The 144,179-nt window shown below is 40.2% G+C and overlaps 4 protein-coding genes across 12 annotated transcripts in view; 1 reads left to right on the top strand and 3 right to left on the bottom strand.

Moving 5' to 3' along the window:
- LOC121858843 (polypeptide N-acetylgalactosaminyltransferase 11-like) overlaps positions 1 to 28,533 on the bottom strand; it is a 31,916-nt gene extending 3,383 nt beyond the window's left edge. Inside the window, exons 1-13 of one of the 3 annotated variants that reach the window (XM_042355498.1) lie at positions 28,457 to 28,533; positions 19,730 to 19,979; positions 15,265 to 15,381; positions 13,785 to 14,189; positions 13,327 to 13,421; positions 9,790 to 9,953; positions 9,058 to 9,185; positions 8,158 to 8,289; positions 2,879 to 2,991; positions 2,640 to 2,757; positions 2,360 to 2,512; positions 1,579 to 1,827; positions 1 to 12 (exon numbers count right to left, since the gene is read on the bottom strand). The exon at positions 1 to 12 is cut by the window's left edge and continues 222 nt beyond it. In XM_042355498.1, the coding sequence (XP_042211432.1) occupies positions 1 to 12; positions 1,579 to 1,827; positions 2,360 to 2,512; positions 2,640 to 2,757; positions 2,879 to 2,991; positions 8,158 to 8,289; positions 9,058 to 9,185; positions 9,790 to 9,953; positions 13,327 to 13,421; positions 13,785 to 14,189; positions 15,265 to 15,381; positions 19,730 to 19,771 (1,728 nt within the window). In that variant the 5' untranslated portion in view covers positions 19,772 to 19,979; positions 28,457 to 28,533. Of the gene's footprint in view, positions 13 to 1,578; positions 1,828 to 2,359; positions 2,513 to 2,639; positions 2,758 to 2,878; positions 2,992 to 8,157; positions 8,290 to 9,057; positions 9,186 to 9,789; positions 9,954 to 13,326; positions 13,422 to 13,784; positions 14,190 to 15,264; positions 15,382 to 16,771; positions 16,955 to 19,729; positions 19,980 to 28,456 lie in introns of those variants that run through there. The other 2 variants (XM_042355500.1, XM_042355499.1) reach the window with 2 other exon arrangements.
- An 8,342-nt stretch (positions 28,534 to 36,875) lies between these two features.
- Positions 36,876 to 40,944, top strand: LOC121858842 (2-(3-amino-3-carboxypropyl)histidine synthase subunit 1). The gene is made up of 4 exons (XM_042355497.1): positions 36,876 to 36,987; positions 39,015 to 39,795; positions 40,108 to 40,273; positions 40,550 to 40,944. Exons 2-4 carry the CDS (start codon positions 39,038 to 39,040, stop codon positions 40,892 to 40,894), a joined length of 1,269 nt encoding a protein of 422 aa, XP_042211431.1. The 5' UTR covers positions 36,876 to 36,987; positions 39,015 to 39,037; the 3' UTR covers positions 40,895 to 40,944.
- An 894-nt stretch (positions 40,945 to 41,838) lies between these two features.
- Positions 41,839 to 56,169, bottom strand: LOC121858841 (THAP domain-containing protein 5-like). Of its 2 annotated transcripts, none has more exons than XM_042355495.1 (9): positions 55,934 to 56,169; positions 54,874 to 55,066; positions 54,003 to 54,188; positions 52,888 to 53,139; positions 52,646 to 52,696; positions 50,642 to 50,809; positions 49,026 to 49,079; positions 44,742 to 45,014; positions 41,839 to 44,322 (listed from the first exon to the last, which is right to left on the bottom strand). In XM_042355495.1, exons 1-9 carry the CDS (start codon positions 55,999 to 56,001, stop codon positions 44,146 to 44,148), a joined length of 1,422 nt encoding a protein of 473 aa, XP_042211429.1. In that variant the 5' UTR covers positions 56,002 to 56,169; the 3' UTR covers positions 41,839 to 44,145. The 2 variants fall into 2 exon arrangements, with proteins under 2 accessions (XP_042211429.1, XP_042211430.1); XM_042355496.1 differs by having other exon boundaries at positions 44,742 to 45,011.
- A 2,747-nt stretch (positions 56,170 to 58,916) lies between these two features.
- Positions 58,917 to 138,740, bottom strand: LOC121858840 (signal peptide, CUB and EGF-like domain-containing protein 1). 6 transcript variants are annotated; one of them, XM_042355489.1, is made up of 24 exons: positions 138,637 to 138,740; positions 118,421 to 118,558; positions 117,954 to 118,111; positions 117,218 to 117,388; positions 115,475 to 115,643; positions 90,859 to 90,975; positions 89,114 to 89,362; positions 76,785 to 76,912; positions 74,103 to 74,208; positions 72,123 to 72,239; positions 71,564 to 71,803; positions 71,175 to 71,341; positions 69,927 to 70,107; positions 69,460 to 69,573; positions 68,120 to 68,229; positions 67,120 to 67,268; positions 65,630 to 65,733; positions 64,910 to 65,080; positions 64,520 to 64,684; positions 63,783 to 63,947; positions 63,234 to 63,428; positions 62,702 to 62,854; positions 61,916 to 61,995; positions 58,917 to 61,612 (listed from the first exon to the last, which is right to left on the bottom strand). In XM_042355489.1, the coding sequence occupies exons 1-24, from the start codon at positions 138,728 to 138,730 to the stop codon at positions 61,454 to 61,456; spliced, it is 3,600 nt and encodes a 1,199-aa protein (XP_042211423.1). In that variant the 5' UTR covers positions 138,731 to 138,740; the 3' UTR covers positions 58,917 to 61,453. The 6 variants fall into 6 exon arrangements, with proteins under 6 accessions (XP_042211423.1, XP_042211425.1, XP_042211424.1 ...); XM_042355491.1 differs by lacking the exons at positions 115,475 to 115,643; positions 117,218 to 117,388; positions 117,954 to 118,111; positions 118,421 to 118,558; positions 138,637 to 138,740 and adding exons at positions 95,544 to 95,928; positions 108,044 to 108,229; XM_042355490.1 differs by lacking the exons at positions 115,475 to 115,643; positions 117,218 to 117,388; positions 117,954 to 118,111; positions 118,421 to 118,558; positions 138,637 to 138,740 and adding exons at positions 95,544 to 95,928; positions 108,074 to 108,229.
- Positions 138,741 to 144,179: the final 5,439 nt, after the last annotated feature.

Raw genomic sequence — 144,179 nt, 5'->3', positions numbered from 1 at the left:
AGTCAAACGTATCTGTAATAAATTAAATATTTTATACACACCTTGTTGCAACATAGTTTACATTTTGGAATGAATCATCACTTCAAGCCTGTCATTTTAAAACCTATTTCATTTTCTTTCCACTGGATGCTCATGGTGTTGCCTACCATTTTTATGCCAATAATACACAGCTATGTGTGAAAATAATAAAAGTTGAGGATATTGGGGAAATAATGAAATCCTTGACGTCTAATATTAAGATTTGGATGACTAGGAGAAAACTTCAGCCGAATGATGGCAAAACGGAGATTATCGCCATCCAAGGAAATAGGAGGAGAGACGGCACAGATGATTTATCTCTTTAAACTTTGGAGAAGTGTAACTCAGTCCTGTCTATTCTGTTCATAATCTTGGACTGTACTTAGACTCAAAACTGAATTTCAAAGAGCATATAAATTCAGTAGTTAAGAGCTACAATTTCATATTCGAACCCATATGCTGTTAAACAGTTTTTGGATAGACAATGTCTTGTGACACTATTACATTCACTTATTTTGTCTTGGGTTTACTACTGTGACTCTTTATGGGTCTGTCTACCTAATTATCTACTGAAGAAAGTTCAAACAGTGTTGAACAGGGTGCCAGACTTATTTTTGCTCTCTCACCGAGGACTCCCACTACCCCATTCTAGATCGAATTACATCAGCTTCCAATTAAAGCTAGGATAGGGTTCAAACTCTGTCTAATGACTTTTAAGAAACAAATATTTGGTGAGCCAAAGTATTTGGCCAACCTATTAATTCCAATGACCATACAGTCCGTCCTCGACTTACGACGGGGATAGGGACCGACGACCAGGTTGTAAGGCGAAAATGCAAAAATAATACATAGAAAATCTAAAATGGGTGTCTCTTTTTCTTCTCAGCACCACAAACGAAAATTTTGTCAGTACATAGCGCGATCACTAACGTCGGGACTCGAAAATATGTAATTTGAAAAATATTTTATACGACTGTGGCGGTCGTATGTCCGGGTGGTTTAAGTCAAGTAGGTCGTAAGTCAAGGAGTACCTGTATAGTAATATCTACCTTAGCCGGAATCCCTCAAACCTGAAACTCTCTGATTGCTGGTATTGAAATACTACTGTATTCTCGGAAAATCGTTCCTAAAACTGGAATTTTCCGGAAAATTCCAGTTTTGGGAACGATCTTCCAAGGGGCACATTTTCTGGAAAATTCAAAAAAAAAAATTTCGTGGTACCCGAAAAATTCCGGGGATGTGGGGGTTTTTTTTTTCCGGGTTTGAGAGATGAAAATGAGGCGCATTTTCTGGAAATTCCGAGAAAATTTTTGCATTACCCAGAAAATTCCGGGGATGAGGAATATTTTGCGGGTTCAAGAGATGATGTAATGGACAATTTCTGGAACTTCCAAGAACATTTTTCCGTTACTCGGAAAATTCTGGAAAATTCCGGGAATGCGAGATTTCTTCCGGCTTTGAAGGAGTCATCTTGTTACCCGGAACATTCATTTGAGGTAACAGAAGTCATAAAGTCAACTTCCATCCTTTAACCATTAGAGTACAATGTTTGTTACTAACCTGCCATTTGTGTGTATAGTTCCGAGTGCGTTTATTCCAAGGCTGGAACTGCCTGACACCAAATCCTGGCTGGTCTCTGTCATTTCCTCTGTTCTTAGTTTCTTCACCTGGAGGTCCAAGCTCTGGGTAGACAGTGTTAAGATACCAAGAGAAAGGTTTGCACTGTAGATTTTTTCGAAGCTTTACCCTCTCTGATACATCACCATATTCCACTCTTTCTGCTCCTGGGCGAGTTTTGAAGAAGTTTTCCTTAAGATAAACAAAATCAAATATGATTTAGCTACATCAGAATATCAAACAGAAATCATCTTACAATACTCAAGTGCACCATTTGATACCATTATTTTCTTTTATAGATGTCATGTAAATAAGTTTGAAACCCAAAGAAATGAGATTTAAAGTCAACAGTGAGCTGCAATAAAATTTAAGAGAGCAATAAAACAAAAAACACTTCAGAACTTTTCAAGAACGGATGTAATGGTCTAAGAGATATGAAAACAGTACTATATAAATGTAAATGAATGAGAGGTAAGGGAGAAACAGTATTTTGAAAATAGATGGTTTTTGGGGGGAACAGGGGGTGTGGGAGAGGGGGTGGAAGATGATTGTAATCATGTACAGTACAGTATATCTATCCTAAATAAAATATGAAAACAATAGAGCAAAAACACCTTCTATACCCTCCGAACAAACCCCTTAATCATCAGGTGAAATAAGCTGGAGGGCTAATTTTCATGTGATTCAAAAATTTATGTAAAAGAATATTATTCTGACTCCTTACTTTGTAGTCATCCATCCACACATTAGCCACTCTTAAGGAGTTTCGCAAGAGGGAATCCTGTCCCCCAGGTCCGCCATAAGGCCGTCTACGACGGAAAATATGGCCCACACGGGAACAGGGTATAATTTCCAGTTCACCGCCACACATCCAAATCTTGAAAAAATAGTCAAACAATGAATACACAAATAAATAAATATAAACTCAATTATTCCAATGCAAGGACTGTAATTATAAATAACTACAAAACAGTACAGTATAATCCTAACATTAAAATACTCACCCTAAATGACATTTCAAGATTCTCTCCACCCCACACATCCATCCCCATGTCATATTCACCAAGCTCCTTGAAATACTTGCGATCCATGGCAAAAAGGCCTCCTGCCATGGTAGGAGATCTGTAATACAGTCATTAAAATAATATTGTTAACAAAAAGAATGAGGGAAGATAGCTGTGTTTTGTGAACAAACTTATGATCAACAAAATACATAATGCAAATTGTATTTTTTCAGACTTACCTTATAGGTTTAACAAAATTAGTTTTGTCTGCAAAATACATGGATGGAATTGTGTCCCATTTAAAATGCAGACCCCAGTTAAAGCCACCACGCACCAGAGGAGACGCTGTGTACTGAAAATAAAAAAACAATTGTACTTACCGGTATGTAAAAAATTATCTATAAAAGTAAACCTAATATATATTAATAAATGCAAGTTGAGTACAGTAAGATCTGTAGAATATCAATCAACAGTCATTAAAAGCTACCAAGAGATAATGACCAAACTTCAAAGTAGAGTATTTCAAAATACCCTGTATCCTCCTCCTAAACTATCATATTATCTGTCCTCCATTTCTACTTTGAAATGAGCTGAATTAGGAAATGGAGGAAAGGGAAGGGGATAATTGTGCAAGAAAACACCAAGAGAGGACGGAAACAGTAAATAATAACATTCCACAGTCACGTTCTTATAACCTCAACTTCTTCAATACTGTACAATAGAACTTCATTAATTTTTCTCACACATCTTCACTGTTGTGGTTCTTGGCCCAATAAAGTATTCCCAATTAAAATATACTAGACCCAAAAACCAATTACTGTATTTTGCTCATTTCAATGCAAAGCAGTGGAAAGACTGTTGTCTAATACGCTAACTTTTCCACAAGCAGTGAGTCATGCAAGCTAAGGAGCATGTTCCAACAAAGGTTGCTAGACATACAATAATGCTCTTCCATACACAGTATGATAACTCTAAGGCCATACAGTATATATATATGTAAGAAATGACTTCAGCGACAAGGATCTGACAAGAGAGGCTGCACGAAACCAAGCAGCATAGATAACTACCATAAGGTAATCACAGCTAACCCATGCAAGCATGGCAAATGGCCATAAAACAGTAATGATGTGTAAATTTCCCTTACTCTAAAGGTGAGTCACTCTCTCCTTAAGTCTCCAGATTGTGAGGAATTAGTTGTGTGTCACTCTCTCCTTAAGTCTCCAGATTGTGAGGAATTAGTTATGCAAGTGAAAAAGTGCTAACATGTGATGTATGCACCAAATGGTACCATCTCCATGCAAGTGTATGAGTATTTTCATATGAACTTAACATAATATATCTGCTGGTATTGCAAGCATTGTAATATTAGGGCCACAAACCTTATGCAGACGTTGATCAAAGCCACTGATCAACTGGATAAGAAGATTCAGAAGGTGAATATTAAGAGTAGACAAACTAGAAGATATTAAGATTAAACAGATAATAACTCAGAAAAGAGTATGAAGCATGAAAGAAGAAATTTGATGAGAATAAGATGGAGCAATAAAAGAAGATAGAAGAGATGGTAATTAAGATAATAATTAGAAACAAGAAGACCAAAGGCTAGAGAGGCAACAGAAATAGGTCAGAAGAGAAAGACGAGATAATCAGGATATGAAAGATGAAGAAGCCAGGAAAGTAAATACAGTCATGTACCATGAATTTTGAACAGCATATAAGTGAGAAGATCAACAAGGCAAATGAATGATAGGGTTAGTGGGGAGAGACTTGGTCACATTGACCCAAAAAACTTTTGATGACTGTTCAAGGAAGTAGTCTGACTCCACCTGGAATATGCCAATGTAATTTGTTGCCCTATCAGAAAGACATCACATGAGTGAAAACTGTTAAATGCCAAGCCATGAAAGTGGTCCCAGGGTTAAATGATTTGAGCTACCTGGAAAGGCCAATAGAAGATCGTCTCCTAATACTGATGTATTGCAGACTGAGAGGGGATATGATTGAGGTATTCAAGATGATTAAAGGTGTACTTTATATGACGAAGCAGCCATGATGGTACTTGTCATGGATGATACAGATGGCTTGGTCACAAGAGGACACCCAGACAAGCTGCAGAAACACAGAAGTAGAACTAGCTATGGCAACATTTATTTTTTGCAGTGGATCACAGACCTATGGAAGAGCTTGTCCAACACAGTAGTCAAGGCTCCAAGTATCAAGTCATTCAAGGGAAGACAAACAATATTGGAAAGACCAAGATAGAGTGTATGATTATGAAGCAAATCTGAAAACTACAGATCACAGAAATGTTCATTATTTGTCAGACTTAGATGGTGATCTCGAGACCTTCCTCCAGTACAGTATCATCACATTTTAACTTTATTATGAACAAGATCTAACCAAAGAATGACCTGCTTCAAGCAGGGAGACAGCTAAACTAAAACTTGTTACTGTAAATCCTGTGGAGCAGATGGTGGACAAGGGAGGTACTGCATATGCATTTAGCAAGCAGCTTAGCACCAAGACTCACTAATCACTTAACTCTCCAATTTAACTCTCCCTGTTTAAGAATAATAGTTGCAACATGAGTACTAATTGTTTTCTGGTGCCAGTCACCAATAATAAAGTGTAAGCTTAGGCTGGAGTCCATAAATATGATGGGTTCATGAGTTTCCTTGGACCAATGACAGGATACAAAATTAGGCTTTATTAAGGAAATTTAGGCAAAGCCATACAAGCCACTGATTGGGACATACTTCTGTCATGTAAGAGGCTTCATAAGAGCAAACAGCTGGTCTTATGATTAGTGGTGTTATAGTGAGGAGGTAGATGAAGAAAACCATGAGGAATCTTCCAAATCTTAGATCATTAAGCATCAATGATGCCATCTTCAACTAATTGACAGATGGAAAGTAGTACCAAATATAAATTGTTATCAGATGGAATATTGTAGAATGCTTGGAACAAGTTCCTGATCCTGAAGGACATGAACCCCAACCCCAATTCATCTGATGGTCTTGAACCTGAGAACTTCAGATGAGGATTCATGAGAAGAGGACAGAGTGTTGTTGCCAGTGAGGAAGTGGATTTGTGCTTGAAGGAGGGTGCAGATGTGCCAGGATGCCACCATCTGATAGAAGAGAAGATTGCTTTAAAAGTGTCTCAGGGAAAATGGAGGAAGAAAAGGATGAAAACTTTAAAAGAGTGGACCAATCAAAAGTGAAGGGGTCTCAGGCTATCAGAGTACAGAAATGTAAAGCTCATTCACAGATAAAAAAAAAAGTGGGAGTGATAATTATTCCTATGAAGCAAATGGTCATTTGAAATATGCACTCCTGAAATAGCAAGCTGAAAAAAAAGACACCTTGAAGCTTGACCAGTCGGCCAAGTCCATTTCAGACTTCCCCATACATTCCCCAGACAGTGACGCCTCTATCTTGAGCTTTTTCTCTGTGAACTTTCACCTTATGCGACTTTGATCTGATGATAAAGTAGAAAATACACAAAGGAACAAGAAAGATACAGAGGTGTAACCTTACTCAACTAAGCAATGGGGTTATTGGAGAAGATCATAGAAGCAAAATTAGAAAAGCTGTAAAGATCATAGTGGAAGAGAACTAATAGGAATATAGAAGGTGGGCAAAGACACAGATGAAAGGCTATTTACAGAATAGTAAATAGCTAGTGGAAAGAGAGACCGAGTTCAGAAGAGGTGCAAGAGAGGTTGATTGAGATGTTATGGGCACAAGGAAAGCATGCTGAAAAAAGAATAGTAATGAAAAGGATACCGAGATGGATAATAGTAGAGGGAGTGTAAAAAGGTAAAGTAAAAGTTGCAGAGGATAGAGAAAGAATACTTATATGGTGCAAGGGAAAGGTGGAACAATACATTATGGAGAAAAGAGTAGAGTAAAGCTCACCTATTTAGCCTATTTCCTTTGGAAATATCACACACAATACATATCATAACAGTACTGTACTTAAAAAAAAAAATCATCTTGCAGTTACAATGTAGAAAGTGAATACTGTATGTATGAGAATAAGGTGAAGTAGGTATACTGAAATTGCCAGTCCTGTAAACCTAATGAATGCAAAATATTTATTAAGAAAGTAAAAACAAAATGCAAACCAAACATAATAGTGGGTTATATGCTATAACGAATCTAATTGGTTTTAGAACCTCGTTCGTTATAGCATTCGTTTGTTATAGGGGTAATCCGTTCTAGGCCCCCAAATACAACCACTTAACAATGAAAAATATAATATAAAATTGTAAAAATTGTAAAAAAGTGCATAAATATGCATTTAAACCCCTGAAATAAAGAATATCATTAATACTTGTAATAAAAAATAATAAATTAGTACAAAAAATGATAAAAAATACTGTTCGTTGTAGGAGTTCCGTTCATTATAGCATTCTCAATTTTATAGGTAAAACCGTTCATTATAGGAATATTAGTAGTAGAATCCGTTCGTTATTGCATACCCCACTATATCCAGATGATATTATAATATTTTTAGTTAAATTAGATATGGTTTGGTTGTTTGTGTCATATGTTGCTGTACAGGTTGGATAGCCATTATCCAAAGCGCTTGGGGGCTTTAGGGTCTCGAATTTGGGATATTTTCGGATTTTGGAATACCTATATCCTGCATACAGAACCTGTATAATGAGGTAGCTCACACAGCGGGGATGGGGCCCAAATCTATGCATAAAATTAACTTATATTTCATTTACAGCATAAGGATACATATATTCTGCAGGTAGTGTTATGAAATATAATTTAATCATTTTGGGTATAAAATATATGATAATATGTACAATCAAAGACAAAAGTCGTGTTGCGGTTTTGTCCGAAGATTAAATATAGCTCGTGAAACATTGTGAGAACCCTACCAAAATGAAGAGCGCACCAAAAATTTTAGCCCTTCAGCATATGTTTTCACCAAATTTCACGACACGACTTTTGTCTTTCATTGTAGTACACTAAAGACCCAGAAAAGTAAGCAATCACTACCGTCTGTTTGGCATCGCCACGATGCCCGACTCTGAGGTGCTAAGCAGCCTGTGTCTTACCTCTATTCATTACACACACATACTTACCTTAGTAAAAATTATGATATATGCCATATTCAGTGTATTATCTACCATAAATATAATGAAATAGACTTTCTGATTTCAGAACATTTTGGACTTGAGAACTTCATATAAGGGATACCCAATCTGTAATTGGTTTATGCTTGTAGCTCACCTTGTTAACAGGACTGCAACAAATTGTACTACCGGGTATGCCTATTTCACTTTACTTTCATATGTTTAAACATTTTTATATAATGTCCAGGCACATTTACTTGTTTTTCTATATAACAAAATTTTCTGAGTTATTAATAGCAGGAAATTCTGCTTAATGTTGTGCAGTGCTAATGTGAACATACAAAACTCCCAAAACACATCACATTAATGAGCTGACCCCTCCCCCATTGCTCAAATCCATCAGAGTCTGTCTAATGACCTTACTTGAAATGTGTCTGGTGAAATAACATCAATGATTGGTGTGACTACATGGTTGCGGTGCTCAGAGACTCGAGATAGCAGAGGCTCAATCCAGCCCACATTCACCTCAACGTGGCTGTCCAAGAACACAAGCACCTGTAATGTTGATTCAAATTTATTATTGATATATAATCACCTTGTGAAAGGTTCCATTTATTGTTTTGTTACAGGAGCTGCTTCAACAGCCAATCATCTGCACCATCAACTATTTCAATCACACACTACTGTAGTTGAAACATCAACCTTCCACACCATCAACAATTTGCACCAACTATGCACCATCAATCCTGTACACCACCAACTATTTACTCCATCAATACTACCACCAAAAACATGCTCTACCAACACCATCAACCATCTGCACCACCTACTCCACCAGCATCACCAACCATTTGCTCCACCAATGTAACAACATGCATTATATATACCATATACAGTACAGTCGGTTTCTTATCATATAAATGTCAGTACAGTATTCATAAATTAGAACATTATTCCAAATTTTATGGAGCTAGAAACATGGTGTAAAATAGAGATGAAATTCATATATTTTACCTTTGATATGGAGTCTTTGGACACCAGAATGCTGAGAAACTCATGGATGATATAAAGGTTATCTAACCTTTAACCTAATTTATCAAAATTAACCTTAAAATGCACTGATAAAAAGACAAAAAAAGCTTATCTGTTTAACTAACTAATTTGGGATATGTTCACCAATAACCACACAACACTAAAAACAACTAAATTTTTTGAGCTGGTAATGTTATAAAATGTGTCCAATGACTAGCAAGACACACACCACTCAAATTAAAAAGTTTAATTATGATATACAGACACACAAGAACAACAATAGTTAATTACCTCACCAGTAGCATGTCGAGCACCAAAAACACGTGCTCTGATAAGGCCCTCCCTCTGGGGTGTTTGGAGAACAATGATCTTCTTGCTGATTCCTTCAACCTCATTCAATACTTCAGTATGGTAACTATCTGAAAAATCATAAGGAATTTATTAAAGAGGGAAAGGCATTTCATTCCTGGTGTTATGTGACAGTCCCATATCCTTAAACTTTTTATAAGCAATTTAATTTTAGAATATAAAGCAGTGGAATGCCATGCCAGACACTTCGTACATTTCATCTCTCCAGTAATTATTTATCCCTCGATAAAAAATGGTGAATCTTACTAAAAGTGTAATTGTGCATAAAGTATTGCTATTAAACCAGTTAATAATTTCTATGTGAACATACAATACATGAAGATACCCATCAATATGCATTCAAACATATGCTATTATTCTACAGAGATTATAATCCTACATAACTTACATCAATGAACATTTTGTACTGTACAGTACTGTGTAAACAAACCATTGCATAATGCAGTATAATTACACTAATTAAACATAAAACCCACAAAAACACAAAAAATAAAAAAGAGTGAATAAAAAAATTATTCATATTAATAAATATGGTCTCTGTTGTGTAGCAAGAAACAACAATACAGTATCAACAATACCTCATAAGAAGCTCTGATTTACATTAAATAAAAATATGACTATCAAGATCCTTAGTATCCAAATATTAGTGTTTACCTTCATCTGTATCATCTATCAACAAGATTTCATGAAGGAGGTAAGATGGTGATCGGTCAAGTATGGAATGTATCGTTCGCAGCAATGCTGAATGGTCCTCTCGGTAGAAGCATATAACAATAGATGTAGTTGGAAGCTGAGGTGAATATTCAATATCATTACATCTGTCAGGAATAAATGGGATAAAATGAAGTATTGATCCTGGAATCTTTTTGGTAGAACATACAACCTGCTGGCTCTTGTATGATAAGGCAACTTACTAGGGGTTGTTCATTCCTTAGATAGGGCCTCCTTATGTCAATCACGATTAATCTGTTAGTCCATTTACGTACATAAAACAATCTCTTGTCCATTCTCATCACAAACCGAGCCTCAAATGAGAATAAAAATAAGTATAAAATAATAAATAAATTATCTGACAGATCCCGAAGTATCCCATAAAGGCCAACACTAAGCTTTAGTAGAATATTAGCAGAACTTAAGAGTCAGTCTGTTGCCACCATTCCCTCGGACACTTAATCAGATACCAAATGTAAAATAGGTGGACTTAAATGACATTCCCTTGGATTAAAAAATTATGGAACTTAAATCTTGGCATAGCAAGTGCTGCAGTCATAGCTTTAATGAGACCTTCAGACCTCAGATAACCAATGAATCTTGCTGGCAGTGTGAAGCGATGGGCAGGAATACCCACATGGATGAACAGATTAACCCTGGCTGATGTTGAGAGACCTGTCCAAGGAATCAAGGATCCCAGTTAAGTTGCTCTATTGTACAAGAGCTGTCTGCTTTAAGGGTGATAGCAAGAACTCTATCACCATTTCAATGACAGAGTAATAGAGACAGCAAAACAGAGAAACATAATTTGTTTCAAATCAGTAGCAAGTTACTTCAAAATCAGGATTTATCTAGATCTTTCAAGAGGAAAATTACTATTTCTCTAACTCAAGCTGCTTTATATACAGGGGGTCAATATAAGCTGGTGATTAACAAACTACACTGGTAAATGTAATTCTAATCCCCAGCACTCTTCAACTAAAATCCCTATACATTATATGACTTTATGTAACATGCTGTTTATCCAAGTCTGCATGGCTTTTGGCAGAACTCCTAACTGCCTACTTTTTCTTAGGATGTCACCAGTGATATTCTGCTAAAAATGAAAAACAACAAGAGTAATACAATAGGTCATCGCTTAACGTTGTTTTGATACATCGCTCAACTTAAGACCAAAAATTCGTTTAACATCCCGGTGAACCGATACTACGTAGGTTTTGCGTCGTCACGGACTACTTTCTACGGTGCATCACCCACTCTTGTCTAGCCGTGCTACGCTCTTGAGCTCAGCGCGCTGCCCTCACTCGCAGAATGTCACAGCGTCCCCAAGCCAGTCTCTGTTACTACTTCACATCATTCGTGTGTGCTTAGGTGCTTTTGCTCTAAAACTGTACTGTACTCTTAACCATTCGAAATGGCTTCCAAGCGCCCATCAAGTGCTACTAATGCTAGTGTAGTGAAGAGGCAACGTAAGACTATTACGCTTGCTCCGAAAATGGATGTACAGTCTTAACCCAATTTGAAAAAGGTGAATGTGCTGTGGACATAGCCGCTGTGCTTGGTCTAACCCCCACAACAGTGCGTACTATCCGGACCAACGCTGACAAGATTAAGGTTAGCGTTGGAAATGGTTCTTCACTGAGTGCTACTAAGATGACTCGTACTAGAAGCACTGTGATAGAGAAGGTGGAAATGATGCTGGCAATGTGGATGGAGGACCAGAATCAACGCAATGCCACTGTGAGCCTTATGGTTATCCAGCATAAGGTCAGATCCTTGTTTGACGACTTAAAGGGTGAAGGATCCAAGGAAGAGACCTTTACGGCCAGCCAAGGATGGTTTCAACGATTTAAGCATCGTTATAACTTCCACAATATCAAGATGATTGGTGAAGCTGGCAGTTTAGATACAATTGCTGCCGCGACATTTCCGCCAGAATTCAAACGGATAATCCAGCAAGGAGGTTACTCACCGAAGCAAGTCTTCAATGTGGATGAGACTGGTCTCTTTTGGAAGAGGATGCCCGAGAGGACCTATATCTCCAAGGAGGAGAAAAGAGCGCCAGTGACTTCAAGCTGAAGGCTATGCTGATTCTCGCACTGCCAACCCACGGGCCCTGAAAGGTTATTCTAAGGATCACTTTCCTGTCATTTACAAGGCAAGCAAAAATGCATGGATAACTGGCACCATATATAGCCAATGGTTGAACGTGTACGACGTCCCTGCACTGAAGGAATACTGTGCCAAGGAGAACCTTAACTTCAAAATTCTTCTGATCCTTGACAATGCTCCAGCTCATCCTCCCAATCTCGACGACTTGCATGACAGTGTAAAAGTTGTATTCCTGCCTCCCAACACGACAGCACTGATGCAGCTTGTGGACCAAGGCGTCATCGCTGCATTCAAGGCATATTATTTATGCCGTATCATGACCCAGCTGCTCAAGGCTACAGACGGAGAAAATAAACCAACGATCCGAGAATATTGGCGCGGCTTCAACATTCTTCATGCAATTGACAACATTGGCAAGGCATGGGAAGAGGTTTCAGAAAGTTGCCGGAATGGTGTGTGGCGTAAACTGTGGTTCGAGTGTGTCAAAAGTTTTACGGGATTCACGGACTTAGTCCCAGCTGTGAATAGGAATATCCTCAGCTTGGCTAGACAGGAAGGCTCTGATGAGCTGGAATCAAAGGATATTGAGGACGTCCTGGCATCCCATACAGAAGAGCTCACCAACAAAGCTCTGCAACAATTAACAGAACACAGTCCCATTGACGACGACGACGACAAAGATGAACCTCAACGAACGCTAACTTCAAATAGGTTGGCAGAAATGTTGAACATGTTCCAACAAGCAATGTTTCTAAATGATGACCCAAACAGAGAACGTAGCTCACAGGTTCAACGCAGCATTGAGGACAGTCTTGGTTGCTACACCGAGATCTATAAGGAGAAGATGAGTAGCACCAAGCAGTCAACACTGGATTAATTTTTTCGTCGCGGGACGGCAGAAGGAGCTTCTTCACAACAGCTGGCAGCCGAGGAGGAGCAAACAACAATGGAGGAGGAGCAAACAGTGGCGGAGGAACCCCAGTCAGAGAAGGAGGAGGCAGCCGCAGAGTCTCAGTGACTCGCCAGTCGCCACCCTCCTCCTCCATCGCTCCACTACCCACCACACACTCACTCTACCACCTCCGCCCATTGGTGAGTACCAATACAATCTTAGTACTGTAGTTCTATATACTATTCTTTATTGAAATGGCAATTATTTTCTGTATATGTAACTTTCTTCATGGGGCAAAGGGAGGCTCAGGAACGTAACTCCCGTATTTTATCTATTTTCTTATGGGGAAAATTGATCCGCTTAAGTTGTTTTGCATAACGTGGCATTTTCAGGAACGTAACCCCGAAGTTAAGCGAGGACGCCCTGTACATCTATATCCTGTAGCGTGAAACATGACAACAAATATAATAACATACCTCTTATTCCTGGTGTCTGGTATTGGGCGATGCAATGACAGGCGTGAGGATATTAGTGTATTGAAAGCATGGAGGCGATAACCCTTATCCTTTTCCTGAAAGAGTTTAAGATTGACATTATCTATTACCAGGTATTCTAAATACTGTACTCATGAAAATCTTCTATCTACTTTAGTCTTCACTGTGAGTGGTGTAGTCTCTGGTCTTTACTCTGTCTGTGTGTGTGTGTGTGTGTGGTCTCTAGTCTCTTCTTTGCTATAGTTTACTAACATATTAATACAGCTAACATTGTGTTCCTTAGTCACTGATTAAATCAAACTGACACAGTCCACCTTCAATGATGCTGTAGTATTAAATATATTTTTTTCCAACTATTCATTCATCAACTATTCTACATACTCACATCATACTGATTTCACCTTTTGAAAAAATTATAAGCATAAAAAATTAGCACTAACCATTTGGTCTTCATGCGTCTTCACCAAACCAAGCATAGGTAAGTTGACTTCTTGATCTGCAGGAATTTCATCTCCTAGTTTGTCTTTAATATTTTGTTCATTCCTGTATATTTTATTATCTTCTACTTTTATAATTTCACTTTTACGAAAACTATCGCTGTTTTCATAAATTTTCTTTTTGACTTCAAATGTGTTTTTCTTAATAGGGTTTTTATCAATTTCATTTTCTATGTTATTCCTCTGTGGCTGTTTATAGAAGTTTTCTTTCACTGGTCTTAACTCAGAACGTCCTTCAATTTCTCTGATGCCACTAGATCTAGCAAGTTTTTCACCAGCTATAGCATTTGAACTTTCAGGACCATAAGGCGTAACCCTGTGATGAAACTGAGCTGCAAGGATTGGTTCCTGTAAAAAGACCGAGTAAATAACAAATACAGTAAACAATATCTAATAATGATCTATAATATTCATAGAATGAAAAGTTATAATAATCCTCAGTTTTCAAATACAGTACAGTGATATCTCCGTTAGCTGGAACAATTGGTGCAGAGCACTTCTGGGAATGAGAGAATTCCAGGTAACGAGATGACTCTCTCAAAGCCAGAATAAATCCCTCATCCCCTGAATTTTCCTGATATTGGGAAACTTTTCTCAGAATTGTCCGCAAAATGTGCCCCTCAGAAAATCGTTCCCAAAGACAGAATTTTCCGGAAAATTATGGCTTTGGAAAAATTTTCAGAGAAAATTTCAATTCCGGCTATTGGAGAGTTCCGGGTTTGAGGGATTCTGTCTAACAGATATTATTTTACTGTACTACCAATGAATATACCAGTAATAGTAATTCATACAGTAGTCAAGTATAACATGATAAATGTGATATAAAGTACTGTACTATATAAATAGTAGTAGGCAGCCACCAAACAGGGAGGTACTCCCGCCTGGCAAGATATTGGCATAATGTATTGTCTAATGGTAGACCCTGCTGCCATATGGCATCACAAAAATTGTGACCAAGTCCCAGGTTGCTGATCTGTTTTTCTGCCTCATTTACACACAATTGCAGGGTCTCAATTGTTACTCGTACTATTGACAACACAACATACATACAGTACAGTATATTGTTTCTTGCTTTTGATCTTTTTTTAATTTTCTTATTTCTTTGTGGTTCTTTATTATTATTATTATTATTATTATTATTATTATTATCATTATTATTATTTTGTTTTCATTTTTTTTAATTTCTGATTATAAAATTTATTTACTATGACATTATTATTATTACATTTTCACCCCCAGGGCCCCGAAGTGGGTCGAAGGTTTTGTAAATGGGATTAAGTATACTGTACAGTGTTTATGAATCCCAAATGAACATACAAGTATCTGATTCTGTGACACAATTGTTATAATCTTCAACCGCAGAGTCATAGATTTAGGTGGATTTAATTTTTTTAGGGTAAAAATGAATACATATACATCTTACCTCAGTAAGGGAGAAATAGAGGTATATAATAATGGCCCATGTTAATGAAGCCACCATCATACCAAGAACAAAAGATCTTGCTCTCAAAGATGATCCCATCCCAGCTGAGCCCCCAACCTGAAAAAAATATAGAAGTGAGATTCATAAATCATATTGCACCAGTTTCATGAATCTCTGAAGAACAAAACTACAATACTGTACTCTGATTTAAAAAAAAAATCAGAACATACTTTCTTTGATTTTAGATTAGATTTTTCGTGGTTCCTCCATGGTACTGTACAGCATTCAAAGCATCAAGACAAAAGTGTGATATTCCTCCACCCGATTTACCTTATTCTTGAAGTCAGGAAAATGTTTTCGGTAATCTTATACAGTACTTAATGGGCACAAAATCACGAGCACCTTCACTGACATTGAGAGAGACTGGGAACTTTCCTTATTACAGTATCAGTTACTGTATATGCAGGGTATATACAGTACGTACTACTTTACTACAGTACATCGCTTTATTTAGTTTTCAGAAAATGAAACAAACTAACCTAAACTACATAATACTGCATATTAATTTCCAGGTGAAGCTCAACCTTTGGTAAATGATATTAGGTCCATTTTATAATTAACTTATGAACAATAAATTCTATAAAGGGTAATACTTGACGAGAGTGGTCCGGCCTTAGCAGGTACATTGATGAAATTTCTCCATAGATGACAAAAGTTTTTTACCTTCAGAACCACAAAATGTGCACGAGGTCTGCATTTTGCACCACTTAACCTTTTGTTTTAGTTTTTTTACATTCTCCTGTGCACATAGCAGCTCTCGACCTCTGTCCGCCCACCATGTTTATATACTTTATTTTATCAACTGATTGCATATGGCAGTAATTTCACGTCTCTACGTCCTTTGTAGACAAGAAATAAAATATTTACCTTAATTACGGCACCATCGGATCTCCCGTGGCGACCATGTTTTGGTTCACATTGTCAAGAAACGAACGACGATCTAATTGGGCGTGTTTATTACAATTTACATTTGATTAAATTTGTTCATCTTTTCTAGAGGTGTTTTGATGACAGGATGTAAGAAAATTAAAACAACATTGCACAGGTTAGGAAGTTAGGTATGGTTAAGTCAGGTTCTAATATGTTCTGTGCATTGTCGTTTCCATGTTCTTACTTGGTATCATCCAAACAACATTATCTAAAAAATTTGGTATAATTCCATAAAGTCCTTCTGGGGCTAATCGTCTCCTTCACCATCACCGTATTTTAATAATTTATAATTTCACCATTTGTCAGCTTACTAGCCATCCAGGGCATGAACCCATAGCACTGTAGTGAGAACAGTAACCCAACCAAACATCAAAGGGTTTCTCTAGGTATTCTGGTTTCCTCCTACATTAACATTAGATAATAAAATTCATAATAAAGTAAAAAAAATAACAGACCAGCTACCTGAACGACAAGTAAATTGATAAGTGGTGACGATAAAACAGCAACCACAGCTTACCAATATTGATAAGACCTTTATCACATGCTGGTACAGTACCTTCAGTGTTTCACAAGTTTATTCCTTACCTTCACTTATTTATGACACTTTACCGAGTGTATATGGGTTTCATGCCTTCAAAACACCTACCCAGCACACTAAACTACCCAGCACTCAACCATAGTTTCACTTTCTTAAACAAGAGCCTCACCAAAACATTGTCCGAAAGCCTTGATACAATAACTGAATTATAATTAATGTAGTAACCTATGTGTCCTTTAAACTATAGTTACACTGAAGTGGGTTATAACTTAAATTAGCAATAATTTCATTAAAATCTGAAGTTAAGGGTAATTTAAAAGGATGAGAGCAAGAGTATTAAAGTAAACAAAGTCTCAAACAAACCATCGGACAAGTGGTGGGTGTTGTGTTAGGCGTGTACCTTGGGGTGTGTTCTGGGTTCAGTCCACGGCCCGGGACACATGTGAGAAAGGTGTTTTTAAAGATGTTGATATAATCAAGTTGGTCCTACTAAACATAGACAGACAGATAGATATTTTAAACATCTATATACCTATTTTATGCAGTAAAATCGTTTTACAGGTTTTTAATTTGTTCAGCTTTGCCTCAGGGGAACGAGAGCATCGGCCCCAAAGCTGACAGCAGTCGCAGATATTGACTTTGAGGCAACAGTCGCAGATATTGACTTTGAGGCAACAGTCACTGAATGCCGCATAGATCTGCGGCTCAACTAATTCTACACAGCTAGGGTAGCTACTTATGTATTAGGATAGTTAATTTTAAGGTAATGAAGTGGCGGCGAAGGTGTGGCTATTGGGGGAGGCCGGAGGCCATGTTGAAAAAATAAAAATTATATATACTGCAGGTATATAGTTCAGCTTGTAGATATACAATTTACAATGTACAAATACCTTTACAATATATGTATAAAAAGACTATATAGTGTTTGGTATACAAACACGGAAGAGCTTGCGGAGTCAGGAACCCTGGTTATTTAGCGCAAAAGCCTGCGTAGCCAGGTACTCCTCAAAGGTCCATGCACAAGGCATCGAAGAACCCTACCCAAGCAGAGAACTACAGATCTACTTCACTACTCGAAACACCCGGTAAAATATTGGAAAAAAAATAGTCAATCACAGACTTAGAAATCATCTAGACCAAGAAAACAAATAGTCTCGGGTTATTGAGGAACCAACACAGCAATAGCACTAATATACGAATCAATTGCAAATGCTGCAAGCAAAAGAGATCAATGCAATATAATTCTAAGTAATGTATCAAAAGCATTTGATAAAGTCTGGCACGAAGGACTGAAGCTGAAAATAATCAAACTGGACATGTTTTGTGTTATCCTCTTCACCACTGATCGGCTCGTTAGCCGCTAGGACGATCGGTCACGTCTCTTACTTTTCTCTTTATTTTATCCTCTTCACCAAATGATCGGCTCGTTAGCCGCTTGGGCGATCGGTCACGTCTCTGTTACGCACTGTTGGCAAGTACTGGGCATGTACCGGCTCCTGATTGTACCTGAACCTGCCCCAGTGTTGCCGAGGCCCGGATTATGGGGAGGGCGTACCGGGCTCACGCCCAGGGCCCCCACATCTAGGGCCCTCCCCACATCTAGGGGCCCCCCCCACAACATTGTAATAAAAAAAAAAAGATTTAAAAACTTTTGCCACAGAGCGATAAACAAGTGAAACAGATTGCCTAACACTCGCTGTGCACCAATTACCGTAACTCCACCAGGCCGCCACAAATATTTCCTACTATTCATGTTTGGTGAACTGATTTAACTTATTTAACACAGATTATAATAGAATAATAAAAAGACTGTATAAATAAACGAACACAACACCACACAAACTTTTTCAAGATCCAAAACTAATTCTTCAATCAGCAGTAAATTCGCTGGTTTCCTTGAAATCTTTCGTTGAAAGAAAGCGAAACAGTTTTGATGCCTATGAGGAAAAAGCAAAAGATCTGGCAGGGAGCACTGAGTTTGTCCAATCAGGTCGTCAGAGGCGATCAAACATACAGCTGGCTCCACTGGATTATGGACGTTCAAGTGAAGTGGATCTCAGTCCAAGAGACAATTTTCGAACAAAATGCTTCCTCACAGTCATTGATCACCCAGTGGTATCCCTAAACGAAAGGATTTCTACATACACGTTGGTGAAGGATCGCTTCGGCTTTTTAAGCAATCTGGAAACCATGTCAGGTGATGCCATTCATTCAGCTTCAGAAAACCTTCTGCAAACTTATGGAAAAGATATTGATGAAAACATCTCCAATGAAATGATTCAATTCTCGTCTCTGGTAAAGTTGTATGCAAAAGCCACGGATGAGCCCAGTGAGTCGTTTTATTACAGAACTGTAAAGGAAAGCGATGGCTTACAATCAGCATTTCCAAATATAGAAACGGTTTTGAGGATATAGCTGGTGTTAATTGGTCTCCAATTCTACCGGCAAGGGGGGACCTAATTGAGGTGTATAAACATCTCAGGGGGCACTACTCAGTCGAGTGTCCTTACTTGGAGCTGGCGGACGCTCGTCCAACAAGGGGTCACAGCTCAAGATTGAAGCCGCAAGTCCAGAAAACTGTGAGGGCAAACTTTTTCGGAGTGAGAGTTGTGAACTCTTGGCACAATCTACCAGAAAGTGTTGTGATCCCCCCCCCCTCTATCCCTGCCGCCCTTCCCCCTATCTATTATCAGGTCTTTCTCTCTCTCTTCAGAGTATTCGTCATGACCAACAGTAAGCGGGTCTTAATACGGAACAATTTAAAAAAAGTAGCACTGTGAAATAAAGTCAGTTTCAAGCAACTGTATTTCATTTCTTCTAGAACATCAAAATTCACATCCATAAGTACTCGATTGTAACTAAATATTTATATCAGGTTAATATATCTAAGGTGGCACGCTATGTGAATGAACACGATGAAGTTGACATAAATCTTACCTTCATATAAATCAGTCTCATGTTTTTGCCTTTCAGAGCCATTTTTGCCTCGTAGGAGTGTTACAGTGCACTGTGGCGGAGACTACACGCGCTGGTGTTTGGGTTCAGTTGTGATGTCGTCAGCCTCTACAGTACCGTACGTGTAGCGTATATGTAGAACGTCTAGGGCGCAGGTAGCCACTCAGTCACAATGGGCAAAGGCGTAGGTGGAGTAGATGTCTGCTGGTGGTTTCTCTGCCTTAGCTTACACCTTCATAAATAAGAAAGAAAGAACAATTATCATACCTCAACCATATACAGCACTCAAAACAAGGTCACACAATCAAGGAATGTGCTGTAAGCTACCCCAGGCGTGTCACCTGAGTTTCATTACCAGCCTAAAATGAGATTGTTAAGAGAATACAAAGAAGTGCATCCTGAAACAAATAAATGAATCATATAGGATATTAATTTCATTAGTAAAACACAGATTCTTTTGAGTATTTAAAGTTAGTTAAATTGTATCATTGTGCTTTTGTTGCATGTATAGGTTGTTCATCTACCCGTGTTAAGTATCGTTCACATGGTCTTAATATCTACAACAAAGATACAAAAAATGGCATTGTCAGACTCTATTAACATTCTTTTATATGAGGTGTTCTCCCGGTAGCTTTCACCAGCACCACTCTCCCAGGCGGAAGTGTTGTGACTGTTGATGGAAGTGAAGGTGATAGGGTAGGGTGGACACAAGAGAATATGTGTGAGTGTTGTATACGAGCGGATGAGGGAGGAACAGCTTGTTGGGATCACTATAGAAACATGTTCGGCAAGAAGTGGCCGACCTGACCCTAACCACACTGTCTATAACAAGAGAAAATAAACAAACAGCTTTTAAGATATTAAATTGAAAGTAAGTGAACATTCTACTCAGGGAGAACCTTTCAAAATAGTTTATTGTATACAGTGAGAATAACTGTGAGAAAGAGTATCATGAAAACGAAAGGAGAAGTGGGAAGGATGGCGAGTCAAACGATATTAGCCTCAGGTGTTGGGGAGAGTAAAAATGGAAGGTGTGAAGATTCATCGAGTGAGTCAGCTGGAGGCCCCCTGAGTACTACTCTATAGGACAGGTGTTGGTAGTAATTACGTACACTATAAACCAAAATAGTATATAAAAGACGTGCTCAGTGCCGTGCAGGTAATACATCACGACCTGCCTCCTGGTAAAACAACACTTGTATACGAGTTGTTTTACGAACACACACATTGAATGTTTAGTCAGGTGCGCCATTGCTCCTGACGTATGTACCCAACCCCGGTACACACTCCCTCCACCACGCCTAGCACCTGTACCCCATCACGGTACACACTCACTCCACCACACCTAGCACCTGTACCTCACCACGGCACACGCTCCCTCCACCACGCCTAGCACCTGTACCCCATCACGGTACACACTCACTCACTCACTCCACCACACCTAGCACCTGTACCCCACCCCGGTACACACTCCCTCCACCACGCATAGCACCTGTACCCCATCACGGTACACACTCCCTCCACCACGCATAGCACCTGTACCTCACCACGGTGTATCCGGTAAATTTCTCGAAATCAATTGCCCGAAAGGCAGATTGCTCGAATAGTAGTATTGTAGGTTAATGGAAACAATTGAGGTTTTTTTGGTGTTATATTAATGTTAAATCCAGAAAATGTACAATATCAACAATAGACAATCCAGTGACGAGTATTAACAATTAAGGGAAGGCTGTAAGGCAAGTCTAATGACAATGAATATGGTTGCTATGGGAAGAAAGGGAGAACCACACGTACAGAGAGTAGCCCTGCCACCGTGTGGTAAGTCAGCCCAGAGAGAAAGTGTTGAGGCTCCTCATATAACCTGCTACGTTGACGTGTCGTTAGACGGCGCAGGCGCAGTGCTCAACTGACGTGGTGCTTCGAACTGCTTCAGTATTCAACCGTTAAATAATTGATTTCGAACAATTTACTGTCGAGTTCGAGAAATTATTTCGAGCAATTGATAGTTCGAGAAATTATTTTTCGAGCAATTGATTTCGAGCAATTTACCTAGATTCCTCACCACGGCACACGCTCCCTCCACCACGCCTAACACCTGTACCCCATCACGGTACACACTCCCTCCACCACACTTAGCTTTTAACGGTTTTGTCGGCTGTTCGTGATCGAATTGTCCTACTGTTTACCACTGTTTTATATGACCCCAAGCATAGGTCAAACAGAGCTTCATCAATGTTATCCACCTATACACGAGAATCACCAAGCAACAGTCACAGCTGAGTGTTAATTCCCACATAACCAGGGATTTATAAATGTATCAGTAGACATTAAAAAAATTCAATGACTGATCGCCATACTTGTACACCATTACCACAAAAGGAAAACAGTATCTAACCATAAACGCTTCACTGTAACAAAGATTGTCATAACTTAACGTGTCACATACTAATGAACGCATTACATACCTGGGGAGTGCAATTAAGAGGCTCATAATTAAGTAACACTCGTAGCGCCTGCTCACCCTTAACCACATTGTGAGAAATGGTACAACACTATCTGTAATGGCAAGGTAGCTGACATCTTAAGATTGAATCCACTTTTTTGCACTAAGTAGCTTTATCATTTCCCATGTATAGAACCAAACACACAATGTGCTTGAATACCTCTCACGCAAATATGAATAACAAAGTGTGCGGCCAGACATATTGCCTCACACTCCTGTATTCACGCAGTTGCGAATAAGTTACCCTTTATGTGCAGAACTAAACAAAGAATTTATTTGAAACACACTACATGCAATGCCATAATATCCTCACCACGGGGCTTAGTTATACTGACCCTTTGTGAACCCTACTCTGTAATCCTTTTACGCTACCACTCACAGGATGAGTATGGGGTGCACAATAAACTAGCCGCTGTTAGTGGCAAAATAAAAATCACCCTTTATCTGACGCCATGTGCTCCTCCCTCTCTCCGCCTGGCGCTGACCTAACATAACCAAACCTATCCTAATTACATCTAACCTAACCTTACACGTATCTCCTGTATCACACAGTTATTAGTACATAGTTATGTCCTTTTACAAATGCAGCAAGCAATGTTGAGCCTTATTGCTTTCTGGTCAATTTTCAAGTATTTCATTAGTCATTCCCTTCGTGTTTTAAGTGGTGGGGGTGGCGACAACTGACGTAACTATAACATCTATTGGCCAAGTAATTCTATTTTAATTACCTGACTTTAATCCTGTCTGGAAGACGACTGGGGACCACGTAAATGAGCTTCACGATCCCACATAAAGTCATGAACGCTAGTTTGGGAAGCCCTGGAGTAGGAGGAACATTATATGAATTAAAATGTTCAGGAAATTTTTAAAACTCTTATTCTCGTTGTTTAACAATCCATCCCAACTCTTCCTTACTCTTATTATAAAGTGAGAGTCACTCGGCGCTGACCAGCGATAAGTTGATTCTAATTAATATGAACGAGATTTTTAGTTTTACTGCACTATCTGATCTTGGCCTTCTCTCTCTCTCCCTTAAGCTGACGTTGAGTCACATATAGCACTTGGCCGAGACCCTCATCTCCCTTCCTTAATATCATGAAAATAGTGCCAACACAACCACCGGACAGCGCCTAGAATGCACCTTAAATTCGTAATGATTCTTATAGAACAGAAGCTACACCAAGACGAAAGGCTGACCGGCTTCTCCCAGTGGTGGCGATGTTTCTTGATACGAGGGTAAGAGACGTGCGGTATATAGTACTGTATGGTTGTGTGGAACTAGTGAAGTGTCAATAGGGTTGTCCGACGGCCGCTACACAAACACACACACACACGCACACGCATACACAGTCACACACACAAATACACATCAGAGAAACGTTGTTCCTCTAGGGCTCGGAGCCTCAGACTCTCAAGGGTCCCCCCGTTATTTTTACCTCTAACTGGATTAAAACAAACTCTCTGGGCTACCAAACCGTTTCAGACCAATTTCGACGCTGTTGTGACACCCACCCGAGTGAGTCAGGTAAGGTTAAGGGTCAAAATTAAGCGAATCAATTATCATGAGTCCGAACCTACAATTCATGTTTTTGTAATGTTTATAAGTCAGAGGTCAGATCCGATCTAATAAACCCCAACCTAACCTCACTATTAAGATTAAAACCCGGTTACAATATGTTCCAGTTCTAATGAATACCAATGTTAATGGGTTCCAGTCCTAATGAGTACTAATGTTAATGGGTTAAAGTCATAATGAGTCCAATTCTAATGAATTTCAGTTCAAATAGATCCCAATACCAACGGGTTCCAGTCCTCATGGGCTCTAATACCAATGGGTTCCAGACCTAAGGAATTCCAGTCCGGTTTCAAAGCCCCAAATATTGAAGTGATTTTGCACTTGTTATGAGGCCAGAACGACGTTTCGCTGTATTTTATATTAAGTATCATGATCGTGATAATTCAAAGGTGAAAGATAGGTGTGGCTGTATCGCAGTATCTGGCCTTAGAGTACTGTAAAGCATAATATAGGAAAGTTTTACTGTAACATAACATATACAGAAATGTTTCAGTGCAACATAACACAAGGAAAAGTAGTCGCAATACAATCGTGGATTAGCTTAACTCAGCCAGTTAATTACGTTCTTACATGACGAGTTATGATGAAAATTAAACATTCGAACCCTTTGGGGATCCTAAACGGTGTGTGGAGGGAGTGTGTACCATGGTGAGGTGCAGACGCTTTGGGCCCTCTAGGAAGCCCGGTTCATTTAACTCTTCTGGCTGGCATGTAATATTCAGTGATGCTGGTCTAGTTGTTGGCGTCATATGGGAGATGGTGACGGATTGACAGTAAAGGATGTGAATCGTGTAGTAAGTAGAGGCGTTGAGGACAAAAGGGTGAGAGGGGAAGATGATAGGCGGAGCTGTGAAGGTTACAATATACTGAACGTGACGCTTCCTCAGCTGGTCGCCCTGGCTATCTATATTTGTCTAAAATATGTACAGTATATTATCCGTGACTCCAACACTCGACCCAGTATTATCCCTTGGACTAGAGCAAGGAGGAGCAGTGGACTATTTTCTTAGTAGAGCCAAAGTAGGTGAGGATGACATCTCCAGTGTGCCGCTCTGATAACTTTTGGACATATTTTGTTGCCCAGATTTACTGAGGCAATCTATGGTGATCGAGGTCAACAAGCGAGGAAGTTAACATGTGGTTAGTAAAGATTTGAGCTGGCAACTAGGTCAGTGTACGAACATATCAACGATATGAACACGAGGGCAAAAAAACAATAACGAAATTAGGTGAAAATTAACCTAATCAACAAGACAAAATATAAAGTCTATGAACAGATGTTAAGAGATGTGAGCTATACACGTCAAGCACGACGGAAGTGAGCGTCCCGGACCTTGACGAAGCCTTCCTCCCAACACAATAAAATTTCCCACACCGACATTCACGGATTCCTACACTGGGATGAATAACGAGAAATTACGTTGCAGTCTGGGGAGTGTTCCGTTAATTCATGGTAGAAGGAAGATGGTGGGAGGAATCTGTGTGTTGATGAAGAAAGTAAAAGTCGGTGGTAAAATATTTGTAAGTGATCATATCTTTGTTACGTGTATATGTGTTTTTAAATAGGTGTGTGTGTTTGTGTATGTGTGTGTAGAGGAAGTAAAAATACCGTATGACTATATGTGTTTGGTTCATAGATCACGCGTCAATATTTACCCATCTGATAACAAAGATACGTAGATAACGACACTTGTACTCTGTCTCGGACTATCTGTGTAAATCTAACATAAACCATTATTTGGTATATTCTTCCCATATGTTTAATTAATGTGGCTTTTATCTACGTCATGATAAATTTGTCAAGTAGAACTTTTACTTCACACGAAAGCCCTCACTTAAAAATAAATGACCTCGCGAATCAAAACTTATTCAAGAAGGGTGTGTATTACGTGTTGAGGTATACTGAAGCTGGAGTTGTCTTGAGGGTGGAGGTGTTACTGTATTAAAACTGGGTGGCAGTGAAAGTGGAAAAGCTACATCGGCAACACATTTTATGCTTAAGATTTCAAACATTTGTAAGTTAACACCACATTTTTGGCCATAGTGGAGTCAGTTTATTGCATTATTATAAAACATATTAGTGAAATATTAATATATGAACTTTAGTGAAACCGAAACCAAGTTGGCATAATGCACATAAGGAAGTATCTGACGTCAAGTGGCTGCCTTGAGCAAGTGCTCCGATGCATTGGAGGTGGTGCATTTATCATACCATTACGCTATACACACACTCACCCAGCCCAAACACTATACCGTAAGAAAAAATTGCTAATATGACAAATACAAAAATGTAAGTTCCTCCAGAGAAGAATTCATAGTAATTTTACTTGCAAGGAGAAACCTACATCGTCTTCAGAGGAAAGATGGAAGTGCAAGACAACGGAGGAGTCTGTCTCACGCTGTCCCCTACACGACTCAACAACTGCAATAATATATAAAAAAAAATAATAGATACATGATAATAAAACAAGAAATAATAGAAAAATTCCTGCTGCGAGTTATTAGTGGTACATTTTGGGGAATTTATGGTCAATGTTTTTTTTTTATACCAATGTTGACAACGTTAATGCGATGATTGGTGTATGAGATGTAGTGGGCACTGTCACCAGGTGAGAAGATGATGGTCGACCCATATCTAGCGGTGTTACTGGCCACACACACTCTGTTACCTTCTCACGCACCAAACCGGTAACGTAATGTTGTTTACGTGGGTGTTGGTGTGGATGGCGGGGTGTGGCCGACACGCGCGTGTTTGCGGTGCACCGCTCACCACCACTGTTTTCTCCGTTGTACTATATATCTTTTCATCAACTCTAATAGCATGGTCCATGTTCTCTGATCTACGCTTAACCTCTTGAAAACGATGACATTTAACTTGTTAAGTCATCGTACTCAAGGGGTTAAACCGTCGTACTCAATGTATTAAAACCATTAAACTCAAGGGGTTAGAGTTGACTGTCGTAATTAAAGGGATAAACCATCGTACTCAAGGAGTTAAGACTTTTTTTTTTACTAAAATTCACCAAATGTTTTGATGTTAGTCAATGTAGCAACCACCATCACCACCAATCAATCAATTAAAGTACCGTCCTCACACCTGAAGTTTGGCGCCCACAGTCCTCCACTGGAAACGTTTTCGAGCTGTTTTTACCATCTCTCCGGGAACCCAGTTTTTAATTTAATTTATCCATCCCAGTCTCTACTTTCCCTTGGCTCTCTTACCCTCAACTTTGCCCATTAATATTTGTTATTATCCCCTCGTCCCTAATTATATGACCAAACTATCTCATTTTCTATTTCTGTAAATTTCAAGTATTTATGCCGACTTTTTTTTTAGCCTTGGCATATTAGTTCATTTGTTTTCCTGTCAGTGTAACTTTTTTAACTTTCACCTATTACACATTTCAAAGGCCCCTAACCTCTTTCTGGTGTCTTTTTAGTGTCCACGCTTCTGACCCATACAACAGTCCTGACTATATACAGCATTTCAGCAGCCCTTTTGTCAAATTGTAGTTAATGTCCCTTTTTATTGGTTCTTTTAGATTACTAAATGCTGTTTTTGCTTGACCTGTTTTTGTTATCATTTCTTTTACACATCTACGATCACAACTAATGTTACTTCCCAAATATGCAAACTTTTACATTTGTTTAAATTCCTTGTTGCCTACTATAATTTGTATTCTAGTATTAATTTCCAATTTGGAAACAACTATTACTTTTGTTTTTACAGTATTAACTCTTAAACCACATTCTTCACCCTTTCCCACTAATTTTGCATGATGATCCAAATTAATGAGAATGAATATCCCTAACCTTCTCACTATCAGAAGAGTAATTAACAGGGAGTAGAAATAATTGGGAATAAACAATCGGGTGTAGAGGTCGCTTATACCTTACTCGGGTAGAACCAACACATCACATGTGAGGATGTAAAAAGAGTGTTTAGCAACTATACACTTTCATCCTCTTCATTTAATGTTACGAGATGGGAACTTTAAACCCATCCCAGGTATTTGGAAATGGTCCATTCGCGCCCCCCCCCCCCCACAAAGTAACGCAAATCTGGGCACTAGATGGAGCTATACCTGGTTGGGGTAACTACCATAGCACCTCTGGAATAATGACGATTATTCTCAGGAACAACTTAAGAGTGCCATCCATGGTGTCCACAGAGGCCGATATATCCGTAGCAAATAAGCAACAAAAACAGAGAGGGAAGGGCATAACGTGAAATCATCATTGTTAACATATCTTGACTAGTTTATCATGATACTGGAATATAACCGACAATTGGGTATTTATTTTCACCCACTGTGTCCTTCCTTGTTCACTGTACGTAAATCAATTAATTTAACAAACATGCCATGATGGCATTACCATATGTACACGTAAACTCTGAGATTATAACACATTAAAACTGAAATACGGACACATAAACACAGAGACCCCCCATACACGTTTACGGTGCAATACTAGCACATTGACACGAGGATGTAAACACCACAGCCACTCCACCTGTACGAAGGCGCTGGTGTTAGCCGGGATCTTCCTCGAATTGATTAAGAATATAAAGAAAACACTTCTGAATTTTAACCAAACATATTCACTTAATGCAACTTTAGATCACTACCTTGGGTTCCGCCAGCAGTTCGGGTTCATTCGATGGCGGGAGGAGCGTCTCGCAACATACCACTTTGAGAGGCAAACGCAGACTGATGGTGTTTACTGTTGCGTGTTGCCGTTGGTGTGGCAGCAGTTGGATCGGTTGGAGCCTCTTCAGTTCATCACAACCAAAGACTTATATCTTTCATCACGACTCTCCCTTACAAGTGCAAAATGTTTATCAACTTATTTAACAAAGAGTTTCGGGACGTGGAGAATATATCGGAAAACAGTTAGTGTTGTTTGATCTCATTTTCAGGCTGATGAAAGATGACAGCATAACGAATGAAGATATGAGAAGACAGAGAAGATAGTGGTTGGCTGGTTGATAAAGACATTGTGTTGTATATTACTAAGACCATATACAGTTTTACCCTGTGGGAAATAAGTGAAGGTGGGTCCAAGTACAGTACTGTAAGTGTGATCAGATAGTTAAGACTGTAAGGGATGATCAGACGTCGTACTTAACAATCTGTGGAAGGCAATGAATTCTCACAACTGCGAAAAAAAAGTAAAACAGAAGTAATTAATTGTCGAAAGCAGAGTCTTCTGTAGTTTTGTTTACAGCGAAGTGTATTCCTTTCCAACACTGGTATCAGTCTGGTGAATCCTTAAGTTATTGTACAGTGATGGGGACAGCGACACAACTCTTGAGTAAGTTGAGTTCTGAGCAAATAGTTACCCCAAGGATTAATCTCAGGGTTCTTCATTGCAGAAATTTGCTTGAACATGTGGAAGGGATTGTGACTGTTTGTGAGAATATAAAAAATAATTAAATTTACCTGGCGAGTAACTTGTACACTACCTTAATGTTATACAGTACCATAGCGAGCGGGCAATTCACTTTATAACGTGTGTCCCGTTGATCAACCTAGGATATAAGGCTTGTCCAGTTGTCTCTCAAAGGCCGACATGATAGGAGACCCGATCATCTGCTCAAGTAAAGTCAGCTAAGTGTCCAAAAAACTCAGTGAAATGTTTTGCAAAAATTTAGTTTGTTCATGTGTCTTAGTTGAAAAGTGTGACTTTTGGTATTGCCATTATATTGTGCAGAAGGGGGTACTTTTTTTTTGCATCATCTTCAGCGGCTGAATCATATATCCAAGTATTCTGGGAACATTGCTAATGTAATCTTCAGCGTTTTCAGCGGTCTTTATAATTCAAACTCTTCAGCTCGGGTATAAGTTTTAATGTCCGTCTCAACACTTTCGACTCACTGGACGTCTTTCTTTATGATGTGAGAGACACAGAGGATGAAGGACGGGGAAGTAGGCGAATATACAGTAAAAACAAATGAGACAGGTAGGGATTGGAGGCAGGCCTGAGTGTGTATGTGTGGACGTGAGTGTGCATGGGAGGGAGGTTCCACAAGAACATTACTTAATCCTGGGAGCGATGTCGGGAAGCGTAGAAAATGAGTTGGCAAAACGACGAACTCAACAAAGATTTTACTAGAGTGGTGAGTTTCTCTGATTCACTTAATTGTATCGTTAATCTCTCCACACACGTACTATTGTTTTACTACTTCAAGCTGGGGAAGGGAAGAAAATGGGGAGCATTGACACCTACCCCTCCATCACCATGACTGTGGTTATGAGAGACCAGAGAGAGGTAGCGGAAACCCCCCTCTCTCTCGATGGGACAATCAGCACTCATCATACATCAGCCAGCCATCAGTACATAAGCGCTGTGGAATGTGTGAAGCATACAAGGAAGCGAGCAAGCAATGTAGTGGTTCTTAACTCGCGACTCTTCTGCAGAAACTCGTATGAGAGGAAAAAAAAACAAATACAACGCGGAACAAATAATTAAGATGTATGGGAAAAGAATAAATGTGTGTATAATTAACATAACAAAAGACAACACCGAGGAAATTGAATAGATTTTCATTGTTTGATGGAATTACATTAACGGGCTACATTGAAACCACAGTAAAATGTTTTGGTTAGCCGGGAGGAGGAAGAGAGGAAGGAGGAGGAGGAGTAGGAGGAAGAGGAGAAGATAAATGAGGAAATATGAAAAGAGCCTCAGTCAGGAGGACATCAGTAATACAAACAGTTGAATATAGACAAGTTAATAGTTAGCGTCACATGGCTATGCCACACACACACACACACACACACGAGTACAAGAAAAATATTATGAACCAGTCCAGGACGTAATGACCTCCCTTGAGGGCCAGCAGGTACTACCTTCCCCAGTGCCAGCAGGAGTACTACCTTCCCCAGGGCCAGCAGGAGTACTGCCTCCCTCAGGGCCAGCAGGAATACTACCTTCCCCAGTGCCAGCAGGAGTACTACCTTCCCCAGGGCCAGCAGGAGTACTACCTCCCTCAGGGCCAGCAGGAATACTACCTCCCTCAGGGCCAGCAGGAGTACTACCTCCCCCAGGGCCAGCAGGAGTATTACCTCCCCCAGGTCTAGCAGGAGTACTACCTTCCCCAGGGCCAGCAGGAGCAGGGCGCCAGGAGAGGTGGGGGAACACAACATCACCCAGGGAGGTAAACAGCCGGTGATGGTCTCCGCCAAGTCCTCAGGTAATGTCATAACGATAAAAAAAACAAAAAACAAGACGCTACCTTTTTCATCACTCGTGAGACTGATGACATATAATTTTACCGCGTTTGTTCAAGTTACCGTGAATTCTCGCATATGCAGCCAGCCAGTGACAATGACCCCAGAGTGACGAGTACATTTACAAGTACTGCCTGAAGGAGGAAGAGGAAGAGACTAGCATATACTACATACAGTAACGGGAGTACTTCTTGTGGCTTGGTATATACTGACGCGTTGAAGTTACTAAAGTTCTGTATTTTTATTTCCATCGAGTGTAAGTGTTAGAGATAAAGGCCCAGATTATTAAAGTTTCTGACGATAAACTTTTTCTTTCTATCTAGCAATATGAGCACACATTTCAATGGCTTACTTGGGCTACACCACAAAGTTGACGGTACAAAATTACAGCGAAATTGCTCCCAAACTACCGTAAGTGTGTGTGTTCTGTTATCCCCAGTTACGCGTGAACATCTTGACAAAATAACTGAAAAATTCATCATATTTGTTTATTAATTCCGATTACTGTTCTGTTTTTTCTAACCCTATAAAGATGTATATTTTATCCCGAAACATCAATAGAGAAATTATACATAAGTAATGGGTCCTTTTGTGCAGTAGCCAAAACGACTCTCCTGCACAGTTAGTTGTTTTAGCTACTGTACATATTATTAGGTTTTTATAATGATTTTCCTTCGATTATGAGCTTTGAACACTAACTAAAAACATAAGTTGAGTTCTCCCTGGCGGTTCACTTCCGTATGTGCTAAAGATGATCACGTAACAAATCGACTGTGAGGGATAATTAAGGTGATGATGTGCTATCAAGCCTCCTCACTTGTTCTGGCAGGATGACGGACACAGTTATAAAACCACGAGAGTCGTTACTGGCAGCTGTGTGGGTCAACGCCTCTCCCCCACACCCTCCTACTTCCACCTTTCACTCCCCACTCTCTCCTCGCCCTTTCACTCCCCACACTCCCCCCGCTCTTTCACTACCCACACTCTCTCTCCACACTCTTTCACTCCCCACACTCTTTCCACTCTCCGCCCTTTCACACTTTAAGTACATTTTCAGGTATCTTTTGTTACCACGATACGTCCATTAATATAAAGCAAATCTTGATGTTCAACTGTAGGAGTCTATTTGTTCAACTCTCCATTTCTGTTTTTCACCATTTACACAACTTTCCTTGATATCGTTCAAACTTTCTATAATACACCAGTTCCCTTTATAAAATTACCTTTCGTTACCCTTCTCTTCATTATAGTTGTATTTCTTTTCTGTTTCACTATTTTTCCATTAATTTTCCTGTATTGGTTTCCCTTCACCACCTGTTCCTCCGAGACACATTTTCGTTCGAGCCACCATACCAGCTATCTAATTATCTACACCATTTCATTAGTTTCATTTGGATTTTTACTATTTTGTTTTCCGCTCTCACTGTGTTTCCTGTGTTAGTTTATTTCGTTTGATCTTTGCAATACATGCTGCTTAACAAAGGCAAAAAGCGTCCTGTCACTCAGCCTAACCTATTCTGTCATCTTCCTTTCCTCCCAGACCGACAAAAACATACCAGTAACTGTAGTAGCAACAGCAAAATGCTCTCGGGGGGACAACATTGTTCACTGTTTGTGCTAATTTCATCAAATGTGTAATAGAGTTAAGCAAATGTACCGCTATCCATAGGAAAGTAATTAGAATCATATAGAACTCGACCCAAACATTACTAATAAAGAACGTCAGGGCAGACACCGGGGTAGCGCTTATTCCTGCTAAAGTCAAGCTAAAAACATATACCTCTACTGTAATCCAGACTGACAATGGTACATAGAGCATGAATTTCTCGTCATTTTTGATTACTGGTGATGCACGAGGGCCAATTGGTTAATGTTTGTATCTCTACGCCCTCATGTGGCCAAAGACTGAGAGGACGTAACTACGTATACCTAATTAAATAAAATTAAGGTAGGTTAGGTTAGCAATTACGCTGTTCATATTCATTTTGGGTTTCAATTTTAAATTCCATTCCTGTCCATGTTTTCAGCTTATCTAAATCCCATTTATATTATACAACATGTTTTCTTAAAATTTCAAGTCTTGGCCTCAATAGTCTCATTTTACTGGGACACGATCTGACAAAATCTTTCCTTGGGTAGGTCCCTCGTAATGTTTAGTAAAAGCTGGATTTGTGGAACCAAAGTTAGTGAAAAAGCTAAAAAAAAAAATGGATGTGATCGTGGTGTCACCCTCAATATGATGTAATCAGACATTACGTACTGAACTCTGAACTCTTTGCGGTGATACTGGCTGTGACTGTGACCCTTAGATATGCCAAGTAATATTACAAGAAATAAATATACCGTATATTAGTCAATTAACAGAAAACGGGATCAGCGTCACAACAGTTTGGTGATGTTTATCTCCGCCCCGCTGAACATCGTATGCCTCGATTCCATAAAAAATAAACACACCCAAGACCCAAGGTAACGGCAGTGGTTGTGACGGCGAGGACAGCGGGAACGCAACAAGGCCCACCTGGCCACCAGTGTAGGTGCGTGTTGACTTGTGAGGGAGTCACCGTTACACTACTGTACTCTATGGCAGTAGTGCGAGGGAAACGCAATTGGGCTGTGACGTTCTCACTGTTGACGCGACAAGTACTGTAACCTTCATTGGATAAATACACGTGACGGTATCCCAGCTGGAGTTATTTTAGGCAGTGAAACGAAGCATGGTCATTGTTATACCAAAGATTCTACATTCAATAAGATGTATCACTTTCGTTTTGATTACAGTTACGCCACAAGGCTGGGCCTGAGTGACGCATCTTATTACTGTACTTTACCCTTTTCACCACTGATCGGCTCGTTAGGCTCTTGGGGCGGTCGGTAACGTCTCTGTTACGCACTGTTGGCAAGAACTGGGCATGTACTGCATCCAGGATGTATCTGTACCTGCGCCAGTATTGGTCAAGTCTGATATTGAATTAGCTCACACTCGGTGCCGTCACAATGCTCTCTGACAGATTGTTCCAGAATTCACAACCTTCACTCCACAAAAGTTTGCTCGGGCAGTTTTCTGAACTTGTGGCTTCTTCAACCTTATCCTCTGATGTGTTTTTAAAAATCTATTAAATCAACTCTTTCCCGCTTATAATATAAGCTAGGCAATTGCAGACGTTCTAATCTCCTTCGGTACCTGAGATGCCGTAGTCTAGGCATCATCCTGATGGCCCTCCTTTGAAGAGCATTTCAGGGACGGACCATCAAGGGAACGCCCTTCTTATAAGTCCTACTAGGATTTGCAAGTTGTTGAAAAGTTTGGATGTGTGTAGAACAACTGAAAATGATTCATCAAAGTATCTCAACACAGATGACCATTAATTTGAGTGTTTGTAAATATGTGTGTATGTGTGTGTGCGTGTGTGTGTACGTACACCTTACAGTATGTAATTGTATGGGATCATGTACTGTACCGTATATATACTACGAGTGGGCGTGAGTGTGCGTATAATTACTTTTACTTATTTTTTACCTTTATATTTTATCTTCTACTGTATGTGAAATCTAATGTACCCAAGCGTGAGAGACTAAGAGTGTAACTGTAAGGCGTCACCACAAGATGAGAGCAATATACCTCACCTATGTCAACACCTACTCAATAAACACTTTAATCACCCCAGTACAGTACACCAATGTTACCTCTCGCCTCTTTATTACTCCGCGTTTTCTATAACTGTAACTGTATGTTGTGGTGGGTGTATTGTATTTTGTCCTGCGTGTGGTCTACAGTAGTGTTGATGATTAGTGAGCAGCGTTTATGGGTGGTTCACTGAGGTTAGATAATATCAGGTGGTAACTGGTAAGGTATGTTGGCTTACAGTAGTGGCCGAGCTGTAGGGAAGCTGGGAGGTTTTTTTTTTTTGGTCACAGTGTGGTGTATTGGAATAAAGATTTGAAATAGAGGATACATGCCTTTGGTATAGCGAGTAAACACGGTTTGGTAACGCGACAAAAGGATCACAACTAAATTTAGCAATTAGGATAGATTAAGCCCTTCAGGACTGGGAATCGTTCAACCTAGTCACCAATGGCTTGAAGTCGTGGATCTTTAATTAATTATCAACCTGACCTTTGCAAAAAACAACAACAGATAAACTTCTTTCATTGTTCACAAGTACAGTCAACAAAAAAGTATCGACCACCCTGGCATGTGTAACGATATGAAACATCGTGCGAAAACTGTCACGTAAAAGCAATCTGTGGTTACCGGCGTCAGTTGGTTCAACTTGGTTGTTATCGCTCATTTTCTATTCCACCGACCTTGGGGTGGTCGATACTTATTTTATTGATATTGTACATTGATGTTATAGCATATTTAGGTTAGGATTAATATAGGTTGGGTTAGGTTAACTTGTAGCCGAGTAGAACACCACAAATGTGGAGAGACTTAATAAACGCGAGTAACAGAATATAGTAACGTTTACATAACCTCCGACCTGACAATTCGCCTTTAAAAAAAAACGCAAAGAGCACAGGTACAAACTGAAGGAGCTATGCAACGACCCATGATATGGAAATGCTCAACTAAAGATCAGAAGAAGCTATGTAGTCAGAGTACAGGAAGATAGGAAAGTCGAAGTAATGTATCAGCCCTACCACTAAATGGGAGCAAGAGGCGAATCAACTGTGATTAATGTTAACATAGTGCATGCTACTACTAACCCAGTGAGAACAAATGATCTAGAATCAGTCTTCAAAAAGGACAGTCCAAGAAACCGGGCCAATCAAGTGTTGGTACACAAATGCTAGAAGTCTATTTAATAAGAATGATGTACTGTATTGAGTGCAGGTGCGGACACAGAACAACCAGACATCATTGGAACTAGCGAGTACTGGAATCAAAATGTGTTGCAGGATGATTATTTTCACCGGGGTTACACACTATTTAGAAGAGACATGGGCACATGAGGAGTCTCTGGTGGACGAAGTCCACGTCGAGGAGAAACTAACTCCACCATCGACCACTACATACAAAGATGGAATACAATCTTTGATTAATGAGAGAAAGTAATTGAGGAGCAATATTATGACTTCAACCATGGAGATTACCAGCTCATGAGAGACAAACTACAAATAAATAGCTAGGAGGAAATCGTTAAAGAGGAGTCAGACATAAACTAATCAACGCAAAACTTCATGAAAATCCTAGAGTTAACAGTAGAGACGTGTATACCCAGGAAAACAAAGAGAAGAGGAATCAAGTCCAGGTGGATGAATATCACCTCTTGGAAAACCTGCAAGAGAAAATACCAGATGTGGAAGAAATACTGGAGTGAATAATAGATAACAATTCAGACTTAAAACTGTTAACTAGTGGCAACAAATTGAAACTCTCTCTGCTATACATCTTAAATTTTTATTTTCGTTCTTTCTCATCCCATTCCTCACTTTGCCTTACCCCCTTCTTTTATCCTCTTCGCCTCTGATCGGCTCGTTAGCCGCTTGGGCGATCGGTCACGTCTCTGTCACGCACTGTTGGCAAGTACTAGGCATGTACTGGCTCTCTGTCACGCACTGTTGGCAAGTACTGGGCATGTACTGGCTCTCTGTTAAGCACTGTTGGCAGGTACTGGGCATGCACCGGTGACCTAATCCCTTAAATATGGCCTATAGATAGCGTTGCACTCAGGAGGCCAAGTTATCGTCCTCAAGGGGTTAATTATTATTCTATTAACATTAGGGTGATTAATCTTTAGTTGAAATAAGCTGGGGTGGAGATTCTTCAGGTGATCCAATATTTTTTTCCAGGTCGTTTGCTGTGAAAAAGATCGCTGGATTTGTTCACCAACGAGACATTCGCTGGGGGTGTTTGCTGCCTTGGCTTTGTTTACACCTCAGCAGTGACAACAAGGTGGCATGGACACTAGATAATAAAGCTTTAGTAAGTAAAGTGTTATTATTTGCTTCGTACATATTAAAATATTGGCATGCACGCAAATTAATATAGAAAATAGTTTTTTTTTGGTGTTTTTCATTGTTTCATACGAATTTAACCTTCATATCCATCGGAAATGAGAAGCTATGGAGATATGATCCTCCCCTCAATTACCAAAATTGTAGAATAAAAACACGAAAAACGACTCGCAAATATCAGTATACCTTTCTAACTTAACCTAACCAGAGAACCCTGAAGGACATGACCTCCCCTTTCTGGGATATTGCATAAATTGCCTTTCACTGAATGTCGAAAATTTTATCATTGAAAATAAGAAAATAAGGAGTTTGCAATAGGCCGGTTGGCTTGTGCATGGCAGCTCCTGGAATTAATAGTTCAGACAATTCTCTGACACTTTTCTTATATGACGTTACTTTTATTGGTACCAAATATCAAAGTACGTACTCTCTGTTTAATATGACGCCCCCCCGGCCAGGAAGTTAGGTAAGGTTGGGTAGGTTTCTTTGGTTAGTTAGGTCGGGCCAGGTCACGTTCTATTAGGTTTTGTACATTGTCATATAACTTTTATTACTTACTATCATACTATCATCCAAAGAACATCTATGGAAAAAATGAATGAAATCGAACTATGCGGTCTGATATTAGTCATCTGCTCCAGGATTACCTTTCTCTTTCTTTCTTAGCTCTATCTCCATATATATAAGAATGAATTGAGTTCCATGCATGGCAAGTATGGAATAGTAACTTTTTTATTATTTATGATATTAATTGTAAAGAGTGTTGTTGCGATCCATTTTAACACATTGTTTGTTTAGAGAGGAGAGCAGCAGAAAGAGTTACCGTGTATAATATACGTTTTATGCCCAACCAGGAATTCTATTACTAAAATAGGTTTCCTTATATTTTTATTTGAATGGGCATGGCCACCATTTTGGTATGTACTTGATAAACTCTTCGGTATTATTTTCTTTTGGACATAGCGCCCCCGAAAGTTATAAACAACTGAAACATTTAGGTCTTGCTATTCTGAGCATTTTGAATCCCATATATACATTACGTGGCGGAAATGGATAATAGCGACACAATTGAATTTAATTGATTTTAAGTAGTTATAAGTCTTCGTCTGTGAGATGTAATCTGCGCATTGTTGACTGACGTCATCCAGTCGTGACCAATGAGGTATTTATATCATCACGTGAATTTTTTTCGACCAATCACGTTTGATTTTTCTCAAAGGAAGCATCCTGGGTATGATTTTAATTTCATTGACAGTTTCACAATGGCCGTGGTGGAGGTAGGTTGTCATTTGTGCTCCTACGATTATTTTAAGTTTATTGCTGAGTTTTACGAGGGTTAGGATAATAAGGTCATATTAGATGAGAGATTAAACAAATAATAACGTTTTTTTTAAGAGTTGCTGCATAAGTGTAATTGTTTAACATTTTTATTGGTTAGGCTAGGTAAGAATTTTTTTTGTATGTACTGTATTAATATTTATACTTAATCTTTTACACAAGTGATTATATACATTATACTACAATTCGGAACAGACAAGCAAAACAGGAAAAAGTGAAGAAAGTGTAGAGAAGAGCAAGAAATGTTGGTTGTGAGGGGCCGTACTCTAGATTCATACAGTGCTATAATTATACTAACTCTCATGATGGATAGACATTAAAAAGTGATTAATCCATCACTAGTACAGTAAAATCTTTTATTTATCTTTGCCTTTTAGTGAACAATTGATGTTATATAAGATCTATAATACCATACACAGTTCATGGGGTAATGGATTGCCTCAGCAGTTCCTGGATGATAACACTATTTTTCCACTACATAGATACAATTTTGCTTGATTTTGCATTCTCTCATAGGAATGAGTAAGTTTTTAATTTTCAATAATTTATATTACTGTAGTTTGAGCACCTATATGAGTGGTGGTGTCAGAGCTTGGAAGTCTCAGTAAGAGAAAATTTTAAAGTAACATACAGTATATATATTTTTTTATTTTTCAGGAATCATAATATCTTCAGACAAAATGGAGGAGGAATCAACAAAAGCAGGCACTACTAATAAGGAAATTGTTGCTGCTCCAAAGAGAGAAAGAAAAATATTCCGTCCTACTCGTAATGTTGTCAAGGGGGTCCCGACTGAAATAGAAAATGACCCCAAACTTAAACTAGCTATGGACGTTTTACCAAAAAATTATAATTTTGAAATCCCTAAAACAATCTGGAGAATCAAACAGGCTAAATCAAAACATGTTGCACTTCAGTTTCCTGAGGGATTATTAATATTTGCAACAACAATTGCCGATATAATCGAGTCATGGACAGAAGCAGATACTACAATAATGGGAGATGTAACATATGGAGCTTGTTGTGTGGATGACTTTACAGCCCGAGCCATCGGTGCAGATTTTATGGTTCATTATGGTCACTCTTGTCTTATCCCAATAGATCAGACAGGTTCAATTCCATGTCTTTATGTATTTGTTGATATCCAGTTTGATACAGTTCACCTTATAGACAACATCAAATCTGTTTTCCCTTCAACAGTGCCATTAGCCTTAGTGTCAATTATTCAGTTCGTCAGCTCACTCCAAAAAATGGCCCAAGAACTTAAGAGTTGTGGGTACACAGTGTGTGTCCCACAGTGTCGACCACTGTCTCCTGGAGAGGTTCTTGGCTGTACTTCACCTCCTGTTCCAGAGGGCCATACTATCATATGCCTTGGTGATGGAAGATTCCACTTAGAGTCCATAATGATCTCAAATCCAGAAATTCCTACTTATTTGTAAGTAATATTCTGTACTACTAAATCCTATCACAAAATATATGACACTATTTTATTGAATATTTTCTTCATCTTATATACTGTACTATAAGTTTGACTACAGTACCTAGATAGAATTTTCTCGACTAGTTCACAAACTACCCGAGATATTAAAATATTTTAATTCTGCTTTAAAAGTCGAGCTTGCTCTGATTTTACAGATTCTGGCTCTTATCAATTAATTCTAGGTAAACAGTATAGTACATGTATTTTGCAAAAAATAAGTACAGTATTTACCTTTGCTATACTGTACCTGTATTTATTTTATTATAGGTACAATCCTTACTCAAAGATCCTATCAAGAGAGTACTACGACCAACCATTGATGAAGAAAATTCGCAAAGAAGCCATTGATAAAGCAAGCAAGGCAAAAAAATGGGGACTAATATTGGGAACTCTAGGTAGACAAGGCAGCACCAAAGTTCTTGAAAACCTTCAGGTAATTTGTAATCTTTTCCCATTAGTTATGGGTTATATTTTTGTTAGAATGATTTGGTGGGTGCTAACTCCCTTTGTCCTCAACTCACATCAATGTCTCCATATCACAAGTCATAGCGTGTCCTGTGAGACAAGAGTACCTGACAGCAATGGTCTTGTGAAGGCTTGTTTCCCCCTGGGGTGGAATAAATTAATTAAATAAATTATTGTTAGAATGATTCACGAGAAAGCAGTCAAATTATAAACTTAAATAATATACAAATTATTTCAATTTCAGAAACAGTTATCAGCTACAGGAAAAGAGTTTGTCATTGTGCTACTGTCAGAGATCTTCCCAGCAAAGTTAGCTGCCATGAGTGATGTGGAAGCATGGGTACAGGTGGCATGCCCTCGACTTTCTATTGATTGGGGTGCTTCTTTCCCCCATCCACTTCTAAATCCATATGAGGCAACTGTGGCCCTCAAACATGCTGAATGGCATGTCCAACATTACCCAATGGACTTTTATGCAAACGAAAGCTTAGGAGAGTGGACCCCTAATCACAAACCTCCTTGTCCTTGTGGATTCAAAAGGAGTACTGGTTGCAAAGGACCAAGGTGTCCAGCAGCACCGAATAAATAAATTATTCAAATGAGCACCGCTTCAAATGTAATATATGTGGAAATGTACAATGTATTGTATTATTATCACTACGGTATTTAAATTATTACTTTACACGTTTTTTTTCTCCTTAGAAACCTTGTGATAAGTCATCATCATTGTTTTATAGCCATTTTCCACACTAGCACGAGTTACCAGCGGTTACCTGATTGCAGCTCTTCATGCTGCACAATCTCGTCAGGTTTCTAAATCTAATTAACTTCTTACAATCTCCCATGTCATTCTTGGCTTACCCCTGGCTCTCCTCCCCTCCTAATTTAGGCTAATGCATTTCTTGATCCAATTGGTCTCGTCCATTCTTTCCATATGCCTACACCATCTTAGCCTGCCTTTAAGTAGGACTTTGCTTATACAGTTTGTACTCTCAATATCCAGCCACCCTCTTAGCTCTGAACAGTATAATACCGGAGTTGACAACTACTGGTACCGGTAATATCCCTTCCAGCACATTTCTATAAAGCAAAAATGGTAATGTACGAAATATAAAAGTTAATATTTTGTTTAATACATATACAGGTACTGTACTGTACATTGGAAATCACTGCCTTAGTACAGTATACACTGTTTACACCTCATCCACTGTGGAATTAAAGCTCATCTCGTATGCCGTTTATTAGATTATCTGAAGGTACAGCTTCAGTATACTTTTAACTTGTGCTTCAGCTCCTGCCAAGAAATAGGGAACAAGTATTTGTACTCCAACCCACACTTCACACAACACCTGGACCTGGAGTGTACGGGTACTCTGAAAAAATGGCCCAGGAAAAAATAGTACAGGAATAGAAGGCAAACCGTCAAACTTGAGAAAATGGTAAAAAAATATATTTTGTTTTTTGCACAATTTTCAAATACTGTACGGTATAATATACCCAGTATCAATGCCAAAAGAAATATCACAAGATTTCATTTCACTGGTTGCCCATCATTTGAACAACAATTGAACAAGCTACAGGTATCAAAGCTGTCCTCAGTAATGAAGTGACCTGCCGTGGCTGCTCCTACCATCTGACACATGCAACCTGAAGAAAAATCAAAGAACTCGGCCTATCAACACTACAACCTGTTCTGTGGGATTTAGGTGGTAGACAGCCTTGCTCTCCTCCATCTTAAGGACATACCCACTGGCATCAACCACCCCAAATAACACACACCAAATGGCATGGAACCCTTCCTCACATACGTAATATACTTTGACGAGACCTACGTGACAGGCAGCTATCGACGAGCACAACAATTGCAGGTGTTAAACCTGCATTGCATCCCTCCATGCTACCCTCCAGAAATGTGGAATGTTCATGATCCAACACTCAGTGATGAATAACAGATGAACAACCTCTGTGAGGGATGGAACTGATACAACAGATTGGTTGGTCACAGCCACCCACCTGTCTGGGGCTCTGTCCAGAGGATCAAAGCTGATCATACTCCAATGTCCTCTCAAATTCTCAAGGAGTCTCATGGTGAGCCACCCAAGAAAAGTCAAAGGCAGGTTTACAAGAACTTTCAGTTGAGGCTGAAAGCCCTCTGCCAGGATCATCGAACCAGCTGCAAGTCAGTTGAAGAGTTCCTCCAAGGTGGAGGCATACTCCCTGTATTATGTGTTAGCATACTAACTCACAATAAAAAAAAAACATTTGTTTGTCATTTTTACCTATTTTGACAAATGTGAAGAAGAAAAATCATAAAAAAAACCTAGTTTGACAGTTATGCCATATTTTCCTGTACTGTACCATTTTTCATACATTCTGCCTGGAGTCACTGTGCGAAGGGCTGTGGTTTATAATATGAGCAGGGGTCAAAAGTGGGTCCCATAGGTATAACTGCCCATTTGGGATAGTGTGGATATAGCACACTGTATAAGGTTTTGGTACACAAGGATGCAGCATGGTACCCAATTACAGCTTGGTGAACTGGGAGTGTCTAGGGATCTAACCACCGATGCACGAAACAGGAGGCGAGGATTTCAGATAGTCTGGATCCTTTCCGGGCAAGAAACATTTATCCGAGCCCCTAAATATTTGTAGCTTGAAATTCCCACCATGTGGTTCTTTGAAATTTCCACCAGCAAGCGATCCGTTGAGGCCTTTCTCCTTCTCTCAGACCCGTGAGTAAGCTGTTTATTCCCCCACCTTGAGAATGGATTCACCCATAAGCTACACTGTGATTGGTTCGCTCACTCACCACAGAAAAATGTCAAGATTTTAGGTAAAATAATTTAAACAATGGTGATGGTAATCCTCCCGGGAAGAGAGCAGAAGAAGGGCGCATAGTGCAGTATTACATCATCCATCATAGTCCATCATAAGTCTCCATTATTTTGAAGTTAAATTACAAATTATATATCGTATAAAATTATCATTGTACTGCAATCATTTCGTTTGTTATGATTTTTATTGGGTTATACAGTACTAGTACTGTAATCATTATGTACACCAAAGATTGTCATTAGAAACATATTTTTGAGATTTTTTTTCATAGGAATGTATATTGGCTTTTATAATGGGGATCTATGGGAAAAGAGAATTCAATTCATAAAAACATTAGTTACAAAAGGTTTTCAGGAACTGAACCATTTCATAAATTAGGGACCACCTGTACTGTACAATCTAGATGGTGGCTGTCTAATTAAAATCAGGCACACAGAAAGTAAAACATGAATGAATGAGTACAACATGTAGTAGTTATCATAAGCAGGGTGTTATATGCCTTAAAAATATCTGAAAGGATGATGATAACAAATGGAAGTGTGAGACAGTGGGGCAGAACTAACACCCACAGCACAGTGATGATGGTGTTTCAAGGAGATATTGCACAAGATCTTCTTGCCTTGAATCATAGTTAAAAGTGGACAAAAAAAACTATTTTCAAATAGACAACAGCTATCAATTCAAGTTGATATTTTATATTAAGTGAGGCTGTGCTTACCACCTCTATTCCATTTAACTTAAAAGAAGCTTCCTGAGAAATGAAACAAACGTTTCATATGTCACATCACATTTGACTGAATAAATGAGGACTTGAGCTTTGTCTTTGTAAAGTTCTTGAAAACTGCACCTTACAATTTGAGCACAATGGAAAGTTGGTAATTTGTAATAAGGCTCTTGGAGACCTTTTTGTATGTCTGTGATGTACAGTATTAATGGCATGAGCAGGGTGGAGGAATCATCAGTAATCTCTGATGAAACCAAAGGGTATCCAATTCTGAGGCAGTGCTAGTGTATTCTTGACTTACAGAATGAACAAAGTCTTAGCATAGTTTCCTCCTGGTCTGGGTGAACTTCAAGCCTATCTTTGAAATTTTGTATAACATTTTGAAGATGTTCTATCTCTGCTGTCTTCTTTTTTTCCCTCTGCTGTACACACTTTAGCTTCTTTTGCAGCTCCTGAATCTGTTGGTACAGAGGAATTTATAGTGACCAAAACATTGATAAAATTCATTAATAAAATGAAATTATGTTCATTGCCATAGCTCAGCTGGTAGCACTCTGATTCCTAACTGGAGAAACAGGTTCAATCCAATGGCCAAACAGGGTTGGTGGGAATTATTTGTTCAGGTGTTCACTGACCCAACCAACTGCCAATATCAAGGTGCTTGGCTAAAATATTCTTTTTTGCCTGGAGCATGGCGGCCTACAAATTATGCTAAATAAAATTTGAATTTTGACTTTGTATTCCAGAAAATTGCATTGGATTTTAAGTATTGTAACTTTTTACAAATTTCAAATATGTACAGTACTCAGGTATTCTTAAATCCAGTACAGTACAGGCACATCAATTAAATTAAAAGTAAAGTAGCACAATCTTTTACCTGCTTTTTCTTTTCCTGTAGTATATTAGTTATTTTTCTTGATTTCTTTTTTATGCCAAAATTCTCTGCTGCCAATAAAGCAACTTTATGTGATGTTAGTGACTCTTGAGCTGTTGGCAATTCATCCGAGGTAGAATGGTCATCAGGTACAGTACTGTCATCAGATGACAAGTCATCGTGTGATGTCTTAGAAGATACCCTTTTATCTTTTTTAGCTGGTTCAATCATTACTACATATCTGAAGATTTTTTTCTTATCCTTTTCTTTCTGCTTCTGAAAAAAGGAGAGTTGTTTCAAATAAATTATAAAAAAAATTAAATTTAAGTGTTCTGTTAGTGCTGTAATTGTAATATAGTGCATTACCCATATAGCTTAATTCTATGGAAAAAAATGGGTTATATGTCAATATCTGGACCAAGAAATCTATGCAGTGATTGCATTTAAACTTATAGTTGTAGAGTAATTTGAGTCACTGTCTGAGCATAATGCAATACTACACACAAATCATCAGCCCATGAGCTGTTCCTAAGGACAAGTTACTGTACCTATATACTACAAATAGATTAAATTCAGGAAAGTGACAATCACCTGAAAGATGGCTGCCAAGACAAATGTAGAGAGAGTTGTAGTAGTCTGGGTACCTTGTAGTCTAGCAGCTGATGAACAAAGCAGTACAGTACTGTACACTTACTTCTGGGAGGAGGGAGAGCACAGTGAGCTTTGGGTGTTAACCTAATGCTCTGTTGTCTGCTCTGGCTTAAGTTCCACTATCATGGGGGAAGTAAAGTGGGGAGCAATGAGCATGCCTTGACAACACCACCTCTTGGTACTTAAGAAAAACCTCAGAAAACAAAACAGAAGACACACCAAAAAGTTATAACTTGCAATCAGTGCTGTCATACTCATTTATAATGTATAATTCAGTTAAGACCCAAATTAAGTGGAAATGGTTTTGAAAAATTAGCAATTAGCAATTTTCCTTAAAAATTAGTGCTGGGACCACACTTGTTTCGCTAACAATTTTGAAAATAATCGGCACTAACAGTGTTAGCACCACCATCCCCAGCACTGGTAGCAGTATGAAGTTGTGATGTGAGTGGTAGCACAAAGTTGTTATTTCTCTGAATAGATTCTGTCCATTAATTTTATTATCTAAACTGGTACTAAGTGAACCTAACTACCTGCAGTTAAAAGTTGAGTCTCACTAATTTTAATGATATTCTTGGTCAGTTTTTGTGATTTAGCATAACCTAACTAAATAATCACTGTATACACATCTAAGAACCTTGGCTCAAGCAGGCAGTGATTACCTGTTCATTGGGCTTATCATGGAGAGGTCCTGGTCCTGTGGTAGTTTGTGGCTGGGGCATTCATTGTTTTGTTTAGTAATATATTTCCTATGCTCAGTCATTTTTTTTTTCAAATAATGAATTGAATTTTAAAGTTAAAAAAAGAAAAAGAAAAAAAAAGCAAGACATCCATTTCAGACAGCATGCATCATGCAGGTAGAGATCTGAGAAAAATTTAATTATATTGAACAGGAATTTATAAAGAACAAAACTTATAGTCACAGCCTACTATATAAATCGTATTTCAGTGAACAGAGAAATATAAGAACAAGATAAATCATCATGTCAGTTCACAATACTGTACTGTATACAAACTTACCTTATACAACAAAGGAATTTATCAAACTTATTCAATATACTGTAATAATTTTTATTTTCATATGGTTCACATCACAGTACAGTTCAACACCTTATACAGTATAGAAATTAGCTCTTTGCTGACATATCTAGTGACAGGTGCAGGATGGAGGGTCCCAGGACACTTAGACATATCCCACAATGCTTATAGCTTTAATATCATTGAATGGGAATAATGAGTGTAGAAGGAAATACCAGCTAGTGGATGCAGGGTGGTGGTGGTGGAGGTGGGCCATGAGATGGAGATTATGCATACGGTTCACCTTTCCTTTGTACAGTATTACATTTACTGGGTAATTTTAATTGATCTTTAAGTGTTTCTCTACATAAAGTATAGGAATTCTAAATATTTTTCATACACGTATCATATAATCCAGGTTTTGCATAATTTCCACCTACTGTAATTTTTATACACCTTGAACTTGCTGTTTCCTTTATGCCACAATTAAACTCAATTCTTTCACTTTTTTGTTTGTTTGTGAGCATTGTGAAAGCAAAATACCCTTTAGTGTACATATATTAAATAAATAGTACAGAGCACACCCAGTCTGATTCTTGAAGCAGCAGAATCATAGCTCAAGCATCTGTAACCGTATCACTCGAGATATGTAAATAAAACACTGTGAATTTAGGATGATGCAACAATTCATTAGGGGTTGAACGTAGGATCTTTTTTTCTAAGAAAACATAACCTCCAATAACATGTACAGTACAGTATAAAATGCAAGTCAATGTATATTACTGTACTAGGGTAATATAATTATTACTACAGTATACAGTACAGCAATACCCCGGTTAGTGCTCAGGATACGTTCTTGGTGACATAAGATGATGATTTGGTGACTCTTGAAATACCGTACTATTATCATAATATTGTTTTTACCAAAGATTATGCAAACTTTCTCTACCTTTGTATTCGTATGTTAATTACGTTGGGGGGAGTGTAGTGGTGTTTCCTTATTATTACACACTATTACAATTAACAATATGATAAATCTTTGGCTAATAATAGGGACGGAAAGATAAATACTGATAGGCAAATGAGTTTTTTATTATTATATAATTTTGGGGGGTTTGGGGAGATTTATGGGGGAGTGGGTGTAAGATAGGTGTTGTTTTTGATCATTAACTTGTTTTACAGTATTAGCCCACAAAATAATTACATTTTTCAGAAAGACACAATTATTGTTGGTTTGAAGATCAAACAACTGTACATGACAGGTAGTTATTCTCATTCAACTCACGATAAAATAATAACTATTCATCGTACTAACTTCCAGTTTTCACAGTTTGCTAGGAGAGGGATTGAGCTGCACGATAAAAAAAAAACCTCTAGCTTAAAAACAACAAAGTTATGGTTGTTTGAACCTCGTAAAACTTTAAACACGTTTGTTCCGCTTTTTAAATTTGGCGTCACCCCCTTCTAATGCGGAGCGCCTCATATGTAGTTCAACTTACTATACTACATAATAGTAATATTTAAACTTTCCTTTATAATATCACTGACAGATAGAATATTAGACAACAGTTTAATTCTCTAAAGACTGTCTGTCATAACTAAGATCAGTTTTCCCATTATCACTGTATTTTCAACTTGTCCCTGTACTGTACTCTTATCTATACAAAGTACTAGATGATGAATTAACTTATAAGGCAGAAGAGGAAGGCATTTAAAACTACCACTCATATTACTTGGGGAAATTCCATATAAAATTCTGGGGAGAAGAAACAGGGTTGTCAGTCCTTAAAATACTTGTGTTACCACTGTACCAAATTCACCCAGTTCTTGTCTTACAGGTAATCTTTGATTATCTCACTGAGTTGAGACTCTTGCTATGGGCATCGAATCATGGGGGATGAGGGCAGTCTTCCCCCATGATCAAGCTTGTGTCAAGGGAAAGCAATGTTTGGGTGGGCCAGGGGATTATCGCGGTCATTTTTCTCATGTCAGACAAGTGGGTGCAGTATGAGAGGTCTGTGTAGGTTAGGTCAGTAAAGGCCCTCCTGACCCTACACTCGTTAGTTTAACAACACCGGTAAAATTAGATCAGGTCATACAGAGCAGACCATTTACCCATAAAATTTGCTTCAAATTTCTGATGGTAACCAGGACACATGGAAAATGACTAAACGATGATGATTATGTTGATGAATTTGGGTTTAGAATACAATATATGATGATATATCTTATTTCAATTTTCATTAATTTGTTGAACAAAATGGAGAAAACTTAATTGAAAACTAGTTTCTTCAAACTTGTTAAAAAATCCGAGAAAATTCCAATCTTGTACTATGCTGTATTATATATTCCCCCCCCCCCCCAAAAAGTCACAAACCTCTTCACATGCATACTTTACATATAATAGTTTTCATTCCTGAAAATAAAAAGTACACTTCTTCAACTGACTTGATAAAATACAGTATAGCTTTTCCCTCCAACATTTACTGCACTAATACTACCAACACCACCACCACTACTACTACTACTACTACTACTACTACTACTACTACTACTACTACAAAAGCCAAACACCACACCTCTCGAGACCGAAAATATTAAAAAATTTGAAACACTTACAGCCCTCCGTTTTTTCTGTTGTAATGATTTTATCTTCTTCAGAAGATCTTGAACCTGTTGAAATTCCAAGAATGAACATATATTACTTGAGAGTAACACAAACAGTGATATGTGTGCAACACATAAGTACATACACACGTGGGCAGATGAAGGCCAATGTGAGGTACTATTAGTTGTGTAAGATGAGGACTATTTTTTGTTTGTATGTTGGGGTGTGTGTGAGGGTATTGTTGATGTGGGTATGCAGGGAGAAAGAGTGGGGTTAGATGAAAATCGTTCCCAAAGCCGGAATTTTCCGGAAAATTCCGGCTTTGGGAAAAAATTTCCGAGAAAATTTCAATTCCGGCTATCGGAGAGTTCCGGGTTTGAGGGATTCCGGCTAACGGACATATTACTGTAGACTTATTCATTTCACTTACAATATCACTAACCAATTCCTCGTCAAAAAACAAACAAAAATAATTCAAGTAATTGCTACTATCATCCACATTTGCCTATGCAGTAATACTTTTGTTTGAGGTATCAAAAATATACCGGGGTACATATTTGGTACATAACTCTGGCAATCTCGCTGCATAAAGTCACTAGCTGGTGCAGGTTGTGGTGCTGGAGCAGACACACCTTGACATACAACAAAAGGAAGCAGGAAAAGACATTTGTCAGGATTGTCAAGAAGGGGATGCCCAATGTAAACATTGTGGGTGTGGAAGTAGTGAAGAAATCCGATGCCTCCCATATCTTTGAAGCACACCTGTGATCATGAGAATATTCTGGAAGCATACTGGAGTTGGTTTCCTCTGGCAGTGGTGGTGGATTTTGTGATTATGAAGTACCTTTGCTGCTTTTGTGAAGTGCTTTCGCTCTATTTATGTGACTGAAGTGAGCAGTGTAACTCTGAAAATGTCTAGCAAGCTTCCCCAAAGTAGAAGACCCTCCTAGGACTTTGACTCCCACACTGTCTCCAGCCTCTCTGGACTCCCCAGAGGCTTTGTGGGAGTCAGATTGATGTCTCCACTCCACCTACATGTCCCCCCCATTAGCCTCAAAGAAGACATGTGATGATGACCAAGCTTCTTCTTAATGATGTGGAGATAATTTTTTTTTTTTAGGATTTTTTTTCGGTGATACATGTGGGTGTTGGACTGGCTGAGAACATATCCTATTGAACCCTATGTTATAATGAACTCGATTTACGATATTTTGATTTGCGATGGGGTTTTCAGGAACGTAACCCCATCGTAAATCAAAGGATGCCTGTATAGCAGAGGATGAATTTAACCATCTGTGAGAATGTTTACTTTACTCCAAAAAATTTTCATAGGTTCCCTCATTGAAGGAAGGATACTGGTGTAGAAGCCATGTGTACTTCCTCTCTTCTAAGAGAGGAAGCAATGGCCACTGGCATAGATCCCATGCTTCCTTTAAGTTGTGGCTAATGTTGTTCAGATAAAAAACTGTCAAAGTTCATTTGAAATACAGTATATGACAGGCTCATATTTCAGCCTATGATACTACTATGGTGTTTACTGTGGGTTGGCATGCAGCATAACTGAGAGTACAGGTGTATTACAGTATGACATTACAGTTATGTATAAATTTTCTTAAGGATATATTACCTCTTGATCCTTTTCTTTGAGGATGTGAGTAGTAGCTTTAGAATTCTTGAGACAGACATCATCAGATATATTGTTTTCAGTTTCAGTCATTTCATATTCTTCCATGTTTGGCATGTCATCCAAAACTGAGGATTTTTTGAAGTTTGTCCAATCTGGAGGCTCTTTCTCCTGGAATAAAAAGAAGACATGTGTACTAATGCCTTTTTCAAATGAACAAAACGGTTCCATATTATCATAGAGTGCATTATTTTACTTCCCCTCATTCACAAGGATTATAATTTGTGCCCATCATTTGCAAAACTGAACCTTTTTGGATATGAATACAAAACTTTAAGGATGAGAGATATAAATACTTCATGCAAATAACAGATTTTCTATGAGGTTTATTTCTCCTTCCTTCTTTCAAATACCTTTCATAGTTAGTGTGTTTCCAGTGAGTGACCTGGGAGATATCTATTTTAGAATACCCCCTCTTAGCTTACAGAGAGAATCCCAAAGGTGTGATGGCATGTTAGGGACACAATCGCTATATCACAGTATACTAAACCTTCAGTACACAAGGAATTAGAATAGTTGGTACTGCATTCAACTGCCTTACTCCCAACTGCAGTACAGGTATGTATACGGTTAACCCTTAAACTGAAGCTAAGGGAAAATGAGGCTACTGCTGTGTGCATTATCACAAAAAGTCTTACAAAATTAAAGATAAACAGTATCTCCATTTACATATGCATGAAGTATGAAAAATGAAAAAAACATTCCTTTATCTACCTTTGCTTTGCCGTGTTAAGTGAGTGTATGGGGGCCAAATGACTTGAGGGGCGAAACAAAGGGGTACTGAAACATTAAGGACAGACAACAAAAAGTGGTAATAAATGGAGTACATTCTGAATGGAAAAAGGTTCTCAGTGGAGAACCAAAATGCTATGTCCTTGGACTCACCATGTTTCTGATATAAACAACATAGTGTAAATGAAAACATATTGAGCTACATGTCAAGTTCACAGATGGCACATAGATATTTGGGAAGGTAGCAAGTCAAGACGATATTGCAACAATGCAGAAAGACTTACATATGATGTTCAAATGGTCTCGAGACTGGCAAATGCTTCAACATTACGAAATGCAAGATCCTACATGCAGGATACAATAACCCTAATCACACCTATTCTGTTAATAACACTTTCCTGGATACCGTGGCTAACAAGAAAGATCTAGATGTTGTGACAGTAAAAATTTTATTCACTGAAGGCAGTGCAAGAGGAGGCAGCATTAAAAAATAATAATAATATTTGGTAATTAAAAAGTGCACTTATTAATAAAAAGATAGAAAAATGCTCCTTCAACTTTACAAATCTCACTTATGTCCTAGTCTGGATTACGGTACTGTATACAGGCATGTAAACCTTACCTCCAGAAGGACTTAACATCCTTAGGAAAGGTGCAACACATTATGACCAAGATGATTTTGGAGTTATGTTATCTTGATTATCCAAGTACAGTAGACTGAGAGCCTTAGGACTAACAACCCTTAAGACAAAGTACAATAAGGCAGATCTTAATGAAACATCCAAAATCCTGAGGGGATGGAAAAAGTGAACTCAGGCCATTTCTTTGTGATGTCAAGCACCACCAACACCAGGGGACATAACTACAAGATTGCCAAGTTACCATGTAGAATGAATATAATGAAATACTTCTTCACACAGGGGGTGATAAGACCTATGGAATTTCTACCAGACAATGCTGTCGAATCATGAATAGTACTTGGCTTCAAAATAGCCCTTGACAAATTTATCTAGAACAATGGAGGGATCTTGATCAGGCCACTGGCCTGAATGTGGTAAAACAGGTAGACTTATCAAACATGCTGATTAATTCCATCGTGAGTACTGGGATTATTTTGACATTTGATGATTCCGTTGTATGTTGTCCTGTTACCTGTTCTACAAGATCTACCCAGCCAATAAATATCATACATGGTTAGTGTTCTCAATTACTCACTACTGTATTGTTCTCCTCCAGGTACTTCAACTTCATCTTCAGATACTGAACCTGAAACAATAGAGATTACAGGTATCAGACAAAGACTCAATCATTTTTTTAAATGGGAAGCAGACTGATGGAAAGCACCACTATATAGCCTCAAAAAAAATTACAACTTTATACAGCACGAAAATTATTAAATACCAGGTAAATAAATAAAAATTATATAACAGATAGAGTACTGTACCACAAAAGGTTACCTGTATGTTTTTCATCTGTATTGTTTCTTCTGTTTCTCCAGGTTTCCTACAATAATAATGATCTGAGTAAAAGGGATCATCTGGATGTGTTGAGAGATGGTGGAGTAGCGAGGAGGAGTCATCTGAGGCAGAGGGATTATCAACGTGTAGAGGACCATGCAATGTTGAAGGTTCTTTATACTGAGATGGGTCGTCACTGTCACATGATGATGAAGGCTCAAAAATTTCTCTTTTTGGTGTTACTAATTTCTTCTGAAACAACAAAACTCTATATATACATACCACTCCTGCATACAAAGAGTTCACTTTAAAATTCAGCTGTGCAATTTGTTTTTCATTACATTTATCTGGTTAAGATATATAATAAGAAACTATGCTATATCATAGCTAGTACATAATACAGTATTCACAATCCAGTGACCAGGACTGAAATATGGGGTGCACTGTATACTTACAATTAACTGGCTATAGCTTTCAATTTTAATCATATTTTTCTTAATTACATAATAGAGTGGCTCATTCAGTGTTCCATATACAGTGTGCATAAACTACCCTACCAAAGTGCATCCACACACAAACAAGTCTCCTTCAGACAATGGAAATGCATATGAAACTATGATACTTACGAACATTTACACTAGCTACCACTTATGATTCGTAACCATGCCAAGCATACAATAAACTAAGGACTCCCGCAAAAAAAATTAAAATAAATAAATAAGTAAAAATTAATATTAATTCCTTCACTTTTAACAATCCTTAATTCCGCTTAACTGAACTACACTAAGTTTATCAACCAAATTTTTTCTTTATAGTATTATAGCTTCCATGAAGTTCCTCATTCAGTTCATCTTCAAGTAACTGCAATCTGTACATACTCCTATTGTAGATAAATGCATGGAAATAGATAACACAGCACAATTTACAACATATGACAAAAATTTTCATTATCTCCTTCAAATTTTGTCACTGTGTCTTAAGGACTCAGGGGTTTTAAATTATCTGAGAGAGAGAGAGCTAGAAAAGCTGATGGAAGTCTGAGGCTTGGCTCAGAAATAATTTGGAATATTTCATTAGCATTGCATCACTACAGTACAGTACATACTGTACCTTACCTGCTTTCCTCTTCCTTGCAAGGTAGTGATTTTCCTTTTAGACTCCTCCTCATCATCTGAGTGATCAAAGGGTTCAGGTTTTACTGATACTTGGTCTAGAGGCACTGATGCAACATTAGCTAACATTGAATAACAGGCTTCTGATGATCTTTTGATCACACCTCTTCGAGATCTATGTTCTTTTTCCTGGAATGATAAAGAAAGGATATGTAAGAAATATGATTTAAATATACGGAGCAACCACTTAAAGCAAATTAAACAAAAGTACTAAGCAGTAAAATAGAAATAATCTTGTCTTATATACAGTTCTCTGTGGTGACCAGGTCAAGGTTGCTGTTGCTGTCCCAGGCTAATCACACTGGTGGGATATTTGTAGGTAGGAGGGTAATCTTTGACTACCACAGGGAGTAATGACCCTGTCTTGCTAGCTTCCCTGTAAGATGGCATTTGGAAGTCCGACATACAATGCCCAGTTCCCACTCAATAAAAGTGGGTTTGTGATAGGAAGGTCATCTAGCCATAAAACTTGCTTCAAATTTGCCTGATGGCAACTGGGACACCATGCTATCAGGTAATAATGGCTAATCCATGTTTGCAACACTCAAAATCAAAACACCTAAACAACATAATGGTTAATCAAGAAAAAGATTTAAGACCAAAAATCAGAAGATTGAAGGTGTTGATTAATCTAAATTTTCCTATACAAGACCATGAAACAGCAGAAGAATACCTTTAATGACACATAAAAAGTTAATTCATTTCTAAAAGTACCGTAATTAATGAGTAGATACTTGATTTCACATCAACTACGCAATAAATTCTTGGTATAATATAAATAAAATTTAAATTTTGTCAAAAAAATATTAATTACCTCATTTTGATCTGGAGTAGATTTGCCCTTTGTTGGGATGGCTCCCACTCTTAATCTTGTTGTCTGGCCAGTTCTGTCAAAGAACTGTTCTTCAAAGTGATCAGAGCACAACACTGATCTCCTTCCTGGAACCCAGTTTTCCCTGCCTGTGACTAGAATCCATTTTTGACGGACAACACTGTTGACAGGGAAACTGTAAAGATAAAACACAGCCGCTATACAGGTGCTGACTGTTGTATATTTTTTTTTTTGCAAAACCTGTATCTCCCTATAGTCAAATCAATATAGAGTTTCGTGCATGGACTAGTAAATATTAACCAAAGAAACATAAATATATTTTAAAATTTACCAAGGATAAAACAAAGCATATTAGAATTTTCGGTAAAGGTGGAGCAGATGGCTAACACCAATAGTAGTAGTTCAATTTCATGAATTTTTTTCCACAAATTTTTATGGATGATAGTAAGTAATAAAAATGATATGACAAGACACAGAAACTACTAGAACCTGACCTAACCAAATCAACCTACCTAACCTTACCTAACTTCCCATCCACGGGGCTCTACCCATCAGCCCCCCTGGCATATTAAGTAGAAAGAACTTATTTGATATCTGGTACAAATGTAAGCAATTTTTTTGAAGCGGCATGGCTCTCTGACGGGCTCACCGACGGTTTTATAGTATAAATTATAAAAAAGAAACATTTCCCCAAAAGACAACACTGTCACTAGCAATTAACAACAAAAATTTTGGTGGAAAAGCAGTGTGCTCTTGTGAGAATCGTTGGCAGCATTAATCTAAACGTTAACCCCCCAAAATATATATAAAATAAAACAGTTGTCATATTATTTTTATTACTCACTATCAACCAAAGAACATCTGTGGAAAAAAATGACCGAAATCAAATGGGTCCTTCTGGTGTTAGCCATCTGCTCCACTATTACCCCAATATTTTCCCATCAAATAGACGTCACTGCTTTAATTCATATACTAATACTACAGGTGTTATGCGACAGCTGAAAAGTATGATTTATACACTAATACTACAGACTACACTCACCAGTGCACCGTTCTCCCGCTGCCTTTTGATGCTTGTTTACGACAGTATATTGCTGCACAAGATGGCATACCTATCTCTGCATTATAAATTTACTTACGTCACGTTGTAAGATCCGATGAAATTATAATAAAAGGACAAGGAATAAAATCAAAAGTTTAAAAGAGTCGAGGCACGAGTACCAAGATGGAAGGCTCAGGAGTACTAAGGTGGCGGTGATGTGAACAGTAACTGGTTCCCTGTTGTCCATGGATGACCGCAACAGGTGTGTATTGGGTGTGTTTTTGAACAACCGCTATGAGGGGACAATTTTGTTTTATTTTTTATCATTTCCATCACTTATCAGCTTAATTTTTTGATGCCACACTTTTAGTTATCCCTGACAAACACATCTATATCTCAAAACTGTCCTACTTTCCCTGTCAGTGAGAAATAATGTTTATGTGAATGTTATTATACCATTTTTTTCTGTACTTGCTACAGTTTGCATAGTTGACCTTTTAAGCTAGTTTTTACTCTGGGTTTCCCTCTGCCAGCTTGTGGGCTTGTAGTGGATTTCTCCCCTACAAACGCTGTTTGTCGCTGAGCAGCCGACCCCACGAATTCCCCACTGTATGCCTCGTGGTCTGGGTCAACCAGCGCCGCCATACATCACGGAGGTCAACTACTAAGCCACGCCTACCCCCGCTATTTAAGACCTGACCTCGTGGTGACCTCTCTCTTCTTCTAGCTACAGCCGCAGCAAGCAACACCACCTCCTCCGCCGCTGCCTGGCGGCCCTAGCATGGCGACCCACAAGCTGTCCTCCTCTGAGCACCCTCACCAACCAGCTCTCTCTACATCACGCTTGTAACCACGCTGCCACTTCCCAGCACCAAGCTGCATTGTACATCCACTACAACATGTATATAGAGAGCACATTGTGAGTTTCCTTTCTCCATTCCATCCTGAGTGTGAACCCAAACATCCCATACCCCACAGGCTTCTCTCCTTGACTAATTTCGCTTTATTGTCGTTTCTGACATTTGCTCCCCCTTTTGTTACAATCATTTGTCCATACCCAGTTACTCACTGCAGTCCAGCCAGCTATTGATACCAACTGCCCTGGACAACTAATTGTCGCCAATTCCCCTTCTCGACAGGACGCCACAAATGACAGGTATCCCTCCCTGCCTAATACTGTACAGTACAATCTATAGCTGCCTTGAACTTACCAGGCTCTTTATTCTTACACCGACCAATACCATTGCCTCTAGCACCGAGACATAAGAACATAAGAAAATAAGGAGTCTGCAATAGGCCGGTTGGCCTGTGCATGGCAGCTCCTGTCGAGAGCTACTACCACTCTCCATCATCCATGAATCTATCTAGCCTCCTTTTGAAACTTTCCAGAGTTCCCGCACTTACTACTTTGTCTCTCAACCCAGTTCGATCCTGCCAAATACTTTTATTTACCTTACTTTTTCTCTTCACCACTGATCGGCTCCTTAGCTGCTTGGGCGGTCGGTTTGTCTCTGTTACGTCACGGTTGATAAGTACTGTACTGGTCATATATTGGCTCCAGCCTCCAGTGTTGGTCAAGTCTGGTTTTGAAAGAGCTCAGACACTCAGTGCTGTCACAACAATCTCTAGCGGATTATTCAGAGTTTATAATTCTCACTCTAAAAAGTTTGCCCTTACAATATTCTGGACTTGTGGCTTCTTCAACCTTGAGCAGTCACCTCTAGAGGGGCAAGAGTCCGCCAACTTCAGGTATGGGCACTACTGAGTAGTGTCCTCTGAGATGTTTGTAAATTTCAATTAAGTCACCCCTTGCCCGCCTATAGCATAAACTAGGCAGTTGCAGGCATTGTAATCTCTATGTAGCACAGGTACCAGTTTGGTGGCACTCCTTTGGACATTTTCAATCAACAGACAATCTCTTGCATATTTCGGAGACCAGACGGGGTGACAGTACTCCAAACAGGGAGGTACCTCACTCTTGACCCACTAGCTTCTTTGCTTGATTCACCTTCTCACAATGGCCCGAGAGCTTCAGTTTATTGTCGACACACACACCCAAGTCTTTTTTCACATTTGGTCTCTGTTAATACTGTTTCTTCGTCCTGTTGGGACATGTGATACTTCTCCTTGCTGTTGGCAAGACCTGGGTGCATCCTCTTACACTTCGTGACATTGAATCTTGAGTCATTTCTTTGGCCACTCTTGAAACTAGCAAAGATCTTTCTGTAGCTTTTCACAGTCCGTTTGGTTCTTAACTTCCCTGAATAGCTTGGCATCGTCCACAAATATTTGTTGTATGGAGGAGTGTATAGTTTCTGGCATGTCACAGGTACACATCATGATTTTTTGCAATTGAACACCAGTCAGCACACTGCTTTCGGTCATCAAGAAAATCTCCGAGGCACGCTTGGACACTTCTTCGAATCCTTCCAGTTTAATTCTCAGCCTTTCATGGGGAACGCTGTTGAAAGCCTTGGCAAAATCCAGATATCCGAGTATATTGTCGATATTGCCGCCTGTTCCAAAATTTGAGTCCAAACATCTGTGTGTAAAGCAGGAGCGTCCCGACATAAAACCATGTTGGTAGTCCTTTACAAGGTTGTTTCGTAGTTGATGTTCCATCATGGCATCTCTTATAATGCTCTCTATGCTGGTCAGGCTTGTTAGCTCTTGGGCGGTCGGTCAAGTGTCTGTTACACACTGTTGGCAAGTAGTGTATTGGGCATGTACTGCCTTCAGAATGTATCTGTACCTGCACTAGCGTTGGTGAAGTTGGGTCTTGAATGAGCTCACAGTCGGTGCCATCACAACGTTCTCTGGCGGATTGTTCCAAGAGTTTACTTAGCTGTTTTACTCTTCTTAAGCGTATGATAAATTTTGGTAATATATACTGTATTTTCAGACTTACTTTCTCATATTTTACCCCTTTCTGTGAGAGTAACGGGGGAGGGGGGGTTAGGAAAATGGATAATGACATTCAATGATGTGATATAATTTATTTATCCCAATTAATTACTGACATAAATGCCAGTTTCAGATTCATAAAATCTTTCACTCGTTTTTCACAATTACACCAGCAGAGAAACAACTAAAATGTTCTCTCACAACTAACGACAGAATTGACCTTGAAAAAAAAAAACAACAACCATAAAGTAAAAATAATGAAGAGTAAGAGATAAGTAGCACCAAGGGACAGCAACCTTCAGGTGTGTATTTTCCTCCTCCTCCTCCTACTCCAGCAATAACATCGTCTCAAGTTAACTGAAGTTGCTTATCACACAATACGAATAGCATACAGATAAAACCTGGAATCCTATGAATTGGCAAGTGGCTGAGTATAAAAAAAATATATAGTAAAATGAAACCTATGTTCCCTAGCCTATTCTGGTATCATGATAAAAAAAAAATAAGGTGCCGAAGAATATATAACCCCCTAACACCCTAAGTCAGACTAGGGTCTAATTTGCCACCTCGCATCCTGACAGTGATTAAACCAAGAAATAAATGTTAGCTTTAAGTGTAATTGTACAGATAAATATGAGTGAAACTAAACAGTATAAGTGAAACTACAGTAAAGTAAGTTTAAGTAGCCCCCCTTTGTCCTCCAACTCAAGATTCATCAAGATAGGTATGATCCAATAACCTCTAAATTCATCTGCTACAATGTAAGTACACTGTAAATAAGTATTGTTAACTTTAATTTGGTTTTGGGATATGATTTTTCAGCAGAATGGTGGTTGAAACTATAGGAAGGGGGGGGGGCACATAAGTTGGACTAGCTTGAGCCCCATATTGCCCGACTTTAGAGTCTATCTGTATATACACTCGCGAAGTTCATTTATAAGGACACAATAATATCTTATAATCCTATTCTATTCTTCATTTACTTAATTGCAAAATGTTTGTGGATGTTAATGTGAGTGTCAAACAGATCTATTTTCGGTGATTCCTTTACATGGCTGGCTAATATTTTTTAAATGAACGTGGCTCAGCTTACCGAACTTTGACCTATACTGAACTAATAGTCAATCTTCTAAAGAAATTATTTTACCTTTAAAAATAATAAATCTTGCATTTCGGCAGACTGAAATATATTGATACTTAAGTGTAAACAATTCTCTCGGCTGAAGAATGTGTATATCACATGAATTAGCTGCACTAGGCTACTCAGGTAGTACGGCAAGTGTACTCAAGTAAACATATATTAATGTCTATCTTTTTTGGTAAAAGTTAAATTACATATAATTTACAAGTGTATATACTTATATATTACGTATGTTCATCATCTCTTGCAATTACATATTTATTATCACCATATTACAACACTTTTTATGCACAAAGCTTTACATTTCCACTAAAATGCTTGTTCTGGGTTTAAAGGCTGTATTAACTTATCGACAAAAAAATCGTGTGCAAGATCTATGGCTGACAGTACAGTACCTCTGTTACAACACAACAAATGTTTATGTCCCTATATCCTTAACTGGATAAAAGTTGACAATTCTACATCATTTGACAAATGAATATTATGAGATGTACCATAATTTTTTTTATTTAAATCTAAGCCTTTGATCCCAATTTACCTTGTCAATTCTTTGCACACATGGGATATTTACAAAAATAATGTATTTAACTACACATTACTATTACACAAGAGTTATCTTGTACTGTACCTCTTTCTTGTTATACACGATTGGGCTTTTTAATGATTTTATGAACTCACAGCTCACACAACCCAGAGAGTATATTCTGAACTGCTGCTCGGTACCATTAAATTAAATTTGGCACAAATATACCTTGCTACAGACCCCACACAGTTGTTTTAAAACTGAAGTGAGATGTGTGTACAGTATTTTTGGTAATTTTTTTACAAATTAAATATCACAAATTGCTCAATTTGGGAGTTCTTGTCCACTGTTCTGCATTAGCTGAAGATGCTTTGGTTCACGCCTTAACCAATGATATAAATAATTTTTTTGAGTTTATATATTTCTAACCACTTATCACGCGTCAAAGAACACCCAACATGCACAATTTGGGGTAACTGACTTATTATTCCACAGTATTTTAAGCGTCTTCATTTGGGGCTTGGGACAAAGATGCTTTTACAGCCCCCAAACGGCAATATTGATAATTTTCTTTTTATCCTTTTGATCGGTTTGCAGGAGTCAAAGGCCACCATCTAGTAATGCGTGATTGAATGGAGAGAGACATGTTGCATATCTTGTGAATGCTTAATGATGCTACACATGTCATCAGTGTGATTTAACACAACTGGACACAGCACCACCTGGTCCTCCATGGGTAGAAGTTCAAACAGGTGCCACTTGTCACAAGCGTGTCTGTCCATCACACTCAGGAATTATTATTTTAATTTTTCAACTTTATAATCTATTTTTGTATTTACATTTAATATATTTTCTTTACACTGATAAGACTCGATATGTAATACAACTTTGGACATTCATGAATTACACTGAGGCTTCTTCTGATTTCGACGGTATAAACTTTTTTGAATTATCATTTTCTTCTCCGCCTATAGGAAAAGAATCTACGCACTTTAGGTGTAAGTAGCTTTATAAATGATGATGGGAAGAGCTTATCTTTCTCCCTAGCATACTCGTAGTACTTGATGGGTTCTGCCACCACCTCCAGGAGACGCGGTAGTAGCTCACGATCCTGTGTGAGAGTAAGAGAGAATTTATGTGTGTAATGTTGGGTGCAGTGGCGGCTTGTGACTCTAATTCGTGGGGGTGCTGCTTCAAAACATTATATATATATATATATATATATATATATATATATATATATATATATATATATATATATATATATATATATATATATATATATATATATATATATATATATATATATATATATATATAATGATAAAAATAATAAAATACTAAAAGTATGGTAAAAATTTTCTCGTACAAAAGCTTTACTATACGGTATACAGTTGGGAAAAAATAGACCTACCCTTAATATGGCTAAGTGATTGTGGAGAGAGTAGAGTTTGTTGTCTCGTACGATTGTCTTGATCAGTCCGTGGTATTCCTCTGAAACAGGACAAAGTTTTGTTGAAATAAATAAGCTCATAACATTTTTGATGAGATATAAGTAATACCTTCATTACCCCAAAATAAATTATCCTTTGATTTTGCAACAACCAGTGACTGTGAAGCTAGACAAGCGCACTGACTGGTAGAGGTCTTTCGAAGGTAATTTACTCTTGGTAAATGTGTTCTATGTGAGTGAAAAAATATTCCCGCTCCCTTACAACATCTAAACTACAATATTCAGCGTGTAACATTGTCAATCCAGTAAGACTACCTGGAACCTCAATTGATATACGGATATATTTTTAATGTATTGACCAGAGGAGGACACAGAACAACTGGAACCAATAGATGGTTCTTCTCTCCTCCGGCATGAAATCTGTACACTCCTTTTATGGAAACGGAAGAAATGAAAGACCCACGTGACTGGAAAATATAATGTTTCTAAAAAGTAATAAAGTTCCCTTGTGTATGGTTTTGCCTCCAGATAATTACAGTAATTCCCATACAGTATACCCTTACTATGAAATTCTGGATCTGAATCTGAAATCATTCTGCCAATCTTGATTAAGTTTCTTAACGTTTTATCATTATGTTACCTTAAACATAAACTTTAAATGTACAGTTCAGCATTTGAAGAATACTGACAAATGACAACTGCATAATTATATGTACCACCACTCCTAAGTAAATATTATATACTTACTGTTATAAGTAACAAATAGTATTCTGAAACCCCTGTCAGTGTTGTTGGCGTCGCTGCGGAAGTGAACCCACATACGGCGGGAGCGAGAAGTGAACACCATAGGCCGGTCGACACTAGAACACGTCTCGAAGGTTACAGCGCTGTATGGTGACTCTGGGGGCACAGATCAAGAAACATTACCCTGGAATAAGTTGCTGAAAGAGGTTAATCAAAAGGAGGAAAGGAACATTTTCAGGAGACATCATGATGAAGAACAGGCAAAAGATACAGCCCAGGAATAAAGATTAAGAAACGTTAGTAGAAACAGAGGTCAGAGAGATTAGGTCGATGTTTAGTGACAGTCAAGTAAATCTGATAATCTAATATGAATAAGATACTGTATTTTTTTAAACAGTTAAATTACAGAAGAAAATAGTGATGAACTGTGAACCAAAATAACATGACCACAGAACAACTAGACGAATAACACTTCAATCACGGAGTTCAATGATTCTGGGTCATAAGATACTTCAACTAACTACATTTGACTCACTGGACTTCCTGAGCACCAAGTAGTCACCACACTGGTCGTGGCTGAGTCGTATCTCCGGCACCACCACCAACACCCGGCGACCTTTAGCAGGCTTCACCACCCAGGTACAGCGAGCATTGTCAGGGTAGTTGCCGGGGTAGTTGGGGGTCTCGAACACCCCAGACAAGTCACCGACGTAGCCTCCACAAGCATGTCCTTGGGAAAGTAAATAAAAAGCTTAATTACATTTTATCTAGAGACCAGAAACTTTGCATGCATAGTAAGGGGACTCTGTGGGTGTTATAACTTAGTGTTACATAACATGACCACACAAAACACCTGTGTAGTCTACCTTCACCTAACCTAACTTAAACTCGATGAACTTGACCTAACCTGAAGTAAACTAAACTTAGTTCATGCCCATTACTTGCCAACAGTGCGTAACAGAGACATGATCGACACACATTTTTAATTATTTTCCGATGACCCTGTATATAAGAACAGACAAGTAACATTAAGTTGTGTGAAGTTAAAGAAAATATTTTACGTGGCCAGTAGAGAAGAACTCACTCTTGCAGGCGGACACTGAGGTAGAGGCTGGGTGGTCCGTGGTGGAGGAGGCGGGACACTGTATACACGAGGAAGCACCCACGTCATGCTGGTAGTAGCCCACAGCGCACCTCTCACACTGCTTACTGCTCACGTTCCAGTAATGTCCTTGGTGACACACCTCTCCTGTGGATGAGAGGACGGCAGTTTCAACATTTGGGAAGATTAAGAATAATACAACTAATAGATATTCCTGAAGTGTAAGATTATGTTTATAAATCCTGTGTTAAACGAAGGCAAGAGGCAAAGGATAAATTAATCGTGACAAATGATCAAGGTATCCAAGTTCAGTTGTCAAGGTGTTAGTCTGCCCACTACTCGAGTAAGACAGGACAATATGGCCTCACAACAAAATAAAAACATTCGGTAACATCAAAGGTTACAGTTTTAAGCTGTACAAGAATGAAACTAATTAAGATAAAAAAGTAAAAGAGCCATCGTCGGCCACAGTGCCATAAAATAAGCTGAAAATAATGGTGTCCACGTTCACCATTATTTTAGCTCTGTGTACCTCACCTGTTACATGTAAAGAGGAATCCTTACTACATTATTGATTTTAATACTTATAAATTATCAGCAAGTCTTTTCATTTCAGTGGATTTGATTGCATGCTAGATAATATATCTATAAAGCTGTATAAAGCTCTTTATCTGACGTGAGGGTGTATAAGAAGGCAACACAGTACAGCATACACTCACTGTCACCAAGACACCGAGAGAAGGAGGCAGCCCCTGGTGGGGAGGTGAGGCCAAGGGGGCATGGGGTGCACCCCGCACGGCCCCTGTCTTCTTGGAAGCTTCCTGCAGGACAAGGCTGACATGGACTAAAGCCATCAGCACTCCAGTGGCCAGCAGGACATGAATCTGTCAACACATGGACAATATAAGTGACACACACACACACACACACACACACACACACACATTTTGTGACAAATAACAACAGTGTTTCAGTATTTGGGTGAACCATTTTTTCTTCTCAGATATACCTAAAGATCCATAACTTAGTCAACAAGATAGACAAAAGAAATGTACCAAAGTTAACAATTATTTTTTATATAAGACGAACCAGAGAGTTGAGGAACTAACCTGCACACTCAGAGAGGTTTCTGGCGCCAGACTTGGGAGGAACTTGTGGGAGAGTGTCTGGGGGACAGGAGAGGCACCTGGTCTTGGCCTCGTCTGGCTGGTACGTGCCAGCTGAACACTCCACACACTTGTCCTTCCGTATATTGTGGTATGACCCTAAGCTGCACGCCACTGTGAATCACACACTGCTACCATTAACAGCTTTAGAACTGAATACATCACCTATTTTAGCCTTGTGAATTGACAAGAAGATCCCTCCATGTATTGTCTCCATGTTAACGGTCATCAAAATATTAGATCATCTCCCACATAATATAAATGTCATGTACTAGATTCTGTCACTTAGTGTAGTGTGCATGATTACCAGAGGATAAAAGTAACTATACACAGCTGTACAGGTATTATGAACCCTGAGGAACACAGCATCTTACTGTATCTTTCTTGTCTAACCTTATATCCAACACAACTTTATTATTACTGTATGTCTGTATTGTTGTTTTCACTCTACACTTCGGTCATCCTGGAAGACACATCAACATACTCACGACAGCCAGTTAAAACTTCGAGATAAAGATGTGAATTTGGTCATCGATAACTTGAGTAGGACTGTTTTATTTTGACAACAGATTTGTAATGTTGTCAGAAAAGAGTGTCAAGTCTACCTAAGAACTTCAAATTGTGTGTAACAAGTGGGTGTGTCACTCTACCTCCACCACTCACCACACTTCTTGCCGACGTGGATGAAGCCGTCTGGACACGCCTCTCTCATACGCCCTCGAGCCTTGTAGGTCTTGGGCAGCACCTGGTACTGATGGCCCGTCTGGCTACACCACACACCATGGAAAGATAGATATAAACACAAATGCACTTAATGACTCTCCTACTGGTTAGAGGCACAAAATTTAACTAATTCTGAAAGTTAAACTTCAAATGAACTCTAATCTTCACAAATCCCAACCTATCCTAATTTAACCTGACCTGACCTGATCTACCCTAATTTGAATAGATCCCAACCTAACTTTACCACCTGGGTTGGGTTTCTGTTAGGACTAAGGTTCATTAAGACTGAATGAACCCCGTGTCACTAGGCGTCAGTATTGGGGTGTAACTAGCACCTTACACACGGCATGTCAATGGCTCCACTAGTGGATTTCTACTCTCCTAGAAATTGGTAGTGACTCAACTTTTCAATCAATATAATGGTTATAAGGTCCACAACTTGCTTGTTTCTGAGATTTTATTGGGAGGAATGGATATGTCAAAATTCTAAACAGAACTGCATTATTAGTACCACATAGGAAACACCGCTTCTTGTCCCATCAGCGAAGCTAAGCAACTTTGGGTCTGGTCAATACAGTACTTGGATGGGTGACCGCCTGGCCCTAAGAACACCAAAGGCTGCTGGCATAAGGACTCTACTGGAAACAAGCCTCTTATGGCTTTGTCAGCTGTCCTTGGTCAAATGGACTGGATGGCACCACTGTGGGTGCGAGTAGGCACCACGTGTTGACAGCCACTAGTATTCATGTAAACGCGCCCTTAGGTTGGGTCAGCCACCTTTCTGAACACTTTTGTGTATAATATTTTAACCCTCGCCCCAAACATATCTACTTGTGGGTATGGATGACGAGTACAATATGGACTCTAAATATTATGCAGTTTATGAAAAGTTTAATATAGAACTACAGTATTTCATCATCATCCAAATTGCCGATAGGTTATAGGTAGAAAAATTTAAAAAATATAAAATTTGGGTAACCATTGTCTACATTATTTAACTATGTATTCGTTATTCAAGATGACCAAACAGGTATGAATGAAGACACTATTTATCTACAGGATTATGTCAATTAAGGTGTCATTCTTATATCTGTGGGTTGTCAATCACGGCCCTCCTTCTAAACATCTAAGGATTATTTACAAGTCTTTCCATAGTTTTATCTTTCCAGGGACTACGACAAATAATTTCATTCACCCAACTCGGTTACTATTTTTGCCTGGTCCTCCTACACTCAATTTTACTAATTAAAATCGCTATAACTATATCCCATCTATAATTATATGACTAAAGAATCTAATTTAAATTTTCTATAACATTCCAGTCCTAATGAGCCAAGTGGGTCGGTTAATTTAGGTTAAGTTAGGTTAAGTTAGGCAAGGTTAAGTTGGAGTGTATCAAGACTGCCACCCGTAGCCTTTGTTAATCTCACCTGCTGATATATTGATGCTCCAGTAGGTTCTTCTTGAGGGGACGAAAGACATTATGGAAGATCCGCTTGGCGTAGCGTTTGAGGCAGCGTCGTCCGCACGTCTGGTGAGGGCTGGATGGGAATGTCATTACCTCGAACTTGGTCCGTACCTTCAGTATGGTCAGAGAGGGAGGAAGGCAGGCACAAGTAGAGTGTATGTTTGGTTATTTTTTTTATTTGGGGGGAGGGGGGGGGGAGGGCGATGGAGTACTAGTATTTGAGGAAGAATGTGGTTAGGTATGAGGTAAAACAATGGAGCAATTGGGGAGCTTATCTGTGGGGATATGGGGGAACTTAAAAGACTTTGTTCCATTGTAAATATTTTTTTCTTCTAATCTAATGGTGATAGAAAGTTGTAAATATATAATAATAGTGATGGAGGGATGAATAGTACATTCTTGAGGTTGAAGGAGAACTAAGTTATATTGATGGAACATAGATAAGGGAAGTGAGTGTGGCTAGAGGGTGGTGAAGAGCAGCACATTAATATACATACTGTGAGGTGAAATACATTATTATTGACATACAGGTAGGTTGTGGTTAAGTGATGGAGCAGCAGTTCATTTTTATTACCAATATAATTTTACTATAAGTGGAAAATCCAAAACATCATCAAATTATAACCTTGTCAAAATCTTGAAAATCACTTAAAGGTGTGATGGTTTCGATATCTTATAAGCTGTATTTGTTATCACTATACCTGGTTATTTTCTCATTGATATTTTTTTTGACAAGTTTAGGTTTAAATATTTACAGTATTCTCGTTCAATATAATGCATTGTGTTCTTAATAGCAAGTTTGACAACAAGTATGAGAAGATGAATAATATTTCCAAAAGATTTCTATCATTGGCGAATTATCATCTTTGAACATTGTGAAATTAAAGTTATTATTGGTTATGTTGATGCTAGTAAGTGTCGTCAACATTCATCAGTCAACCTCATTATGTTTTGTTACTCACCACTTGTTGATCAGGCGCCAGGTGGAGCCTCTTCTTCAGTTTCTTGGAGTTGGTGAGTTTCTCTGACAAGAACCTCAGTTGGCACTTGTCATTGCAGTAGTTCATCTTCTCTGAAACATGAGTGCCAGTGGTGACGTGTTTCAGAATCACACATCAAGTGGAGCTTTTGTTATCACTGCCACTGTAATTACATTTAAAGACTGACAAATGTATATAGCAGCAACTCTAATTTAACACAAACAAGTATATGTACTGTAGAGTATATAGCAATAACTACATTCAAGACGAAGAAAATTACATGTTAATAACTCCTATATAAAATTGCTCTTCGTATATCACAGTTATTAAAAAATACGATAGATTTAGCTCCAACAATGACACCGGAAACTATATCATTAGTATCCTGACTCACACCTTCACCTGTACTCTTTGCTTTTAATTAGTTTAGCTTTACTCTGGTACGAATTGAGTTCGGAAAATCGGAGTAAGAATTGTAAACACTTGGAAAATCTGCCAGAGTGTTGTGACGGCACCAAGTGGGAGTTCATTCAATAGCAAAGACTTGACCAACACCGGACCAGGTTCAGATATATTCAGGAGCCAGTACATGCCCAGTACTTGCCAACAGTGTGTAACAGAGACCATCAGTGGTGATGAGGATAAAAGTAAGTAAAAGTACAGTATAAGGGATTTCTTATCAACTCTCTTACTTCAGAAAATACAATTATTAGAAACACATTTACTAACTTATTATCTTAAGTCTTCTTGTTTACTCATAAGACCTGATTCTCTTGGAAAAATGGTCCTGTCAACTATTACAGCAACAGCAGCAGCACAATGTAAACACAACAAGTAGTTAAAGGCCTTAGACGAGGTACAGTTCCGTTCAGGAGTTCGTTATACACCCATGGAAAAGGTTGCACAGCCTGTTGCACCTCCCACCAACACACAGAGTGGAACTTACAACGGAGCAGTTTGATTCGGACGTAGACTCATCAAAAAGATATAGGAAGGTTATTAACATGATTATCGGCCAACGTTACTGCTGATGGATGATGAAGATGTGTTAATATCCTGCTTACGAGAAGAAAACCATAATGATAAAGAGTATCCATTCCAATATCAGAACACAATGGCGAAATCGGTCTTGAATGAACTCTATAAGAAGTAGTTGAACAGAGATCATATATCAAGAGTCTTCAAAGGATTAAGAAAAAGAGATAATTTTTTTCGCACATTGGCAAAGGAAAAGGAACACACACACACTCTCTCTCTCTCTCTCATTCTCCCTTTCTCACTCTTTATTCCTCTTTGACTCAGTCTCTCCCCTGGCACCTCACCTCTAAGGGCCTGGGTGAGGCCGTTCAGCAGGCTCTCCACGGTGTTGTTGTCACTCAGTCTGGTGGTGACCATCAGCCGCGCCAGCCTCTTGTACCCAGGAGTCACGGCCAGCTCTTGTGGGGTGAGTGGGAGGGTAAATGAGTAGGTGGACTAAGTGAATGTGAGGGTAAATGAATGAGTGGACAAAGTGAGTGGGAAGGTAAATAAGTGAGTGAACATAATGAGTGGCTGGACAAGGTGAGTGGGGGAATAGCAACCTCCCAATCTGTTTCAGCGAATTTGTACAGTTCATCATGTTAGTTAGATTGCAATAATACACTAGACTGACTAAAGACGAATATAAGTGGTATCAAAACAGAGCATCATCCAGTTATTGTTATGGATCTTTGTTTCATCAAGTTATCACACAGCCAAGACCGGAGGCAACACCCATACTTGAGGGAGGTCAGTTGGCATGAGTACTCACCTGAGCAGGAAGGGAAGGAGGTGTTGAGAGTGTCGGGTTGAGCAGTCCAGGTAAAGGCAGTATGGCGGCCACAGGTGAAGACGTAGTACTCGTGGGGACCAGAGATGAAGGTGGCACCCTCACGACACCTCACTGTGCACCTCTCCTCATAACTGTAGTCCTCCAGGTGGTAACACGACACCTGTTGAGTGGCCAAGTTACATGGTTTTGGTGCTGTGGATCTTGATGTGGTTATCATAAATTTGTATTTATGAGATAAAAGAACCTTATTGACTCTTATAAATTTAACGTGACTAAATAGTATTCAGAAAATTTTATTCTTAAGATTATTTATGATTCTGTTGCATATATGAATTACTGTATTTGGGGTTGCAACTATATACAGTATATAAATCAGAGTACCGTCCTGAGGGTTGGCGACCACAGTCCTCCACTCTAAAGGTTCTCGGACTGTTTTTACTAATCCTCTAAGGTTTTGTATCTCTCTGGGGAACCAGTTTTTAATTTCATTTATTCATCCCAGTCTCTGCTATACCCTGGCCCTCCTACTCCCAACTTTGTCCATTAATATTTCTGTTATTATCCCCCTCATCTTTAATTATATGACCAAAGTATCTCATTTTTCCCTTTCTGTACATTTCAAGTATTTCTCAAAGTTTTTGCCAATCTTAGTACTTCTTCGTTTGTTTTCTCGTCAGTGTAGCTTATTCTTAACATTCGCCTATAATACCACATTTCAAAGGCCTTTCCTCTTCCTGGTGTCTGCTGAAGGTGTCCACACTTCTGACCCATACATCAGTCCTTGCCATATAAAGCCTTTCAGCAGCCTGTTTTTCAAATTGAAGTTAATGTCCCTTTTCATTGGGTCTTTTATATTATTAAATGCCGTTTTTACTTGTCCTTTTTCAAATAAACGTCTTACTCTCATTCTAATTTTGTCGAAGACTGGATGAATCTACAAAATTTTAGGTTTTCCACATGAACAATTACATTTATCTCATTCGAATAGATGTAATGTGTTAACTGGGTCTTGGAAAATACCAAAATTCTGACTTACTCTAATATAAATAATGAGAAAGTAAATCATAATATTAATGTTATCCTCAGTTACCTTGTGTGTAATATACATAATCACAGAGTAGTGGAATTAACCATAAATTATACACATCCGTTAACTTGTGTGTAAAGAATGTAATAAAACTACAAATCAAGTACATGATAAAATTATAGACACCATCAATTGTGTACCTCAGCCTTGGTGGGATTCCTGAGAGGTGCACACTTGTCAACAGGGAGGCAGTCCTTTCTGTTGGGGTGGAGCCTGAAGCCCTCCTTGCACTGGCAGTAGTAAGAGTCCTCCGTATTGACACAAGACTGACTACACCCACCGTTGTTGATGCTGCACTCGTTTATGGCTGGTGGAGAAGGAACACGTGATATTTGAGAGAGAGACAGAGACCAAGTATACAGCAAATCTTTTTCAGTAATCTGACGGAAAAAAATAGGTCAAACAATAATGACTCAACAAATGCCTCTGTATTTACATAAGTATATAACTATATTTACATGGCCACACAAATATACATTAACCACACTCATTAACTCCGTAGAAGTGCGTAAACGTGCATGAGTCTTACCTCCACAGTGAGCGCCAGCAAACAGTTGATAACCTTGATCACAGGAGCAGTAGTACGAGCCGAGAGTGTTAGTGCAGAAGTGTTCGCACGTATTGTTTACCGCACACTCGTTCACGTCCAGACAGGAGCGTTCGTCGGGCTGCAGCTTGTACCCTGTTGGACACACACACTCGTAGCTGCCCCAGTTGTTGATACAGCGGTGCTCACAACCACCATTATTGACCGCGCACTCGTCCACGTCTGGAAGGGAGGGTGAGGGGGTGTCATGGTCTAGACTGGTGTTGGACGGGTGATGAGGAATGGATGATTATGGATTGGCGGGGAAAGAAAAAAGTAGAAGGTGAAGAATCACACAGTATGGTGAGACTCCCATAAAAGATCCTATTGTAATGGGAGGAGAAAGAGACAGCAAGGAAAGTCACCCAAAGAGCACAAGAGCTATATAATTGGATAGTTACCCCTGGAAAACTCGCCTAGATATGAAGAATTTCGTAGATGGAAGGAGAACATGGAGATTCACCTAAAATTTGGTCTAAATAGCAGAAGAGGGGAAACTCACCTAAACAGGTTCGCTGGTCATTGTGGAGCTGGAAGCCCTTTGGACAGGAGCAGCGGACGCCCGTGGCTGTGTTGTGACATCGACGCTCACAGCCGCCGTTCTTGATGGCGCAGGACGCTGAAGGGCGACACCCACACAAGATAACTCCTTAGTCTTAAATTAAAACTCACGTGTTCTTACAGGTATTTACAGGTAATTGACAGGCCTTTACTCTTCCATACGGTAATATCTACTACACTAGATCTGGTTAGAGACGAGCATTGAGTCATTAAATTTTAAATTATATTAAAAATGAATACACAATGTTCAGTATAATGTCTGCCAAACTTTTATTAAACTACTATAAAAAAAGGTAATGCGGGTATTGATTTACACCTAAAATTGAAAAAAAAAAGTATTATAATCTGATCGACAATATTCAGTCTTTATGAACATGAATATCTTAATTGTTAACAAAATGAATAATCTGAGGATCCTTCCTAAGCAGTAAACGTTGGCTATGAACTTGGCGATAGTGAGTCACTGAGTACGTTCAGGAGGAAAGTCGTTGTTCGCGGTGAGTATGGGCTCTCAGACCGGATTCTCAAAGATTTGCACAATATATTTACTTTTAATTCAGAAAACGAGACTAAATGTAACTATGGTGAAGTCCCAGTATAATTATGATGGTAATTTGGAGGCCAACCACACTGAAGCTGAAGTGAACGAGTTTAATATTTTATCACAACTCCACTTAGAGCAAAAATTTACTGAACAGTCATTTAAGAAAACTAGAGTCTGGACGTTGTTATGAGGACCTTCACCTTTGTTTACTTAAATTGGATTACCCGAAGAACCTCCACCCCATCTTATTACACCTAAAGATTAACCATCCTAACACTAAAGTTGGGGGATGAGATTAGGTTAGGTTAGTGGGAGGATAAGTTAGTATTAGGTTAGCTTAAAGTTAGAATAGCGTTGAGGTTAGGTTAGTGTTAGGTTAGCTTAAAGTTATATTACATTAGCGTTAAGGTGGTTAATCTTTAGGTGAAATAAGCTGGGGTGGAGATTCTTCAGGTGATCCCTTAAGTTTTATAAGATAATGAGTCGTATAGTATCTGACAGAATTAAAGACATTTAGTTGTAAATGTCAAGAGTTGCAGGGACGAGTTTATCTTTTTTTTCAAGTGTTTGTTTTTGCTCGATGGACCTTCTCCACTGTGTTCTGTCTGCCAAGTGTACTCAGAAAATCCACACAGTGATTGGCAGGCTTGACGAAATACTCTGAGACAAATAATGCGTGGGTTATCAGAGGTACAATTTCGAAGTTAATTTCCATTTCTTAACAGTGAGAAGAGTTGTGAGGACAAAGGTATAGGCTATTGTACTCATACGACAAATTAAAAAAATCATAATTGCTATATTTGTTGTTTATTTCATATATCATAGGTAAAATGTTGAAAGATTACACCAGTCTAATTTTACTTTTCACATTAAGAAAGAGATTACACCCCAGTTTTGTGGGAAATTAAAAAAGCTACGATAAGATTGAGTGTACCATGGAAGGTGTATACTACTTGTACATAGTGAAAAAGAAAAGTTTGAAAATTTTCTCCTACGGACCTACAGGGTACATGGACAAAGGGTAGCGAGGTTTTGTTAGCGGACAGAAGGTATAGTGACATTGGTTAACGGACAGAGGGTAGCAAAGTAATGATAGGGGACAGAAGGTAGTGACATTGGTTAGCGGACAGAAGGTATAGTGACATTGGTTAGCGGACAGAGGGTAGAGAAGTTATGATAGTGGACAGAAGGTATAGTGACATTGGTCAGGACAGACGGTAGAGAAGTTATGATAGTGGACAGGTATAGTGACATTGGTTAGCAGACAGGGAGTAGCGATGTTTTTGTTAGCGGACAGATGGTAGAGAGCTTACCATGTTAACGGACAGAGGTTGAGAGGCAGCTTCGAGAGGGTATAAGTTATAGTATAACACTCACGGATACAGGACTGTCCATCGGCGGCCAGAAGGTATTGGGAGTGACACGTGCAGGCTGGACCTCCCGTCGTCTGGTGACAGTGATGCTGGCACCCGCCATTACCAACCTGCATCAACAAACACAAGCTTACTAACCATGGTATCTGTTACGCCTCTTTGTGTGGGCCTTCTACAGTACAGTAGTTGAAGTTCTATTGATTAAATTGTCTACATGTTACGAGTGTAATTTACGTAAAGTTAATATAAATAAAGATCCTAACTGTGCACTAATGACGAAATTTATAGAAGGCAGATATTTAAAGATATATTATTGGTTACCTGTACTGTACATGCCAAGTCAGCACTCAGTAACAACTATGATATGCCAATAAAATATCAAGATATCCGTAAAATTTGTAGTGAAGGATACAACTAGTACACAATACATTATAGTTAAGTAGATTGGACTCAACTACAGGGAACAATACAGTAATATAGGGAAGCCTCGAAGCTGTAGCCAAGTCTTGTGCTTATAATGTGGTCTTAAACAGAAACCTTAACATTTACTAAATTCGCCGCATAAAACCTACTTTTCACTTTGGGTTCCTGGAGATTCTCATTACTTCAGAGGCGGAGAGACACTGCACTCACCAGGGTCTCCATTACTATACTCACAAGGGTAATGTGGGAGGTCTCCATCACCCACCCATGTCTCCACTACCTCGTTCACACCACCTACCATCTTTCACATATATTTAATCACTACAACTTTGAACTGAATATATCTATTTTGATCCAGGACATAAATAATAGAAGTTATGGTCACAGACAATAACTCTAGACACTGGTAGTTGGAGGTGGGTGAGTGGTGGTGGTGGTGTAAGGTTGGATCTCTCCCCTACAGCGTGACAACGATTTTCCCAATGTGATTTTCCACGGTAACAAAAATACCACTTACAGGCAGCAAAATGAAAAAATGTTTAACGATATCCTTTCTTTTCTCTTAATAAAAAGATGACTATATAATTCTGGACTAGACTTTACCCTTCGTATAAGATTTAAGTTAGACTCTTAAGTAACTCGGTCCACTCGACTAACCAACCTTGAGTATGTGGTGCAAACTAAATATTCAACAATGTTTATTAATTTGAAGGCGAGTGTAGTGAAGAGGAGGTAAATTTACCCTCCGTCCCTCCTCGTCAAGATCACCTTTACCGGTCTTAAAAGTATGCAATGAAGACGGCCAAGACGCGTAATATAAATCATTCAGCCTGACGTTCACTGGTCTAGCGTGCGCATGTACCTGATTATGGCGTCACTTCCTTCACAATCAGACTCCACTTCCAGCGAGAAAAACTGTAAAAGATTCTATCTAGGTGGACGCGCAGGTGATGGAAGAGATAGTGATCTTGGCATCACCCAGTATAAAATTATAATAAACTGAACGCTTATCGGAATGCCTGGTGAGCTGTTGGTGGGCCAGACAGAGACTCAAGGGAAAAAATAATTAAATATCTCGGTTACTTCTGTATGTTCACTCGCAGCTTTAAGATGGATGGAGGCATTATCGCTCGACTTGGTAAATGATCCTTGGAGATTTTACTGTCGGACTTAATATTTATACTTTCTGCAGAGTTTTCCATTACGTAAAGAGTTAGTGTATAAATCATAGGATCTATATTAGGTATTAAAGAAATTATATCCTTTAGTAACACATCATTAATAAAAATCACATACACACTACACAGCCTATAACAAGGGAGTAATTTAATCTTAGTGCCAAGAGTAATATTTTTTTGTTATTCAGACACACGGCAAAGGGACTTCTTAATTCAACAGGTGTTCTCAGGTAACTCAGGTCCACATTGCTAATATTCTCCCACAACAGGTAACGTGAACACCTCAATGGCTCACTTACGTACAACACAAATATGGTGGATAAGATGGTGACGAATTGACATTGATATTCTGACTTAACTAGACACGCTCTCATATAATCAGTTAATGGATAAAGAAACATACACATCTAGTAGAGAGTCTGAGGTCGCGGTTCTCAGCAGCTGCAGAACTAAGACATGATTCTTAAAGACTTATAAGTGGAATTTATTTTTTCTTCATCGTAAGTATGGGGAGTCGAAAACACAATGACTGCGAAAAAAATGGCTTTGTAGATCTCATTGGATCGGATCACATGAAAATTATCCTGCCCCACTTTATTTCACATTAAGATTAACCACCTAAACACTAACCTAATCTAATCTAACTTCACGGTAACCTAACCCAACGTAACCCAACTTAACCTAATCTAACACTAACCTAATTTAACCCAACTTAACGCTAACCAAACCTAACCTAAACCCTTCCGGTTCCGTTAGTGTTTACTTATATCAGGTGAAGTAAGCTAAAGGGGGGTTAATCTTCAGGTGGTTCTTAGAATCAGGTGAGAAAAAAAATACGAACTGACATTTAGAGATTCAGTTCTTACAGGAGATATTATTATTTCTCGGGAGATTGAACGGATTGACTTTTTTAACCTTTCTATTATAATGTTCCATAATCAAGGTAATACCAATAGTTATTACACAGTTATATTATCTATGAGAGAGAGAGAGAGAGAGAGAGAGAGAGAGAGAGAGAGAAAGAGAGAGAGAGAGAGAGAGAGAGAGAGGTGTGCAAGAGAGGAGGACAGGTATGTGGTACTTACAGCACAGGTGGGCTGACAGTGCCTGGCCCTGACGAGCACGTAGCCCTCCCTACACCCACACGAGGGACCGCCCCCAGCACTCAGCAGGCAGTGTTGGTCACAGCGCAGCGTAGCACACGACGCAGAGGCTGTGGCAGAAAGAGAAGGGCGGTGGGGGGAGGGGGAGGAAGAGGATCGTTATTAAATTAGACACTGGAAGAAATTGTCTACACGTGGATCGTTAAAAAGATGGCCGTCAGAAATATCATCAAGAGCTGTTCATTAGCACACAAAAAGATTAAAAAGAAACTCTTTGGGCTGTTGTGTTCACTTCAACTTTCTGATACTTATCGTAGCTCTGACAGATTCATTCAGTCACAAGCCGTTAACTTTGAGGTCTAGCTGAACCAGACAGGGAGCTCAACAAAAGCCTCCTGAAAGACTATAACGTGAGGGGAAAAACAAGATAAGTGAAAGATGACCAGAAGAGAAGTTGACCCGAAGTGTTAGTTATGGTGATAGTGACCACTCCAACCTCTTGACTCTTAGTTTGTTAGTCTCCAGTTATTTTTATAGTTCTTCCTTTTATTATTTTCCGCGTTGTCACAAGTTTATTCTCTTTAAACTCTTGTTAACATTTGAGGCAGAATCACACACTCACTGATAACCTGCTAGTTCACTTTACGGCGTGTTGTATGCTCCTCACACACCTGCCATAACTAGTTTCACCTTTCAATACTGTAGTGCTTTTGCTATATTTCCTAGGAGCATAGATCTTTATTTTCCTTATAGTAATATAAAAAAATACATAATATACACCATCAATACACAACAATATTTGAGATAAAGACAATACTGTACTCGCTTGTATTACCATGCCCGTAAATCTTGTTTGTCCCGCGGGAAGCCGATCTGTCAAGGTAGCCATGGGTGGCAGCACATACAGAGGGGCATTCAAGATTATCAACACTAACACATTTATTCAGGATGAAGGTAAATAACACTTATATAATCAACAAAGATTTTAATTTACTTTTTCATGTCATTGTATTTCTTATTTAAATCATTTACTTGCACTTTTATCGAGCACAATTAATTAAGAAATGCCTTTTAAAACTGTTCGGGTTGACCATAAACTCAGACAACAAACCGTAGAGAAAATGTTCACGGTGTTAAACCATTTGCGAAGAAGACACGACACTACAGACACTAACGCACTAATTCTGTTAACACGTAAAGGTAAAAAACGGTAGAAATAAATAATAGGAAAGGGACATGAATTAATCTTATACTTAAAACAGACAAAAATATACCCGATAGCACGGAAGGTCACTCAGGAGTAGTGGATGGCGAGACTCTGACATCAACACATCGAGAAAATGAAGAGGAGTTTTAACACGTGTGGAAGATGAAATCCCTATTAAAAAATAAAATAAAAAACAGATAAAAGATTCGCCTCCATTATCTATATATATATCAATGATGTTCAATAGGTGGAGGGGGAGTGAAGGCCAGTGGGTTAGGGGTGGAGGGAAGAAGGGAAGTGGAAGAGAGTGTGGGAAGGAAGGAGACTGTAGGTGGAGTAGGATGGATGATGGGTGGAGGAGGGTGGTGGGCAGGAGGGAGGAGGAAGGGAGGTAGAGCAGGGTGTGGGCAGGTGGTGGAGGGGCAGGTGATGGTGGTAGGGGAAGGTGGTGGTGGTAGGGGGCAGGTGGTGGTGGTGAGAATGATGTGGTGTTAGAGGGGGCAGGTGGTGGTGGTAGGGGGCAGGTGAATTGGTGGTGGGGGGAACCCAGGTGGTGGTGAGTGGGGGGCAGGTGGTGGTGGTGGTAAGGAGGAGCCCAGGTGTGGTGGTGGTGGTGGGGTGGGTGGTGGTGGTGGTTAGAGTTTTGAACCCGGATGGTGGTGGTGGTTAATTGGTGAGGGGGACAGGGTGGTTGGTGGTGGGGGGGCAGGTGGTGGTGTGGTGTGAACAGGGGCATTCGTTGATTGGTGGTGGGAGACGGATGGTGGTGGTGGGGGACGGGTGGTGGTGGTTGGTTGGTGAGGGACTGGCCAAGGGTGTGGGGTGGTGGTGGAGGCGGATGGTTGGTGTGCTGGGGGCCCAGGTGGTGGTGGTGGTGTGGTGGGGGGCAAGGTGGTGGTGGTAGAGACGGATGGTGGTGGTGGTGGTGGTGGTGGGGGGGCAAGGTGGTGGTGGTGGGGGGGCAAGGTGGTGGTGGTGGGGGCAGGTGGTGGTGGGGTGGTGGGGGCAGGTGGTGGTGTGGTGAGGGCAGGTGGTGGTGGTGAGGGGGCGGGTGGTGGTGGTGGGGCGGGTGGGGTGGTGGTGGGGGCAGGGGCAGGTGGTGGTGGTGGGACGGCGGGTAGGTGGTGGTGGGGCAGGTGGTGGTGGTAGGGCAGGTGGTGGTGGTAGGGGTGGTGGTGGTGGTTGGAGGGCAGGTGGTGGTAGGGGGGGAAGTGGTGGTGCTAGGGGTCAGATGGTGGTGGTAGGGGGACAGGTGGTGGTGGTAGTGCAGGTGGCAAGAGGTGAGGTTCTAGTGGGTGGTCTCGTCAGTATGCGGGCCACACCTGTTCAGTGATTATTATTTGTTGGCCGGCCCTTCTCCCTGACCGGCCCTCCCTGGCTGGCCGAGACCGCCCCCCTCCCTGGCCGGCCGCCCTCCCCTGTTAGCCGTCCCAAGGGCTGTGGCACGATGCTCTCCACACCGGACAAAGGCAATTTGATGGTCTTCAAACCAGGGTATTGTAAGTGAGCACTTGACTGGGGCCATAAAGGAGGTGCTTGGGGGAGGTGGTGGTGTTAGTGGCTCCAGCGACCCCCAGCCTCGACATTTAAGAGTACTGAGTCACAGGAGGTGATTAATGTTGCAGATCTTATCACTGGTTATCGCTGTACTAAATACATACTATCATAGATCAAACCCACGGAGAAAGGCAAATAAATACACAACCACTTAACATTGAGCGACGCACGACGGGCTGTGGGTGGTGTGTACACGCCTGGGTGGCTCGGCTAATCCGCTGTGTGGTAACAAATTGTTAAACAAGTGTGCGTGATAACGAGGCTGGTGGGTGGCGGGGCGGGCAGTAGGCGGGGAGTGATGAGGGCAGGGCGGCCCGCACTGACACCCCGCCACCCTACCTAATTGCATTTCACGCCTTATCCTTCTTAAGGCGTCCAGCTCCCCGCGCTACAATACAATTGACCGTCGCCATTAGCGGCCAGACTGATAAAGGATCTGTAAAACTGAGGGTTGTCGAGTCGATAAATTGTCGTTTATGTGAGGCCGTTGAGGAGGAGAAATGTGGACACGATGAGTGTACATTACTGAGGTGTTTGTTATAGCCGATGATCACTGTACTCAGTGTGACAAGCGCTCGTTATGTACTCTAAACAGCTCGTTCATATCGGGTTATTCACACATCCTTTACCCGTGTTTAAGGTGCGCTACCAAACATACAACACAATACTGTATACATGTACTATCGTGGACAAAAGTTCGCTTCCTGTAGAGAAACTGAGACACGGGAATGAGTCTCCGAACTGACTTACCCTGATTGTTATCTGCTGCGGGTGTGCTGTGCGGGTCGATACTGCTTCAGTTTGGGAAGGAGCGAACTTTTGTCCACAATAGTAGTATACTGTACAGTACAGTACACTATTTGCACTTCATGCTTCATTCTGCTCGTAGCTGATTTACATACGAATTTATCTTATCTAATACGCAGCACTATTGTAGCACTTTATATATATATATATATATATATATATATATATATATATATATATATATATATATATATATATATATATATATATATATATATATATATATACATATATATATAGTACGTGTATACAATATTAAACTCCCTTTCATAATATTGCTTAAGGTCATCAATACATACAATAAAAACATTCCGTAAAATCGATAATGCCCCCATCACATGATCAGTTCATTTTCACTCTCAATAGTAATGTTTTAGTCAGGGGACAAGATAACTAATAACGGAGACTCGTGCCCTCGCACAATGCTTGGGTCTGATAACACACATACTGTACACCGATCGTAAGTCTCATGAGGACTGACCAACGTTTTCTATTGGGGGTTGAAGAGGAATGCATCACTGAGGGTGGCGAAGACAAGCTGAGGAACAGGTGAAATGTAAATACTGTCCATCTCGTGAGACAGAAGGAAAAGACATTATAAAAGAAGAAAGAAAAAGAAGAAGACGAAGGCGAAGCACTTGACAAGTTGACACCCCGTGTTTATAATTCCGTGCAAAACAACTAAGACAATGATAAGCAGATGTAACAACACTGTGGTAAAAAGTAAGACCATGACAAGACTGGGGGGGGAGCCACACTATAACACTCGACCGGGTGTCGTATAATTTTATGAGGTTATTGTTACATATTGTTGTGAATCTTAGGTTTTTCATATTTCCTGTCATGTTTGTAAGTTTTTTGTTTTGTTTTTACTAATTTTCTTTTAGCTTAAAGATGTAATGGGAGTGTGTGTGTGTGTGTGTGTGATGAGGGTGCAGTGAGAAGATAATAATAATATGGCAATAATATAACAATAACAGTAGTAGTAGTAGTAGTAGTAGTAATATACTCGGCAGCAAGAAAGCCACAGACAGGCCCATTACACGACATAAAACACCCTGACAGCCTCCATTTAAGTAATTAAGACAACTAGACAGCAGGACATTTGACCAGAAAAGGTGACACAACGAATATAAAACTCATGTAGTCAATCATTTGAGAGAGAGAGAGAGAGAGAATATGTGTGTTTGTGCATGTTGAATGATCGTAAAAAACAACACTCATATCCTTATTCTCTTCGGGTTAAAACACCCAACAACAAACAAACACGACCAAAGACGGCAGGGGTAACCAGGGAGGAAGGAGACTGACCAATAAAAAACCCCGACAAAAAGCGGCTGGGGTGTTACGTCACACACACAAGGGCCAATTAGAGTCCTTCTCTTTGACCATAATGGCGACCCTTCCTTGGGCCCCACCCGCGACAACCAACACTTTTATGGTGCCTTTAATTTGATGCTTCCCGGATTCTCCAAGCCTCGTACATTGAATTTTTCCTCCCAAACGCGGAGACACAAGATCGCATCTAACTGGCAGCTAAAATGGCGCCGAAAATGCACTGAGACTAATCCATACAGTAACTGAATACCAACTCATTTTGGGGTTCAAGTTTAACATAGGAACCTTTTGAGATTTTCTATATCGGTCTGTGGGCGTGGGTGTGGGTGTGGGGGCGTGGCGGCGCGTGTGGTGAAGATGCGTCAAGGGGAATTTGAATTTTGCCTTGGACAACAGCTAGTTTATTGTGCACCACATACTAATCCTGTGAAAGGTAGTACAAAAAGAATTACAGAACAGAGGTCACAAAGGGCATCTATTAGACCCCAGTGATCAGGATATTGTGGCGTTGAGTGTAACAGAGTATTTCCAGTAGAACATTATTTGTTTAATTCAAAACATAGAAGTTTACTTAAGTACTAGATGTGAAATGATTAGTGTATCAGCTATCTTACTTGGTCCTGTACCCAAAAGTTATATTTTGTAGTCGTAGTGTAGGTATGTCTGGGCGCACATTTTACATTAACTTTTGTTCACATCTGCCTGAGGGGCATAATACCAGTGGTACTTAAATCCTAACCTCAGTCTAGCGGTTAGATCTTGTAATCTAGTGATCTTGATATTTGCTCCATATACATGTTTTACTTGATACATCTCATCCTGGTAAACGATGGGTTGACCAGTGCCTGTGTTTGCACATGTTTGCTGGCTTCAAATTCATCAACCTGTTCTTTTCTGATTACAGTTTTTAAGGTTCTCACCGTTTCGTGTCGTCTCTGTGTGTGTTCTGAATGTTATTTACAAGTAGTAGAAGCTCCAACAACTTTCCCTGAATACGAATTCGCAACTTTTCGATTTACAACCCGTGACATCTCGCTTGCGAGACGGTACCGCACACACCTTGATTGTATTCAAGAGCCTGTGTTGGACGCGAGTGTAGCTAATGCATCAACTCTTATCATGTAGAGGGGTATGGTGAGGGTGTGTTGAATAACTGTGTATAGGTGAGGATGTGTGATGGTGAAGGTGTATGGTGGTGGTGTATGGTGATGGTATATGGTGAGGATGTATGGTGAGGGTGTATGGTGAAGGTATATGGCGAGGATGTATGATAAAGGCGTAAGCTGAGGGTGTATGATGAGGATGTACGGTGAAGGTGTATGGTGAGGGTGTATGGTGAAGGTGTATGACGAGGATGTATGGGAGGGTGTACGGTGAGGATGTACGGTGAAGGTGTATGGTGAGGATGTATGGTGAAGGTGAATAGTGATGTGTATGATGAGGGTGTATGGTGAAGGTGTATGATGAGGATGTATGGTGTAGGTGTAGGGCGTTAGAGTGAACATGTCCTGTAAAAAAAAATAAAGAGCTTCTATACGCTAGACTAGCAGTAAATATACCAACCTTAGCTTACATTACGCTTAATGAACGATAAACATTTCTAAATGAGCTAACATGACGCTCTATGACCAATGAACAAATGAAACAGCTTCTCGAATAACTTAACTGATCCTTCAAAATCAACCTATGGAATAAAGCGGGGAAACTCGGCATCAGTGCGGGCGAGAGTAGTGGTAGCGGATACACCTGTCACCACATTCGCCTCCACTACCAGGAACTCAATCAAGGTTCCGTCGTTATATATTTTACTATAAGATTCATTCCAGATTATGTCAACTAGTTTTCTACGATAGCCAACGGTACCTAGAATCGTCAGGAAGGTGCAAGAGCATATGCGTGTCAACTGGTTGAGTTTTTTAACATTTGTTTGCAATGGCATCGTGTGTGTTGCGTAAATTCGGATGCAGGTGTTTGAAAGTAAAATACAATACCAGGCAAACAAATTCTATGGATAGTCTCCCTCCTCTTCTTATATAGAAGTTGCAGCAAATATAAATTTTATTGTTGATGGATTAGTATAATTACTAACTTGAAGCACAGTTATAGCTCTTCTTAGTAGTAGTAGTAGTAGTAGTACCTTCACGTCACAGACTATTTTAGTAGGTGGTACTATTGCATTCAGACTAATTTTTAATTGACATGATCTTGGATGTAAAACTTGAGTTACTGTTTACAAATCATTCTCAAGGGTTTATTATTTTTGCATCATTGTGGTGATGATCTATTAATTCAGTACACAGCTATGCATTGTGTTAGCCAAGGGTTGTGTGTGTGGGGGGCCCCAGTAGGTAGAGAATGCTGCCCTCCTGTCACACTCCCAGTCTCGCGCTGCTCAATACAGCGGCGGCCTTCCTCAGTTTTATTGTCACTTTATGGCATTTATTCCTTGTTTGGCGGTTGCAGGGACCCGCCTCCAGTAAAGAGATTTATTTCTCTTTCTCTTTTAAGCTATAATGTTTGTTGGTGCGTAAAACTCGACAACGAAGCGGTTATAACTCTGTTACTCGCGACAGTTGGGATGTTTCGTGTGTACAGTATGTGGATTTTTTGTATCTTCTTATTGCTAAGTTATATATTCAGCTCGGTCTTTGAAACCTGGGAGCTTGATTCACATGTATTACATGATGTACTGTTAATGAGTATACTAACTATTTAGACCACTAGGGCAGCTCCCTGTCACTGATGATAAGATTACAGGGAGCCTGAAAGACTTAAGATTCTGCTGTCCCTTCCTCTCTCTCCCCGTCTACAAGGAACACTTCTATGAGATGAAACTCGTTTGGAAAGTCACAAAAAACCGGAGCGTATCATTATTTTCACTGCCTCTCTGTAATCACAACAAGAAATACATCACGCAATACAAACCTGACAATAATTCTTCCCAATACAATCATGGTCAAACAAGACACCAACAACCGCCGAGTATTAGTTATAACAGTCCTTCTCTCTACAATGACTCCCAGGTCACTCCCTCACCCTCTCTCGCCCAGGATGTGACGCGTGTCAGGGGACAAGCTAAAGCTTCCCTGGTGACGTCTGGACCTGTCTGAGTGTTTCACTGTCAGGAGCACCACGCCCCTCAGGCTACGTCCTGGAGCACTCATCCGCACCCTGCACCGTCATGCTGTGGGAGTGGAGGTGAGGCACAGGATGAAGACGAAAGGAGAGGGGATCGGGGGTAAGGGCGTGATTGTGGAGGGGGAGGGGTGGGTCAGGTATAGTGAGAGGTGCGAGAGGAGTAAGGGGATGATGGTAACTGATGTGCGATGTTTAAGCTGAAGCTAAGCACAATGCAGGAAATTTCGCTGTTGGTGGTGACTGACGAAGACAGCAGGGATGACGGTGATAAAGATAGTGTTCTTGGTCGTTATGGTGATGCACAGGTCAAGTAGCGATTGTTGAAGTACAGAACACCAGAGAGCCACAACAACGACTGTGTGACCGAGGGAAGGATAATATCGTACAAGAGGTATGGTTCGGTCATCTACCTGATACTCCTGTGACCAAGAATATGGCAAACCTTTGATCAAGAGACAACAATCGTCTGAAGGCATAACCTGGGGGAGCTCTGGTGGTAGACATGTTTAGGTGTCAAAGATTGCTCTAAAAAAATAATAATAATAATTCTGCCACCCAAAGAGACAGTTGAAAGAAAAGTGTAAATGTTTACTTAAGTCCAGAGAAGACATTTCAGGAGAGTCTCAGTTAATGAGGGAACGTGACTGCCAGGTAAAAGGTACTCATTTGGCTACGTAACAGAAAGACTGGTAAAGAAAGAACCATCCTTGTATAAAATAAAACCAAGGCTTAAATGTATCTGAAGAAGACAATACTCCCAGAAAACTAAAGAACAATTTAGGTTGGGGAAAAACTCATATTTACTCAATACTGTATAGTCTAACATGGCCACAGGATGATGAGGTAGACAAAAAAGGTGAAAGTGTGACCTAAAAAGAAAAAGTAACGAAGTGAAGAAAGAAAAATCCACCATGATTACAGCGAATATGACAGCCATGGTACATAAACAAGGAAAACAAAATATCTCTTTGACTTTGGTGTAATAACTAACCTTAATAAGCAATGTTAAAAATACAATTCATAATTTAAAATAAGAATTAGTTCCGGAAGGAGGAGGAGGAGGAGAGTGTCTAGTCATACGAGAGTCTGGTCATGGTGCAAGAATGTCTGGTGAGAACAAAAGAAAAAATAAACGTTGAAAAAAAAAGTGACTCGTCGGCAGCAAACTGTGATGAGGTGATTTTGTTGTTGTTCTTAGCAGTTCAGGTTTTTTGTTTCGTAAAACACATAAACAGAATCTTGAGGCCAAAAAAGTTTATATTCTTCCAACAGGGATTATATCCAGCCGTTGTCCTTGGAGCGGAGTGGAAGGTAGGGAGTCCAGCAATTGTTCCAACTTTTATACTGCATACCTGGAGTTACGTAACACTCCCACGGAAAAAAAAAATTAAACTAACCCTCACATTATCATGGGGTGTACTCATCCACATTTTTCTTTTATTTATGAGTTGCTTTGATTCCCTTTTTTTCTGATTTCACGAGTTGTAATTGTCAAGTGTGGGACGCAGTAGTTATCAACCAAGCTTGGCCGCACTGGAGGCGAAGTTAGTTTTTCTTCTCTTGAGTTCATGACCAGGGAGAGCACGATCAGCAGGCCAGAGTGTGCAGGTGGCAAGCAGGATCTTATAATGCGTGTAGTCGTGGGTAGCCGTGTGCAGCAGCTCCACTACTCACTTTGATACAATCTTAACAAACCTGTCCCCTTATTCACGCCAGCCAGACCACCCGACCAGCCCAGCTAGCTAGCGGGCCAACCTGTGCTCTCAACCATCTGTTTATCGTGAGCAAATGCGCATAGTTTTTCGTCAGATACTCCTATTTTCTTCATTGGCTTTCTTGTGTATCTATGTGTGTAGTTGATTTTATGAAGTCGTGTCAGTATCCGAGCTCGAATTTCTGTTAAACCTTCCTTGTGTTCCTTTCCGTGAGTCATCTGTCTTTACCCTTGACCTTATATTCTTCTCTCTTTGTTTACGTCTTCTCGACCTAACCTAACCTAACCTCTTACTTTATTTATATCTGCCCTTTTGTTTTATTTTGTGTCGCCCAATCCAGACGTCTTCTCCCCCCCCCCTCCCTAAACACACACACACACACACACATTCACACAGTCATATTGTCTCCATGGTGTGGCGGTAACAATAAAGTAGTAAATCAAAGCGAATAAAAAACCTGTTCACATCCTTACAGGGGAGTAACCTGGATCCCCTAGAGGTAACCCGGACGAAATCTAAACTAGTGTGATCCGCGCCCGTAATATTTTAGTCTTGTTACTTTTCCTTCTCTCTTGTTCTTAGTTCTTCTTCCGGCATAATTACACATTAAACCAGAACTATACCAGTTTGATAACGTCCAAGTACGTTAGTTTGATGACGCCAAGTACGTTAGTTTGATAAAGTTCAGTACGTGAGTTTGATGAAGCCAAGTACGTTAGTTTGATAAAGTTCAGTACGTGAGTTTGATGAAGCCAAGTACGTGAGTTTGATGACGCCAAGTACGTTAGTTTGATGACGCCAAGTACGTTAGTTTGATAAAGTTCAGTACGTGAGTTTGATGACGCCAAGTACGTGAGTTTGATGACGCCAAGTACGTGAGTTTTATGACGCCAAATACGTTAGTTTGATGACGCCCAGTACGTTAGTTTGACAAAGTTCAGTCCGTGAGTTTGATGACGCCCAGTACGTTAGTTTGACAAAGTTCAGTCCGTGAGTTTGATGACGCCCAGTACGTTAGTTTGACAAAGTTCAGTACGTGAGTTTGACAAAGGTTTAGACTAAAGGATTTCCCCCGTGATGATGAGGAAGCGGCGAGAAGCGTGTGTGGAGAGGCAATGTTGTGTTGATACTCTGGCCTGGCGGTGGAGATAACCGTCACGCTGAAGCTGACCTTCCTCACTCTCTCCTCCCTCACCTTCCTCACCCTTTCCTTCCTCATCTTCACCTCCCTCACTCTCTCCTCCCTCACCTTCCTCACCCTCTCCTTCCTCACCGTCTACTCCCTTACCTCAACCTCCCTCACCGTCTCCTTCTCCTCATTCACCTTTAGCTCCCTCACCCTCTCCTCCCTCATCTTCTCCTCCTTCACCCTCACCTCCCTCACCCTCTCCTCCCCTCACCTTCTCCTCCCTCACCTTCCCCTCCCTCACCCTCTCCTCCCCTCACCTCTCCTCCCTACCTCTCCTCCCCTCACCCTCTCCCTCCCCCCCCCCTGCCCTCTCCCCTCCCTCTCCTACCTCCTCCTTCTCTCTCCTCCCCTCCCCCTCTCCCCTCCCCCTCTCCTCCCCTCCCCATCTTCTCCCTCCCTGCCTCTCCTCCCTCCTCTCCCCCTCCCTCCACCCTCTCCTCCCTCCCACCTCTCTCCCTCACTCTCCTCCCCTCACCCTCTCCCCTCACCTCCCCTCACCTCTCCTCCTCTATCTTCTCCTCCCTCACCCTCTCTCCCCTCCTCTCCCACCTCCCTCACCCTCTCCTCCCCTCCCCCTCTCCCTCCCCTCCCCCTCCCTCCCACCCCTCTCCCTCCCCTCCCCCCTCTCCCTCCTCCTTTCTCCCTCACTTCTCCCCTCTTCCCACCCCTCTCCTCTCCCTCTCCTCTCCCACTTCCCCTCACCCCTCTCCTCCCACCCTCTCCCCTCCCTCCCCCTCCTCCCTCCCCCTTCCCCTCCTCCCCTCCCCTCCCTCCCCTCACCCTCTCCTCCTCCCTTCCCCCCCTCACCCCTCTCCTCCTCACCTCCACCACCCGCCGCCTTCCTTACCTCACCTATCCTTCTCAAGCCCTGGTAATCCCCCTCCCCCTTCTATCTCCACCTTACATCTACTAATCTTTTCCTACGTACCACACTTCTCTACCCTCTTTAATCTTCCTCCACCTCTTTCTCCTTCTCCTCTCCTCTTCCATTGCCTTGTCTCTTATTCTCATCTGTTCCTTCCCAGACAAATTTTACCTGATTTCTCTCCTACCAACCAGTCTCTTGTTCTCTTTACTTGTTTTTCCTCCCCACCTCCCTCACTCTCTACCAGCCTCCTCCTCTCCCTCACTTCCACCACCACTTGGCCCCACTGGATCACAATACTTTTCAAGATTTTCTCATTGAACCATATAAGTATTTGCTGTACTACGTATTAACCTAACCTCACCTCACCTAAAAATAGAGTAGAACACGCATCAGTTTATGATGATTTACGTTACTGTGATAAAATAGCTACATGAAGACGTGACATATTCATAAACTGTGATACTGTAACTAAGGACAAAATTAAGTACACACCTATACAGGAGAGACCGTCCGTGGTGAGTGTGTGTCCGTCGCGGCAGGAACACGAGAAGGAGCCGATGGTGTTGAGACAGTCATGTTGACACCCGCCGTTGTCCACGCCACACTCGTCCACGTCCTGACAGTTGTGGGAGTCCTGAGGGTCTGGCAGGAACCCCGGGTAACAGGAGCAGGTGTAGTTGCCGGGAGAGTTGGTACACAGGTGCACACACCCACCATTACGGAGTCGACATTCGTCCAAATCTACCAGAGGGAAAGATTGAGGAAAGTGAGGGAGGTTGTCTATAAACTATCCCTACTTTCCCGTCCTGGACCCCATCTTTACATACTAAATATCCATAACTTACATTATAAAGATCTACATAACTAAATTATCAATAAGACATAGTATGATGACAGACACAACACCCACAAGAGGACGGTGGTATATGAGACCTTGAGGGGGAACAGCCTAGAGACAGGAAAACAAGGGAGGATCACCGCAAAGAATAACAATAACTAAAATCAAAGAAAATTCAAGTCTACTGGTTCATCGTTGCTGGTGAAGACGGAAGATACGAGGACCTGAGCTGCTTCTTCATTACACTAAAACGATTGTACTTATGGTTTATGATACATTGAACAACGAATAAGGAACTAGTCGATGGCAAATAAAAACTAAGAAAAAGTACAACTGAATTTATCTAAACAGCTCTATCTAGCAATAAATTATGTATGTGTGTGTGTGTGTGTGTGTGTGTGTGTGTGTGTGTGTGTGTGTGTGTGTGTGTGTGTGTGTGTGTGTGTTTGTGCTTTCAGTTAAATATGCCCGTAAGCACTCGCACATAACACACTAGACCCACCACTGAGAAACAGGATCACCACCAGGACCTGCTCAGGGCAAACACAACTGGCGTGAAATTATACAGACTGTGAATCAAATGTCTAATGAGTTGTGTCAGATGTCGACCGTGTTCCCAGGGCCGCCAGCCTTCCACCATGCAACACTGACGTACTTTTTGTCTAACAAGGAGGAAGATCTAATAAGCTACGGGTGTGTGTGTGTGTGTGTGTGAGAGAGTAACTACAGACGTACACTCATCAAAAACTTCTCGAACGCTATAAGCACTATGCAATCTGAAAAATGAACGAAGAATCTGAAACCATTCCGAGATCACAAGCTCCATTCTGATCGTTTTCACATCCATCGTGCCCAGGTGTCCGAGAAGTTTTAGTTGAGAATTTACATTATTTCCTGAAGCTTATGTACTCGTGCATCCTGTGGGTCTGGTAAAATGTGACTCTAGGAACTCATAGTGTAAAGCTGAGGCAGATGTACGACACCTGATAGAATATTTATACATATGATTCATAATTTTTTCTTGGGTGCAGAATGGTTTAGATGAATAAAACTGTTAAGACAAAAAAGTATATAAATATATGCTTAAGAGAGAGTTAAGGGCCACTGGAGGGAGGTGAGAGAAAATGAGAGGCCATGGAGGGAAGTGAGAGGCCACGGGATGGAGGGGAGAGTGAGAGACCATAGGAGAGTAGAGTGAGTGAGAGGCCATGGGAGGGAGAATAGAGTGAGTGAGAAGCCATGGGGTGGGGAGCAGAGCGAGTGGCAGGCCATGGGGGGGGAGTAGAGCGAGTGGCAGGCCATGGGAAGGAGACTAGAGTAGAGTGAGTGTGAGGCCATGGGAGGGAGAATGGAGTAGAGTGAATGAGAGACCATGGGAGGTGAACACAACCAAGTTTACCTTTACAGTTGCGACCGTTGCCCTCCCAGCCCTTCTTGCACGAGCACCTGTGGAATCTCTTGAAGCTCTTACAGACGGCGTGACGATCGCACCGATGACGCCCCGTCTTACACACGTCTGTAGGAGGGAGAGAGAGAGAACACCGTCAGGCATAATGGCAGAAAGAGGAGGAAGAGGAGACCGAAGAGGCTATGGACAATAACGACTAAAAAAATACTGTAAAATTAGATAAAATTACATCGATTAAGACAGAAGGAGAAAATCTGGAACATGTATAAATATCTAAAAATAAAAGAGAACCGCATTTACATCAGAGATAAAGTCTCTGGGTTGTGTCAGCGAGTGTGACGATATCATGAAAGAGGAAAAGCTGTAACTTCACGTCTTAAGGGTAAAATAAATCACAAAACAGGTAAATAAGAATTATCTGATCAGTAGATGAACTAATAATGAGACAGGTATGTGTATAATTGCGGAGAAGAAAATATAAATAAATACTTTTTTGGCTTTTATGAAGAAATCTTTCCCTTCCTTTTATCCGCATTGACTTCTATGACGTCACACCAGTTGACATCAACAAACTACTGGATGTATGTCTTTCTTTATCTATTGCCTTCTGTTCTGACATCTTTCTTATCTTTCTCCATCGAGTGTTTGAGTTGACTGTCAATAATTTGTGTAAAATGTGTCCCATATTCAGTGTCAGAAGAGGACACCAACGTACCCAAAGAAAACCTGCTGTATTTGGTTGGGTCACACTGTATAATACCCTTCTCACATCCAACCCGAGAATGGAATACGGGACGTAGTCGTGAGAGGCAAGCGCACTACCATCATGTCACCAAGATTCCCTTAACCCCCCTTTCCCTCTGACCTGAATAAAAGCTCCTGGAGTAGTGAAGGGGTTAGTGGAGACAGTCTATTAACATACTACATTACTGGGAGGAACTTTATGATCTTTTCTTGCGAGGATAGAGAAGAGAAAGAACACAAAGCATGATAAAAATTACTTAACTCTGGTAATAACTCGCAAAGGATACAGTATTATATGGTAAATCTGTTGAGTTCCTCGCCCGGGTGGAGGGACAGGAGATACTGCACGACTATTTCCTAAGCTACCTGTATCTTCCTACCAAAATTCAGTTCTCTATCTTCAAAACTGTGGAAATGCATCCGATCCACGAGCAAGGATGGTGGGTCGGCCCCTGCTCCACAACCAACACCACAACACGCATCACGACCACTACCACAACCACTCAACTAAAACTCTCGATCATCACCTTCCAATGTCAGACACAAGATAAATCACAGAGTTTAGTGTCGACAGGTACAAGTACAGGACAGCCATTGAGCCAAACCAGACGCTGCTGCCCCTCATCCATCACGGCAGTTCACCCACACTCCTGAGCTACCACGGACCAATAAAACCAGAGACTGTGTTTACTTACCCCACTGACAAAAATCTCCCTAGTTTATTTTTCTTTGGATTCAATCTCACCCAAGCAATACAGTGGTCATTTTTTTTTAAGTATCTCTAAAAGTTGACTTCAGTTTTATTATATTTTTCTCGGCGTTATTGTTTAAATATATTACCAAGGAAGAAATTTCGGACCACCTAAAGACACCCAGTTTATTTCATTATACACGATGGCTTACTTTACCTGAAGATTAGACACCCCAGCTTGTGTTACCAGAAGATTAGGTACTCCAGCCTATTACACTTTTAGGTTAACCATCCTATGGCTAACCTAAATTAGCCTAATCTAACCTAAGCTGGTGTGTTTAATCTTCAGGTGGAACAAGCTGGAGTGTCTAATCTTCTGGCGAAATAAGCTGGGGTGTCTAATCTTCTGGTGAAATAAGCTGGGGTGTCTAATCTTCTGGTGAAATAAGCTGGGGTGTCTAATCTTCTGGTGAAATAAGCTGGGGTGTCTAATCTTCTGGTGAAATAAGCTGGGGTGTCTAATCTTCAGGTGCAATAAACAAGGGTGTATAATCTTCAGGGTGGTGATACCAAGAAAATTTAACTCAACAATTTCATATATCGTAAATCTAAATCAGAAGTAAACTAAATAATGCAACTTAAAATATAATACAAAAAATAATGTCATGTTAACGTCAGACACAATGACAGCTGATCAATAACTCTCTCTCTCCCCACTCCGCCGCCCCCTCCCCTCCTCCAAAGGTCACCCCGCCAATGCTTACCTGTACCATGACTGATATCGCAAAAAAATTAATCGCGAAAACTTACACGTTAAATCGCTATAATTCATCAACATTAAGTGCTATTCTTGACTTGGGGGAAATGTCATTGGAATAATTTATAAGAATTAGAGATTATAAAACTACAAAATAATATATTGAATTATTATTTATTGAAAGGTTTGTGTTTATTCGTTCTTTTTCTTACAGCTATACTAAAAAGGTAGTGGAGGATGGTTAATGTAGGAGTTTGTAGCACTAAGGAAGTTTAGTTTAGGATAAGAAGAAAAGGTAGGTTAGGTTAATAAAGGATAGGTGAAGCTCAGAAAGAATAGGTTACGTTAAGAAAGGATAAGTTTAGTTAGGTTAGGTTAAAAAAAGGATAAGTTAGGTTAAGTTAAGATAGGATAGGTTATATTAGGTTAGGTAAAAATAGGTAAGTTAGGTTAGCGTTTTTCTTACAATCACCCCAGGGATCTAACACAATATATACGAAAATTCAAATAGTTGCTTATTTTACGGTCAACGCCAAACCTCTTTATATTCCGTGTTACTGTAGGTATTTATCATGTAGTATATACTGTAGTTGTAGCACGTAGGAGACCTAAACAAATAACCTCATTAGGCTCTGAGGCTTAAGCTTGGTATCACTGAACAATCACGCATCATCAAGAGTCTTAGCAGGTTCTCGCGTCTAATTCAGATGGCAGGCGCTGACGTTTGAACCATCTAGGGAATATTTCTATACCACGTTTTAGGAGAAGTAAATTTTATTTTATTAACAACAGGCATAATAAATATAAATTCATGGAATATCCCTTGAGTTTCATTGCGACTAAACGACTATATTTTTAGATTAAATTAAAAACATGTGATTAGTTTATGAGCGGTCAGACATGCAATAAGAGACTGACCATATTAATAATCCAGATAGATAAAGTAGTGAGATTTCAGTCATGTAATAGATAATCATAGTGTGTGTGTGTGTGTGTGTGATTTGACGCTTAATTTCAAAATTTTTAATACCGTCATGTACCGAGGATGAATACCATTAGAGAGTACAGTACCTCGCATTAACTGGAAACATTTATCTTGTATATGATGTTAACCACCCAGTCACTTCTGTACATCACGAGAATCTTGTACACTCACACGCCTTCACTAATATCACGTCCACAGTCAAGCTGGATTGAATAAGTGTGAGCTTCTACTCGTGTAACGTAATGTAACTGAATTTCAACATACGTCATTTCTTTCTCTCTTTAAATGATCACTGGAAGGGAGCAAGAAAATGGTATTATAAAGTCAAGGGAAACTCACACCTTTACCAATAGAACTATGAGGAGCCTTGTTGGTAGACTGGTAGATTAAAAAACTGAAGACCAACTTTGGGTAAGGTTTAAAATTTACGGATGAATATAAATGCTTTTCTAACAGTGTCATTAAGAAGACTAAGGGTGCTGGGAATGTACTTAATCCCACAGTAACAAACACTTTAGAGTATTGGAACTGAAATGGGAGACGTGCACGGCTTGACTTAAATTTATAGCTGGAGTTACCTTTAAGATATTGGAAGAAAATGTCCTATGAGCCTAGTCTTGACATTTCCTGAAGCAGTTTTCAGCATTGTAAGTTTCCCCAGCGTAGACATTCCTTATTAACAGCCAAATTCCTAATATAATGCAAAGTATCTATAAGAGATTATGTCTACGATGGTGGATAACCATTTAAAAATTTTATCATAAAGATCGTTCATTATAATCCTACTGACTTTCTCGAGGACAAACTTTCTACTTTCAATTCCCGTAGAGGTAAGTTTTCCGATGCTACTAAGACGTGTATCTTGGTTTTGTTTTGTATTATGAGTGGCGAGGAAGCGGTGGCGGTGGCCCTTCTTCATGCCTCCACAGTCTAGCGTGAATATATTTCATGGTTATCTAACTTATTTAACTGTAGGATCCGCCTAGCTATTTGTTTCATATAATATTTTTATCTAGTGGTATTGAATGTAGTCTTTGGTGAGTATGTTTCTATACTCACTAAGTGGCCGTGAGTTGGCGACCATGATGAGTAGATTCGGTTTACGTTCACGTCATGTTCGGCACCAAGACTGTTCATCCTCCTGACCTACCACACCACAGTCCACTCCTAGGGACTAAGTCAACCCGTTAGTAATCTTTGTCTGTCATAGAGATTGAAAACCTTTATATAAGAAGTCCCAAAATGGATTATATACGTCTTGTTTACACTACTTGACTAAAGTGACAAATCTGTTGAGTACATCACACACAGTCTAATACATGATTTGTGTAGCCTCACCCTTACTTATACTAGAAACTTGTTGCTCGCTAACTACTAATTGACTACTTATATTCATTTACTACCAGAGAGCGTACACACGGCCAAGGAAGACACTGGTGAGGGGGGGAGGGGGACATAGAGACAGGTGCCAACACCCCACATCTGGTCAATTAACCCACCTGGTCGTCTCCTGCGGTTATTGCGACTGTGGCGGCGAGTTTTGGCCTGGGACTTGGCGCGGGCGTGCGGGCCTTGGCTATGGGCTTGTGACCGCTGGTGCCTCTGTACGGTGGCGGTGGACACTACAGCCCGCCCGTGCTCCACACCCGTCGCCTGCACCGCCCACGTCAACAGGAAGAGGATGCTGGCACACGCCCACCACAGCTGCATCCTTACTAGTGTGCCCACGCCTCTGGCATGGTGGTGGGCGGGGAGTGGGGTTCCTCGGGCGGTGGCCAAGTAGTTGGGATCTCCACTTTTCCAGTGCTCAGGTGGAGAGAGTGGCCGCTGCCTCGTGTTCACATAACGTGTTCATGGTGGTCTCTCGTCACAGTTGGTGTTTTCCTGCATGTTTCACAAAAGATTACGGACCACATTATCACTGTCTGGTTTTGCATTTATTCGTTTAAACATTGATATACATAATCACGTTAGATTCTTAAAAAATATCACTGATTTTCATAAAGATATTTCCACATTGAAACGCACACTTTTTTGTTTTTGTTTTTTGTTTATGTGTCAGTAGCTTTACGATATATCAATATACTCTGACCTGTAGCACTCATGGGGCCACACTCAAGAGAGGATGAAGTAGCGCACCGCGAGGATTCTGTGTTTTGCACTATCTCAACACGACCACACCCTACCAGTCATCAGCGTCGTTTATCTAAGGTGAATCTTTTTTTAAACCTCAGGGGATAAAATCTACACTGATGCTCATTTTTCAGTTTCTTACAACAACACAGAGGAGACCACTGGAGAGTGTGAACAGCGGTCCGTAGGAAAAACTCCCCGCGAGGACTGAACATCGAAAAAAAAATCACTCTGATATAGCAGCAGCTGAGTCACGATATTCAAGTTACTGCGTCGATATGTAGAACTAGAGGTCCGTCACCTCTGTACTGTGACCCACCACAACACACACACAAATAACTTATTACAGTAAAAAAAAAAAAAAATCTAAATAACGAAAAAATGCGGACATAATATAAAATTTATATAAAAAATCATCGAACACCCATAGGCGGCAGCACTAGATATTTATACCCGATGATTTAATATAAAAATATAATAATAAGACAGACCTACACCATATGTGACAGAAGAATACCACTAAGATCCGTACAGAAGGTGCATGAGACTCAGTGTAATCGTTTATAAAAGGAGTTACTCAAAATAAAAATAACAAAGACACTTAAACACCACATGACTTTGAGAAGAATATTTTTTTCAGTTTGTTTATAATCTCCAGGATAAAGTAGTTGAAGTAATTATGATACGTAACATGTTTATACTATTACTCGGTTGAATTGATGCCATAATGAACTTGAATACCAAGACAAAATTGATATAGAGAGAGATATAGGAAGAAATTGTGCTTGGGAATTATTAAGATGAGCAATACTGATCCTTAAAGAAGCTTCACAGGTACAAACTAAGAAAGGAAATAATTATAACACGAGAAGGAAAGGAAGAAGAGATTGGATGGAAACGAAAATAAGTTTTAAAGTTTGCTTAATGGAGGCAAAGGAGTATTAACAACTGGAGTTATAGAATGAAGAAGGTCATTTACAGAGAAGGAAGGGGGTAAATGAACGAAAAAAAAATCCCTTTGGAACACAACGGTTAATAGGAGAAGAAGGAGATATATAGATACATTTATCTAATATGAACTACGGGACAGCTTACAGTACAGTGGATTAGACAGCAGAGAGAATCAGAAAAAATAAGAGGAAAGACATTTAGAAATCAACGACTTGTGCCATACTCTAGTGAATGTTTTGAAGATGTGGAGGACTACGAAATGGGTCCCTACAAAGTTCCTGAGAGAATCACCAATAGGTCTTTGTTAAAACCATACTGATGATGCGGAAAAGGGAAAAAAGAGCTTATATTTACGAAAGTTCAAGATCTAAAAACGAGGTAATGACGAAAGGGATCCGAATGGTGTCTCCTCTAATGGCTGAGCTGAACTATATAACATGCATCTAAGAGGAAGGAAAAGTGTGGAATTTGAGACGGAGGCAAAATGGACAGGCAAGAACAGGAGTTAATCTGAAGGAGCAGTCTTAGTAACCAGGGAGAGATGCCACGGAGAAGGCGGTGAAGGAGGATCAGGAGAGTTGAAATCGTTTAAAGTAGAAATGTGGAAAAATCAGAATCAATCAAGTTGTTGGTTTTTTCATAGGGAGAGTTAACTAAATGTTGATCAGGAGAAGCAGCGGAGGAGAGGATATGTGTTGTAGCATTTCCAAGATAGATTTGTTTTTGGTTCCTGAACAGAAAAATATGTTAGAAGAAGAGAATGTCCAAACCGATCATTTTCCCCGAACTATTGTGAACTTGACTTGGAGGAAAAAACTTTTGTAATAATTCCGAGTGAAGGAGATAACTGCAGGATGAAAGTCAGGAGAAGGGAAAGTTTCTCATGGTCTGATACACTCTTATCTCTGACACGACATGCACCACAACACGACCGATCGAGCCAATATTATAAAGGGAAATATTAGTAGTAAGACGGGAAACAGGACTTCATTCTATCCACGATGACTTGTGCTAAGTGGTCATCACCCTCGGAGATACTGTATCGCGATCAGCTAACCAGCGGACATTACGAGTGGAAATGACAATGTATCCCATATCTTGTGTTCTAACCTCTTTCACTCCCCTCATAATAAAATTGATATCCATTTACAGCTGCGTGGAACGGATGGGGAAAAAAGTGTTCCAAGATCGAACTAGCGACCCTTTAGGACATGAGACGAATACTGTATCTACTCAGCCGCCGCAGCCACATTCTAAGGAGTTATTATACAACCTGAGCAAGAAATACCGCCGAGTGTTCTTAAAGTGTTTACAGGTGTTTACTGGATGGACGTGGCCAGGTGGGAGAGTTGGAGATGAAGTTGTGACGGGAAGACACCAAGTGACACACACTCTATGTTTACAGTGGAAGGAGTGGAGAGAGAAAAAAGATTCGAGTGTGTTACAAGACTGTTCCTGAGGGTCAGCAACTCGAGCTGGTTATACTGTAAAAATGCACACACTGGTCAGGTCAGGTTAGGGTTTGCATGAAGCTATCTTGATCATCTGCATGATGATTTGCAGGCAATCAAAAGCTTCCAGAAAAGAGAAATATATAACCAATGACATTCTCCAGTCTTAAGGAGTCGACTCTATTGTGTATGAATTTGTAAAACTGTTAAAATTAGTTTGGGGTTAAAAGACAATTTTCTCCCCCACATTTTCACATGTTCCATTCAGCTCTTATGTTTGTGTTTCTAACTTTGTCTGGTTGATGTGAATTTTATGATGTCTTGGGGCAAACATGAAGACCATTTAAGAAGGCACCGTTGATAGTCAAACCTGTTTCTTCCCAGTCAAGAACTTCAAACACATCCCCCCAAAACCTCGACGTTATAATGTTATTACTGCGCTTCGACAACTAAAGTCTTTAAGCGTGTGACAAGGTTATTAATCACACCAGTCCACTAACAATAAAAAAATTATGAAAAAGAGGCTTAGCAAAATGGCTTCACTTGAACCTCACCTAATTTTGATTTTGTTATCACTGTGTAATCTAACCCATAAATTACACTCCCAGTTTCTTCAGTATTCTAGATCTTCAAAGCACATGCAACAGACGCCATCCTTAGTTAATCAGAAGCTTCTTTTATTATAACTGACGAATCCTGTAGATAATGAATAAGTTCACTTTATTTCTATTACACCTTTTCTATAAGTTCTAAGTTATACTACAGTTGGTCCTCAGTCCTGCCTCTGTTCTTGGTTCATTAAAGTCGAGTATTATTTGGAGTCTGTGGCAAGTGTCTTCATTGCGTCTATAGCCGATGGGGTACTAATAGATCTGTAAGCTTTAAGTCTCTTTCCTTGCCTTAGTTTTAACGTAAGTGAGATAATATTAGTTTTACAGCTTTTTGACGCAGTTTTGATATTGTTTTATATAATGGTGTATAGTTTCATTAAGAACATCTATTAGTCACTTTTGCCTTCCTCTCTGATACCAACTGACGTCTTCTCGTTTCTTTCAGTTCTTCATATGTTTGGCTCTTCATAGACGTCCTCAGTCCTTCATTGTTCCTCAGCCACATCTTCCTCTTGTCTACGTCGACGTAAACCTCCTCAACTCTTTTGGTAATAAGATCCTTGCGTCGTGTGATGTTCTAATCTCTTGTCTGATGAGGAACAAGTGTTTCTTGTGTCATAAGTTCCTGTCTGAGTCTCTTCATATAGCGTGAGATGTATATAATTGTGTTCATAATGCACCTCGTATGCTGCCATCGGAAGTGGTCCTCCCTTCACAAAACTGGATTATTCATGAGATTTTGAAACTACTAATGGAGAATGAAAGGAAATGATTCAGTAAATATAATGTCTATGGCTGGATAGATGCATATGTATAGAGATATTGAGAACAACAAGTATAGAGAGAGACAACAAACACAATATGATTCTCCTCTTAGGTTTGCAGAGCCTAACTTGGTATTATATTGTATTATCTGATCAAGATGCTTATGAAGCTGAACCTATTACTAGTGAGTGCTGGGTTAAAACTTCTTAGGTACATTTGTATTCACATCTACCAGTAGTTTATGAAACCACTTTTTTGACCTTGTTACCATTTACGACTCGCAGTAACTGTGTTTATAACCAAGTTTCTATGTTTACCGACATTTCTTTATAAACTTTATGAATACAACTCTAAAACACCCGCCTTAGTAACACACCGATAGTAAGGGATTTATTCATTAGTAACATATATGTATAAAAATCCATCCGTCGTATATTAATTTTCGCTGACAACTGTGAAAGCCAAGAAATATTTTGGTAACATCTTGATACATCTGTGTTTCCTAAGTTTAACACATAATGAGGAATAGAAAATGGCTCCTGAATCCTCCCTTCCCCCTTAAGGCATCAAGTAAATTATTCCTCGGTGTCATATTTACAAAAGTTTACAAAACACGAGAACACTATTGATGAAGAGGTAAAAATAATGCTAATTCATTTACTGTTAAAAACACAATAGTTCTGTATTGATGCTTGATGAAATATCTAACTAATTTTCAGGAGGAATGCCACCAAGCAGCTTGTACAACCCACACCATCACCAGGCCGCTTCTACACCTACAACACCACCAGAGAGAGAAGTACTTCAACCACTTGTTATCCTCTACAGCACAATACTGTCAGTTATTCATAGACAATCTGTATTTTCACTCCATGTCTAAATTTTGTATTAAAATCTTTTGCTAAATAATTTACTCCCCAATGGCCCTAGACCTAATACTGTAAGTGTAAGCCATTTTTGTCCAGTGTTTATTTTCAACCTCTGGTCAATGTATGTAAACTTGTCTCCATAATATGTTGCTGTAATTTTAATAATACAACAGGATTACGTTCCAGTGTCCGGTGGCCGTTTCATTTTAAGTAAAGTCAATTTAATGTGATAACCCTTTCATACCTATTTTGGGAGGCTAAAATCATGATATATAAAAATTTAAATTTTTTAAGCAGCGTTAAGATTCAGGGTATATAACAGCAGAGCAAATCGAAATTCAAGGCAAATTCAAGAGTTCTTTGCTAATATTATTATGAAATGGTTATTCTAATATATTGTAAATACTACAATTAGTTCAATAAATCATAATGGAAAATGGCAATACACTTCAACACCCCCCTCCCCTCAGATATGACATGTTAATGGTATTGGCAGCTACAAGTGAACATAATTTTTATATTTTAGAGCATGCATACATCCTCAATCATAGCTTGCCTGAGGTCACGCTCAAAATTTTTTTTTTCCGAAAATGTGGTAAATTCAAGGCATTTTCAATGTTTTTATGGCTGTTATACGCCCTGGGAACCATACCAGCACGCATTACCTGCTCAGATTGGGCCAGGTAATGGACAAACACTGGGCAGAACCCAAAATAATCCTCAGAATATCCACGCGAAACAATCTTTGATTCCTGATTCACATGGTAAAAGAAGAAACAAATGATGCTTTCAAGTTTTAGTGCCTTTCATAACTCCCCTCCCTCCCCGACGATGTTGCACCAGCACTAAGCTTCACATAATTATCATCCTATGGAAGGCTTTTTAGACAGTCGTAGCGAGTGACAGGGAGTGAGACGGCAAAATTCACGCTTGGCGAGAAATTTATATCAAAAGTTATGGCCAGTGAAATATGTACGTTGTTTCACTGTTACATAACAATATATACCAGTGACGCAGAGCAGCCGTGGGTGATTGACTAATGGTAGTCAATGCTGTAATAGACCGAGAACACCAGTCATGATATTGTATCTCTATATTCTTATAGTTGATGACTAGTTATATTTGCTAAGTTTGAATACGTGGTTAAATTTGTTGAAGCGTGGCAATACATTTTATAACATCAACATGAACCTGTAACGACTAGAATTCGTAAGCTTAAATAATATATCCACACCCGTCAGGCATCCAACGCACCATCGCTCCTATACGTTTCCCCAAAGCAACATTATTCACTGACGACTTTGGAGAGTATTACACGTCTTTAAGTCAAGAATAACGACGGAGGCAAATAGTTTTAAAATCTGGTTAACAGAAGTATGATCCCGTGGTCGTGATTATGGCGGAACATTACATCACATCACAATAGTTGTAATCGCTAGTCTGAAAATTTTTACCACCTGCGAACAATTTCTTAAAAATTTTGACTCGTCTTTATACCGCAAAATCGATGGAGTTTAGGAGAGTAATTTGAAAGTAACACCGCTATTGAAAATATATTAAGTTAACAATTCTATATTGACAGTTCATGATACAGAAAACAAATGGTGAACGGAAAAGAAGTCATGGAAAAAAAAGTCAAAATTTTTGCTTGGAAAAGGTCACATGAAAATAATCACAGTTTATATAAATACCATTAACAAATAAAATGATAAAACCACAAGCATTTTAAGGTGGATAGGATAGGATAAAATATGTTGGTTAGGTTAAGTTAGGTTTGGTTGGGTAAGTTAGATTTTGAATGTTTTCTTGTCATTAAGAAAAAACTAAATAATCCAAAAGTAACGATTTTTCGACATGTTTCAAAATTAATACGTAAGTAAGATGTGAATTTTTTACCTACTTTCAAAACAAACACAATGCGCCAACGAAGAAAACATAACAGCGAAAAAAAAAGGAATTTGAACATGCGACGCGAACCTAACCTAACCCCAGGGTATACAGTATTACTCTGGGTAAGGTTAGATGAGGTTGGCTTAAGGTAGGAGAGGGTGTATTAATTTGAGGTATACTAATAAGTTTTACCCTCATAATTACTCATTTGTTTATCATTCAGGTTTTTCCCAAGGTCTAATTCGTGATTCTCGCGTTTATAATTTTATTCTACTAGTGAATCTTACGTTTATACTTCTATCCTACTCTTGTCTCTCGCGTTTATTCTTCTATCCTAATCTAGATTCTTGCGTTTATACTTCTATCCTAATCGTGATTCTCACGTTTATACTTTTTTCCTACTCGTGATCAGGGCCGGATTCAGGAGTGGGCAAAGTGGGCAGCTGCCCAGGGGCCTCCACAATCTGGGGGCCTCCACATGTGCGGTAGTAGCTATATCAGGGCTGGTCGACTTGAAACCACATGAATGACTCCAGTCATGTCTCACTTTTGTGTGTGTGTGTGTGTGTGTGTGTGTGTTGGGAATTTGTACACTATAAATAAATATACAGTTAATTAAAAATTTCTCAATGTTCTAATTTCTTCAATATAACTGCATATGGCTTCAAAATTCTCCAAAGAAGTGTTCAAATTTCAAAATTTTCCCGGGGGGCTTACAGCGCCCCCCGGAACTCCCAGATGTTTAGGCTCGCTTCACTCGCCACCCCACCCTCTTGGGTTGTTATAATGAGAGGAGCCTCCACAAAGAGGCTGCCCATGGGCCTCCACAGGTCTAAATCCGGCACTGCTCGTGATTCTCGAGTTTATACTTCTATCCTACTCTTGATTCTCGCGTTTATTATTCTACCCTTATCTTGATTCTTGCGTTTATACTTCTATCCTAATCGTGATTCTCGCGTTTATGCTTCTATTCTACTCTTGATTCTCGCGTTTATACTTTTATCCTACTCGTGATTCTCGCGTTTATACATCTATTCCACTCTTCATTCTCGCTTTTATACTTCTATTCTCTTGATTCTCGCGTTTATACTTTTATCCTACTCGTGATTCTCGCGTTTATACATCTATTCCACTCTTCATTCTCGCTTTTATACTTCTATTCTCTTGATTCTCGCGTTTATACTTCTATCCTACTCTTTATTCTCGAGTTTATACTTCTATTCTACTCTTTATTCTCGCGTTTATACTTCTATTCTACACTTTATTCTCGCGTTTATCCTTCTATCCTACTCGTGATTCTCTCCTCTACTAAGACTTGGGCTTCTCTGTATACGAACTGTGTAAAAACTGAAGCCCGGAGATATAAGCTTAACGAAACCACCGAAGTGTGTGTTTTGTAGTAAAAATATTAGAACAGAAAAAAATAGACGGTAGATTTGAGGCGGCATGCTAAATTTCACCTAACCTAACCTAACCTAACCTCAAGAGCACGAGAATCAAGAACTATATGGAAAGATAGAGTTAACTACAATTCTTAGGATCAAAAACAAAAACAGAACAACAATGATTCCTTACATTAAAACAGTTACCAAGACAATGCATTCAGGAAATAAACAATTGAAAGTCCGTAAGCTGTCTTCCTTAAAGCTATAGATATGATACTTTATGTAACTGGCTGAAATATGCTCATAGTCACAAAGTTCAACGACCATTATGACTTCAAAAATGATTGGATTCTGAATCGTTAAGAATTCCTGGCGGATTCTTAATAGTGAATTAAAATATATCTAAATATTCCTCTTGTCCATTTAATAAAACATTTTGTACATTAACTCGAGATTCCCAACAGAGTAAATGTTTGTCTCAGTGATGACGCGTCTATGTAAAGTAACTGAATATTTACATAGAAATCAGATTCTGAAGTGTCTGACCTGGTGTTGACTGATGGTGCTTCAACGACCAGAGCTTTTGGAGTGACATTTACTAGTGGTTGAATTAACACTAAAAACCACATTTTGTATAAACTGACAAACGCCTCCGCCATATTGAGTCTAAACCACTTTCCACTGGTCACGAGAAGAAGGTAACTACTTGAAGATTGGTGTAATTTCTGGTACTTCTGTTTGAGTTATGATTAATGGCCTCTCCCATTTCTAGGTAAACTGGTAATATCTATTTACTATATTATTTTCGTTTTATAGTTTAATTCCTGTCAATACACACGATATTTTTTATTAGTTTTCCATTTTTTCAACACTTGTCTATTTTAATCCTCCTATTACCTACATTTTCTAATTTCAGAAATGTAACTAAAAAACACAGTAATTTTACCAAAGTTAATCAAATAAATTTGTTTTCATATTTTTCACAATATGAAAAAACAGATTCTCTTTCCGCCAGCACACGTCTGTATACACTTGAGATTATTTCAACACCAGGAAAACTGCTGACTCACAGAATGGAAAACAAAAATATCCATTTCATTTCAACACTAACTTAATATGTAATCACAAGATAATTTCCCATGTAGACAATATAACAATTATTCGATTTTCACTCGCCGCAACAGACACAAGTTTTTCATCAACATAAAATTCCGTGTTCCATGTTGTCTCGATTTTTGTTACCTTATCACGATTTATTATTTCTAAAAAAAAAAAAAAACACTACGTAATGTTTTCTATAGAAATAAAGCTTTACTTCGTGAATAATACACTATCATTATTTCAGAGACATTATTCATTTTTCACGGACAATTTCCTGTGTCCGGGAGAGGTGGGAGGCTGTAGGTAGCGGCCACGAAACACCGGAGGGCAAGGTTGCATCTGACCTTGCTGAGGCTCTCGTGCAGTGTGCCTTCACCCCTCAGTCTCATGCTGTATTCGCCTGCATCAACCATTATTATTTTCCCCACACAGACAACTACATGTACACTGTAACTGAATCATTCTGACACTTTATCACCAACTCCACACGCTCGTCACAAGAGGATCATGTTAGGGAGACGCCAACAACACATACTGAGTTAATGATTCAATTAGGAAGCTGAAAACCGAGAGCGTATGAATCTTTAGAAATCAGTGTATGGCGTGACTCGGAGCGGTGGTAGTTGGAGTCGCAGGTGCATGTGATAGGAGACCAACAGGTGGTGGGATGGTTGGGACACAGGTGTAGGAGAGTGAGACCAGTACTGGCCACCCCAGGCAGAGACGAGTCCCACCCGCCGACGGAGGAGCAAGTACCGGATACCACATGAAGCAGCTGCAATCCGTGAAGCTGCAATGTCCGTGATTGATATAGTGTTTCCTTAAATCACCTCTTTTTCCTGGTCATTGTAATTCCTCTTGCTTAACTTCAGGAAAAACCCGAACACAGCAGCGGCGCCGCACAGAGGAGGGACGCTGCCAGACTAGACCGAGACTGCAGACATCACCACAAACTGATGGTATCGCACACCACAAAACTACCAGCACTGTCCGCCGTAACGTCATGCCAGGAAAAATATTATCATCACCGGGAGGGATCAATACTTTACGTTTATTATCTTATAACGTTTTGATATTTTCTTTCGTTTATATATATGTTTATTTTTCTCTATGTAACATTTTGTACGAAGTCTTAATTATATAGACACAGTATATATGATTTTTAAGACAATAATATTAGAAGTCTCAAGTCATCGAATTATTATTATTAGCCTAAAATATATCAGGGGGACAAACACATGGTGGCAAAGTGAGGTGTGAGGGGGGCGGACCAGGGTGTGGAAGACAAGGCAGGCGAATTAGATCCAGTCAAGACGAAAGTGTTACTCAAGACAAGTGTTAAGAGTCAAGACAAAAGTGCCAAATTCAAGACAAGTATTAAAGTCAAGTGTTAATTTAAGACAAGACAAAAATGAAGTGTACAAGGGTTTCAAGGTTAAAATCTGAGTTCTCAAAATTTAATACCTAAATTTCCTTTTCTTGTAATGGGGGATGATAAAGCTCTTATAGTTTACGTCTGAGAGTCAGTAGAGGTTTGCCGTAATACCCTCTGCCATCAGTTGTTTACGTCTCTGCACAGGAAGCAGTTAGATGAGTCTTCACAGGTGTAGTTATAGGAAATGTTTTGCTTTCAGGGGAAATCGAGAATCTGGGTACATGATGGGATGGTGTTGTAAGAACGATGGACTGAGGGAGTGTAAACCTGTAAGGTATGTGAAGTTTCAGGCAAGGTGTGGGTGTAGACAAGGGCAAGGTGTGCGGGGTTAAGACAAGTGGTGTAGTGATAGCAAGTGTGTAGTCCTGTTAAGATAAAGGTATGAAGGTGATGGGAAGCCTCAGGGCAAGATGGGTGACATCCAAAGTAGTAGGGTGAGGTCAAGGGTCCTGATGTCACAGAATGTATGAACCAGACAAAGCAAATTATTTGGCCAGACAGATGTTGAAACAAGCTAGACAAGGGTCTCGAGGTCACGCAGATGCTGGGTGAGATCGGCGGGAACCTGTGTTAACCTCACGCTAGTCCTGGGGCGAGGAGCAGGACAACAAGGGTCTTTCTTCTCACGGCACAAATAGTTGGGAGTGACTTCACACCCCTCAGCCCCGACCTGCCGCAGCCACGTGTTGAAACCAACTGTGACGGCCGCCCACCACCACTGTTCCCCGCTGCTCTTGTACCTCGCACACCCACAAAGCAGATCAACCAGTTCACACATTTTTTATTTATTTTTTTTGCAGGCAACTGACAGCTATTTGTCTGATCCACGCGTCACAACCAGCAGTCAAAGCCACCTTGTTAGCGGAGTCATTACATCCATCTGTCACTACTACCCGATGAAGCCACAAGGTGAAGCCACGTGGTGAAGCACATTGTTTCAGTCCTCCGCCTGTGACTTCTTGTGGATCCAGTTTTCACTTTCACATTCTGAGTCAAATTGTCCCCTTCCATTGCCCCAGACACTCGGTAGAGCCCACCTGAGGCATCCACCCACAAGAGGCACCTGGTGTATCCGCTTATAACCAGTAATGAGTACCTGCACTTGTCACACCCACCCCTTATGATAGGGCACCTTTCCCGACCACCAGGTAGAAGCTCCTGGTACACTGACACTATAGATCACCGCGACTGGTAGACTGACACTATAGATCACCGACTGGTACACTGACACTATAGATCACCGCGACTGGTAGACTGACACTATAGATCACCGCACTGGTACACTGACACTATAGATCACCGCGACTGGTAGACTGACACTATAGATCACCGCGACTGGTAGACTGACACTATAGATCACCGCAACTGGTAGACTGACACTATAGATCACCGCGACTGGTAGACTGACACTATAGATCACCGCGACTGGTAGACTGACACTATAGATCACCAGGCAGCGGCCGGGGCGGTGTGTTGGCCGGTGCTGGGCGCTGTTGACTCAGGGGCGTCGGGTGGTGGAGGTGGTAGAGTGGAGGGTTGGGGTAGTGGTGGTGGAGGGGGCGGCCACACACCCTGCCACCACCACCACCATCAGACCGTACGTGGCCACGCTCGGGACACCACTAGTCTGCCTGCCGCCCCCCCCCCCACTACCACCACCCACCACTACTACTACCACCACAATCACAACCAACCACCACAATGCCCTGGGGACTGGCTGCTGACCCCCCTACCACCACCCAACACCTCTACTACCACAATCAAAACCACAACAACCAACCACACGGCACCCACGCATTAACACTCCAGGGGGTCCACCACCACCACCACCACCATACAGGTTAGTTAGCTTAAGTCTGTAATCCCACCATCCTCCACCACTTCACCAACACCATCATTTAGCCACAACCCACCACCATTTACCACCACTGTAAACACAACCAGAACCAACACGCTCACAACCACAATCACCAGCAGCACCACCACTACCACCACCACTACGCCCACGCACCACCACACCAGGGGGCTCGTCTGGTCCGCCAATATAGCGACAAATATGGTGACCCACCTGCACCATCCTTTACGGTTCCTCCCACGCCCACCACACCTGCAGAACCCTACACATCCCTCACGCCCACCACACCTGCAGAACCCTACACATCACCCACCACACCTGCACAACCAACCCTACACGGTTCCTCCCACGGCCACCGCACCTGCAGAACCCTACACATCCCCCCCACGCCTACCACACCTGCAGAACCCTACACATCCCCCACTCCCACCACACCTGCAGAACCCTACACATCCCCCCACCACACCTGCAGAACCTCCCTACACGGCTGTCCCACTCACAACTCCCCTAATAGTTCACTACGCCCTCCATAACTGCAAACATTTCGCATGTCTGTAAATGGTTCCTACGCACCTGTAAACCCTATACAAACACATGTAAACAACACCCTCACCTCTGTAAACAGGACCTACTCCTCTGTAAACAATACCTTACCTATATAAACAGGACCTATGCCTCTGTAAATCATTACCACGCCTCTGTAAATCACTCCCAAGCCTCTGTAAACAATATCTAAGCTTCTGTACATGAAACACCTTTGTCTTTGTAAACGATACCCACACCCCTGACAACACGTTACTCCCATCTCTGTAAACGATAACTACACATTTGTAAACAGAAACTACGCCTCTGTAAATTATTCATATGCTTCTAAGAATAATACCCTCACCTCTGTAAATTATACCCACACCTTTGCACATAACGCCCATACCTGTGAAGACATACACCCACATTTATGAACACACGCCCATAACTGTGAACACATACGCCCACAATAATGAAGACACGCTCATAATTATGAACACACGTACACTCTTCCACACACACACACACACACACACACACACACACACACACGCCTACCTCTCTGTAAACATCCTCCACTTACAACTGTACACAGTGCCTACGCCTGTGTACACATCTTGCTAGACAGCATCGATTGCTAAACATACACGCATACACTCAGTGCATGGTCATGTGATACGTACACAATGCATACGTATATGAAGCACATGCACACAGTCGCAGCCATTGTACACAGAGAGAATACACACACACACACACACACACACACACATAAATAGTAAACCCACACTTACACAGCGTCTATAAACATACACAACAGACTAACACATAAACAACAGTAATATTTATATGTAGGAACACGGCGGCTCAAATGGCTGTGAAAAACTACATGTCTTTGGCACACACACACACACACACACACACACACACACACACACACACACACACACACACACACACACACATATGAATTTCAAGTAACTAAAGACACAACGTTAATTAATATCATATCTCCATCACAACTGACAAAAAACAGTTATGATTTACAAACTAATAAAAGTAACTCTCCTTCAAAAGTTTTCCCTTCACAAAATTTCCAAATCGATAATGAGTTACACCATTAGTAAAGTAAGGAGAAATATGTTCACTACTGGATGCAGATAATCGTGATAATAAACAGTTCATTAATTCTCTACTCGATCCACATTTCCAGGGACAGACAGACAAACAGACAGACAGACAGACAAACAGACAGACAGACAGACAAACAGACAGACAGACAAACGGACAGAACTAAACACTCATAGATATTCATATAAGTCTCTAACCAAAAATTCTTAAGTGGAACAGTGGGAAGAAGTATTTTAAATATCTACTAAAAATTCTCATTATCAAATTCGACCTTAATTGATATTAGTAACATGGAGCTGTGTGACAAATCGAAATTACGAATCACGAAGCATTTTGGAAAGTTAGTAAACGGAAACATTTCTCACGGACGGACGGACGGACGGGTGGGAGGGAAGGATGGAGGGACGAAAGGATGGGCGGACGGACAAAGGTGACATTTTAACATATCCTCTACACGTGGTTTATACTTAACATGATGACCAACCCCAGTCTCACCAGCTACCCACGCGAGACAAGAGACTCCCGGCTGTAATATGCAAAGTGTGTGTCGTGACCTCACACAGTAATAATTTATTAATCATATGGATGAAGGTAGGAGGAGCGGGTAGCAAGGGGGGGGTGGCTGGAACAGGTGGGTGACAGGGGTGAAAGGAAGAGAAAGGTGGGAGAGAGATTGGGTGTCAGGGAGGGGTGGGTGGCTGGAACGGGTGGGTGGCTGGAAGGGGTGGGTGGCTGGAAGGGGGTGGGAAGGTGGCTGGAAGGGGTAGGTGGAAAGGGGGTGACTGGAAGGAGGGGTGGCTGGAAGGAAGGGGTGGCTGGCAGAAAGGGATGAGTCACTCAGTGACTGGAAGGTGAGTGGCTGGAAGGGGCGGGTATCAGGAAGGATGGGTGGCAGGAAGGGGCGGTGGGGTGTCAGAAAGGGCGGAGGTGGATGGAAGGGGAGAGTCAGAAAGGGCGGGGAGGCTGGAAGGGGCGGGGGAGCCAGAAAGGGCGGGGGGTGGCTGGAAGGGCAGGCTGGCAGGTGGGAGGGGGATGGGGCTGGACCAGTCAGCCTGCATCACCTGACCTTTACCTGAGTGATGCCTGATGACTTATGATAACGAGACTTGAATTTAATCAAACCTGGAGGCGAGACGGTCAGGCAGCAGCTCTCCTTGTCTGGTTTGTTTATCAATAACTGAAGAATCATCGCCTCGCAAAACACCAACTTCAGAGAGGGAAATTTCCGGTGGATCGTAATTCTGGGGCCTAAAGTTCCATATATTTCTAAAAAGTTTCAGCTGATTATAACTTTAGATAATATAAGTTTAATTTCAGGTGATAGCAGTTTTAGGCCACCAAGTACTGTATGTTATTAGGGAAAAAAAACCCTTCAAGTTTCGAAGGGAAGACATTTTCCCAATTGAATTTATTTACAGGTTACAGCTACGGTTTATGACAAGACGATAATAACTGTTAATCCATATCACCTTAGAAGCTTAGATTATCTTACTTATTTAACTCCAAGATCACAAGTTTACGTTTTAGCATTTTTGGGGCTAACATAATTTATTTTTACATTTCTTTGTTCAACCTGAGAGACGAGGCTGCAGGTTTAAAGTATTCAGCAACAATACCTGGGTCTTGGCGCCGTCTTATACAAACAGCCCAAGTGTTTGGTAGTGGAGGCAATCTTATATACTTGATTGTAAAGGCAGAGTGTTAAGTACATGTCTAGTGTTAAATTAACCCCAGGTTATACAAGTCCAGGTTATACAAGTCACTATGGAGAGAAACTGGCACAAACTCCCCAATATACTGAAGCAATATACTATACTCATTTGGCATCTTCTTAGGTTACAACTGTACGCCAAGTTTCTTTAAAATACAGATCTTATTTCTTCGAGCTAGTGCATTCACAACACCCCCCATTCACGCACTCACGCACGTATAGACCATACCCACACACACACGGGTAGTATTTCCATGCATATCCGGTTTAACCTACATTACCTCCACCCAGAAAACAAACAAATACAACAAATAAACAAACATATATCAAACAAATAAACAAACAACTATAAACAATTCTGAAATACTGTACATTGACATATTCTAAGAGTAGCATAAAATCACATTATTAAAAAGAAATACATTATCGCCTTTCTGGACACCCTCGTTCCCCGGTTAAATAATAACACCACTGAAACATAATTACTTTCCAAATACACTTTTTATTCAGTATAGTGAAGGTACTCACATGAAAAAAATAATTATTACTTGTATATGAATCTGTTATTTTATCTAAGCTACTGAAAATATAGTCGGTGATTCGGGTGTTTTAAAAGTGTTCATTTCACGCGGCCTTAGTCTAGCAGGTAACCAGATAATTCGTCTGGTCACTGCGCTACACAACCTATTATCACAGTGAAAAATACTCAAAATATTGCGTGTGTGTGTGTGTGTGTGCGTTAGGTTCTCGATTTTACTTTTTCACTGTAAACTCACTTTCCTTAAATCTCTCAGTGACCGTCGCATCTTGTTTATACCCACCGACCAACAGTGCTTTCCAGATCCTATGTTTCCTCTACATTATTCTCTGCTCAAAAGGTTATTGTCTTAAGCCATCATCCCGGTACATACATTTTTTACCATTTAATTATACATCTTTGGCATCCATGAAGTAACTAGAACTTTAAGAGCATGGGCTTGGCCGGAAGTGAAGTCAGAGGTCAAGACAGAGCTGGGCAGTACGAGAGGGTCTTACTGAATTCCTGAGCGGCTAAAAGTTGCACCACAAGTCTGGACTCACTTTTGGGCTCGGCAAAAATATTCAGGGGTGTGTATTAACTTTCTTGCAACATGAACAACCGCGATAGTAAAATCATCTTTTTTTTTTTACTCCGAACTGGAATACTAAATTCAACCGAGTCATAATTCCTATAAGGAGGTAAACTTGGAGGAGACCTGATAGTAATATTCACGCTGGTTGATGTCCAGGATGTTGTGTTTTTCACCACCAGCTCGTCCGTCCACTTGCCTGGGATCTACACCGAGTTTATCGTACATGAAGTGGAGTCTAACAGCGAGGGGCCCGACGGTATCATTAATCACATGTTTATGCTCAAAAACTGGGCGCCAACCTGGATGGATGATCTTACATTTACTGGTAGTCTTAGCTGCATATATTAATCTTGGAGACTTCGACGCTGACGTAAGGAGGGAAGGAAGGAAGGAAGGAAGGAAGGAACATCCCCCCCCAAACTGTGTTATCTACTGTATATCTTATGAAACTTTTATATTTCACGCTGGCTCCATAAAGTAACGGGCGGAGATATCCTAAAGTACTAAATCATTTGCTAAAGTGAGGTAGTAACTTATCAAGGTAAATCTATTGAATGAACTTGTAAGAAAAATAAAGGTCCGGATTATTCTTTGAAATTTGATGAGAAATGGGATGATTCTTAGAGTGTACTGCACATTAGGCAGTGTCCAAGCGTAACATTATTCCCACAGTCTGAAAACCACTTCACAAGGTTGATCACTGGATGAACTCATGAGGAGATAATATACTTCAATACACTAGTGCCATTTTACACCATTATCAGCCAGTGGGAAATGTTATAGTTGGTGGATGAGAAGATGAAAACAATACAACAACAAAACAACTAATACAGTGGGACCCAACGTACCACCTGGCGGTACCTCACCTGTATCATACATTAACATTTGACTTTGCACCGAAAATCCTGTTTTATGAAAAAGTTGTCAACCAACATCTTTTAAGCACAAGAGGATTGTCTGAAGTGGTAGATATCTGTAAGTTGGGTCGTAATCTGCTTTTATTTAGAGTAATTTAAAGTAACACATTTAAAGTAATACTTCTCACTGTCAGTCTTTCATATGTTATTTCCTCAAGTCACTGAGTTAATACTAGCTTGTTTGTATTTGCGGAAAACCAAATCAGAATCGGGTAACAAACGTATTAGAAAATAAAATGTATGAGTCGGCGTAACATTGTAAGTCAACATGTACTTCAAATGTCATTATATTCTCGAACAGAATATAAAAAACGATTTTAGATATCATTTTCTTTCAAATCTGTCGAGTTTGTGTATGTGCAACGAAACATTTATTCGGGAAGTCGCAATATGTTGGTCCCATCCGTTTCAAAAGTCAATTGGTATTTCTTTTAACTCAGCTGAGAATACTCGAATAAGACCCAAATGCTGGCCAGGAATGGATCACCTGAAGGCTCTGCACTCCAGCTTACTTCACCTAAAGATTAACCTAACTTAACCTAAAATAACCTAACCTAACTTCATCCCCCCAAACAGAGTTAGGGTGGTTCGTCTTTAGGTGAAATAAGCTGGGGTGCAGATTCTTCATGTGATCCCAGAAACGTCCACAACTCACCTGCTGAAGTGAAAGAAGCCATAACACCTAAGAGTAAAATTAAATCAACTATGGTGGATCAAAGGGCTTGATGGTACACACCTGATACCTGGCGAGCACACACACACACACACACACACACACACACACACACACACACACACACACACACACACACACACACACACACACACACACACACACACACACACACACACACACACACACACACACACACACACACACACACACACACACACACACTACTACTACTTTGCTGTCCCTCGGAATCGAATATGACGATCATCCAGCTATGGTACAACGATATGAGTTATTAGGGATGTCAGCTTCATTGGTGAGTTTTGAGGTGATTAAAGAGGCTGATACGGGACCAGCACAGTTGTTCACAAACGTTGCCCATGTGGAGGGCCACATCGAGTGCGGAAGGGGCGGTGGCAGCGTCTTTCCGGCGTTGGCGCTTGTCTGCCTCGGTTTGCAGTCGGGCTAACTCGAAAGTATTGACACCTTCTCGTGTGGTGCTCCTCCAAGCGTTACGATGTAGAGTAATCGCTTCCCAGGTGAGGGAGTCAATTTGGCACTTTTTCAGGTTTGTCTTAAGACTATCCTTATACCTTCTCAATTGCCCGCTTGCGTTACGTTTACTATTCGTTAGGTGACTGTAAAGTAGCTGCTTTGGCAGTCTACTGCCGTCCATGCGGGTAACATGGCCAGTTCAGCGTAGTTGTTCCTGGATAATGGCTCCTACAGTTGGTGTCAGCAATAATACTGGTATTTGTTCTCTTGTCTTCCCAGCGAACTCGGAGAATGGAACGTAGACTACGTTGGTGAAAGTTTTCAAGTGCATTGAGGTGCCTCCTGTATGTGACCCCCCCCCCCCACACACACACACGAAGAAACAGACATATGCACATGTAACATCCATCCAATACTTACGTTCTCCTTGTAGCAGTGTGAGCGTGAGGTGACAGAGGCCGACTCCAGACCTCCAGGGACCGCCCACGACCCTGTTGAGACCGACGTAGATTGTGTCGCTGCGGGTCTCCTTGCCTCCTCCCATGCTAAACGTCGCCTCCCCGCTCACGCCGCCACGACGACCACCAAACTGTGCGTGGGCGGGAATACTGAATAACTGATATGCCTGATGCCTTATATTTGTTAGTGAATCAAATGCCTTTACCGGGTAATATGTCAGTCTGTGAGGAGTCATGCCAGGTAACGACAAAAGTGTACTTGAAAGCCTTTTATTTCCCCAGCTGTTCAGTTAGGTGCCCACAGCTAGGTGAAGTGGGGATGCCCTGGGTGCGAACCAGCTAACCCAATGACAAGAGGTGAGTGCTGTATCCGCTCGGCCACCACACCACTATAGTTATGTATTACACTTTGTTTTCCTCAGTTAATCTTTAAATTATCTCGTTTGGAGGTTCAGATTAAGTTTTTTTTATTATAATCCATTTTGTCAAACTATATCACTGTCTCACTAATGTTTTAAATGGAAATGTAATTGCCTATATGATGATCAAGTCAGTATATTCACACCACCTGCCTCAGTCTTCTGGGTGGTTTAGTTACACATGGTCCACTTTATAATTATATGGTACGACTGTTTGAGTAAAATGTTCAGACTCTTATTTTTACATAATATTGAGGAGGTATTAATTGATGTTAAATGTGCCGAGGAAACAAATCTGCCTGTCAATACATAACCTGCCAACAGCTCTGACAAACTTGACCAACATCTGACCATTTGCAACTTTCGTGGCTTTTCCTCTTCAGGTGATAAAACCTTTAGAACATAACCTAAAGGGTTTTGATGGACGCAATATTTTCAAAACATTACCAGGTCAGTTCAAATATTTATTGGATTCCTACAACAACCAGTCAAGCCAATCATATGACTGTTGTGGTTTTATATCTTAGAAAAAAATAAACATTGATCAATTTTAACCTTGCCGAAGTTAAGGTTAGGTTAGCTTACAGAGGTTACTGTGGACAAACTTGGTCATGTCTGCTAAGGGCTTTGGTATATTAATTGAACAAGAGGGACAGCCTGCTGGGTCCACCTCCTATCTATAGTTTTGGAGGAATTTAAGAGACATTAGCTGTACGTGCTGGAGTGTGTGACAAGGTCTTATCACGCCAGTAGCCAAATGAGGTTCTGAGGACTCGGCCATACCTGCCCTAGCCTGTTGAGTGGCCTTTTATGGTACAGCTGACAAGTGTGGACAGATCATTTTAGGTATTTCGTCATAGGGTATTATTAGGCAGCTGGACAGAAGGTGCTTGTCGGTACAGTACTGAACAGTATATGTGCTATAAATCCCTGACTTTGTCACACAATCATGGACATGTGTCCTTCGTCTCTTATACACAGCCCGACCTGATAAGACGCTGAGTGAGGAGTGTTATTTATAGAGTAGCGGCAGTTAGCGGCTGTGGTTGTTGATGTTATAATTACTGTAAAATGCATTACACTAAGGTCTTTAAGCGCGAACTAGTGATGTGTAAATAAACTAATGAACAATTAAATATTAACCCCTTGGGTACGAAGGTTCTCTCTGTGCTGAATAAAATAGTCTGATAATTGTCAACTAAAATAGTCTTCGTTAGTCAAATAAAATATTAAAAGTGGTGTCGAATTGTTAAGAGATTAAGAGAGATACGTGTTTCTGGTCTCACCTGCCTGCCGTAGCGCCACTCCAGCCGGTGATGGGAGAGGTAGAGGCGGACGTGGTAGTAAGGCTGCACCACGTTGTCTGTCACCGCTAACAGACTCCCGCCATCTAAGGACCCAGCCAGCATCTCCGACCCACGCCCGTACACACGCCACTGTCGGTTCACTATGTGTGCCTGAGAGGGACGGAGAGGCTTGGTGTGGGACATACAGGCCGGTCAAGAGGTAGCATGAAGGACAGTGGAAAATTTTGTCAACTGGTGTGAATCTGTGTGGTCCTAGATGACTATTACTGCCCAGTGTTAGTACAAAAGGAAATCTTCTCACTTCTGTCCCGGGCCAAGTATTGAACCCAAGACACAGTTTTTGAGAGGTACGTGCATTACAGATGTACCACCAACATTTCTAAGATAATCAAAGTTTAATGTACACGTAGCACTTTATCATTAGAATCACTATTCACTAATTATTTTCATTTTGACACTGATTCATTTATCGATGTTATCTAATGTTATTTTACTTATAAGTGACAGAAGTAATATCTGCTTAGCAACTCACGGTAAAAGTTAACATACAATTATTTGTGGCATTTTAAGTTACCTTTCGAGTGTGTTATCTGGCAGAAGAGGTATTATTACCAGTTTTTGGAGAGGTAGTGGGGTTAGGGGTGTCGAGAATGTACTACTACTACTACTACTACTACTTTCCACCACCACCACCACCACCAGGTTAGGTCCTCACCTCAGTATAATTGACGCCCTGGTAGCCGGTAGCGAGCGGGGAGTCGGCCAGGTGTAGAGTCCAGAGCCTTGGGGCCGAGTACTCCAGATCGAACACCATCGTCGGAGTCGAACCCGGAGCCACCATCACTTCCAGCACCGCCTGCCTCCCACACCACTCTGCCAACCATGTCTTCTGGGTATTATATATTCTTATAGTAGGATCCTGGGATGTACTTCAGGCCTATAGACTCTTATTGTGTTATTTGAAGGATGAATTATTTGGTGGTAGGTGTGTGATTTCCTTGCCACCAATCCCTCCCCTTGTTCTCTCCCCCTTTCTTACTCTCTCACCTCACCCATTTCCCCCTTCTACTGCCTCACCTCATCTCTGCCTTCTTCATCTCGTCTCCCTCCCCTTTCCACTCACTCACCATCCCCCTTCCCTCACCATCCCCCTCCCCTCACCTCCCCCTCCCTCTCACTGACCGGCCTCTTGCAGGAGGTTGGAGGACACGTCGGGGGCTTGGCTGGGCGTGGCAAGGAACTTGACCTGCTGACTGAAACCTCGGACGATCCCTGAGCGAAGGTCGATACTGACGGTGTCCCTGACGGTGCGGACTGCTCCTGTGGGGGTAGTGGTGGCTTAGTGGTGTTGAGAGAGAGAGAGAGAGAGTCGTAATCATTGTTGTTGTTTGTCAAGGAATAGTTCTTATATTATTCACGCAATGGTTAAAAAAGATTATACAAAGAAAGTTGTCATTGTTACTCCAGGAAGTTCCCTAAGAAAAATGAAAATAATCTGGACAATCAAATTCCAATTAGCTGATGGCGGCCATCTTACTTGACAAACCAAATTCTATTAAACAACTGTGAAATCTACGTCTTTTTAAGTTATTCAATTAACTTAGATGGTAGACTTATCCACAAACGGGTTTACAAAGACACTAGTCTAAAGAAATTGTGTAAAGTGAGAACAAAAAAAGGAGCGGCAGATATTTTTGGCTGATGTTCAACAATATTTACAAGGACTGACACATGTCACCTGGGAGAAAAACACAGATAACGCGTCAACAACTCAATTAAGACAATGTAACAAGGGGAGAACGGGCTGAGGCATAAGTTGTTGGACCAAGTTAGACTCTTAGTTAACAGTAAGAGCGACCTTACAAGAGTCTTATCAGAAAGGCCTATGACATGAAAAAAATGTGAAGGAACCACGGAAGTCTGACGAATAGCAGTTTTAAAAGTGCAACAGATACCGAGTGTACTGGGTGAGATAGTGTCAACATTTCTGCCAGTCATGAAGAAGCGGATACTCCTATAGTCTTTCGGGCATGTGAGGCAGCAGAACGTGTTGTTGTTGTTGTTTCAGAAGACTATAGTTGTCTGGCGAGATGCTGATGTCCTGTCCTTGTTCTGCTAAGATAAAATATTTATTATACGATGAAAACGATAAGAAAATACAAGAGATGCTCCCTAAGCCACCTGCAGCTTTAAGCAAAAGTGACACCAGGATAACAAAGATAATACCAAGACTGAGACTTCTTTAACACTTGGGGTTTTTAGGTGGTCTGGGGCACACGTCACTCTATCTCACCTACCTGATTAGAAAAAGTTATTGACTTATCACGATGAAATGTGGACCAGTTCGATACACGACCCTCCCAGCGAGTCATCACACCCACGACGACATCCTTCACAGCACACAACGACACCAGGTTGGATGGACATGTGAGCAATAGGGGTTGGGTGTAAAATGGGACTGCCCAGTATGGACCTTATGATCGAGCCACTACCTACACCTTAACTACCACAGTCACACATCAACGACCATCCTTAAAAACCCACATTAACCACCTTTAGGGATCCACCACCACACCACCATTACCACAACCAGGATCACCACTAGCCCCACCACAGAGTATGTGGTCTCGCTTAACCTCACACATTTAAAAGCCTCTAATTCATTTTCCACCCTAAAGGTTCCTCACACTTAAGGTCTCAACAACAAATAGGAATATCGTAAATTAAAGCTTATAAGGGAAAGCGAGCAGTGTTAACGCAGGACTTACGACCGTAGGACAAAGCGAGCAGCCTAAGTTCCGAAGTTGTCGAGAGGGAAGGGACGCACTTGAGAGGTAAAGATAGTGTTTGTACTAATTAGGAAACAGACGAATGATACATCACAGGTATATTTTGTATCTGAGTAGAGGAGCTGACGGTAGCAAGACGGTAGTAAGACGGTAGTAAGACGGTAGCAAGACGGTAGTAAGACGGTCAGACATCAAAACTAAAAACGATAACTTATAATTTACGATTGAAAGTAAATAACATTCGTCCACAAACTCTACGTATGAAGAACGAAAACAACATCAACATAGATTTTCTGTTACACGGTCAAACAATATCAAAACAAAATCCAGTCTTGGGGAAATTCCAGTAGAAAGGAAATTTCCCAATAATATTACAGTACAGTAAACATGAATGGCCTATGTACCAACAACTCAGGTTTTGCTTAACATTTGGATACACTGATTCGTCTAATTTAATGTGACTTAATCTAACCGAACCTAACCCACTTTAACATAACCTATTAACTTAACATAATGCGACGTAATGTAACCCAAATTAACGTAACTTAATCTTACCTAACGTGAATGTAAAGTTTCGTAATGTGAATGTATCAGAGGATGTTTTAAATAAGTTTTTATTTTACTGCATATGCCCATGGCGTTTAACCAAAAATAACAAAAGTTATCCCTACTTCTTTTTAAGGCTTAAGCAGACGATTATATCTGCACTGTACCACACACACACACACACGCGTATATGAATGTGACCGTGTGTGTGTGTGTGTGTGTGTGTGTGTGTGTGTGTGTGTGTTCCGAGAATCATGGATGTTTGTATATTGCATTAGTGCCTGTACACATGGTAAACATACAGTATAGGTCGATTGTTTCAGCAATCATCTACCATCCCAGGCACTACAGTGCTCACTTTGTACTGATGAAATTAATATAACATTTTCTAAATAAAAAATACAGTAATGTCCATTAAACTATATTAAAGAAATGAATGAGTTAAAAATTGTTCTAGAAACTTCAAGACTTTATGAAATGATATTTTCAAAATGAAAATACTGCACACGTAATCACCGCCTATCAGCTGTGTCATTGTTTCACTACTCACACGACAGCTGTAGTGTGTTTGAGGGACAGGCGACTGAGGTACTCTAGGACAGCGTCAAACAAGACCGTCCAGGGCATCACAAGGTGGGGAGGGTGCTGCAGCGTGTGTTGTGTCTTGATGGAACAACCAGACGATGTGGTTTAGTATAGGCCTACATGTACAGTACAGTACTAGTGCAGGTTATTGAATACTGACGTCATACGGTAACAGGTGGTGACGACTGGTGAAGGAACGGTTAAAAGGAGTTGTTAATGGGTTGGGTAGCCAGTGCGAACCAAGCGATACAATCCCACTGTTCCAATAACCTAACCTAACTTAAAGATAATTAATATCTGCAAATGCATATTCCAGGTGTGCAAATGCATGAGAGAGAGAGAGAGAGAGAGAGAGAGAGAGAGAGAGAGAGAGAGAGAGAGAGAGAGCACTGGAAATTGGACTTTATGTAACAGTAAGGGGCCTGATATCTCAAGGCTTCATCCCGGTTTCACTGGAAAGACGTGCGCAAGGCCAGAGAGCTTGACCTATAATAACAAGACAATTTATTTAATTTTATGTACGGAATGAATTACTTCGAGCTGTTGGGAAATGTTTATCACTTTGTTAATTAGGATTTAATGTAGTGATGTTTTGAGTGTGTAAAAATTTTGGCTCTATACCATAATAAATTTACATATACCTTTATGACAAGTCTTCTCTGGTATAGGGAGGTAGTGTGTGGGGCAGGGAGGTATTTGGGGGGAAGGGAGGTAATGTGTGGGGCAGGGAGGTAGTGTGTGGGGCAGGGAGGTAGTGTGTGGGGGCAGGGAGGTATTTGGGGGCAGGGAGGTAGTGTAGGGAGGTGGGGGGCAGGAGGTAGTGTGGGGCAGGGTAGTGTAGGGTGTGGGGCAGGGAGGTGTGGGGCATTTGGGGGGGAAGGGAGGTAGTGTGGGCAGGAGGTATTTGGGGGGAAGGAGGTAATGTGTGGGGCAGGGAGGTAGTGTGTGGGCAGGGAGGTAGGGTGCGGGGCAGGAGGTAATGTGGGGCAGGGGTAGTGTGTGTGGGGCAGGGAGGTAGTGTGTGAGGCACGGGTTTGTGTATGGGGCAGGCAGGTTTGTGTGTGGGGCAGGCAGGTGTGTGTGGGGGGGGGTCAGGCAGGTGTGTATGGGGTAAGGAGGGTGTGGATGGTAGAATTTGGCATTGCATCTCAGTAACGGGGGTTGAGAGGGGAGTTAAGGACGGTGGGGGGGAGGTTTGTCTGGACGTAAACACCTGGCCAATAAACTCACCTGGACAATCCGCTATCTCTCTATCTCCGCCTGATCAAGACAGTGTCATGCCACGAGGTAGCTCAGGTCTGCCCACGAGTGAAAAATGGACACAAGTTGCGCCTTACGGATCTCGGATGAAAAAACCAGTGTTCGCTTCGCTGGTCGAGGATGAAAGATCGCCAGTTTTATCGTCCAAAACACAGCCTTAAATTGTTTTTAATCTTGCACACCCAATCTTTGTGGCCACCACTTATTTAGTTTTGATAAATATTAATTTCAGGTGGACGTTTGCCTCGCTACATTGGGTATTCAAGACACGTGGTCAGGTGTTGTCGTGGGGGCCAGTAGTTATTCTCTGCTTTGGGATTCTTTATCTTACATTCACATTCACACTATTTCGTTATTTAATATTCTCGTATGTTTTCCTTTGATAGAGCCCAGCAAGTCTTTTTCTTAATTAAGTCTTTTTATTCTATTATATTAGGTATATTGCATTATTCCAAGCATCATTTTGAAGATTATTAAACTTTTCTTAAGTAAGTTTCCAGAATATCGAGCGTTCGGTTACGGCGGCGTGTGAGCCTGTCTGATTCTTCTCCCAGAGTTGCGGCGAGGCCAGACGTATAATCAATTACAAAATGTTGCAGACAGTTCAAAACATTTCCCCTTTTTTACACAAACATATTTATGACGAAAAATGACACAGATTAGCAAATAAAAGCAGAGAGCGATTGAAAGAATTGAATCGAATTTTTTTGCCACAAAATAATATCCAACTGGGCAAGGTGTGAGGGATAATCCTAAGATCAGATGGAGGGGGGAGGGAGTGACGGGATGGAAGGGATATTGTTGTACCGTCGTGAGAGTGGATGTATCAGGGGCTCAATCATGTTGTGATGCGCCGTGCACCTCCCAGCCATCATGCCCCGGTCAACACATCTAATCAATCACAATTATTACGTTGATATGCACTGAAAAATGGTCGAGTTCTTGGCATCTCCGAGCCGTACAACATTTAACCAACACAACGGCCGAGGCGTGGGAAGCCTGAAATATTATTATTATTTTTTTTTTTTACTTTTACGGAATAGCTGCGATTATTTATTTTATTTTAGGGAAGTTCAGATAATTTAAAAAGAAAAGATGGTTTACGCAGAATTATTTCCTTTGATGTAGAGGAAAAAGATTGTAGGAGTGAATGTACGGTTAGAAATATATGAATTCTCGAACGTAACAGCAAGCTTGAGTTGGTACAGTATTTATTGTCGTTTCAATTGACTTCTTCACTTCTTCTTAACCATTTTTACTCATTCCTTATTCTCGTGACCCAATTTTACGTATTCTTCATTCGCTGTATTTCTTCCTAGTCGTTCTTTTGTTTAGTCTTTGTATTCTTTGTTACATATCCTCCACTCCCTACATCCATCCACACCCATCTTCCACTCCATACATCCATCTTCACCCATCTTCCACTCCCTACATCCATCCTCACCCATCTTCCACTCCCTACATCCATCCTCACCCATCTTCCACTCCCTACATCCATCTTCACCCATCTTCCACTCCCTACATCCATCCTCACCCATCTTCCACTCCCTACATCCATCCTCACCCATCTTCCACTCCCTGCATCCATCTTCACCCATCTTCCACTCCATCCCATCTTCCACTCCCTACATCCATCCTCACCCATCTTCCACTCCCTACATCCATCCTCACCCATCTTCCACTCCCTACATCCATCCTCACCCATCTTCCACTCCCTACATCCATCTTCCATCTTCACCCATCTTCCACTCCCTGCATCCATCTTCACCCATCTTCCACTCCCCATCCATCTCACCCATCTTCCACTCCCTCATCCATCATCTTCCACTCCCTACATCCATCTCACCCATCTTCCATCTTCACCCATCTTCCACTCCCTGCATCCATCTTCACCCATCTTCCACTCCCTACATCCATCCTCACCCGTCTTCCACTCCCTACATCCATCTTCACCCATCTTCCACTCCATACATCCACCTTCACCCATCTTCCACTCCCTGCATCCATCTTCACCCATCTTCCACTCCCTGCATCCATCTTCACCCGTCTTCCACTCCCTACATCCATCTTCACCCATCTTCCACTCCCTGCATCTATCTTCACCCATCTTCCAATCCCTACATCCATTCTCACCCATCTTCTACTTCTTACACCCATCCTCACCCATCTTTCACTCCCTACATCCATCCTCACCCATTCTCCACTCCCTACCTCCCTCCTCTCCCTCTATCCATCCTCATCCATCTTCCACTCCCTCCATCCATCGTCACCCACCCTCCACTCCCTACATTCACCATCCACCCTTTTCATCCATCCGTATCCATCTTTCACTATATACATCCATCCTCATCCACCATACTCTACACGTCACTTAACACATATCCTGTAAAAATCTACGGTAACGCCTCACCCATTACTAATAAAGGAATCTGTATTTATTTATCTGCCTGGTTTTCTATTCAAAACACAGACACACAACTTTAGAGAGAGAGAGAGAGAGAGAGAGAGAGAGAGAGAGAGATTTCATTATTGATTGGAAACTAAGCAAAAGAAAAAAAAAACTCATATACACACAAAAATTTAATCAGCCAATTAAATAAGAAAAATAAATAATAGTTAATTCTATTGACCAGATTGTGGGAGTGAAAGACAACAGGATACAGTACTTAAAACATAACAGATCCTATACCTTACCTTTACTCCAGGTAGTTCGTGGAAATAATAATAATAATCAGATTTAATCGACGAGCATATGATGTAACCCAACTTGTATATTAACCTTTTTTTTAATTTGTATTATCATTATCTTTATTACATGGATAGTACACGAAAATTAAAACATTAAAATTGTGGATGCGAAGTAATAATAATAATAATAATAATAATAATAATAATAATAATAATAATAATAATAATAATAATAATAATAATAATAATAATAATAATAATAATAATTATTATTATTATTATTATTATTATTATTATTATAATATAAATGATAAGTAAATAAAAAAATAAATATGAAAATTTAGTGGCGATGAAAATAATTTTAGTTAATAAAAATAAAAATTTAATTCACTAGTGAGAATTTTTTTCCTAAATGGTGTTAGGAAGCAGCAGTCGTTATTCCTGACACAACAAAGTTTCTCTTCCAGCGACGAAATTTAACCAACTCTACGCAAACACAAACCATTGTTTCGCTCGTCTCCAAACACGAACCATGAAAAGAGAAAATAACATCATTATACAGTGTTTCATCTCTAATACAGGAATAAACACTATGGCGAGTCTACATGATGGTGACTGAAGATATTAGTGATGTAGCAGGCGGAGGGGAGAGGATGGCCCGGGCTAATCCCCCCTCCCCCCCACCTCCAGCGTATTAATATCACAGAGAATTTTTCCATGGATTACCTTGGCTGTTCTTACTACGACAACTTCAACACCATGACACCCCGATAAGAACCAACGCATCAGCAACCTTACTTTTCCTATATCAATATTATAACACATACATTTTAATTTCCGTAAAAGGGAAGGTTCAACTTCGGGGATGATGGCAAGTTGGGATTTACGAGAAGCCCAAGCGACCTCAGCTCTTCCCTGCATTTAGTACGACTGAGGATATCCCATATGAGCTGTGGTATGTGATCCTAACCATTGTGTGTATTAAACGTATCCTCCACATTCCGTTACTTGTCTTAATAGCCCTGACTGGCTGGATTCTTTCCCAAGCTTCATGGAAGGACAACAGCAGTCATTATATACTATTTCATCCATTACACACACACAGTACGGAGTAACCTGGACTAATTAATCATTAGTTCAAGAGGAAGTAATTTTTCACATATTAGGTAAAATTTCACGAGGTGTTCAGGCCAACAAGATTAAAACTTGATAATACAACGATATTTACCATTCAACTCACTGAATAATAATAATAATAATAATAATAATAGCAACAACAAAAATTTTTCTGCAGAATAACAGCCATGAAATATATATACACACAAGGTACAGAAACAAGGAAAAATACTACTACTAACAGCGCCATCAAAATATTGACTCCGAGGCTACACCGAGGCTCCAGGATCCTTAAAGATCACCACTGGAGGAAGCCAGCCACATATAACTCCCTAAAATCAGGCTGGATAATGCTTACTCTTGAGCTTAATCCCGGATCTTGTTGGGTTACCGCCACATACCAACTTTAATAGGATTTTATTCTCTTGTTGGAGTTATCGGGTTCTTAAGATGGCAGAGGACACACACACACACACACACACACACACACACACACACACACACACACACGAGTGGTTTAAACGGGTACTACTTCCAATCCTTGCTGGAGGCGACATGGACAATAATAACAGTACTTGAATATATTTAACGGAACAAATACCTATGTAATGTATTTTAACACACCAAATTACCATTATTGTATCGTAATAAACACTCAGCCTTGTAGCGATACGAATAACCCACCTTTGTAACGCAGCGACTAACTAGCTGCCTCGGGGGAGCGTTCACAAAAACAGTGGAATGTGTGATATATCCCTGAACGTCCTGTCACCCCACCCCCCTCCCCCTCCCCCCAAGTATGTTGACACCAATACAATTACGCGTTCGTATACACTAATTATCTATATTTGTGTAAATTCAATGAAAGAAAATTGGTTGTTACATAATTAATCTTACCTGAATCATAATCATTACATGTGTGTGAGGTGTTGGGAGTGGTGATGGCTATTAATACCATTTGCAAGAATATTCAGAAATATATTTCAAGAATTATTATTACATTGCCAAGAAGAACTGACCAATTGATTGATACGTTTATTGAGATACAAAAAACATTAATACATCTCAAAGGGATGAAGTGACATAAGTCATCCCCACCCCAGTCCAGGAATGTCCCTCTCAGGACTCACATAAATCCCTAATATTTCATATAATCAGTTATAGTACATAGTTATATTCTAGATGCAAAATTTCTATATTTCTTTAATATTTCATCTATTTTCCAATTTTTAAACATCCACTCTATTTGCATGGGGACATTATTTATATGGACATTTCTATATACATTAAGCAATGGGCATTCCTGTATATAATGTGGCAGGGTATGGGATCTGGATGTTCTACAAACTCTACATTCTTTATCCTGTTCACTTCTCTCAGCTCCAAGTTCAAGTACGAGGCAAACATAAGGATGCGCGAGTCCATAAAGTAGTGCCTCAGATACCCAGATGACGTAATTGTTTCCGGTGTGTTTCGATGTATTACTACGCTTCAACAACTCAATTTTCAATTTAAATTTCAACTGTATATTCCTTGATAAAGGAAGCGGGATCCTAGTGCTGTCACTAGGTACCCCTGTACAATAACCCAGAAGCATCTGGCAAGTGTGACAAGTATATACAGTATAAATATTATAAAGGAGCTTACTAAAGCCTGAGGAAGGAAGGATATTCCTTAAACACTTAATCAATATTATTTACAAAATATCTGGCCAGTATGGGGAGGATCATCGTGTCTCCGTCAGGGGGTCGTGGAGTGGTGGTCCAGCAGGCGTCACGGAAGCGTTGTGTGTGGGGACATCTTAGGAGGTAGTGGATAAGGGTGCTGCTGTCGGGTCTTCTGCATAATGCACAAGAGCGTTGCTCAGGGAATGCGGGGATACCAATCTCCCAAGCAAAGTCATACCCAATGATGACGCTTCAACAACTAAGGTTTTTTAAGCATGTATTCAACGTTAGTCCTGAACTGCCCATCAACATTTTAAAATTATTTGAATACGAATCTTTGTTCCTAGGCAAATATTCGCTTTCTTTGTAGCTTTAAACGGAACTTTTGTAGCTCAAGGAATCCACCTCTTTATCTTGCAACGAATAACAACGTATGCAACAGGGAATAACATCCTCTGTCTTGCAACGAATACTTAATTCTGTAACAAAACAAGAGACCACATTTGTAACACTTTGTAACATGAATCATTCTCTGTAAAAAAGCATATATTTGAATTTATAAGTCAATTCTTAATCCTTACACGGCACCTAATTCTCTAAACTCTATTGTAACCTTGTAATCCAGTGACTGCAGTACTTACCTCTGACACGCAATGAATAGTCGCATTTTTTATATATTAATTATAAATCGTTGTAAATAAAAAGATACGTATAAGTGAAAAACAAGAAATTCCAATATTTTGTAACTCACTGTATCCCCACTTCTGTATTGTACTGAATCCTCACTTTCGTATAAATAATCACCTTTTGCATCGGTACAAACACATTAATATTCAGTGGCTATTTGTCTTTGTAAATAGACTAATCTTACCTTAATAACACAAATAAAACACACCTACATATGAATATTATAACACTGAATATATGTATTATTTTTACATATATCAGACCACTTTTTCCTAATCATAAAAAAAAACGAGTTTATTTCTGTCTCGTCGGGAAAATAACAGAAAGATGAGAGTAATATTCTTGCGTCTGGTTGTAAGTTCGTTTGCAATGACATTTCCTCCTCAAACACTAATGATCATACGGTCATCAAATTTCACTGGTCTATCTCAATGTTAACAAGGAGTAGACGGTCAGTGTCGTGATGGCACTAATTGGCACCATAAAGTAGGTGTAAGGGACACTGTAAATGTCCCATCATTAACCTACAGTGTAGACGAGAGGTGTAGAGGTGGCACCGTTAACAGTGTACAGGTGGCGCCATTAACACTTTTAACGGTGTAGAGATGGCACCGTTAACAGTGCAAAGGCGGCACCACTAACAGTGCACAGGTGTCACCGTTAACAGTGTACAGGTGGCACCATTAACAGTATACAGGTGGCACCATTAACAGTATACAGGTGGCACCATTAACAGTATACAGGTGGCACCATTAACGATGTACAGGTGGCACCATTAACGATGTACAGGTGGCACCATTAACAGTATACAGGTGGCACCATTAACGATGTACAGGTGGCACCATTAACGATGTACAGGTGGCACCATTAACGATGTACAGGTGTCACCATTAACGATGTACAGGTGGCACCATTAACGATGTACAGGTGTCACCATTAACAGTATACAGGCGGCACCATTATCAGCGTACATGTTCCACCGTTAACAGCATAGAGTGTAGGCGGAGAGGTGTACAGCTAAACACACTAGCAAGAGAGATGGCTGTCATTACCAGCCGTACGTTGCGTCATCATTTCCCACATAAGGAATGTTCAATTTCATTCACACAGGTATTCTGTAATAGTAGGGGGTAGGCGCTGGTGCTGGGTAAAATGGAGGAGAGAGGGATATTGCTGCTGGTGAAGATAGTGAAGGGGATAGTGAAGTATGGTGAATGAAGATAGTGAAGGGTAGTGGTGCTGGTGAAGATAGTGAAGGGTAGTGGTAAAGAAGGTAGTGGTGCTGGTGAAGATAGTGAAGGGTAGTGGTGCTGGTGAAGATAGTGAAGGTAGTGGTGCTGGTGAAGATAGTGAAGGGTAGTGGTGCTGGTGAAGATAGTGTAAGGGTAGTGGTGCTGGTGAAGATATAGTGAAGGAAGTAGTGGTGCTGAAGTGTAGTGGTGCTTAAGATAGTGAAGGGTAGTGGTGTGGTGCTGGTGAAGATAGTGAAGGGAGTAGTAGTGCTGGTGAAGATAGTGAAGGGTAGTGGTGCTGGTGAAGATAGTGAAGGATAGTGGTGCTGGTGAAGATAGTGAAGGGTAGTGGTGCTGGTGAAGATAGTGAAGGGTAGTGGTGCTGGTGAAGATAGTGAAGGGTAGTGGTGCTGGTGAAGATAGTGAAGGGTAGTGGTGCTGGTGATGATAGTGAAGGATAGTGGTGCTGGTGAAGATAGTGAAGGGTAGTGGTGCTGGTGAAGATAGTGAAGGATAGTGGTGCTGGTGAAGATAGTGAAGGGTAGTGGTGCTGGTGAAGATAGTGAAGGGTAGTGGTGCTGGTGAAGATAGTGAAGGATAGTGGTTCTGGTGAAGATAGTGAAGGGTAGTGGTGCTGGTGATGAAAAGGGCGGTGGTGATGGTGGTGAAAAGGGCAGTGGTGTTGATGGACAAAGATAAGTGATTACAATGACTTTAACCCCTTGATTACAATGACTTTACCCCTTGAGTACGACTACTTAACCCCATGAGTACGACCATTTAACCCCTTGAGTACGACCATTTAACCCCTTGAGTACGACCACTTAACCCCTTGAGTACGACTACTTAACCCCTTGAGTACAACCATTAAACCCCTTGAGTACGACCACTTAACCCCTTGAGTGCGACTACTTAACCCCTTGAGTACATTCCATTTAACCCCCCTGAGTACGATAATTTTTAAGCCCTCAACCTTCTTAGTTCACCATACTCAAGGGTTGGAAGTCATCATACTCTAGGTGTTCATCCGTACATCTAACTATTTTAAATATTAGTTATAAAGGAAGTTATAGTGTTGGTAGTGGTGATGTTATGGTGTTTGAGCGGTAGTCGTAGTGATAGAGATGGTGTGGTAATAGTGGTGATGACGCGGTGGTATGGTAATGGTGGTGATGACGTGGTGGTATTGGTAATAATTTCTTGGTGGTGATGTGGTAATGATGGTGATGGGGTGGGACAGTGACCCTGTGTTGGAGAGGTAGTGGTGAAGACGTGGTAGTAATGGTGACGTGGTAATGATTTGGTACTGACGTCGCTATTGTGTTAACCCTAAACATGAATTCGTACGATTACAAAGAAGCTGAATTACAATATATACTTAACGTATTAAAAATATCAGGAAATAATTGTTTATCAAAATATTCAAATACAGTGTTTAAGCAGGGGAGTTAACTATAGTCCTCACATGTTACAATAGTCTATAAACCAAACACAAGGAGATCAAACTCTACGTAATGTTTCTGACGACTTGTAATTTGAGTATGATGATCGGGTGGCGGGTGAGGCAATCTCGGATCCACCGACCACTGGCCAGGCCAATGATGGGTCTTCCAGGAAGCGGCCTCCAGTGACCAACACGGGAATTTCCCTTCATCATCCCCCCACACTCACTCCCGCCAGACTACAGTGTGAAGCTATAGTGTGTACTTCTCTTGGGTTAAGACCATGTAGTATTCACCAGGATTAGTGTGATGTGTAGAGCTTATGCTAAGATAATAACTTGACGAGTTACCTGACTTCATCCGGGTGGAGGGACAGGAGATAGTGTATGACCATCCCCTAAGCCACACGCATCACCCTCCCAAATATCAGCTCCCTATCTTCAAAAGTGTGGAAATACAAAAGAACACACACACACACACACACACACACACACACACACACACACACACACACACACTATGCATCTTATTTACCTATCTATCTACAATAATAAAGGGATGTGTCTGTCTGTTCCAGCCACAGCTCCAAAACAGAAGCAGTTAGAGATCTTAATTCACTTATTGACTCAGACCAAAATATAACATAATCCTGATCTGTTTCCTCTCAACTTAACCATAACAATCGACATGATATTGTATAGAAAATGAGAACCGTTACTTGACAGCGAGACCTTCCTCTCAAGTCATAAATTTTACTGCATTAACAACAAATGAATTTTTATCTACTACACAGACGAGGTTCTTAGCAGGGAGGCGATGCACAACTTTTCGGGCAAAAAATAACAAACAAGTGTGACATTATCTACCATATATATAATTACCGGATAGTAAACACGTGCCATTGTACTTAGGTCGTATGTCACCAACTAATTTGCCTCGTCGTCAAACTCTGTGCCTCAGATAACTCTCAACTTATGTACAACAAAGAAAAACTTTCTCACGATAAAAAACTTGAAATCTTTTCCTTTTATAATTAAAAAAAATCCTTTACCGCCTACTGTGTGCATATATAATGCTCTAATCTTTTACTCACCGCTGAGTTACACGAGGAGCTGAACCACACTACCTGCACCACACCTGACAACCTCCTTGTAACATAGATTCATTACATAGTCACCCACAAAAGTCCTGTCGCCTCTCCTCCAAACCAAGAACCCTGAAATTCAGACTCGTGAATCCGGGTAGTAGACACTGATGCATTATTCTGTCCATAAATGCCTCGGATTCACGAGTCTGTGAATCTCAAGGTTCGTGGTTCTGGGAGAGACGACAGGCCTTTTGTGGGTGACTGTAGAGTTGCCTCCATTTATAACGGATACAGTATCTGGCGAAATAAGCAGTCCCTCCTCCCCCTCTATCAGTGAATGCATGGATTTCCTCTGTTGTGAGGTGGTGACACAAAACACGCCAGCCACTGTACCCGCTATAAATGGAAGCGATTGTATCAAACGCCACTGTTCTGGTTCTCTGCACCGGAATACGCAATACATATCGATTCATTCTTTACCACCCCTCAGGTCTTGTTAGAATAAATATATCCTTTATCGAACATAGAGGTTAGTATTAGATTTGAGTTCCTGTAATATATCAATGATTTTATATTCATTATTTTATACTAATTTTCCTCACTTTCTTCCTCATGTATAAAATATTCATGTTCTTTTTTTTTAAGCTATAGGCATAAACTAAGTGACTTTAACCCTTCTTAGAGTCAAGACAGGTGTTGACTCAGTGAGAGAAATACAGCCTTGAGTCACTATCAGCCCTGAGTCACTATCAGCCCTGAGTCACTATCAGCCCTGAGTACTGTGAGGTTAAAGTCACTGCCCCTCTCATTCTAACAGCCATGAGCTGTCTGTGTTAGCGTCATATTTTTCACTGACACATGACTAATAATACACTGTAAAATTCACTGAAACGGAGGAATTTATGCACTTAACATTATTAAAACAGTGGCAATCTTTTACTCGAACTTACGACTTTTATAACGTTAATTCAGTGCTGGCATTAGTATCACCTGGGAAAAAAATCACATTCCTAAGCTTATATATATATAAATCTAACGACCGATATAAAAAAAAATATCTGTAATTCATTTATAAACAAACAGTCTTTGTTGATGTGTTACCGCCGGGGGGTGAGTGTGTGAGAGTGTACAATGTTTACACCAGCAGAAGGTCAGGGTCGCACTCGTCACCGCCCGAGACTGTGGGAGGTGAACCGTCAGGAGGAAGAAAACGTTTGTGTGGGTGTAACGAGACGAGGCTAATTGGTCAGTTAAATCCCTTCAAAATAACAAGCGACTTAAGTAGTAGTTCCGTTGGTTAATACAATTCATGTCAAGATGTTTTGTTTGATTTATTAACCGCATTTGAGTGTAAACGTATTCAAGCAGTTACAGTATATCACTCCTCCAAAGACACCATTTAACACACACGCACACACACACACACACACACACACACACACACACACACACACACACACAACGGGAACAAAAAAAAAGTTTATATTTGACTTCCCCGTTTTCCTCCTGTACCCTAACCCTGAAAATTATTTAGTCTACCTTGTGTGTACGTAAATATCCCGCATGTTTATTTATGAATGTCGTACCTGTTTGTGTATGTTTATTTCTGTGTGTACTGTACATACACCTTAATGTATGTTTATGTGTATATGTGGGGTGTCGTTCCTTATGTGTATGTACTAGTGTGTGTGTATGTGTGTGTGTGCGTGTTATGCTTACCAGGATATACGTAATAAACAGAACACGAAACAATGAATATAACATACCCGTTACCCCCTCCTCCCCCTTCTCAGGCTAGAAGGGGTCACAACACAGCCCAAATATAGTGTCAGAGAGGAATCAGAGTAACCAGCTTGTCGTGTGAACCCCTCCCAAACAAACAAACTGTGACAAATCTCGTGAATCACACTGAAAAATAGTTGCAGGATCTGATTTTTTTTTACAAGCTATTAATTCTTATTTAGTGAGTTATGTGTTATCAGGTGTGTCATGTGTTATTTGGTGTGGCGTGTGCTAGTGTACTATCATTTGGACAAATAATGGATAAACATCTATTTCTATGACGCGAGGAAGAGATTACGCTCGAGAGATGATGCGTTAATTACTGTTATATAAGACCTCTACCATCTGTGTGTTCAGATTCAGTGGCGTAAAAAACTCAAAACTTGTACCTGTGTTTACATGTGTTCCTGTAGTGTTGTTTTTGAAGTGATAGTATGTAAGAAAATGGTAATTGTTTATGTTTGGGAGTTGAGGAAGCAATTTTTCTCAGTACTCGTGTTTTTGTCATTTCCACTTATCTTCGGGTAATTTTTATCGTGTTATAGTAGACGTTACTCATCTCCTAGCTGATCATTGTCGCTCCTCGCACACAAACACACACACACACACACACTGGGCCGTCGTACTCAAACTACACGTATCTGGGTTTTGCATTCTTTGCCTTACTCAAGCTACAGGACTCCCACCCCCAATTACCCGAGTTGCCGACTCCTCCGTTTTCTGTGAGACTCACCACCAGCCTCGCGCGAATTTTTCATTGGGATTTTTTATACTGAACATTTTACTGTAATTTATTGAACCTTAACCTTAGTTTTGTGGATGTTTTTTTTTTAACGGGTGTTATTGGTGCTGACTCATATCTCACCAGGGAGGAATGTGAGATTTTACAGGCTGATGTGTGAGAGAATATGCCGAGATGTTTTGATATTTTCAGTGGTTAACGTCATTACTTCGTTTATCTCTTCCCGAGGTAAATGTAACAGTATTTATATTCCATGTCTAGTTCAGAAGGCAATACTTTAATGGTGTTTTATTTTGGGTTTCTTTTCATATCCGGATAACACTTAGGCAGACTCCAAGACCGCCTTGTAGATGTCAATGAACGGAAACAAATTTCGACTCTGAAGAAACAAAATGTGATCCCGCGTTGTGAACGGTACTGTTTTAGTTAACATTCCGTTTTTCACTTCATTTAAGTCTCTCACCTACGAAAAACTACTTACCTTGAGAGTGTTTATAATTCACAGGTTTACGGCGTATGGGAACTAGTTTCCTTAATTAAGACTGGTATTGTTATTAAAGTACTGATAGGCCTATGGACGTCCGTGAAAATAGGAAAACAAACATAAAAATCAACAGAGAATGGACGAATCTCAAGAGTACGGTACGAAGTCATTGGGAAGTGTGGGGCTCGACCGCTCATCCCACCCTCATCACCATTTCAATTGGCCGTGTTAATACAGCGTCTGGAGCACGAGAGCCTCTTGCTAACCATAAGGCTTCTCTCTCTCCTCAACACCCCCCCCCCGGCCTCTCCACTTTTATTACACTCCGGGGGACGCTTTTGTTTACCGACGCTTTAAACACACATATATCTGTTTTAACTCGTTCTTGCCGCCTTGCCTTTTGTACTATTTTGAACTCTTCTTCACTTAAACTGTTCAGAGGAAGTTTGTTTTGAGGTTGATGTAAGCGAGGATACGACTGGGTTAGGTTTAGTTCTTGTTCTACGTGTGTGTGTATGTGTTCGTTCGTTTGGCGCTGATGAGAATATAAATTAAGAGCTCATAGAGTACAGTTTATTATTTTTTTTACCGTGTTTTGTTACTAACCAAATCCTATCGTCCTTCTATCTTATATTTATTTATTTATTGCGTTATTTACCTTAATGATATCTATTATTGTGAGTTGAGCTTTATGTTATATCTACTGTAGTAAGTGATTTAATGAAGTTTTCTTGGTCGCTTACAAAAACAAGCCAACCTAAGGCAGTAACAATACTCCTCTCGGTCGCTTACAGCAACAATATTTCTCTCGGTCGCTTACAAGAAATCAACTTGAGTAACAAAGAATAACAATACTCCTCTCGGTCGCTTACAGCAACAATATTTCTCTCGGTCGCTTAAAAAATTAAATCGACTTGAGCAACAAACAATAACAATGACGCGAACATGAACTATGAACAGTGAGAGGAGTTGGGGTGAGCAGATGTGACTGACAGCACTGCGACCCACCCAGGTGTCCGGGCAATTCACTATAATTTTATTGGTCTCAGTTGGTTTTCCGCCCCGCGATTCCTTTTTTAAAACAGAAATATTGCAGTGGAAAAACATATTACTATATAGTAACTTTAATTAGTTTAACTTAATATAACCTTAACCTAACCTAATGTAATCTAATTTAATCCAATTTAATCTTAAACTAACCTAACCTGACCATATCTAGGCTGGTTAGGTTAGGTTAAGTTGGGTAGATTTAGGTTAGGGTAAATCAAGTAACAGCTTGGGTTGGGTAGGACTAGGAGTGCGTTAGGTTAGGTTAAGTTAGATTAGATTAAGTTAGGTAAGGTTAGGCTAAGTTGTAGTGTGTGTCATCATTATCATATATTTGTGTCTCCTTCATGAGGGAGGGAGGAATATGGTGGTGGTGGCGTGTGAGAGAGGAAGAACGGAGAGGATAAGACAATATTGGTCGGGATGTGAAGTGCTGTCGGTGTAGGTGTGAGAGAGAGAGAGAGAGAGAGAGAGAGAGAGAGAGAGAGAGAGAGAGATGGGCGTACTGGGGTCGTGGTGGTGGAGGGATGAAGAGCTGGGGTCGTGGTGGGGGAGAGAAGATGAGGTGGGGTCATAGTGGGGGGGGTACAGGTAGATGGGTAAGGTTGGGGTCGTGGTGTAGGAGTGGAGGAAGGGCTAAAATCGTGGTGGGGAGGAGTAGGTAGGTGGGGAGGAGTAGGGAGGTAGGTAGGTAGGTAGGTAGGTCAACACTGAGGGTCAACACAAAAGTTGCACACGTCAGGGAAATGTCTCTCCCTAGCACGCACACCAGAGCCCAGCCGCACCCTCAAACACTCGACACCTGAAATTTCATCCTCCTTTTATTGTAATGTAAGAACGCATCTAACTCATGGAAGAAAACTACACAAAGTAAAGGTAAAAGTAAAAAAAAATATGGTTTCGAAAGAGCACCGAGTAGACTATCGTTATTAATGTAGTTATGCGGCGCGTGTCTCGTGTGTTAAATGTGGGACTTTGCTGTTTTAATAGACGAATCTCTTCTTGGAGTCGGTTTTTAACACAGCCACGCACAACAATTAACATCTATTGCATTCCACACACACAACAAACACCACTTCTCCCACAGACAAACCAACTGTATACAACCTTTTCCCACAAGACAATGACTACCGCTTCACAATCATAAACACTACCACCCACAAAAATCACCCCTTACCACACTCCTCCTCCACCATCTCTTGTAAACTACAATAAATACCCGCTACACATATTACCACCACTACAATTTAAACAACTAGAGAATGTGCACTCGGGTAAACTGATCCTCCCAATACATTCTCAAAATCAATTTCTGACAAAGCTGCTGCACCGCCCATCTCAACCGCCACAATCTGCCACCTAAGGTTCCTCGCCCAACAATTGCTGCTCTTCCATACCGTAACCTTAGCAAGCCATCACGACCTCTCTTACTGTATGTTAAATGTATTATGTTTATCTTTATGTAAATTTATATTATTTTGGCGCTTGTATTTTCAAAGGTATCAACCAGTATTAGTGACATTATTATATACATAGACCATCATTATTTTACACAACAACCTCAACCATCTTCCCCATAGATACATCTACTACCTACCACACAGACACATCTAGGTCACCCTGCATACAACAACCATCACACTACACATACAACGACTACCACAACAACACACAACAAGCACCATCCTGAATACAAAATAACCACCCCACAACAGCCATGCCACAACTCTACACACACAACAACAGTCACAATCCCACACATGCTCAAAACACTACCACCTTACTTACATAACAACATTCACAGCAACCATTACCCTACACACACACACACACACACCACCTCACTTCGTGTTTATATCATTACCCGGAGGCACCAACACAAGGGGAAAAATCATTCGACTCAAACCTGTAGTTGATCACCACCAGAATAAGTGCAGGTGCCAAGATTCTCATTATAGGTTCACACACGTAAGAATTCCTCCCCAGCGGTAGAGGTTCAAACACACATGATATTCACACACAGTAGCTAAGGTACGGAAACCTCAAGGAGACTTTATCGTAGGTGACCAAATGATGGGGAAACAATAGAGTACGAATCTTGGATAATCCACTCCAGGATGTTAACCAAAGATTTAGTGGGCGTGTCTTAAACGCCCATTACGGTTGCCAGTTCTCAATAATTGTGTAAAGGCAGCAGGTAAAGTGTGGGACCGTTGTGGGAGGCTGGGGGAGTGAGGCACCTACCTGGAAGTAGCAGGGTCATCAACAGACTCCTGAACGCCCACTCGCCGTCCCACATGTCCCTGGCGCCCATCACGCCGCCCGTACGCCGCCGCATCCCACACACGACCACCCAACACTGGTGACGCCTGGTGCTCGACGCGGGGCGGGGCTCCTACCCACACCCCCTCCCCACCGACTAGGCCCCCACCAACCCAACACCACCCTCAGCCCCCCAACCCCTGTCTGTCCCTCACGGCTCGCGCAGGCCTAATGCCCAACCTGCCCTACCCTGAGTGATACACGGTGCTAATTTTAATTTTCGTGGGTGGCGATATGAATGGAGTAGGTAATGGTGTGGATGGAGTGGGTGGTGGTGTGGATGGAGTGGGTGGTGGTGTGGCTAATTTAGGCGGTGGTGTGGGTGGAGTGGGTGGTGTGCCTAGAGTGGGCAGTGGTATGGTTGGTGGAGTGAGTGGTGTGGCTGGAGTGGGCACTCGTGTGGGTGGCGATAAGGATGGAGTGAGTGGGCGGTGGTATAGTCGGCCATTTGGGTGGAGAGGGCGGTGGTGTGGCTACAGTGGGCGGTGCTATGGGTGGACATGTTTGTGATTTTGTTTGTAATGTGTATAGTGTAGGAAGTGTTTTCGGTGTAGGAAGTGTTTACGGTGTGGGTAATATTTATTGTGTGGGTAATGTTTAAAGCGTGGATATTGTTTAGGTTATAACTAAAGCATATCATTATCATAAAAACAAACAAATCGTGCAAACAAAAGACTCACAAAAACAAACAAAATATACAAACAAAAGACTCACATAAACTAAGACTCACAAAAACAAACAAAACATACAAACAAAAGTTTCACATGAACATATTTACAGAAACAAAAACACCATCAACACTAAATGAATGAATTAATAAAAAAAAAATATTGAACGCGAGAAAAAACCTAAAAAAACAAAAGATTATCACAAAAGTAAAAACAAATTACACGAACAAAAGTTTATCACACAAAAAACTAAAATACACAAATAACTCTACAAATAAAACACTATCACGAAAACATGACTACACTGTAACAATTCTAGGGTAAAAAAAGGGTATTTCAGGCCATAATGGGTATATTTACAGCAAAATAACCCTTGATATGTAAAATACTCCTTTTTGGACTTGCTACGGTATATTGCTTTCCATTACACCCTTCTTTGGCTATGGTAGGGTATATTGTTTTCCATTACACCCTTGTTTGGCTATGGTAGGGTATATTGTTTTCCATTACACCCTTCTTTGGCTATGATAGGGTATATTGCTTTCCATAATACCCTTATGTTGCAATTGGTTCTTATATTATCACATGCTGGTAATTGTTTCTGTCTCTAGATATCTTCGGTTCATTCTTTGGTAACTGCTCGCAATATAACATTGAGTGTGTACCGAAACATCAATAACTATAAATTTTCCTTTAAATGACCGAAAGTCACCAAAAGTATTTTATTAGACTACAATTAGTTTTATTGAGACATATGGCAGGTAGTAGGTAGTAGGCAGCTACCTGGGAAGATATTGGAAGCATAATGTGTTCTCTAATGGTAGACCCTGCTGCCATATGGCCTCACGAAAATTGTGACCAAGTCCCAGGTTTCTCATCTGTCTTTCTGCCTCATTTACACACAATTGCAGGGTCTCAATTGTTTCTCTTAATTTTTACAACATAACATACATATATTGTTTCTCACAATTGATTTTTGTTTTCATTTTTGTATATCTTTATGGTTCTTTATTATTATTATTATTATTATTATTATTATTATTATTATTATTATTATTAATATTATTATTATTATTATTATTGTTGTTATTGTTATTATTTTATTTTTAATTTTGTATTTTTTATTAAAAAAAATATTTACTTTGAACTTATTATTATTATTATTATTATTATTATTATTATTATTATTATTATTATTATTATTATTATTATTATTATTATTTATTATTATTATTACTACATTTCGCCCCAGGCCCCGATGTGGGTCAGTGACCCGGTGGGTTAATATATATATATATATATATATATATATATATATATATATATATATATATATATATATATATATATATATATATATATATATATATATATATATATATAAGCTCATTAAAGTTGCCAGATAACACTTCCATCTCTGAAAAGTTATTTTGGAGTAAATATTATTCTGATTAATTACAAATGTGCTACTTGGGTCACCTTAGCTGAATATAATCATGATGATGTGTAGCGAAGAGAAGATGGAAGTATGAAAGGAAAGAAAGAAATATGGGCTAGAGGAAGATATAAAACACCATTGCTTCATATATGCCTAGTGAACCAATGAGCACAAGGATACACTCTGTTTTCTTTTTCATAGCCAATCTGCGGACTGACTGGAGCTGAGCCTGCCACAGAAACACGGGATCAAGTTTATTGTTTCTTTTATAGCTACTTTAAGTGACAATGAGTTTGTTATACAGCCTTAACAACATCAACCTAGAGAAGTCGACTTGTGAAAGAGACCTAGGGGTACTTGCAAGCCCGGACCTACGGCCTAGAAAACAGTGCGTTAATGTTCGAAATAAGACAAACAGAGTATTGGGTTTTATATCTAGAAGTGTAAGTAACAAGAGTGCAGAGGTCTTATTGCAACTATATCTTGCGCTAGTCAGGCCGCACCTCGATTATGCGGTTCAGTTCTGGTGCCCCTATTATAGAATGGATATAAATTCACTAGAGTCGGTGCAGCGAAGAATGACAAAAATGATTCCGGGACTTAGAAACCTTCCATATCAGGATAGGTTAAAGAAACTTAACTTGCATTCCCTAGAAAGACGAAGAGTGCGGGGAGATATGATAGAAGTATTTAAGTGAGTGAAAGGAATCAATAAAGAGGATATAGATAAAGTTCTTATAATTTCCGAGCAGGATAGGACTCGGAGCAACTGATTCAAGTTGGATAAGTTTAGGTTTAGGAGGGAGATAGGAAGAAACTGGTTCGCAAATAGGGTGGTGGACGAGTGGAACAAGCTTAGCAACTTTGTAGTAAGTGCGGGAACTCTGGAAAGTTTCAAAAGGAGGCTAGATAGATTCATGGATGAAAGAGAGAGGTAGTAACTCTCGACAGGAGCTGCCATGCACAGGCCAACCGGCCTATTGCAGACTCCTTATTTTCTTATGTTCTTATGTTCTTATGACAGTGTTGGTGATGGGCGTGGGTGTGCTAGAAAGAGAAGTCATGACCTGTCTTTGTGGGAAATAACTATTGCAAAGTGGGAACTTAATATCGTGAGTTCGTGCCCAACGGTCGGGAGTCTCACAAGTATCGCACCATATTGTGTATGGGGAAATCCAGGGTATAACTGAAGGTGTGTCTCACTGGACGGTGGAGAGGGATAAGCGGGGTACAAACACTAATGTGAGGAAGATCAGTGTCGTGTTATTTTCATGGGGCTTCTCTTCGCCTTGATATACCCTTTTGTAACTTAAGGGTTTTAATTGTGTTGATGTTTATGTGCCCTTTTGTAGAGTAAGGGTCTTGAGAATGCTAATGCACCCTTTGCAGATACCTTTTCTATCTTCAATGGTTTACCCTTAGGGATACTAAAAAAATCTTTCCATTATTTTTACAGTGTATTCACTTCACCACATGACCCCCAACAATGGCTAACTGGTCATTAGGATAAGTGAACCATATGCCATGACTCGTAATGGTTCACACAGTAAGGGAAAAATATATAAAAGAGAGAACAGCGTCTTACCTATATGGAGGGAGAGAGTGAAGGAGCAGGGAGGAGAGAGAGAGAGGCGGAGGGGGGTGGGGGGGACGGTAGGAAAATCACTAGGTAAGAGAGAGAAACTTCACCTTTTCTTTAGCAACCACCTGCGTTTACACTGAGCTAAAAATACCGAACAATATATTATCTTTTCCTAATACATCTTGCCATCTTTTGGGGCGCATCACGGCTATAGTCTGGAGTAAATAACCTAAGCATCTCATTCCACTGGCTATTACCCATCGGTAGACCTCAACCTAAACTATCAAATCAGGCGCAAGGATCTTCTGACGTCACGCTAAGATGCAGATCTAAGTCTTTGAGCTGAACACATATATATATTTTTTTAATTCTTTGTCGTTTATTCCAGTTTTAATATAAAGTATGAGGAAATATACCGGAACACTTTCAATGTTTAGAATAATGGTAAAAAATAAAAGTCGTAACTAATCTAAGTACTAAGGGAAAATAGCATCTCTGAAGCTCCCACTAGACATAATATTATAAAAAGCTATAGAGTTGTATGACAAGGACTAGATTAGTAGAATGGAAGCTTTGGCGACCAACACCCTGAAAGGAAGAACATAGCCACAAGGCGATCAAAACAATGATGGAGAGGAGAGACGGTGGGTTATGCACGGTGTGGGAGAGTACAAATACTGCCGATAATGAGTGGGGCTTAACCTAACATACGAGAAGTTTATCAGGTGAGTGTAATGTTTGTTGCAACATTCCAGACGATTTACGATTGTTGCTCAAAATTAGGTATCGCATTTTTGTTTCGTGAACCTTGAGTGTTTTTCAGGCTATTTGCGGATTATGCTATATAGTTTCTTACAATGAATGAAGCACAGTTAAAAGAAATCATATCAATGTTTAGATGACTCAATGGGAAGTCCTGAGATCTACCTGTATAACGTTTGGTTGGCGTGGTGGAAACAAAACTGGCGAGATACAGCCAAGGACGAACTGGAAAAATAGTCTCTGGGTGGGGTGGGGGTCGCCCATGCAGGTGTTTGGACCCGACAAGAAAGATGTTCAGAAACTCAGATCCATATTCCCATAACTTAAAATTATTGATTTAGCACATTAGCGCCTGCAGGAATGTTCTTGAGTATAAGGGTGAGCGAAATTCAAAGGGCCAAGCCATAAATGATGCTGATAGAAGCAAGTAGAGTGTGGTGTGTTAATAATGTAAACGTCTAGTGTTTTTCCTTCATTTTTAATTTTTCTCTCATTAACACGATCCAATGGACCCGACAAAGTGAGAAGAAATGTTTGTCGTACATATATATTTTCGTTTTTTATACTATTATATAATATTTATGTTTCTTATGGTATATGTTTGCTAATGGAAGTACATAATAGGCTCAGGTAATGACTATTCACACGGTATTAACACTGAAAGATTACCCCGTTACTCTGCTATGGATCTCGAGGACCTGACCATCAACATTTTCCCTGAGATGCATTACGAGCGTCTAAACAAGAGAATTCCGGATCATTGTAATTTTAAGGTAATTTATTGATTAATTAGTAAACAGTACATCTGACGTAACAGTTTGTCATGTGAGGCCGTAATCACTGACAAATGGGATGTTCTATTTAAAAATAAGTATAACAAACACATTCATATTATGAAAACTACCTTATATTTCTAGAGGAGGCCAGCTGTTGCAACTCCTATGTAGAGCACTAAACAGACAATGAACTGGAAATACTCTGTAACATTCAATGCCACATTATCCTGACCACTGGA

The sequence above is a fragment of the Homarus americanus genome, unplaced genomic scaffold, assembly GCF_018991925.1.
Source record: "Homarus americanus isolate GMGI-L3 unplaced genomic scaffold, GMGI_Hamer_2.0 scaffold59232, whole genome shotgun sequence".
NCBI lineage: Eukaryota > Metazoa > Arthropoda > Malacostraca > Decapoda > Nephropidae > Homarus > Homarus americanus.
The sequence above is the reverse complement of the archived record's forward strand: the minus strand, read 5'-3'. Positions and strand labels throughout refer to the sequence as shown.

What these genes read in the sequence shown, in the direction of transcription:
- LOC121858841 (XM_042355495.1), bottom strand. Translation starts at nt 56,001, where the DNA reads ATGCCATCTTGTGCAGCAATATACTGTCGTAAACAAGCATCAAAAGGC. An exon ending in AACAGAAAAAACGGAGGGCT is followed by an intron (nt 45,015 to 49,025) that starts GTAAGTGTTTCA and finishes TCCTTTTTTCAG; the next exon opens with AAGCAGAAAGAAAAGGATAA. An exon ending in TACAGGAAAAGAAAAAGCAG is followed by an intron (nt 44,323 to 44,741) that starts GTAAAAGATTGT and finishes CTGTACCAACAG; the next exon opens with ATTCAGGAGCTGCAAAAGAA.
- LOC121858842 (XM_042355497.1), top strand. Translation starts at nt 39,038, where the DNA reads ATGGAGGAGGAATCAACAAAAGCAGGCACTACTAATAAGGAAATTGTT. An exon ending in CCAGAAATTCCTACTTATTT is followed by an intron (nt 39,796 to 40,107) that starts GTAAGTAATATT and finishes ATTTTATTATAG; the next exon opens with GTACAATCCTTACTCAAAGA. An exon ending in AAGTTCTTGAAAACCTTCAG is followed by an intron (nt 40,274 to 40,549) that starts GTAATTTGTAAT and finishes TTTCAATTTCAG; the next exon opens with AAACAGTTATCAGCTACAGG.
- LOC121858840 (XM_042355489.1), bottom strand. Translation starts at nt 138,730, where the DNA reads ATGCGGCGGCGTACGGGCGGCGTGATGGGCGCCAGGGACATGTGGGAC. An exon ending in AGGGCGTCAATTATACTGAG is followed by an intron (nt 117,389 to 117,953) that starts GTGAGGACCTAA and finishes CGTCCCTCTCAG; the next exon opens with GCACACATAGTGAACCGACA. An exon ending in CTCTCGGTGTCTTGGTGACA is followed by an intron (nt 63,948 to 64,519) that starts GTGAGTGTATGC and finishes TCTCATCCACAG; the next exon opens with GAGAGGTGTGTCACCAAGGA.